At 47.0% G+C, this 144,179-nt stretch overlaps 1 long non-coding RNA gene across 1 annotated transcript; it reads left to right on the forward strand.

Moving 5' to 3' along the window:
- The first annotated feature begins 66,720 nt into the window (after positions 1–66,720).
- On the forward strand, positions 66,721–87,394 carry LOC139272612 (uncharacterized). The gene is made up of 2 exons (XR_011594907.1): positions 66,721–66,803; positions 87,268–87,394. It is a non-coding gene; the product is annotated as an uncharacterized lncRNA (long non-coding RNA).
- The last annotated feature ends 56,785 nt before the right edge of the window (positions 87,395–144,179 follow it).

A 144,179-nucleotide genomic window follows, 5' to 3' on the forward strand; every position in this document is an offset into this window, starting at 1 on the left:
GCAGAACAATCGAAACTTCACAAATATGTCAGCCAGGACTTTTTCTATTTGAACTGTTTGCTTTCTTTAGTCAGCTAACAGTTGAGTAAACATCCAAAGTTTCTTCTAATTAAACCAAAATCAACAAGAAATTGTAATCGGTGTGGAGAGATACCTCGAATGAATAGGAAAAATTACATTTAATCTCCAGTCTGAAGTCTGGCATTCTCCAGTTGTGTGGAAATTCTACTTGCAGGAGTAAGCCACTTGGGTTAGGGAAAGGCAGAAATCAGCCACAGCTCCTATTTCTGACTGGTGATGCTTGCTGGAAATGAGTGGATATGGTCATTGGATGTGGACAGCATTGGTTTCCGCTGCAAATCCCTACAACAACAATATCAGCTTGCATTTACTTTTGATGCTCGCTGTCCAGGCGCACGCACACACACATACACACACACACAGACACAGATACACACACACATATATACACACACAGACAGACACATACACACGGGCGCGAAGGACTGCTGTCTTTCCTGGGTCCTCCTTGCCACCTTCAGAAATGGAGGGTCCAATGGAGAATATAAGAAAGAAAAACTGAAGGAAAGGGCAGCAGTGTTATTGCTTTAGTTGGGCGGAACGGTAGTGCCCAAGGCAACTCACTCTGAGGACTCTACTCAAATGCAATAATCAGGGGCGGTGTTTGCCTTGTAGGGGCCCATAGCATCCGTCCGGTTTGGCGACTGGATCCGCTCGGGGCACCTGACCGTTCAATCGCACGGGTTGCACGACCCTATCGCCGCCCCTGGCCATCATGTTAGCCCCTCAGCAAATAAAATATCCACTGTGATCTGAACATTTTCACTGGGGGGGGTGAGGGAGGGAGGAGGATGTCTCCATGTCAGTAAAACTTCCAAAATGTTAAATGAATCACTTGAACCACTAGACAGGATTACGTAGTTTTGTCACAGATCGCATTGTTCCGGTGTACCTGGACCCATTAAAGCATCTCCCAGACCACTCTGATGAAAGCCGTGTCAATCAACAGTTGACTCTGTTTTATTTATGACCAGTGAAATATTAATGATACAAAAGCAAAGTACTGCAGATGCTGGAAATCTGAAATAAAAATGGAAAATGCTGGAAGCACTCAACAGTCAGGCAGCATCTGTGGAGAGAGAAACAGAGTTAACGTTTCAGGTCGATTACCTTTCGTCAGAACTGGAAAAAGGTCATTGACCTGAAACAGTAAAATGCTAATGATATTTGATTTATTTGGGAATCTATGAGTTGAAGGGACACCATTCTAAATGTTGTTATATTATTTTGCTTGTCAAAAAACATGATATAATTTGTATCAAAAAGCATTATTGTACGCCAAAAATCAAATTGTGACATTCTGATTTTTTTTCTCTCTCGAAGACACAACCCATTTAAACTGGATTGTTTCCAGTGTAATTGTTATTTTTTTAATCATTCTCCACCTCGTACTCCACACACACAAAATAAAAAAAATTGTTGCTTCTTTGTAAAACATGAAATGTCATAATTGCTCCTATTTTAAACTGAATGCAAAGAATTAATCCAAGTACGCAACTGAACTGTCAGGAATTGCATTTTCATAAACAAGTCAGCGCCTGTTTTTTTTTAAAGTTTCACATATGAGAATGAGTGCTGTAAGAAACCCACGTGAAAACGTAATTAATTTTCCAGATGGTTCTAGTGACTGACCACAAGGTTTAGCTCACTGACCCGAAGTTATAAGGAGTATTGTGTTTAGTCGACTGTGGAATTTACTGTAGATGTTTTTGTTAAGCGTTGACATTCAGTTTAATTTTCTCTGGTTATTTTTAATACCGAGCCATCTGGTCGTTTTTAGTTTTGGAAAGTCCCATAAAGCCCAAGGCAAAGGATACTGGGATTGAGTTCCGCCTCTTTAAAAGCTACAAAGCTATTAGTGCATTCCAGCACACCCTTTACAGCCAAACATGTGCTTTCTGAATGGAATAGCTTTGGGCTTCATACCCTGATAAATGACTTGGCTTTGAAAAGATGCTGGGTTTCCATCCAAGTAAAACAGAGCAACAAAAAAAAAAGTGATTAATCGGCAGCGAGATAATATCTCACATCTTGATTCAGTGATGTGAACGAAAGCCGCTGAGCCAGACATGAAGGCATTTTACCCACCCACATGCAGCATGTGAACTTGGTCTATTAACTCTGCAGACTTACTCAGACTACTATGTTGGTGCACGGAAGCTGCAGATTTACCCAGTGTAATTCTCACAAACCAGACTGGGTTTTTTTTTACTGTAATGTTTCCCTTCACTTTCAGTTATGAAACGTTGACTTCTTCACTGGCCTTCCTTCCCTCCCTCCCCACCCCCCTCCCTTGGCTTTCTTCTCCTCACTTGTTTTAATGGGAGTCTGGTTGAGATATTTTCTCAAGAGTACAGGTGCCTTAGGGTATAGCTAAATGAATGTGGAGGAACTGTTTGGCGCACACACACACACACACACACACACATGTCCGGTTCTGTACTTCTCAAAACTGAGTTCCAATCAGCTTAACTCCCCCCAAAGACAATAAGTACATTTTCATATATGTTTTTTAAAACTATGATTTTCCACAAGAAGCTTTATAAGCTAAACTCTTCTCACCAGAAAAGTCCCACAAACATATATATATTTTTGCAGGAGCCCTTTATTTTAACTTTGTTTCTGTCAAATCCAAGATATCATACAATGGAATATTGTGTTCAATTTTGGGCACCACACTTTAGGATGCCAAGGCCTTGGAGAGGGTGCAGAAGAGATTTACCAGAATGGTACCAGGGATGAAGGACTTCAGTTATGTGCAGAGATTGGAGAAGCTGGGGGTGTTCTTCTTAGAGCAGAGAATGTTAAGAGGAGATTTGATAGAGGTGTTCAAAATCATGAATGGTTTTGATCGATTAAATAAGGAGAAACTGTTTCCTGTGGCAGAATGGTCAGTAACCAGTGGACACAAATTTAAAGTGATTGACAAAAGAACCAGAGGCGACATGAGGAAACAGCTTTCTACACAGCCAGTTGTTGTGATCTGGAATGCACTGCCTGAAAGGGTGGTGGAAGCAAATTCAATACAGTAGTAACATCCAAGAGAGTTAGATAAATACTTGAAGGGAAAAAAGTCCACAGGGCTATGGAGAAAGAGCAGGGAAGTAAGATTAATTGGATAACTCTACCAAAGAGCATGGCACAGGCAAGATGGACCGAATGGCCGACTTCTATGCTGTATCATTCTATGATTCTACCATACTCTCTCATCTATTCCAATATTAAGACTGCACAGTCTATACTGCATTAACATGTATGTTATATAGGACTGTCATAGGAGATATATCACCAATGATGTCACTGCAAGATCCTGCAAATCCCCTGGGAGGACAGATGCACCAACATCAGTGTCCTCGTCCAGGCTAACATCCCCAGTATTGAAGCACTGACCACACTCGATCAGCTTCGCTGGGCAGGCCACATAGTTCGCATGCCAGATACGAGACTCCCTAAGCAAATGCTTTATGCGGAGCTCCTTCACGGTAAACGAGCCAAAGGTGAGCTGCGGAAACGTTACAAAGACACCCTCAAAGCCTCCCTGGTGGAGTGCAACATCACCACTGACACCCAGGAGACCCTGGCCGAAGACCGCCCGAGGTGGAGAAAGTGCATCCAGGAGGGCGTTGAACTCTTCGAGTCTCAACGCAAAGAGCGTGAAGAGGTCAGCGCAGGCAGCAGAAGGAGCGCGCGGCAAACCAGCCCCACCCACCCCTTCCCTCGACGGATGTCTGTCCCACCTGTAACAGGGTCTGTGGCTCTCGTATTGGGCTGTTCAGCCACCAAAGAACCCACTTTGGGAGTGGAAGCAAGTCTTCCTCGATTCCGAGCAACTGCCTATAATGATGATGAAATACATCAATCATGATAATCAGTCTAGCTGATTATCAATTCATTGTCATCAATGTAATAAAATATTTTAGGAACATTGGCCCTGATTTTGCAGTTGGTAGTGTAGCTAAGGAGTACGCCGCCAACATCCGAACAAAATCCACTTTCTTCGTGTGAATCCCCTTCATGAAGTTGCTTTCAGACGCTGCAGAGTTCCCAGGAGCACCGTTGTGCATATGTGACCGGTCACTTCCTGACTCTTAGCCAATCAGGAAATAAAGATTGCTAAAACAGGATTGTAAATATATGTCAATAGAAGACAGAAGTCTACTGACATATATTTACAATCTACATAGCGTTTAATAGCCACTCTTAATTGGAAATGTTGATTGAAGGGATTTAAAAAGGTAGGTATGTATATTTTAGTTATGCCAGATATACATTTGATCAAACATCTTTCATAGATGTGTAACTAATAATACTGCATTTGATAGATATACGGTTCTTATCGACTCAGTATTAGATTAGATGCTCCATTATTTGAATTGTGCCCATAAAATAGCAAACCCCAGTACAAAATGTTTCCATAAATCAGTCATTTTTTTAATTGTAATATGTTGAGAAATAATTGGCACACACAGTCTTTGCCCTTAAACTAATATACCCAATCTATAGAGTGCCGATTGCTGGGGTTCATTGTGCTTAATTCTTGGGTTCAAAAACTCATCCAGGAAAGATTTTGACACATAAAAATATGTCTGTCCAGTAAATCTTTAATCAGAGAATGCTGGAAACCTTCAACGGGTCAGTTAGCAGCTGCCAACTAATACCATTTTCTCCCCCCCCCCCCCCCCCCACCTTATGCCGTGTAACAGGCTCCTGCGCCTATTTGCACCATACATAAACATTTTCAGGTTAACTAATGCGCAATAAGTGGGCAATGAGCCCAAGTTGTCACCAGCACATTGATTTGAAGGGGTAGATGAAACATGCAGTGAAGCCGATGTGCAATCAGAACTTGACTAATTGCAAGTTTGGGATTTAGCACATGCATGAGCGTACATCAAAAACAATAACTTGTATTTATATAGCGGCTTTAACGTATTAAAACGTCCCAAGGCGCACCACAGGAGTGTTATATGACAAACATTTGACGCTGAGCCACACAAGAAGAAATTATGGCAGATGACCAAAAGATTGGTCAAAAAGGAAGGTTTTAAAGAAGCACCTTAAAGGAGGAAAGAGCGATAGAGAGGCGAAGAAGTTTAGGGAGGGAGTTCCAGAGCTTAAGGCTTAGACAGCTGAAGGCACAGCCACCGATGGTTGAGCGATTCTAATCAGGGATGCTCAAGAGGGCAGAATTTGAGGACCGCAGATATCTCCGAGGGTTGTGAGGCTAAAGGAGATTACAGAGATTGGGAGGGGCGAGGTCATGGAGGGATTTGTAAACAATGATGATAATTTTGAAATTGAGGCGTTGTTTAACCGGGAGCCAATGTATGTCAGTGAGCACAGGGGTAATGGGTGAACGGGACTTGGGTGCCGAGTTTACGTAGGGTAGAATGTGGGAGGTCTGCCAGGTGTGCATTGGAATAGTCAATTCTAGAGGTAACAAAGGCATGGATAAGGGTTTCAGCTGAGGCTAACATAGAAACAGAGGCTCCAAGTTTCCATATGATTTGCTCCTGATTTTTAGGAGCAACTGGTGTAGAACGGAGTATCTTAGAAATTGGAATTCTCGTCATTTAGTTTGCTCCAGTTCTAGTCAGTTAGAACAGTTTCACTTTGGAACAGAATTTTATTTTCAAAAGGGGGCGTGTCCGGCCACTTACGCCTATTTTCAAAGTTTCGTCAGTGAAAACTTACTCCAAACTAACTTAGAATGGAGTAAGTGAAGATTTTTGTACGCTCGATAAAACCTTGTCTACACTTTCGAAAATCAGGCGTAGGTTACAAATCAGGCGAAGGGAATGGTGGGGGGGGGTGTTTAAAGGGAAGTTTACAAACATTAAACACTTCAGTTTTACAAATAAAGAGCCATCATCAATAATAAATGATAAATACATCAATAAATCAACCAATAAATCAATCAAAAAAAATTAATAAGAAATTTTAAAAAATCAATAAATAAAACATTTTCTACTTACCGACTGCAGCACCGGGAGCCCTCCAACAGCGTGTCTCTGTCAGTGTCTCTATCTCTCTGTCTGTCTGTGTGTCTCTCATTCTCTGTCTGTCAGTGTCTGTGTTTCTGACAGCAAGGGGAGGGGGAGGAGGGGGAGAGAGGGAGAGAGGGAGAGAGGGGGGGAGCAGAGGGAGGGAAGAGGGAGGGAAGGGGGAGGGGAGGGAAGGGGGAGAAGAGGAATGGGGGAGAAGGGGGAGGGTGGAGAAGGGGGAGGGATGGGGGAGAAGGGGGAGGGGGGAGAAGGGAAGGGATGGGGGCGACGGGGATAAAGGGGAGAAGGGGAGAAAGGAGATGGGAGGGGGAGAAAGGAGATGGGGGGGAGAAGGAGATTGGGGGGGAAGGAGATTGGGGGGGAGGAGATTGGGAGGGGGGAAGGAGATGGGAGGGGGGAAGGAGATTGGGGGGGGAAGGAGATTGGGGGGGAAGGAGATTGGGGGGGGAAGGAGATTGCGGGGGGAAGGAGATTGGGGGTGGTGGGGGGGGGAAGGAGAAGGCGGAGGGAGGCTGAACGGGCCGGGCCCGAGACTTCGGGCAGGGCCCGTCCCCAGCACCAGATTTACAGGTAGGTGGCATTGGGTCGGGTCGGGGGGGGGGTGGTGGGAGGGAGGTCGGTTCGGTTCGGGTCGGGGGGAGGGAGGGAGGGAGAGGGAGGTCAGGTCGGGGGGAGGGAGGTCAGGTCGGATCCAGTCCGGGGGCGGGGGGAGCGGGTGTCGGGTCCGGTCCGAGAGGCGGGAAGCGGGAGTCGAGTCGGGTCGGGAGGAAGCAGGAGCTGGCCGTGGGAGGAGCCTTATTCACGCAGTCCCAGTGAGGCCATTGGGCCAGGGCTAGGGGCTGCATGCTTCGGGCCCCTCCCACACAGTTTCGGGCGCCTGGAGCTACTGCACTTGCGTGCCCACTGTAGCGCGCATGTGCAGAGGTCCCGGCACTGTTTTCGGCGCAGGGACCTCGCTCCGCCCCCTACAGCTCCTGCTGCACTGCGCCGAGGGCCAGAGGACCTGCAGGGAGGTGGAGAATCTGGAGGTTTTTTTTAGGCGCACTTTGTGGCGCGAAAAACGGGCGTCCAGGTCGGGACTGTGCCGTTCTAGGCGCGGCTCGAAACTTGGGCCCATAGAAAGTAGGCCAGAGGGCGGAGATGGGCAAATAGGCAGTTTTAGTTATGCCGCGGATATGTGGTCAGAAGCTCATTTCAGGGTATGCCATCATACCAATCGTGAATTCAGGGAATGTTTTCTAAACATGCTGACGTTCTCCCGAACAATAGCAAACAGAGGAAAACACATCCCTTGCAGATCTCTAATTCTAGTAATGATTCATATAATCTTTATGCAAGTCAATTTCTGGAATTATGGACTTTTTGACACAATGGCATAAAATAATGTTTTGAATTCATTCCTTTAGCCCCCCCTTCTTCCCCGCCCACAACCACTGCCCCCCACCCGCCCACCCTCAACCTTCATTACATTAATTTGTTTGTTTTTAAAAATGTTATTTTTCCCCACAGTCTCATCAGGCCTTATTACTGCTTCTCAGACTCTCCTGGTGCCTGACAATCGGACGGCCTCAACACATGGGCCACCTGCCCCCACCAATCAACTTGCCACCCTTCCTTGCCAATGCTTCTCCGCCCCGTTCTCCACCTGCTTCGGTGCCAAGCCACTTGCCATCCTCCCTCCCTGTAACCAATGCTCACTGCTCACTCACTCTTTGGCTGTACTCCCACTTAGGCCTCAGGTTGTATGAAACTGGAAAACCAGCAATTTGGTTGTTTGAAGCACATACAGGCTATAGTACATTTACACTGCTATAAGCTGAAGGGTTAGGCTGATGATGGTTGGGGTGGGGGGGGGGGGTCAGGGAAGAAGTATACAAATTGTGCTGGGGGACTGGAGGATAATAAATGTAACATCCCTTTTCAAGAAGGAAGAGTAGGATCCATTAGATAACTAATTAGGAGACTAGAAACTAGAGTTGTTGGGTTAAAATCCTGGAACTCCTGATCAACAGCAGTGTAGCAGTACCTTCATCACACGGACTGCAGCGGTTCAAGAAGGCCCACCACCACCTTCTCAAGGAAAACTATAGATCGGCAATAAATGCTGCCCTTGTCAGTGATGCCCACATCCCTAGAATGAATATTGAAAAAAATAACTATAGTGTAATATCATTAATGGGCAAACTCTTAGAATCCATAATTCAAAAAAACATTAGTGAGCATTTAGAAATACATGGGTTATTCAACAGCAGCCAACATGGCAAGTCATATGTGACAAATTTAGTAAGAGCTTTTTGAAGAAGTGACCAATTGGATCGATAAAGGAAGTGCAGTAAATGGAGTGTGTGCATTTTCAAAAAGGTGTTCCATACATGTCTCACAGGCAACTTGTCACAAACTATTAAGGCATTGGGGTTAAGAGAGTGTGGGATTTGAGAATGGATAGGGGTCAATTCTGAGTTCGTCTTTATTCTTGGTACTTGTACATGATTTGAACTTGGGCATAGGGCACACAAAAAGAGTTGGAGGCAGAAACGTTGAAGGTGCTGCTGGGCCTTGGCTGCCACTAGTAGTGCCGTCTTATAATGCAGGGTAGCTACACGTCCCCTTGCAGCAAATAGCACAGCTCTGCAACTGGATTCATGCTGACCCAGAGTCGGCGGGGTGCCTGCTGGTGCCCTGGCATGCCTTCTTGCATCTTGTACCACTTCAGCCATGAAATACTACCATTCAAAACCATGGGACTCTGCGACTTGTACTTGGAAGCCTTGTTGCATCCTGATCCCTGTAAATGTTTGTATTGTAATATCCCTTCATATGTGTTCTCGTCTTTAAGCTCTTTTCTTTTTGTTAAATTCCATTTTCAGTTGGATGTCCAGTGGTTTTATTGCAACACAAACTTTCCCCACATGTTTATTGATGCAAAAAAGAATGGCTAAAAATACATTTTGAAAAATATTTTTAAAAACCAGAAAAAAATAAATGTTGAAAAGTCCCCAATACTTACAAAAGGTACTATAAAACTGAAAGCAAAACGAATAACATCTGACCTTTGAAGTGCTCCATTGCACATGGAGCTTCTTCACACCCACTCCAGATGGGTGTACAGACCACACAACATGATGTCATCATAAACATGACGTGCTTAATTTTAAACCATTTTAATCTTTGTAGTAAGCTCTTGAACATTTTGTGTAGCAACACTATTAGCCAGCCAGAACGGTTGACCAGAAAATAGTGTGCGGTACGAATCAAGTGTGAAGCTCACTGTGGAAATGTGGAGCTTACTACCACAGGGAGTGGTTGAAGCGAATATTATAGATGCATTTAAGGGGAGGCTAGACAAGCATTTGAGAGAGAAGGGAATTGAGGGATATGCTGATAAATTTAGATGAGGAAAAACGGGAGGAGGCTCGAGTGGAGCACAAACGCCGGCATGGACTGGTTGGGCCGAATGGCCTGTTTCTGTGCCGTATATCCTACGTAAACCTATGTGAATACCACAAAAGCTTCCCTACTTAATATCTCGGACTCCACTCGCATCTTCTGTGTGGTCAGCACTCATTCCCATCAGCCACAAAAATATGTCCTATTGGTCAGTTCCAATCCCCATCTGGAGTTCTGTGTGAAGTTCTAGTCACTTAATTATAAGGAGCATATTATGAACCTTGAGAGGAAATGGGCGAGCTACTAAGATGAAGGTTGGTGTCAGCAAACTGAGTTCTGAGTAAAGATTAAGGAAACTGGGCTTGTTTTCTTTTGAGCTGGCCTAATTGAGGTTTTCAGGGATATGCGGGTCATTAATAAAGCTGATCCAAGCAAATGTTTGGTGAGTAATTCAGATGCCAGAGAGGGAGAGGTTAAAAATGTTGGACTTAAATACAAAAAACTGCAAATGATGGAAATTTGAAACAAAAATAAAACATGCTAGAAACGCTCAGCAGATCAGTCAGCATTTGTGGAAGGAACAGGCAAGTTGACTTTTGGAATCTTACCCATCATCAGAACTAGAAAAATTAAAAATGAAAAGCATTTAAATGGGATCAGATGGGGAGGGAGAAACCCGTGCACAAGAGAGAAAAATCGGTGAAATGGAAAAGAAAAAGAGGAGATGATAAGTGGCAGAGGTGATATTTCATAAGAGGCATATAAGAGAAATTAAAGATATAAAGGAGACAAAGAACGTGTGAAGTGCTAAAGCAGCTGTGGGTAAGTCAGGTCTGAAATAGAAACAGGACTAGCTGACAGAACGGGGCAGAATCCAGCAATCTGAAGAGAAGAGCAGACCAAGGCGCAAATTCCTCCACCGTCGTGGTGTTCTGACAGAGGCTCTCGATCCCAAGCGCTGACCTAACTCCCCCTTCCAAAGCCGACAAACCCATTCCACAAACTTGACTATTAACATTAGATGAAGGCTACTTAGATCACTCTTGATTTATTTTATATCTTGCATGAGAGAGCGCAGTTGTAATCTAAAGTAAAACATTCAGATAGATGAACATTTGCTGCATTTACATTGCAGCGCTTGCCTCAAGAAGCAGTCCTAAAGTATAAATGAGGTGCTGTTTCTGGAAACAATGCTGCGTCAATGGCAAACATAAATGGCCACCGCCGGTGGCACTAAATGTCATTGGATGCTAGTTTTTTGATACCCTTTACAGTTTTATATGCCTCTAAGATCACTTCTCTGATGCCTCCTTCTCAGGCTGTAAAGCCAAAATGCCCCTGTATTGCACTTCCCATTAACACTTCTGGGGGCACTAACAGGGCGCAAAACTGTTTTCATCCGGGGGACGCTACCGGCTCCCGGGATATTGGAGTTAACAGAAGCACGAAAACAGTAGCACCTCGCCCGCAACAGTAGTGCCCCGAGCCGCTGTGCCTCCGACAATGACATCATCGCCATGCACGACGAGCCCTTTTGGGCCCACGGCAGCACCTTTCCACTCCACGGTAGAAATTGGACGCCATGGGCGATGCCTGCGCTAGTTACGCGAGTCGCGAACCGGGCCAGTCACCCATCACAGGCGAACCTTAAAAGGGAGGTGTGCTGCGCCTCGCGCCGCTATCTTTTATTTTGCCCCCCTCACCGGTCAGGCTGTTGGCCGCTTCTTTCGCGGGGTCCAGGCCGCGATCATGTAGCCTGGCACTCCAGTTCGGTGCCAGCCCAGGTGGCCCAGTGGAGGCCTTCAAAGAGCCTGCAGAGTTCACAGCGTTTCTCCCCTTTAACGGAAGGGGAGTTGAGACACATCAACGCTACGTGTAGTGCTCTGTGATGCGCCCGCATAGCGCTCCCGACCCGTCCCAAAAGGAAGTGGAACGTGCGACAGTGCACTCCACTTCCTGTGAGAGGCGGAATTTTACAGCTGGGGCAGGACTTCCATGCTGGGTGCAGGAAGTCCCACCTCACCTCGGTTACCTCCCGCAAACGTGGCGATAACGAATTTCGACCCCAAATTTCTCAATTCTTTTCTCATAACTCGTACCCTTGACATTGCAGATCAGCCTTGTGGTTCTCCTTTGCATTGCCTCCAGCACTTGAATGTCTCTCTTGTCCCTTGATGACCAGAACTGGACACAGTTTTTAAGGTGAAGTCTGACTAGAGCGCCATTAAGTTTGATCATTATTTCTTCTGACTTATGTTCTTGTTTTGACTGTGTAGCTCAACATCCTATTGGCTTTGCTGATTGCTACATTGGTTGGACATGTTTAGCATCATGTCTACTTTATCTGCTCAGTCTCATTCAGCTTCATCCTTACCTATTCCAACTCCGCCAAATGCTCACAGCTTTGAAGTTAATTAATAGTCTTTCATGTGGAACACATTTTGGAAGCTAAGGTATAGTATGGCATACCATAGTCCATTTGGATTGTTAGATAAAAGATAAAGGTCAAATGGGATATAAGCAGTAATTCCATTTCAGGTTTAAATGACCTTAAGCTGTCTCAGCTTTTTCTAATAGTTTCCAGCTTGATGCCAGTTTAAGAGGGATAAAAATAATCGAAACATTTCAATGTTTTTCAGTCCCGTAAGAACCACATTTATGGTGCATGCTAGATTTGTCGGTGACATCGCTATTCAGGTCTAATTAGAAATGAGAATTTGAGCTTTGGTTTCAACTTTAGAACCCCTAAAATTTTAGATATTTATAAAGTTCCAGCCAATGTCTCCTCAATAATTTCTGCCTCTTCAGACCACAAAGGAACTGTATACATTCTCCATCTCATTCCCACTAAACCAACATGGATCAGAAGCATACCTGTACGCCACCACCATTCCACACACTATAACTACCAGAACACATATCACTTAACCACCACTAAACCATGAGTGATTGGACCCACCACTGACCTGAACACCAAGAATTGGGTACTGTTCTTACTGTAAATGAGGCACGAAATATACGCTCCGCTGATGGAGAAAGGATATTCTTCCCTATGCAAACAAGTAGTTGATGAAAGATTTTAAATTAACAATGTAAAGAATAGAAATTAAAGGCCACTTGCCATTTTTGTCCTGTGGCTCCACCCAAAGGCCGACTATGAATGACAAATGTTTGAGGACATTGATCACACAGAAGAAAATGTGGAGCATGGTTTTCAAAGATTTAGGGCTGGATTCTTCTCGTGAGTTAGAAGGGATTTCACCAGGTGAAGTCCTGTGCACTGGTGTGCATGAGGACCTAAGATTGGAAGAGAGGCAAAATGCCTTTCCTTCAAAGAGAGTGGACAAATGACCACATGCTACAAATTGAGAATCTATATTCTTTGTGTAAAGCTGCTTTAAGAATTATTACTGTGCATAAAGGTTGGCAGAAATATTTTCTAATTGTGACTATATCACACATCCCACTTGTCCCCATACAAATAGAGTTTCCTTATCCTTGTTCTATTGTGGCAGAGCTGCGTCTCAATAACGTAGCCTTACTGCTATCAACTTTCAGCTTTAAAGGATTAAACTGTTAGTGGAGAAGACTTGCATGTGTGCTTGGGGGAGGTGTTTGACAAGCGGAACAGATTTCTTCAGGCCTGACATCTGCTTTCTTGCCAACTCTTGCAGGTCTTGGACATTTGGATTCATCTTTTCTGTAATCTCTTCCCAAGCCTACTGCAGGTCTAGGGTTTGTCACCAGTCCCAGAGAGTTCTATCTTCACTCTTAACTTTTCCACTTAGGGCTTCCAAGCCTGGTCACTGAGCCTGGCATTTCCATTCTTCAACAATATTATCTGCTCATTATCACATTACTGTTTGTGGGAGCTTGCTGTGCGTAAATTGGCTCTCCATTTCCCACATTACAACAGTGACTACACTTCAAAAATTACTTCATTGGCTGTAAAGCGCTTTGAGACGTCTGGTGGTCATGAAAGGTGCTATATAAATGCAAGTCTTTCTTTCTTTTAATATTGCATATTAAATCAATGTCCATGGCTGCTTCAGCTCTTTAAATGTCTCACTGTTGATTCTGCTACCGATTTCGTGTTGAAGTACACATTTTAGCACAGCTCCAAGAAACATTAGAATGGGGGGTTAACAAGCCTACTTAATAATTTTGAAAATCCTTAAGTAATGCCAGTTCAGCTTTCATAATTTCTAGGCTAATGAGTAGTAACAACTGTAAGATAAATAACAACACTCTGCTGGATAGGCCAGACCTGTGGCAGGCCAGATACAAATTGACTACAAATTGGTATCTATAGAAATTATGATATCTGAAAAAGCTGTTATATTGTTCCTTTTTCTACTACATTAAACCGTTTACAGTAGCATTTAGAGGAAGTGCTTACAAAGGAAACAGGTTACTGGAGTGTGGACATTAACAATAATGTAAAATTGCAGCTGTTCTGAAATTCTTTAATCATATGATCATATAATCATTCTTTAGCAATATGAATTCATTAGTCAATTCGTTTTGATGGAATTCCCTTGCCGTAATGATTGGATGTGTATGTGTTCTGAACCTGTGGGTGAGGGTAGTGATATGTGTTACTGTAAATTTAAGAGGTGACATTTTAGCCTACCCACTGGTTGGAAACTGGGCAGGAAGGCAGTTAAATTACCTGGGATTATTTACCTACTGGAAAACCGCCCGGATCTCACTATTTTTCAATTTTAACAGATTTTCTGGACTGGCAGCCAAACCACCCGCCGAAACTGGTGGAGTCCTAATTCACATATGCTAACCATGGTCCGGTGATATCATCAGGCCCCAACAGCAACTTTAATCTAAGCAAAGAAACTGAAAAAGGCTTTCCCATCAAGTGAAGGCCAGTGTGAAGGGGATTTGGAAGCTGAAGAAGCCTTCTGCATGTTAAGGTAAGGTACGTTTTTACACTTCTTTGCGGGGCTGGGAGGAGCAAGGATGTTTTTCTGGATCCCACAAGGAAACATTAGGCAGCCTCCACTCCAGATTTCACCCCCCACAACCCCCACCTAACCGACGGTGAGACCCTCTTCTATGAGTGCCGGCGAGCGGCCAAGGGTCACCCACTTTTCAGGAGACCAGCAGCTGCTTCTTCTTACGCATTTTCTGGCCAGAAAGTGGATCCGTGGCATGTTAATGAGGCCTGGCGGTTAAAATCGCCTTGGTCTCGCACTGCTGCAGGCAACAATCAGAAACCAACAGTTTCCCGCCAGAAACCTGTTGGCAAATAAAATGCCCCTTTTATTTCTTACTAATGTTTCACAGTCCTTGCAGTTTTTATCTTCAATTTTCTTCTTCAATATCTTCCTCTCCTCTACTGGAGACAAAGACTCCCTCACTCGGATACAATTCCATGGTTGTAGAGCACGTCAATACCTTGCCTAAGTGCCATTATTCATGAGTGAGCCTTGACAAGAGGCTATCAGACTCTGAAGGATGCATTAGCAGAGCTCGGTGGTGTTCTCACACACATGCGTGCTTTCAGTACGCGTCACTGTACAGCAATCAGGAGTGAGAAATATGATTAATTCTCCTTTCCTTAATCCAGGGCACTGCAGCCAATTGTAAGCCCCTATTTGTCTAATTTTCTGAAGGAGAATTAAGCATCAAATAGTTAGCTAAGATCAGCTTGCTCAGCACAGACTGGGATTCTTTCCTTGCCATATAAGTAGGAGCTAAGGAAACCTTCTGGTTAAATAAAGTGTCTGCTGCTGGTTTCTGAATCCTAACTGAATCTGAATGCTCATCTTTAACCTTCGTGAAGCGTGCACTCCCACATATATATACTCTAGACTGTACTGCATGATGTTCATCAATAAATAGCACGGAATAGTAACCTCCAGGACCATTCTAAAATAGCAAGTATTCATTTCGTCTACATATTCTACATGCCTTTTCTACATATTAGCTGAGCTGGTAAGAACAAAACTGTCTGCAAGTCATTCATTCAACATCCATTCATCAAATAGAACCTCTGTGAACATGCTTAGATTGCAAAATGGGGAGAAATAATAAGTACTCCACTCAGTCACACACACACATATTCAAATACACACACATTGGGATTTATTTTCTCAAGGAGATTTAATGAGAGTTGAAAACCAAGATTCCTCCAGATTTGATTTTGTTTGAGGGGGGAGGAGTGCCCGGAGGACAGTTTCATCTGTTAATAAAATCTTTGCACTTAATCAAGGTACTGTACCACAAATGGCCCCATTCCAACATGACTCATCAGGGCATTTCTCTTGTTACCTTTATTTATTTTATCCTAGGGTTACACATTTCTCAGACAGTGGGCCAGTACCAGCAGATGTAACATGCTACTCACACATATTGGCTCGGAGGATGGGGAAAAGCATTCCATAATACATCATAACACACATCATTCCTTGCGTTGAGCTCATAAGCTGGGACAGCTGCAGTTGTGGTAACATTTCAAACTGACAACCTTCAGAGTAGGCCAACCATGGGTATTTGCTAAGTTTGACAACTGCATTTATTCATATGCAAGACTTGACAGATGCAAGAAGATACAAGTTTAACATCAATATTTCTGGACACAGTCCCAGTTTTTATAAACTTGCAAATCTGATCCAGTATTTAGATTTAGCTAAACAACTAGTCTTCAGTCACAAAACTGAAAAAGCACAAAACTAAAATGTGCTCTGTCGGTATATGCTATAAGTAGCTGGATAATGCTCTGTTCTAAATTTAACCAGCAGAAAATGATTACCGAGACAGATTTTTGGGGGCTAAATGCATAATGACAAATCATAATTAATTATCATTCAGTAAATCAGAGTCAGAAGTTAAGAGGAATTGCTATTCAGGGCTACTGGCAAATGAGCCAAGTCACAAAACCCTGCTTCTGATTTTTTGGGGGGGGAAGTACACCAATGTCCACATCTTTCTTTAAGTTAGTTTTTAATCCATTTTATTTCTTGTGTCTTTATCAACTCTGAGTGACATAATCATGGCAAACATTATTTTTAATATTTATATGACAACAAAATAATAACTACACAAAGGTATTACATAGTGAAGGACTCTTAAGGTTCTGGTCCTGGCAGTTCAATGGATAAAAGTCGCAATGCAGCTTGGAGCAGCCTGTAATGCCTAACGACTAATCTGTCCACTTCTGGTGCCCTATTCTAACTATTAATAGCTGCCAAGAAGTGCCACATTGTTCTATTCATGTGGCATTGAAAAATCATAGAATGGTTACAGCACGGAAGAAGGCCATTTGGCCCGTCGAGCCCATGCCAGCTCTCTCCGAGAGCACCTCAGCAAGTCCCACTCCCCCGCCCTTTCCCCGTAGCCCTGCAAATTTATTTCTTTCAGGTACTTATCCAACTCCCTTTTGAAAGCAGTGATTGAGTATGCCACCAACACACTTTCAGGCAGTGTGTTCCAGATCCTAACTGTTATGTCTCAAATAAAGCAATGTGACTGAGTGCTGTAGACTTGAGTAAGTGTGACCTTAGTCTCTTTATTCTGACTCCAGAGTGCTGGCACAGCATGGGAGGCCTGCCTTTATGCAGTGCTCCCAAGGGATGCTGGGATCCCTTGGGACTCCAGCAGATGTGCTCTCTGGTGGCGGTAGAATGCTGGTTACAAGGTGTTGCATACATAACATCACTCCCCTGCAAAGTCAATAGTACACTTATTTACAGGGTGAGACGATCTGGGACTTTCCGCTCCCTAGTCAATCGTCTCGGTACAAACACTGGTGCAGGTGAGTTGGTTGGGCCTTCGCTGGGCTGCTGCGCAGCTGGCCTTGCTGGGCTGCTGGGGATGATGAGTTCAGCTTCATGGTCAACCGTGATGTTGATTGCTACTTATGTGTGTATCGGAGGGTCGAAGTTGGTGGTGTCCTCTTTAGGTTGTTCGTGGCTCTCTGTGAATTGCAGTTTGGTTTGGTCCAGATGCTTTCTGCAAGTTAGTCCATTTGCAAGTTTGACCTCAAACACCCTACTCCCTTCTTTGGCTACGACAGTGCCAGCAAGCCATTTGGGACCATGTCCATAGTTGAGTACAAATACAGGGTCATTGACTTCAATATCGCGTGACAAATTTGCGCGATCATGGTACATGCTTTGTTGATGCCGCCTGCGCTCAACATGATCATGGAGATCAGGGTGGACTAGAGAGAGCCTTGTTTTGAGTGCCCTTTTCATGCTCAATTCTGCAGGGGGAACCCCAGTGAGTGAGCGGGGTCTTGTGCAGTAGCTGAGCAGGACTCGTGACAGGCGGGTCTGCAGGGAACCTTCCGACACGCGATTCAAGCTTTGCTTGATGGTTTGGACTGGCATGGCTGTTAGATGCGGGCTTGAACGGAGCAGATGTGACTTGCTTGATCCCATTGCGGGTCATGAATTCCTTGAATTCAGCGCTGGTGAAGCACGGCCCATTGTCGCTGACAAGGACATCAGGCAGGCGGTGCATGGCAAACATGGCTCGTTGGCTTTCGATGGTGGCAGTGGACATGCTTACAGACATTATTATACACTCAATCCACTTTAAATAAGCATCCACAACAACCAAAAACATTTCGCCTAGAAACAGGCCAGCGAAGTCAACGTGGATCCGAGATCACGGTTTGGAGGGCCATGACCACAAACTTAGCAGTGCCTCCCTGGGTGCATTGCTCAGTTGGGAGCAAGTGTTACATTGGCGCACGCAAGACTCCAAATTTGAGTCGATGCCGGGCCACCACTCATGGGATCTGGCTATAGCTTTCATTATTACTATGCCTGGGTGGGTACCGTGTAGATCACGTATGAACCTTTCCCTGCCTTTCTTCGGCAAAACCACGCGATTACCCCACAAAAGACAGTCTGCCTGTATGGACATTTCGTCTTTGTGTCCCTGGAACGGTTTGATTCTCTTCAGCTCCCATGAAGGACACAATTTTTTTACAAGGGACAGTAAAGGCTGGTCCAGGTCCTGATCTGGCGGGCTGTAACGGGTGATTTTTGTTTTCAAATGCATCCATCACCAAGAGCAAGTCTGCAGGTTGTGCCATTTCCACCCCGGTGGTGGGCAATGGTAGCCAACTGAGAGCAGCAGCGCAGTTCTCTGTGCCTGGCCCGTGGTGAATTACATAGTTATATGCAGACAACATGAGCGCCCATCTTTGGATGCGAGCAGAAGCATTGGTATTAATACCTTTGCTCTCTGAGAATAACCATATGAGCGGCTTATTGTCAGTTTCTAACTCAAACTTAAGCCCAAACAGATACAGGTGCATTTTTTTCACCCCGTAAATGCATGCCAGAGCTTCTTTTTCAATCATGCTGTAGGCTCTTTCGGCCTTGGACAAACTCCTGGACGCATAAGCGACCGGTTGCAATGTTCCCGATTCGTTTGCTTGTTGTAACACACTCCGTACGAAGACGCATCGCAAGATAGCACTAAACATTTACATGGGTCATACAGAACAAGCAGTTTGTTGGAATATAACAGATTTCTGGCTTTCTCAAAAGCAGTCTCTTGTGAGTTCCCCCATACCCAGTCATCTCCCTTGTGTAGCAACACATGTAGAGGTTCTAGCAAGGTGATTAACCCGGGTAGGAAATTAACAAAATAATTGAGGAGTCCCAGGAACGACCGCAGCTCCATCACATTCTGTGGTCTCGGTGCATTCTTGATGGCCTCCGTCTTGGTGTCAGTGGGTCTGATGCCGTCTGCCACGATTCTTCTCCCAAAGAACTCGACCTCTAGTGCCAGGAACACACACTTCGAGCGTTTCAACCTGAGTCCCACATGATCTAGCCAACTTAGAACCTCTTCCAGGTTTTGCAAGTGTTCGATGGTGTCCCAACCTGTGATCAATATATCGTCCTGGAAAACCACAGTGCGCGGAACTGGCTTTAGCAGACTCTCCATGTTCCTTTGAAAAATAGCCGCGGCCGATCGAATCCCAAATGGGCATCTATTGTAGATGAACAGACCTTTGTGCGTGATGATGCAGGTGAGGCCTTTCGAAGATTCCGCCAGCTCTTGCGTCATGTAGGCCGAGGTCAGGTCCAACTTGGTGAACGTCTTCCCTCCTGCCAGCGTCGCAAATAGGTTGTCTGCCTTGGGTAGCGGGTACTGGTCCTGCAGCGAAAAACAGTTAATCATTACTTTATAGTCCCCACAAATTCTGACCGTGCCATCGCCCTTGAGAACCGGAACAATCGGACTGGCCCACTTGTTGAACTCAACCAGTGCGATGATGCCCTCTCATTGCAGCCTGACCAGCTCGATCTCCACTTTCTCTCACATCATGTATGGCACCGCACGTGCCTTGTGGTGGATGGGTCGTGTACCAGGAACCAAGTGGATCTGCACCTTCGCCCTAGAGAAATTTCCGATGCCTGGCTCAAACAATGACGGGAACTTGCTCAAAACCTGGGCACATGAGGCGTCGTCGACGGACGAAAGTGCTCGGATGTCGTCCCAGTTCCGGCGGATTTTTCCCAGCCAGCTTCAGCCGAACAGTGTGGGGCCATCTCCTGGTACAATCCATAGTGATAGTTCGTGCACCGCTCCATCATAGGAGACTTTTACTGCTACACTGCCAATAACAGGGATCAGCTCTTCAGTGTAAGTTCTCAGCTCTGTTTAAAAAAGGGGGCAGACAAAAGGCAGGTAACTATAGCCCAGTTAGTTTAACATCTGTAGTGGGGAAAATGCTTGAAGCTATCATTAAGGAAGAAATAGCGGGACATCTAGATAGGAATAGTGCAATCAAGCAGACGCAACATGGATTCATGAAGGGGAAATCATGTTTAACTAATTTACTAGAATTCTTTGAGGATATAACGAGCATGGTGGATAGAGGTGTACCGATGGATGTGGTGTATTTAGATTTCCAAAAGGCATTCGATAAGGTGCCACACAAAAGGTTACTGCAGAAGATAAAGGTACGCGGAGTCAGAGGAAATGTATTAGCATGGATAGAGAATTGGCTGGCTAACAGAAAGCAGAGAGTCGGGATAAATGGGTCCTTTTCGGGTTGGAAATCGGTGGTGAATGGTGTGCCACAGGGATCGGTGCTGGGACCACAACTGTTTACAATATACATAGATGACCTGGAAGAGGGGACAGAGTGTAGTGTAACAAAATTTGCAGATGACACAAAGATTAGTGTGAAAGCGGGTTGTGTAGAGGACACAGAGAGGCTGCAAAGAGATTTAGATAGGTTAAGCGAATGGGCTAAGGTTTGGCAGATGGAATACAATGTCGGAAAATGTGAGGTCATCCACCTTGGAAATAAAAACAGTAAAAGGGAATATTATTTGAATGGGGAGAAATTACAACATGCTGCAGTGCAGAGGGACCTGGGGGTCCTTGTGCATGAATCCCAAAAAGTTAGTTTGCAGGTGCAGCAGGTAATCAGGAAGGCGAATGGAATGTTGGCCTTCATTGCGAGAGGGATGGAGTACAAAAGCAGGGAGGTCCTGCTGCAAATGTAACAGGGTATTGGTGAGGCCGCACCTGGAGTACTGCGTGCAGTTTTGCTCACCTTACTTAAGGAAGGATATACTAGCTTTGGAGGGGGTACAGAGACGATTCACTAGGCTGATTCCGGAGATGAGAGGGTTACCTTATGATGATAGATTGAGTAGACTGGGTCTTTACTCGTTGGAGTTCAGAAGGATGAGGGGTGATCTTATAGAAACATTTAAAATAATGAAAGGGATAGACAGATAGAGGCAGAGAGGTTGTTTCCACTGGTCGGGGAGACTAGAACTAGAGGGCACAGTCTCAAAATATGGGGGAGCCAATTTAAAACCGAGTTGAGAAGGAATTTCTTCTCCCAGAGGGTTGTGAATCTGTGGAATTCTCTGCCCAAGGAAGCAGTTGAGGCTAGCTCATTGAATGTATTCAAATCACAGATAGATAGATTTTTAACCAATAAGGGAATTAAGGGTTACGGGGAGCAGGCGGGTAAGTGGAGCTGAGTCCACGGCCAGATCAGCCATGATCTTGTTGAATGGCGGAGCAGGCTCGAGGGGCTAGATGGCCTAATCCTGTTCCTAATTCTGATGTTCTTATGTTCTTATGGTATGAATAGGGCTCAGCTTGGGCTTTTGTGCCTTGTTGCACCACAGCCTCTCGAAGGCCTTTTTGCTCATGATAGACTGACTCGCACCCGTGTCCAATTCCGTGGATACTGGAATTCCGTTCAGTCTAACTTTTAACATGATCGGTGGACATTTCGTGGTGAAATATAGAAACATAGAAAATACGTGCAGGAGTAGGCCATTCGGCCCTTCGAGCCTGCACCACCATTCAATATGATCATGGCTGATCATGCAGCCTCAGTACCCCGCTCCTGCCTTTTCTCCATACCCCCTGATCCCTTTAGCCGTAAGGGCCACATCTAACTCCCTTTTGACTATGTCAAATGAACTGGACTCAACAACTCTCTGTGGCAGAGAATTCCACAGGTTCACAACTCTCTGGGTGAAAAAGTTTCTCCTCATCTCAGTCGTAAATGGCTTACCCCTTATCTTTAGACTGTGACGCCTGGTTCTGGACTTCTCCATATTCGGGAACATTCTTCCTGCATCTAAACTGTCCAGTCACGACAGAATTTTATACGTTTCTATGAGATCCTCTCTCATTCTTCTAAATTCCAGTGAGTATAAGCCTAGCCGATCCAGTCTTTCCTCATATGTCAGTCCTTCCATCCCGGGAATCAGTCTGGTGAACCTTCGCTGCAATCCCTCAATAGCAAGCATGTCCTTCCTCTGATTAGGAGACCAAAACTGCACACAATACGCTAAGGTGTGGTCTCACCAAGGCCCTGTACAACTGCAGTAAGACCTCCCTGCTCCTATACTCAAATCCCCTCGTTATGAAGGCCAGCATGCCATTTGCCTTCTTTAGTGCCTGCTGTACCTGTATGCCTACCTTCAATGACTGATGTACCATGATACCCAGGTCTCATTGTACCTCCCCTTTTACTAATCTGTCACCATTCAGATAATAATCTGCCTTCCTGCTTGTTATGTATTTAACCACTTGCAGCCTGTATTACACTACCACCAGAGGGCCTACCTGTTGGTGTCCCAAGGGAACCCAGCATCCCTTGGGAGCACGGTATATAAGCAGGCCACTCACGAGGTACCTGCACTCTGGAGTCTCATTAAAGGAGCTAAGTTCACACTTGCTCATTGTACACGGTACTCAGTTTTATCCTTTATTATGAGCTTATCAATTGGCGATGAGGTAACGAACAACCGCGCGAAAATGCAAAGAACAGTTGGTATCCTGGAGAAGTTCTCAGAAGGGGATGATTGGGAGGCCTTCGTGGAAAGACTCAACCAATACTTCGTGCCAACGATCTGGAAGGGGACGAGAATGCTGCCAAATGAAGGGCGATTCTCCTAACTGTCTGCAGGGCAACAACCTATGGCTTCATGAAAAATCTCTTAACTCCGGCAAAACCAACAGCTAAATCCTATGAAGAATTGTGTACACTTGTCTGGGAGCACCTAAATGCTAAGGAAAGCATTTTGATGGCGAGATATCGGTTCTACATGTATCAATGGCCGGAGGGCCAGGAAGTGGCGAGCTATGTCGCCGAACTAAGGCGCCTTGCAGGACATTGTGAATTTGAGGCATTCCTAGAACAAATGCTTATAGATTTTTTTGTACTGGGCATTGGCTTGAGGCAATCCTTCGCAAACTGTTAACCGTTGAAACTCCGAATCTAAGTAAAGCTATAATGATAGCCCAGGTATTTATGTCCACCAGTGATAACACCAAACAGATTTCGCAGAGCAAAGGAGTTTCAGCCAGTACTGTGCACAAAGTAACATCGTTTTCAAGCAGGAATATACATGGCAGAACGTACACACCGGCTGCTGCTGCTCGACCTCAGATGCCTCAGAGTCCGCCATCAATCGTTAATACGAGGCAGTTAACCTTGTTGGCGCTGTGGAGGTGATCATCGGCCCCATCAATGCCGCTTCAAGCACTATGCGTGCAACAGTTACAGACCAATGGGACACCTCCAGCGAATATGCAGACGAGCTGCAAACCCTGCAAACCCTGCAAACCACCACGTTGCAGAGGAAGATCGATCCACTGTGGATCAGACTGAATCGGAGACTCGAACCGAGGAGGCAGAAGTGTACGGGGTACACACATTCACCACGAAATGTCCAACAATAATGTTGAAAGTTGAGCTGAACAGAATTCCAGTATCTATGGAACTGGACACGGGTGCGAGTCAGTCCATAATGAGCAAAAAGGCCTTCGACAGGCTGTGGTGCAGCAAGGACACAGGCCCAAGCTCAGCCCCATTCACACCAAACTAAGGACTTACACCAAGGAACTAATCCCTGTAATTGGCAGTGCAGAAGTCAAAGTCTCCTATGACGGAGCAGTACATGAACTCCCACTGTGGATTGTGCCAGGGGATGGCCCCACATTGTTTGGCAGAAGCTGGCTGGGAAAAAAATCCACTGGAACTGGGATGACATCCGCGCACTCTCGTCCGTCGACGACACCTCATGTGCCCAGGCTCTGAGCAAGTTTCCATCGTTGTTCTAGCCAGGCATTGGAAGCTTCTCGGGGGCGAAAGTGCAGATCCATTTGGTTCCCGGTACGGGACCCATCCACCACAAGGCACGGGTGGTACCGTATATGATCCGTGACAAAGTGGAAATTGAGCTGGACAGGCTGCAGCGAGAAGGCATCATCGTGCCGGTGAAATTCAATGAATGGGCTAGTCCGATTGTCCCGGTACTTAAAGAGGACGCCACGGTGAGAATTTGTGGGGACTATAAAGTAACGATTAACGGTTTTTCACTACAGGAACAGTACCCGCTACCCAAGGCAGACGATCTATTTGCGACCCTGGCTGGAGGGAAGACGTTCACCAAGCTGGACCTGACATTGGCCAACATGATGCAGGAGCTGGAGGAGTCTTCGAAAGGCTTCACCTGCATCAACACGCACAAAGGTCTGTTCATCTATAACAGATACCCGTTCGAGATTCGGTCGGCTGCGGCAATCTTCCAATGGAACATGGAGAGCCTGCTAAAGTCGATTCCTCGTACCTGGTTTTCCAGGACGACACACTGGTTACAGGTCGGGACACCATCGAGCACTTGCAGAACCTGGAAGAGGTTTTTAATCGGAAGAGGTTGGATCACGTGGGCTCAAGTTGAAATGCTCAAAGTGTGTTTTGCTGGCGCAGGAGGTCGAGTTCTTGGGAAGAAGACTCGCAGCAAACAGCATCAGACCCATCGACGCCAAGACGGAGGCCATCAAGAATGCACCGAGACCACAGAATGTGACGGAGCTGCGGTTATTCCTGGGACTCCTTAACTATTTTGGTAATTTCCTACCTGGGATAAGCACCCTGCTAGAACCCCTACATGCGCCACTACGTAAGGGAGACGACCGGGTATGGGGGAATTCACAAGAGGCTGCCTTTAAGAAAGCCAGAAACCTGTTGTGTTCAAACAAACTGCTTGTCCTGTATAACCCTTGTAAAAGATTAATGCTGGCTTGCGACGTGTCGTCATACAGGGTCGGGTGTGTGTTACAACAGGCGAACGAATCAGGGATTTTGCAACCGGTCGCTTATGCATCCAGGCATTTGTCCAAGGCCGAAAGGGTCTACAGCATGATTGAAAAAGAGGCTCTGGCATGCACCAGTATTTATTTGGCCTCAAGTTTGAGCTTGAAACTGACCACAAGCCGTTCTCTGAGAGCAAAGGGATTAACACCAATGCCTCTGTCTGCATCCAAAGATGGGCACTCATGCTGTCAGCATACTACTATGTAATCTGCCACAGACCAGGCACAGAGAACTGCACAGATGCTCTCAGTTGGCCTACATTGCCCACCACCGGGGTGGAAATGGCACAGCCAGCGGACTTGCTCTTGGTAATGGATGCATTCGAGAACAAGAATTCCCCCGTCACGGCCCACCAGACCAGGACCTGGACCAGTCAGGATCCTTTACTGTCCTTGGTAAAAAAAACTGTGTCCTCCATGGGAGCTGGTCCAGTATCCCAGCGGAGATGCAGGAGGCAATTAAGCCGTTCCACAGGCACAAAAACAAAATGTCCCTGCATGCAGACTGTCTATTGTGGGGCAATCGCGTGGTCTTGCCCAAGAAAGGCAGAGATACGTTCATTTGTGAACTGCATAGCACCTACCCAGGCATTTAATGATGAAAGCCATAGCCAGATCTGATGTATGGTGGTCCGGCATCGACTCAGATTTCGAGTCATGCGTGCGCCAGTGCAACACTTGCTCTCAGCTGAGCAATGCACCCAGAGAGGCACCGCTAAATTTATGGTTGTGGCCCTCCAAACCGTGGTCGAGGATCCACGTGGACTATGCGGGCCCATTTCTAGGCAAAATGTTTTTGGTTGTCATGGACGCTTACTCAAAATGGATTAAATGTGTGATAATGTCTGCAAGTACGTCCACGGCCACTATTGAAAGCTTACGAGCCATGTTTGCCACGCTCGGCCTGCCTGATGTCCTGGTCAGCGACAATGGGCCGTGTTTCACCAGTGCTGAATTCAAGGAATTCATGACCCGCAATGGGATCAAGCAGGTCACATCTGCCCCGTTCAAGCCCGCATCCAACGGCCAGGCAGAACGGGCAGTTCAGACCATCAAGCAAAGCTTGAAACATGTGTCGGAAGGCTCCCTGCTGACCCGGCTGTCCCGAGTGCTGCTCAGTTACCTCACCAGACCCCACTCACTCACCAGAGTTCCCCCAGCCAAGCTGCTCATGAAATGGGCGCTCAAAACTAGGCTCTCTCTTGTCTACCCTGATTTCTATTATCACGTGGAGGGCAGGCGGCATCAACAAATTGTGTACCATGACCGCGTAAATTTGTCACGCGATATTGAGATCAATGATCCTGTTTGTACTCAATTATGGACATGGTCCCAAATGGCTCGCTGGCACGGTCACAGCCAAAGAGGGGAATAGGGTGTTTCAGGTCAAATTGGCCAATGGACAAACGTACAGAAAACATTTGGACTAAACCAAATTGCGGTTCACCAACAGCTATGAACAAACCGAAGAAGACACCACCAACTTTGACCCTCCAACACACACACAAGTGGCAACTGACATCATGGTTGACCACGAAGCTGAACTTACCATCCCCAGCAGCCCAGCAAAGCCAGCTGCCAGCAGCCCAGTGAAGAACTAATCAACTCACCCACACCTGCATTTGTACCGAGACGATCGACAAGGGAGCAAAAAGCCCCAAATCATCTCACCTTGTAAATAAATGTACTATTGACTTCACGGGGGAGTGATGTTATGTATTTAACCCCTTGCAACCTGTATTACACTACCACCAGAGGGCCTACCTGTTGGAGCCCCAAGGGATACCAGCATCCCTTGGGAGCACGGTATATAAGCAGGCCACCAACGAGGTACCTGCACTCTGGAGTCACATTAAAGGAGCTAAGGTCACACTTGCTCATCGTACACAGTACTCAGTTTCATCCTTTATTATGAGCTTATCACTGTTTTTGCCACCAAAGTGGATAACCTCACATTTATCCATATTATACTGCATCTGCCATGCATTTGCCCATTCACTTAACCTGTCCAAGCCCCCTGCAGCCTCTTAGCATCCTCCTCGCAGTTTGCACTGTCACCCAGCTTCGTGTCATCTGCAAACTTGGAGATATTACATTCAATTCCTTCGTCTAAATCATTAATGTATATTGTAAATAGCTGAGGTCCCAGCACTGAACCCTGTGGCACCCCACTAGTCACTGCCTGCCATTCTGAAAAGGACCTGTTTATTCCCACTCTTTGCTTCCTGTCTGCCAACCAGTTCTCTATCCACGTCAATACATTACCCCCAATACCACGTGCCTTAATTTTGCACACTAATCTCTTGTGTGGAACCTTTTGCAGTCAGTTTTTATGTTCCCTGCAAGCTTACTCTCATACTCTATTTTCCCCCACCTAATTAAAACCCTTAGTCCTCCTCTATGCTGAATTCTAAATTTCTCCCAGTCCTCAGGTTTGCTGCTTTTTCTGGCCAATTTATATGCCTCTTCCTTGGATTTAACACTTTCCCTAATTTCCCTTGTTAGCCACGGTTGAGCCACCTTCCCTTTTTTATTCTTACGCCAGATAGGGATGTACAATTGTTGTAGTTCATCCATGTGATCTTTAAATGCCTGCCATTGCCTATCTACTGTCAATCTTTTAAGTATCATTTGCCAGTCTATCCTAGCCAATTTACGTCTCATACCGTCAAAGTTTCCTTTCATTAAGTTCAGGACCCTAGTCTCTGAATTAACTGTGCCACTCTCCATCTTAATGAAGAATTCTACCATATTATAGTCACTCTTCCCCAAGGGGCCCGCATGACCAGATTGCTAATTAATCTTCTCTCATTACACAAGATCCAGTCTAGGATGGCCTGTTCTCTCGTTAGTTCCTCGACATATTGGTCTAGAAAACCATCTCTTATACACTTCAGGAAATCCTCCTCCACAGTATTGCTACCAGTTTGGATAGCCCAATCAATATGTAGATAAAAGTCACCCATGATATCTGCTGTACCTTTATTGCATGCATCCCTAATTTCCTGTTTGATGCCATCCCCAACCTCCCGACTACTATTTGGTAGTCCCGCTAACGTTTTCTGCCCTTTGGTGTTTTGCAGCTCTACCCATATAGATTTCACATCACCCACGCTAATGTCCTTCCTTACTATTGCGTTAATCTCCTCTTTAACACTCTTGGTGAAGGTGTGTGCCCCGTACACTTCTGCCTCCTCAGTTTGAGTCTTTAGTTCAGATTGTTCCGCCATGGACCGGTCTTCCTCTGCAACGTGGTGGTTTGCAGGGTTTGCGGCTCGTCTGCACATTCGCTGGAGGTGTCCCATTGTTCCACAGCCTTTGCACGTATAGTGTTTGAAGCGGCATTGATGGGCTCGATGATCACTCCCGCAACGCCAACAAGGTGTTAACTGCCTCACATTCACACTTGATGGCGGACTCTGAGTCATCTGAGGTCGTGCAGCTGCAGGCGTGTATGTTCTGCCATATGCATTCCTGCCTGAAAACGACATTACTTTGTATACTGTACTTGCTGATACATTTTTATGCTGCGAAATTTGTTTGGTGTTATCACTGGTGGACATAAATGCCTGGGCTATCGTTATGGCTTTGCTCAGGTTCGGTGTTTCAACAGTCAATAGTTTGCGAAGGATAACCTCATGGCCAATGCCAAGCAGAAAAAAGTCTCTTAACATCTGCTCCAGGAATCCACCGAATTCACAAGGTCCAGCAAGGTGCCTTAGTTCGGCGACGTAGCTCGCCACTTCCTGGCCTTCAGACCGTTGACAAGTATAAAGTCGATACCTTGCCATCAGAATGCTTTCCTTCGGATTTAGGTGCTCCCAGACCAGCGTACACAGTTCTTCATACGATTTAGTTGTTGGTTTCACCGGAGCAAGAAGATTCTTCATGAGGCCATAGGTTGTTGCCCCGCAAATGGTGAGGAGGATCGCCCTTCATTTGGCAGCGTTCTCTTTCCCTTCCAGCTCATTGGCCGTGAAGTATTGGTCGAGTCGCTCCACGAAGGCTTCCCAATCGTCACATTCTGAGAATTTCTCCAGGATACCAACGGTTCTCTGCATTTTCACGTGATGGTTCGTTATCTATTACTCGTCGCCAGTTGTTATGTCTCAAATAATACAATGTGACTGAGTACTGTAGACTTGAGTAAGCGTGGCCTTAGTCTCTTTATTCTGACTCCAGAATGCTGGCACAGCATGGGAGGCCTGCTTATATGCAGTGCTCCCAAGGGATGCTGGGATCCTTTGGGACTCCAACAGATGCACCCTCTGGTGGCGGTAGAATGCTGGTTACATGGTGTTGCATACATAACACTAACCACTCACTGTGTCAAAAAGTTTTTTCTTATGTCGCCTTTGGTTTTTTTTGCCAATCACATTAAATCTGTGCCCTCTGGTTCTTGACCCTTCCGCCAATGGGAACAGTTTTTCTCGATCTACTCTGTCCAGACCCCTCATGATTTTGAACACCTCCATCAAATCTCTTCTGAACCTTCTCTGCTCTAAGGAGAACAACCCCAGCTTCTCCAGTCTATCCACATAACTGAAGTACCTCATCCCTGGGATCATTCTCATGAATCATTTCTGCACCTTCTCTAAGGACTTCACGTCCTTCCTAAAGTGCAGTGCCCAGAATTGGACACAATACTCCAGTTGAAGCCGAACCAATGTTTTATACAGGTTCATCATAATTTCTAAGCTTTTGTACTCAATGGGGCCGGATTTTCAGCTTTCGGGGTTTTCCGGCGAAAACGGTAGTGCTAAGTGAAACTTACCGTTTGCGCTGTGCTACCGTTTTTAGCCGGAACTTTTGGCCTTTACATCCATTGGACAGGGGGCGTTGCACGAGGATTCGCGGCGCAAAAATGCGAGTTTTGCCAAAGTTAGTCCAGGGCCAGGAGCGCTTGGGAGGTGGAGAAAAAAAATTCCAAAAAACATTTCAAAAACATTTACAAGATACTTATCTATCAAATTGCTGCAAAAAAGTTTCGAACTAAAAACTTTAACTTACCTTTTTTGCAGGTTTTCAAACTTACGCTGCTGGCAGGGCTGTACCAACAGGTTTGACCGGTCGGTAATCTGGGCGCGGCGTACGGGTCGGGAGAGATCCGAAAGTCCAACGCAAATGCAATCTGCATTGTTGTACATCGGCACACCTCTCCCATCGTTGCATCGCTGCCGCAAACAGGTACCCGAGGATCCCGCTCGGGCTTTGCGACCGGGTTTTCGTCACGGAGATTCAAATCTGGTCCTATATAACCTCTATTCATGAAGCCCAGGGTCTCGTAAGTTTTTTTAACCACTTTCTCAACCTGCGCTGCCACCGTCAATGATTTGTGCACATATACTCCTAAGTTTCTCTGTTCATGAACACCCCTTTAGGATCGTACCCTTTAGTTTATATTTCCTCTCCTCATTCTTTTTACTAAAATGCATCACTTCACATTTTTCTACATTACATTTCACCGCCCATTCCACCAGCCTGTCTATGTCTTCCTGAAGTCTATCACTATCTTCCTCATTGTTCGCTATACTTCCGTTTTGTGTCATCTGCAAATTTTGAAATTGTGCCCAGAACATCCACATCCAAGTCATTACTATATATCAAGAAAAGCAGCGGCTCTAGTACCGAGCCCTAGGGAACACCACTGTATACCTTCCTCCAGTCCAAAAAACAACTGTTCACCACTACTCTCTGTTCCCTATCACTTAGCCAATTTCGTATCCATGCTGCCACTGTCTCTTTTATTCCATGGGCTTCAACTTTGCTGGCAAGCCTATTATGTATCACTTTGTCGAATGCCTTTTGGAAATCCATGTACACCACGTCGATCACATTGCCCTCACCAAGATTTTCTGTTACCTCTTCAAAAAACTCAATCAAGTTGGTTAAACATGATTTGTCCTTAACAAATCCATGCTGGCTTTCCTTAATTAATCCACACTTGTCCCAGTGACTGTTAATTTTGTCCCAAATTATTGTTTCTAAAAGCTTCCCCACTACCGGTGTTAAACTGACTAGCCTACGGTTGCTGGGTTTATCTTTACACACTTTTTAAAATAATGGTGTAACATTTGCAATTCTCCAGTCTTCTGGCACCAGCCCCATTTCTAAGGAGGATTGGAAGATTATGACAAGTACCTTCACGATTTCTTCCTTCATTTCCCCCAGCGTCCTAGGATGCATCCCATCCGGACCTAGTGACTTATCTACTTTAAATACAGCAAGTCTTTCTAACACTTCGGGCTAGACTTTCCATTATTTTTGCATGCATAACACCCACTTAACGTCCATTTTAACGCTGAAATGAGATATAACGCCCATATATCGGCCATTTAGCCACAAAATGGAAATTAACGTGCATTTCTTGGTCACTTATCGCCTTGCGTTATTTTCGATATGTACTTAACAGTGATAAAAAATAATACCGTCTGCCCAGTATTTTTGGCGGAAAGATCAGAATGGGCGAAACCAACGCCCATAATATCGCCCAGCGTTACTTTCGGCATTTAATTAATGCTGAGATTTAATAATACCGCCCGCCCACTTTTTTTTGTCGTAAAGATCACATTTGCCAAAACTAACGCCCAAAATATTACCGAGCGTTACTTTCGGCACCTCGCACACATATCGGCAAAAATATCAGTCGCCAAAAAAAACTGTAAAGTCCCAACCCTGTAGTACAGACTTACACAAGGCACATGCTGAAGTCAAGGTCACTCAGGACCTGCACCTTTAGTTCACAGCTCTCGAATGCCTGAGACCTGCCTTTATATACTTGTGTGGAACAGGTATGCAGTGTCTCCTGCAAGTGCACCCCTGGTGGTAAGGTATGCTTGTGGTTACAGGTCAGATCTAGTTACAGTCATGTATAGCATGGTAAGATACAGTTATATACAGTAGTGTGAGATACATGACATCACCCTCCCCCAAGGTCTTATTGTCTTTATAGATTCAGTCTCTCAGGTGGTCTACGCTCTCGCGTGGAGCGTCTTAGTTGTGGTTCAGTTGTTTGCCTTGGTGCCTGTTTTTCTTTCGGTGTGATTGCTGGTGTCTCTCCTGGGCTGTCTGTTTCGTTCAGTATGATTGTTGGTATCTCAACTGGGCTGTCTGTTGAGATTGCCCTTTCCTCAGGTTGTTCCACCTGTCTGTCCACCAGGTGTGGTGTGAGTTCCACATTGTAGTCTGCCTCTGGTTCTGTTGTTGGTGAATCTACTTTTTACTTGGTCTACATGCCTCCGGCAGGTTTGGCCATTGACCATTTGTCTGTAGCCTGTTTCCTTCCTTGCCAGTTACTGTCCCTGCAAGTCATTTGGGACCACTGCCATTGTTTAGCACAAACACTTTGTCCCCTATCTCATTCCATCTTCCCCTCGAATTTCGGTCATGGTACTCAGTTAGCTTCTGGCGCTTTGCCTCAACAATTTCATGCATGTCTGGGAGGATTAACAAGAACCTAGTCTTTAAGGTCCATTTCATCAACAGTTGCATGGGGGGAACCCCAGTCAACGAACGCGGACGAGATCTGTATGCCAGCAGCAGTCGCGACAGGCAGCTCTGCAGCGTGGGACCTTGGATTTTAAGCATGCCTTGTTTAATGATTTGCACTGCTCGCTCCGCCTGGCCATGGAGGCCGGCTTGAACGGTGCCGTCGTAACGTGATTTATGCCGTGGTCAACTATAAAATCTTGAAATTCTGCGCTGGTGAAGCACGGACCATTATCACTGACCAATATGTCAGGGATTCCGTGCGTTGCAAACATGGTTCTAAGGCTCTCCACAGTGGTGGAGGTGGTGCTCGAGTTTAAAATGGTGCATTCGATCCACTTTGAAAATGCATCGACGACTACGAGGAACATTTTGCCCATGAATGGGCCCGCATAGTCTACGTGCACCCGCGACCACGGTTTGGTGGGCCAGGGCCAGGGGCTCAGGGGGGCCTCCCTGGGGGCATTGCTGAGTTGGGCACAAATGGTGCACCGCCGGACGCAGAGCTCCAAGTCCGTGTCAATGCCAGGCCACCAGATGTGGGATCTGGCTCTGGCCTTCTTAAGAACGATCCCCGGGTGCTCGCAGTGGAGCTCCCAGACTAACGCCTCTCTGCCTCGCAAAGGCATAACTACTCGTCTGCCCCACATCAGACAGTCTGCCAGTAGTGATAGTTTATGCATGCGTCTATGGAAAGGTTTGATCTGCCCAGTCACCAGTTAAGACACATCGTTTGACTAAGGATAACGTGGGGTCACTGGTTGTCCAGGCTCTGATTTGGCGAGCCGTCATGGGGCAGCCGAGTAGCTATGCCTTTGCGAGGCAGAGAGGCGTTCGTCCGGGAGCTCCATGGGCCCCTGGCCCTGGCCCACCAAACCGTGGTCGCGGGTGCATGTAGAATCTGTGGACTCAAAGGCATTGATTGCCATGACCATCTCACAGTCCTGTTCGTCGGACTCTTCCGTGATCGCCAGGGGTAGTCTGCTAAGCGCGTCGGCACAGTTGTCTGTGCCTGGTCTGTGCCTTATTGTGTAGTCGTAAGATGCCAACATGAGTGCCCACCGTTGAATGCACGCTGAGGCGTTGGCGTTTATTGCCTTGCTCTCAGATAGCAGGAACGTGAGGGGTTTGTGGTTGGTTTCTAACGTGAACTTGGCCCCGAAAAAGTATTGGTGCATCTTTTTAATACCGTACACGCACGCAAGTACCTCCTTCTCCATCATACCGTACCCGCGCTCCGCCTGTGAAAGTGACCTGGAGGCATAAGCAATGGGTTGCAATTTACCCTCACCATTGACATGCTGTAAAACGCACCTGACCCCGTACGCTGACGCATCACATGTAAGAACTAGCTTTTTACCTGGGTCAAAAAAAAAAACTCTGTTGGAACATCAGCGGCAATCCTCCTGCCCAAAAATTCAACCTCGGGCACGAGAAACAGACACTTGGATTTCTTAACTCTTAGGCCTACCCGGTCCAATCGTTTTAGTACTTCCTCCAAATTGCGTAGATGGGAGTCGGTGTCCCTGCCCGTGATGAGTATGTCGTCTTGAAACACAATCGTCCCCGGGATGAACTTGAGCAGACTCTCCATGTTGCGCTGGAATATAGCAGCTGCCGACCTGATGCCGAATGGGCATCAATTGTACATGAAAAGGCCTCGATTTGTGTTGATGGTGGTGAGTAGCTTAGACTCTTCGGTCAGTTCTTGCATCATATACGCAGATGTGAGATCTAGTTTCAAGAAAAGTTTTCCTCCAGCCAATGTGGGAAATAGGTCCTCCGCTCTGGGCAGCGGGTATTGGTCCTGTAGGGAGACTCTGTTTATGGTAGATTTGTAATCCCCACAGATTCGTACGGATCCATCAGGCTTCATGACGGGGATGATGGGGCATGCCCAGTCGCTAAATTCCACGGGGGAGATAATGCCTTCCCGCAGAAGCCGGTCCAGTTCGTGTTCAATCTTTTCCCTCATCACATAAGTCACAGCTCTAGCCTTGTGATGGACCGGTCTAGAATCCTGTGTGATGTAGATTTTAACTTTAGCCCCTTTGAAAGTGCCCACACCTGGCTGAAAGAGATGTTCAAATCGACTTAGAACTGTTGAGCAGGAGGTCCGTTCCTCTGACGACATGGCGTGAACATCATCCCATTTCCAATTTAGTTTTGCCAGCCAGCTTCTCCCCAACAGTGCTGGGAGATCTCCGGGGACAATCCACAGGGGAAGTCGATTCACCGTCCCTTTGTGTGTGACTGAGAGCATGGCGCTGCCAAGGACTGGGACGATTTCTTTGGTATAGGTCCTTAGTTTGGTGTCAACCCTTGTGAGTTTTGGTCTGTTGCTTCTGTGCGGCCACAGCTGTTCAAATTGTTGGACGCTCATGAGAGATTGACTCGCTCCCGTGTCCAGTTCCATGTTGACGGGTGTCCCGTTGAGCAGGGCCCTCATCATTATTGGAGGCGTCTTGTTGTAAGAACAGTGGACATTGATCGTGTTGACCCGCTGTACCTCGGTGTCCCGGGCACTGTCCCCACCGTCTTATGGTCCGCTTTCCGACCCTTCCGATTCGTATACCAGCCGAGCTGCTGTTTTTCTGCACATGCGGGCCAGATGCCCTGTATAGTTGCAGTTTCTGCAAACGGCATGCTGAAATCTACACCCCCTTGACGAGTGCCTTCCCCCACATCTCCAGCACAGACCGCTTCCATTGTTTCCGAAGGTTGAGCTGCGTCTAGCTGATCTCTCTTGAGCTTCTCTCAGTTTGTAGTTGATTGCTCGCATTGTGGGTTGATGAGGTATGAACGGCTGTTCATGTGGCCCTTAATGGCTTCTGGCGCCACTGCCTGCTGTTGAAGGCCTGCTCTCCTGCCTTTGTCTGTGTGTGGGGGTAGCGGCGTGTTTCACGCTGTGAACCCCTTGTTCCGATATTTCGTTGGTTGTCGTACCCGCAGTATAGATCAACCTTGTTTCTTCTTCTCCTGCCAAGAATGTCTGTACGACCAGTGCTGCTGCCTCTAGGGTCAAGTTCTTGGTCTCGATGAGCTTTCAGAATATGCCTGCGTGGCCTATTCCTTCATTAAAAAAGTCTCTCGGTACTTCTCTCCTTAGTTCATCGGAGAACTCACATAAACTAGCCAGCCTCCGAAGTTCCGCCACAAAGTCGGGTATGCTCTGGCCCACACAGCGTCTGTAGTTGTAGAACCTGTGTCTAGCCATATATAGGCTGCTCACTGGCTTCAAGTGGTCTCTGATCAGTGTGCTCAACACTTCAAACGATTTGCTTGCTGGTTTCTCGGGTGCCAACAGATCCTTCATTAAAGCGTATGTTTTCGAGCCACAGCTGATCAAGAGATGGGCTCTTCTCTTGTCTGCCTTATCGTCGCCCAACCAGTCTTTGGTTACAAAGCTTTGCTGGAGCCTTTCTATAAAGTCCTCCCAATTATCTCCAGCATTGTATTTCTCAACTGAGCCGTTGGTAGCCATTCTGTGGGTTCTGTGATCCCATCCTTGTCGCCACTGTAAAGTCCTGACCCTGCAGTACAGACTTACACGAGGGATATGCTGACGTCAAGGTCACTCAGGGCCTGCACCTTTATTTCACAGCTCTCGAATGCCACACTTGCCTGAGACCTGCCTTTATATACCTGTGTGGGACAGGTATGCAGTGTCTCCTGCAAGTGCACTCCTGGTGGTAAGGTATGCTTGTGGTTACAGGTCATATCTAGTTACAGTCATGTATAGCATGGTAAGATACAGTTATGTACAGTAGTGTGAGATACATGACAAAAACCACTGTGAAAAAGTTGCTCTCACCTGAACTAATCACAGCGGTATGGACGCCATTTTCTACATTGCAGGTTGCTTCATTTAAAAGGCTGCTTCAGCTTCTGGGGAGTTTTGATGTACTCTTTTAAGGTGATGTGAACATCTGAACAAACATCTGATCATACTGTGGACGATTGGCATTTAGTTTAGGTGTCTTAGTGGGGAAATTTATTGTTTGTGAACAATAGGTATAACACTGATAGTTATTGGAATGGGGCCTGTCATTTCTCAGCCTGTCTTGATGACCACGCAGATGGTGCAGACTAGAGATGGCAGAAGGTATATTCAACAGCATTATGTGCCCAATCTAAGACGTGCCAGACTGATGAGGAGGACCAGACCTTACACCCCCCTGCACTTACAGGGGGAAGCGGTCTTATCTCAACTTGTCCGATAATACTTGCCTTAGGAGACTGCGCTTCCACAAAGAGGTTATCAGTGAGATATGCCAGCTCATCAGGGGAGATCTGCAGCCTGCCAGCACCATCGGGACTGCACTTTCCGTTGAGGTCAAGGTCATCGCGGCAGTTTTATTCTACGCGACTGGTTCCTTTCAAGCCTCAGCTGGCGACATTTACGATATATCTCAGCATGCCACACATTGCTGCATTCGACAGGTCACTGAAGCCCTTTACACATGCAGGATGGACTTTATCAGCTTCCCTATGACCACGGAGGTTCAGACTGAGAGGGCTCTAGGATTCTACCGAATTGCTAACTTCCCCAAGGTGCATGGAGCAATAGACTGTACGCACGTTGCGATGCAGGCACCTTTTCAGGATGCAGAGGCTTTTCGGAACCGAAAGGGATTCCACTCCCTGAATGTGCAACTCGTTGTCGATCATCAGCAAATAATTATGGCAGTGAATATCAAATTTCCTGGCAGCATCCATGATGCTTACATCCTGCGTGGGAGCACTGCATTTGACATGTTTATCAGTCAGCCACAAGGTCAATGCTGGATGCTTGGTGACAAAGGATATGGCCTCACCACCTGCCTGCTGACCCCCCTGCATAACACCCAGAAGCCGAGAAGCGATACAACGAGAGTCACAGAGCCACAAGCAATATCATTGAGAAAACCATTGGAGTGCTTAAGCAGCGCTTTAGATGCCTGGACCACTCAGGAGGACCACTACAATACTACCCTGAGCAAGTAGCTCAATTTGTGGTGGTGTGCTCCATACTGCACACTTGGTTATCAGGAGGGGATAAGAATTACCAGAAGGGATTGACGGTCCACCTCAGGAGAGAGAGGAAGAGGAGGACGAGGAGGTGGATGCTGACCTCGGGCCAGACAATAGGCTGAAGCTGAAACCACCTCCGCCCCCCTCCCCCGTCCCCCTCTAGACTGCAAGAAAAGGCCTGTGATGGCTACATAGCTGCAAGACTCTTACGTCAGCAGTTCATAAATGAGCGCTTTACTTGAAAGAACGTTGTTGGTATTTACAAAGCTGACACACTGCTATGTGTGCAGCTCATACATCAATGGTGTGCATTACCTTGGTGACAGTTAAAGTTTAAGTTGATTCAAGATAAGTTTAATTATACCCTTTCATGTTAAGGAATCACCAGTGTGTAACGGTACAGCTATCTGAGACAACGTTCAACAAGGTTATGTTAAATAAAAAACATTTAACCTGAACATTTGTGTGAAATCATAATTTTCATTGTAAAACACACCCCATCCCTCCCACCCTCTCCACCCCACAACAAATTTATCACGTTTACATCAATCAAATGGTCAACATTTCCAGGAGCACAGAACACAAATGCAAACCAACAAGGTAGCCCCCTCCTCCCTTCCCCCAAACCTCCCAACAAAATTGCTACAACAACATGGAAATATTACCAAGCCATTACCTGTGGCCTTGCACCTCACTTTCCTTCTGGCACCCCTTCTTCTCCCCACCTCTACCCCTTCCCCTTCCCCTCCTGACTCCACGCCGTCTGGCCGAGGAGCTCCTCAGGCGCTGCTTCATTGGGGGGGATGACAGTAGAACCGGTGGTTGGATGGATACGAGAGAGGACGATCCTGAGGTGGGAACGCGCTCCGAGCCAGAAGCAAGATCTTCCCCTGGTTGTCATGTGTCGTTAGCAATGGGGGTGCGGCACCTTGGGGTGCAGTGCCGCACCCCGGGACCACTGGGAAGCCTCTGCCACCAATGTTCCGTGGCACATACTCCGTCATGGTGGCGGACATGCTGGGCAGCTGGTGGGATATGCACCCCATTGTCTGTCGGATATGCTGACCTATGTCAACATTCCTCCAGGACAAGTCTACCATGTCCCCGTTCAGATCTGCCACTCGTGGAGCAGACCTGCCACAACTAACCAACCTCCGCTGAGTCAGCATCGTCCTAGAGACACCTCGGGTGGCCTTTGGCGAGGTGCTTGGACATGGTACCGCCACGGTGGAGGTGGGAATGGCCGCAGGAGCACTAGATGGCCTTGGGGTGGAATGTGTTATGGAGCCTGGTGATGCAAGCTCCTCAAAGTCCGCACTGTCATCCGTGGAGAACAGACCCAGCAGATCCACGGGCGAGAATCGGAGCTCCTCAGCACCAGATGTCCGATCGTCCGGCGAGTCCGGCCCTGCACCCCCAGCCTCTGGCCTCGATGGTGTTGCTTGGGGCAATGCGCTGCTGGCTGAGCTGCAAAACAAAAATGATGTTATTAGAGAAGAAGGGGATGCTAGGGTCACAAGGTGATTCCAGCGCTACACACAGTATATGCACGACAAAAGCACCACCGCTATCAAAATCATCACAGACATCACATTTCATGACCATCACCAAATTCTGCATTACAATGATTCTCATGAGGCCATCATTATTTAGAGAACACTTTTATCAATCATCTATCATATATTATTGGTCGGATATGAGTGGGTGTGATATCTATTGACTTTACATCACGCAATGGTGTATACTTTACTCACGTTGCATCACATCAGGTTCTGCTGCTGCATGCGTGGCCGACGAGGGGTGGCTCCCCACTAGTGCCAGCACCCGCTCCTTGATGTCGGTGAGGTCGATGATGACTGGTGGCCCACCACCCATTCGCCTCTGCTCTGACTCTTTGAAACCTTCTTCTGTAAAAGGTAACAACAGCATGGCATGGCATGAGATCATTGCGTGATATCATTGCTAGGTACTGTCACAGAGACTGAAACAGTTAATTCAGAGACCATGGTCCAGAACTTAAAGAAGGGTAACTTTGAAGGTATGAGGCGTGAATTGGCTAGGATAGATTGGCGAATGATACTTAAGGAGTTGACTGTGGATGGGCAATGGCAGACATTTAGAGACCGCATGGATGAACTACAACAATTGTACATCCCTGTCTGGCATAAAAATAAAAAAAAGAAGGTGGCTCAACCGTGGCTATCAAGGGAAATCAGGGATAGTATTAAAACCAAGGAAGTGGCATACAAATTGGTCAGAAATAGCAGCAAACCCGGGGACTGGGAGAAATTTAGAACTCAGCAGATGAGGACAAAGGGTTTGATTAGGGCAGGGAAAATAAAGTACGAGAGGAAGCTTGCAGGGAACATTAAGACAGACTGCAAAAGCTTCTATAGATATGTAAAGAGAAAAAGTTCAGTAAAGACAAACGTAGGTCCCTTGCAATCAGAATCAGGGGAAGTCATAACTGGGAACAAAGAAATGGCAGACCAATTGAACAAGTACTTTGGTTCGGTATTCACTAAGGAGGACACAAACAACCTTCCGGATATAAAAGGGTCAGAGGGTCTAGTAAGGAAGAGGAACTGAGGGAAATCCTTATTAGTCGGGAAATTGTGTTGAAGAAATTGATGGGATTGAAGGCTGATAAATCCCCAGGGCCTGATGGACTGCATCCCAGAGTACTTAAGGAGCTGGCCTTGGAAATAGCGGATGCATTGACAGTCATTTTCCAACATTCCATAGACTCTGGATCAGTTCCTATGGAGTGGAGGGTAGCCAATGTAACCCCACTTTTTAAAAAAGGAGGGAGAGAGAAAACAGGGAATTATAGACCGGTCAGCCTGACATCGGTAGTGGGTAAAATGATGGAATCAATTATTAAGATGTCACAGCAGCGCATTTGGAAAGAGGTGACATGATAGGTCCAAGTCAGCATGGATTTGTGAAAGGGAAATTATGCTTGACAAATCTTCTGGAATTTTTTGAGGATGTTTCCAGTAGCGTGGACAAGGGAGAACCAGTTGATGTGGTGTATTTGGACTTTCAAAAGGCTTTTGACAAGGTCCCGCACAAGAGATTGGTGTGCAAAGTTAAAGCACATGGGATTGGGAGTAGTCTGCTGACGTGGATTAAGAACTGGTTGTCAGACAGGAAGCAAAGAGTAGGAGTAAATGGCTACTTTTCAGAATGGCAGGCAGTGACTAGTGGGATACCGCAAGGTTCTGTGCTGGGGCTCCAGCTGTTTACATTGTACATTAATGATTTAGACAAGGGGATTAAATGTAGTATCTCCAAATTTGCGGATGACACTAAGTTGGGTGGCAGTGTTAGCTGCGAGGAGGATGCTATGAGGCTGCAGAGTGACTTGGATAGGTTAGGTGAGTGGGCAAATGCATGGCAGATGAAATATAATGTGGATAAATGTGAGGTTATCCACTTTGGTGGTAAAAACAGAGAGACAGACTATTATCTGAATGGTGACAGATTAGGAAAAGGGAAGGTGCAACGAGACCTGGGTGTCATGGTACATCAGTCATTGAAGGTTGGCATGCAGGTACAGCAGGCGGTTAAGAAAGCAAATGGCATGTTGGTCTTCATAGCGAGGAGATTTGAGTAGAGGGGCAGGGAGGTGTTACTACAGTTGTACAGGGCCTTGGTGAGGCCACACCTGGAGTATTTTGTACAGTTTTGCTCTCCTAACTTGAGGAAGGACATTCTTGCTATTGAGGGAGTGCAGCGAAGATTCACCAGACTGGTTCCCGGGATGGTGGGACTGACATATCAAGAAAGATTGGATCAACTGAGCTTGTATTCATTGGAGTTCAGAAGAATGAGAGGGGATCTCATAGAAACGTTTAAAATTTTGATGGGTTTAGACAGGTTAGATGCAGGAAGAATGTTCTCAATGTTGGGGAAGTCCAGAACCAGGGGTCACAGTCTAAGGATAAGGGGTAAGCCATTTAGGACCGAGATGAGGAGAAACTTCTTCACCCAGAGAGTGGTGAACCTGTGGAATTCTCTACCACAGAAAGTTGTTGAGGCCAATTCACTAAATATATTCAAAAAGGAGTTAGATGTAGTCCTTACTACTCGGGGGATCAAGGGGTATGGCGAGAAAGCAGTAATGGGGTACTGAAGATGCATGTTCAGCCATGAACTCATTGAATGGTGGTGCAGGCTTGAAGGGCCGAATGGCCAACTCCTGCACCTATTTTCGATGTTTCTATGTTTCTATGTAACACATAACTGACAGATGTAATCATGATTATTATGAAACGTATCATTCTTTATCTAAAGAAGTACACCGTGAACACAGGCTTTGAATAAAACATTCCCGGTATAAGTGCAAGACATCACATCTGATTTTAATCACTCATTACACTTACAAATCAAATTATATAAATATATAAGTACATGTAAATAAATGTAATACTTACTCTGGCGTGTCTGACAAGGTCGTTCCAATGCTTGCAGCACTGGTTGCCCTCACGCATCTCGTTGGTCGGCGACGAGACCATCTCGGCTATGTTGACCCATAAGGCCTTTGGGGTGGGCTTCCGACGCCCACCCTGTGTCAATTGACCCCAGCGTGACTCGACCTCCTGCAGGAGGGAGGCATTTGCATTGTCCGAGAATCTCTTCGCTCTTTTTCGTCCTCCCAATTGTTCCTCTCCCAGCTCAAAGCTCTCGCCAGCGTCAGTCTCCACAGTGTGCTGGGTCGCCCCCTCCATTCCTTCCAATGTAACAACCAAATTTACGCAAATATCTCAGTGGGAACAACTTAATTTTTCTTCAGAATTATTTCTGTTGGTCGAAAATCTCCCTCCTACCTCCCAAAACAGCCAAACAAGCACACATCACACCCACATACGCTTTCAGTTCCTTGCTCCTCCCTCTCTCTCTGTCTCCTCTTATGCGCATATAATGATGATCCCTGACCTCCGGAAACGTGGGAAACGAGCGTTGCCATGCCTTTGCTATGAACGGCGACACGTTACGGCAGAGGCTGCCATCTCACAGCTATTCTTTGCTCCTCTTATTTTCTATATTCAGTCTGATTCTCAGATGTATTCTCGATCTGACATTTGTCATATGCGCTCTTTTTCTGTTTCATCTTACTCTCTAACTCTTTTGTCATCCAGGGAGCTCTGACTTTGGTTGCTCTATCTTTCCCCCTCGTGGGAATGTACCTCGACTGTACCCAAACTATTTCTTCTTTAAAGGCAGCCCATTGTTCCACTACTGTTTTACCTGCCAATCTTTGATTCCAGTTTACCCGGGCCAGATCCATTCTCATCCCACTGAAATTTGCCTTCCTCCAATTATGTATTTTCACTCTAGATTTCTCCCTGTCCTTTTCCATAGCTAATCTAAACCTTATGATACTATGATCACTGTTCCCTAAAGTTCACCTACTGACACTTGCTCTACTTGACCCACCACCTACCTCATTCCCCAGAACCAGATCCAGCAATGCCTCCTTCCTCATTGGGCCGGAATCATACTGATCAAGAAAGTTCTCCTGAACACACTTCAGAAATTCTTCCCCCTCTCTGCCCTTTCCACTATTATGCTAGTCTGTATTAGGATAATTGAAGTCCCTCATTATCACTACTCTATAGTTCTTGCACCTCTCTGTAATTTCTCTGCAAATTTGCTCCTCCATAATTTTCCCACTAGTTAATGGCTTATAAAGTACACCTAGTACTGTAATGGCACCTCTATTATTTCTTAACTCTAACCAAATTGATTCTGTCCTTGACCCATCCAGGATATCCTCTCTCTCCAGCACTGTAACATTCTCCTTAGCCAATACTGCCACACCAGCTCCCATCTTTCCTTCCCTACCTTTCCTGAACACATTATAACCAGGAATATTTAATGCCCAATCCTGCTCTTTTTTCAGCCAGGTCTCTTTTGTTGCAATGACATCATATTCCCAGGGGTCTGTTCAAGATCAGATTGTCTTCAAGATGACATGCCTGCTGGTGGAAAATCAGATCGGAGTCAACCCTTTGTAGCAGACTTGGTAGTCTAATACTTAATCCAGGCGGCTCTTTGTTCTCCAGGGCACTGTTGAGGATTTACTAGCCTGAAAGATAAATGGGACCTGGATAGGTAGACCTTTGACTGGCAGGCTTAGATTCTTCCTACGTGACTTCAGGTAGCCCTGCAAATCAACGTTCTAATGAGTGGGGCTGTTGGTAAACAGTCAGAAGCCTGCCAGAGCTCTGTAATGGCAAACTGTACAGTTTTGATTGTTAAACTCCAGAAGAACTGCTGCAGAAACTTGGTAGTCCTTAAGCCTTACCTGGCACCAATTTGCATCTAAGCTCTCTGGATGTAGATAAATTGACTGTGTCCCTACGGTATCCACTCCATACCAGCCAAAAAGATACTCTATCTGTATGGATTTCTCAGTAGTTTGATTTGGAGACTGTTAAACATGGTGATGGCTTTCCGTGCTCATCAGACAAGTAACTAAACAAAAAGAAAAGGCGGTGGGAAGTGCACTTCCACTTGTAGTTCCACACACAGTGGGTTCCCAATCTCAGCCAAGCAAACAGGAGCAGGGAGAACTGCGAGGCGAATTAACTCTTTCCAGTTTTGTGCACCACGTATTAAGCAGTTACAAAGTGGGATTGGCAGAGAATGGAATGCATCCTGCTCCTTTGGCTTGGAACTGCCCCATGGAATGGGGATGGGGATGGTGATTTATAAAATTGTTGGGAATTTTTCACAAGCTTTATAAAAGGGAGATATTTGGCTCACAGATTGAACTGTCAAAATGTGGTAAAATACTCCACTCATTATACTCTAACCATGTTCACAGTCATCAGCATCATCATCATAGGCAATCCCTCGGAATCGAGGAAGACTTGCTTCCACTCTTAGAATGAATCCTTAGGTGGCTGAACAGTCCAATACGAGAGCCACAGTCCCTGCCACAAGTGGGACAGATGGAGGGTAAGGGAGGATGGGATAGGTTTGCCACGTGTTCCTTCTGTTGCCTGCGCTTGTTTTCTGCATGCACTCGGTGATGAGACTCGAGGTGCTCAGCGCCCTCCAAGATGCACTTCCTCCACTTAGGGCGGTCTTTGGCCAGGGACTCCCAGGTGTCAGTGGAGATGTTGCACTTTATCGGGGAGGCTTTGAGGGTGCCCTTGTAACGGTTCCTCTGTCCACCTTTGACTCGTTTGCCATGAAGGAGTTCCGAGTGGAGCACTTGCTTTGGGAGTCGCGTGTCTGGCATGCGGACAATGTGGCCTGCCCAGCGGAGCTGATCATGTGTGGTCAGTGCTTCAATGCTGGGGATGTTAGCCTGGTCAAGGATGCAAATGTTGGTGCGTCTGTCCTCCCAGATTTGTAGGATCTTGCAGAGGCATCGTTGATGGTATTTCTCCAGCGACTTGAGGTGTTAACTGTATATGGTCCATGCCTCTGAGCCATACAGGAGGGTGGGTATTATTACAGCCCTGTAGACCAAGAGATTGGTGGTAGATTTGAGGGCCTGGTCTTCGAACACTCTTTTCCTCAGGCAGCCAAAGGCTGCATTGGTGCGCTGGAGGCGGTGTTGAATCTCCTCGTCAATGTCTGCTTTTGTTGATAAGTGGCTCCCGAGATATGGAAAGTGGTCTATGTTGTCCAGGGCCGCGCCGTGGATCTTGATGACTGGAGGTCGGTGCTGTGTGGCGACTACAGGCTGGTGGAGGACCTTTGTCTTACGGATGTTTAGCGTAAGGCCCATGCTTTCGTATGTCTCTGTAAATACGTTGACAATATCCTGGAGTTCAGCCTCTGAATGTGCTCAGACGCAGGCGTCGTCCGTGTACTGTAGCTCAATGACAGAGGTTGAGGTGGTCTTGGACCTGGCCTGGAGACGGCGAAGGTTAAACAGCTTCCCACTGGTTCTGTAGTTTAGTTCCACTCCAGCGGGGAGCTTGTTGACTGTGAGGTGGAGCATGGCAGCAAGGAAGATTGAGAAGAGGGTTGGAGCGATGACGCAGCCCTGTTTGACCTCAGTCCAGACGTGGATTGGGTCTGAAATGGACCCGTTGGTAAGGATCACGGCCTGCATGTCGTCGTGGAACAGGTGAAGGATGTTGACGAACTTTTGGGGGCATTGGCAATAGTTGTGCTGATGGTTTCTGTTTGTGAGTCCATGACCACTCCATTCTCTTCCCCACCCCCACATATAGATTATGCTGGTGGCTAGTTATATTCATATATATTTGTGGTACAGTTGTGAGGCAAGTACATTTGACTGGTGAGGTACATTCTTGATACATACTTGGACTCAGTGCTGGTGTCAGCACAAGTGCTTGAGGACAAACTAGTTCCAGAACTGCTGGGTGGTGTCCAGCTAGTCTGATGGCGACGTGGTGCCCAGTGCTGGCAGTGGGAACCTGGTTGGCTCAAGTTGTCTGCTCTAGGGGCCCTTGCCATTGCTCCTAGCGTCGGGCAGGTTCACAGATGCCTGTGACCTCCCTGTCCTTTCCTTGAGCCCCGGGTTGCTGCTGCTCCCTGAGGGGCAGTCGACTGGCCATGCTCAGGGAACAGCTGACTCGCTTGTCTGGGCGTTCTTTGGGTTGGGATCCTGGCTGGTCCCGGTCCCATTTGGGAGGACCGTTGTGGGTAACCCTTCGTTCCCGGGTGTAGCCTTAGGGGTCTGGGTCTGGGGCTGCACCTTAGGTTCCATCAGATGCCTGAGAAGTGGAGCCGAGCAGAGTCAGGGTATCAATACAGGGGCCATTGCCCTCCTTGCTCTGCAGCTTGTCTATTTTAGCTGCTTGTGGCCACATTCCATGGTGCATCACTCCGGTCCCAGGGATGCAGGCTACAACATCGGGTAGCCCGCTGGACCTGTGTGCTCTCGATGGGTGTTTGCCCGCTACATGATCAGAATACAGTTGAAATCCTACATCGCACAACGTTTCATTACTCATTCTGGATAAACTGTATCTCCGATCGCAATCGCACGACTTTTTTTTGCTTATTACGTGTATAAAACTCTGATCATCAATTACAAGCTTTATATTTGACTCACAGATTCTATTACATTGATTGAGAATGTGGAACTGACCCTTTAGGTGAGGTGGGTTTCTGACCTCGTTTAAGAGAGCCTTGATATCTTTACCCCAAACCTCTTCTCCGTTTGGTGCCACGTGTTGCTCCATCAGCGCTGCACCTCGTGGTCTGGCCGCCACCATCTTTTTCTTCATTGCTTCACCTCGTGGTTTGGGCACCATCTTTCTTCCATCCACGATGTCGACTGCTGTGATCCTCTTCTCCCCGGGTTCTGCCACCGAAGATGGGAAGTTGCCTCTGGATCCGATTTTCTTCCTCCGGAGTCCTGCCACTCGAGCCTGAGAGGTGCATTCGGGTCGTCTCAGCTGGATCATCTCCACACAGTCGTGCTGAGCAGTCTGTGCCTCAGGTGCTGTGCTGGTCTGCTCTCTGGTGCCGATCCAACCTCTGTTGGGGGCTTGCTTTGCTTCCGAGCACGGGGGATGTCAATTTCTGGATGGGTGAAATCTTCCCAGCTCCAATGGATCTTTTTCATTCACCTTCTTCTGAGTAACATTGGTCCATCACCTGCAACAATCCACAGTGGTAACTTGTGCACTGCGCTATCATGGAGTACCTTTACATCTGCACTACCAACGACTGGGATGTTCATTGGTGTTGGTGTGCAGCTTTGCCTGAACCGGGACCAACTTGGGTCATTCAGCTTGATTGTCCCATAGCCTCTCAAAGGCTTCTTGATTCATTACTGACTGGTTCGCCCATGCGTCCACTTCCATGAAGACTGGAACGCCGTTTATCTTGACTTCCAACCTCAACGGGAAACATTCTGTGGTGCAGGTAAACATGCTATATACCTCATCGTGGGGCTGAGCTGCCTCTCTGACTATCGCTTCATAATCCGTGTTGGATTCATGGCCATCTGCAGACTCTTCATCAACACAGTGAGTCATATTTATTTTACACATTCGCTGGAGGTGGCCCTTTGTGCTGCAGCCTTTACACACACAGTCCTTAAAACTGCACTAGTGAGCCCTGTGATTCCCTCCGCAACGCCAGCATGGTGCTACTCGATTAGCCCCCCCTTGGTGAACTCTGAGTTAAGGGACTCGGGGGCCTGTTCTCTCTCCCCTGAGAAGATTCACGTTCTACAGTCCAGCCTCTAAAAGGCGCCACTCTGTGCACAGTATTTGCCGGGTTTGAGTCCTGAGGATGAGTCATCCGCCTAGAGCCGCAGGTCGAGGTCATGAATGACTGACTCATGGAGATGGCCTTCTGCAGTGTGACTGTGGTATATGCAGACAGTAGCTTATGAAGAAGGCCCTTGTGGCCGATTCCAATGACAAAGATATCCCGCAGCGCTTCGGTGAGGTGGTCACCGAAATCACACAGTGCCGCCAGCCTCCTGAGGTCTGCAGCATATTTCGCAATTTCCTGGCCTTCGGGTCGTCGGTGGGTATAAAATCGGTGTCTGGCTGTGAGGATGATCTCTTTGGGCTTAAGTTGTTCTTGGATCAGTGTTACAAGCTCCTTGTACGTCTTGGTCATTGTCTTCGCTGGTGTCAGCAAGTCCCTGACGAGGTCATAGACGGTGGGCCCACAACTGGTTAGCAGGATAGCTCTGCGCTTATCAGCCAGTGTGGCCGGATTGTCACCTGCCAGGTCACTTGCTGTGAAGAAATGGTTGAGCCTCTCCACAAAGGTGTCCCAATCATCACCGTCGGCGAACTGCTGCAATATGCCAAGGTTAGCCATTTTCGCGTGAAAGTCCGTAATCTCGTCGCCAATTGTTATGTCTTTATATGCTCTGATAATGACTCCATGAGGCAATGTATTGTACTTGAACTGTAGTGACCTTAGTCCACTTAATGTAACTTCAGAGTGAAGTTCACAGATGGTGGCCCGCCTTTTATACTAGGCCTGGCCTACCTGTACAGGTAACCTATAAGTTTCCCATAGTAGTGCCCTCTGGAGGCACATCATGTAATAGTACAGGAAGTAACATATCTAGATACATGACAGAGGGGATCTTCGAAGTGCTCCTTCCAGCGGGCCCTGATTTCCTCCGTGTCCTTTATGACTGTTTCCCCGTTTTTGGCCAGCAGTAGGGTGGGGCCTTGGGAGTTTGGACCGTAGGTGGCCTTGACTGCGATGAAGAATTCTCGCACATCATGGCTGTCGGCCAGTTGTTGTATCTCCTGTGCTTTCTCCATCCACCACCTGTTCTTTAGGTCCTAGGTTTTTTGTTGGACCTCAGCCTTGAGCTGCCTGTAATGTTGTTTTGCTGCTCCCGAATTTGGTTGTTGCTTAAGGCTCAGAAATGCTCTGCGCTTACGATCTATTAGTTCTTGGCTCTCCTGATCATTCTGCATCCCAGAGTACTAAAGGAAGTGGCCCAGAAATAATAGATGCATTGGTGGTCATTTTCCAACATTCCATGGACTCTGGATCAGTTCCTATGGATTGGAGGGTAGCTAATGTAACGGCACTTTTTAAAAAAGGAGGGAGAGAGAAAACAGGGAATTATAGACCGGTTAGCCTGACATCGGTGGTGGGGAAAATGCTGGAGTCAATTATTAAAGATGTAATAGCAGCACATTTGGAAAGCAGTGACAGGATCGATCCAAGTCAGCATGGATTTATGAAAGAGAAATCATGCTTGACAAATCTTCTAGAGTTTTTTGAGGATGTAACTAGTAGAGTGGATAAGGGAGAACCAGTAGATGTGGTGCATTTGGACTTTCAAAAGGCTTTTGACAAGGTCCCACACAAGAGATTCATGTACAAAATTAAGGCACATGGCATTGGGGGTAATGTATTGATGTGGATAGAGAAATGGTTGTCAATCAGGAAGCAAAGAGTGGGAATAAATGGGTCCTTTTCAGAATGGCAGGCAGTGACTAGTGGGGTACTGCAGGGTTCAGTGCTGGGACCCCAGCTATTTACAATATACATTAATGATTTAGACGAAGGAATTGAATGTAATATCTCCAAGTTTGCAGATGACACTAAACTGGGTGGCAGTGAGAGCTGCAAGGAGGAAGCTAAGAGGCTGCAAGGGGACTTGGACAGGTTAGGTGAGTGGGCAAATGCATGGCAGATGCAGTATAATGTGGATAAATGTGAGGTTATCCACTTTGGTGGCAAAAACAGGAAGGCAGATTATTATCTGAATGGTGACAGATTAGTAAAAGGGGAGGTGCAATGAGACCTGGGTGTCATGGTACATCAGTCATTGAAGGTAGGCATGCAGGTACAGCAGGCAGTAAAGAAAGCAAATAGCATGCTGGCCTTCATAGTGAGAGGATTTGAGTATAGGAGCAAGGAGGTCTTGCTGCAGTTGCACAGGGCCTTGGTGAGACCATACCTTGAGTATTGTGTGCAGTTTTGGTCTCCTAATCTGAGGAAGGATGTGCTTGCTATTGAGGGAGTACAGCGAAGGTTCACCAGACTGATTCCTGGGATGGCAGGACTGACATATGAGGAAAGACTGGATCGGCTAGGCTTATACTCACTGGAATTTAGAAGAATGAGAGGGGATCTCACAGAAACATATAAAATTCTGACTGGACTGCAAAGGTTAGATGCAGGAAGAATGTTCCCGATGTTGGAGAAGTCCAGAACCAGGAGACACTGTCTAAGGATAAGGGGTAAGCCATATAGGACCGAGATGAGGAGAAACATTCTCACGCAGACAGTTGTGAACCTGTGGAATTCTCTGCCACAGAAAGTTGTTGAGTCCAGTTCGTTGGACATGTTCAAAAGGGAGTTAAATGTGGCTAAAGGGATCAGGGGCTATGGAGAGAAGGCTGGGGTGGGGTACTGAGGTTAAATGATCATATTGAATGGCGGTGCAGGCTCGAAGGGCCGAATGGCCTGCTCCTGCACCTATTTTCTATTTTTCTATGTTTCTATGTTTCTCATCAAACTATGTTTTGATCAAAAAATGTTTTCTGGTTGAGTGAAAAAGTGTCTCTTCGCAGGCACTGGTTATGGAGGCCTGGATGGCAGACCAAGCGCTGTGCGCATACTGCATCTCAGGGTCATCAAGACACGCCAGGTTAGCTGTGAGGCGCTGGCTGTATAGGGCTCTCTTAGCTGGGTCTTTAAGTGCCACTTTTTTGTGGCACTGCTTCTGCTGTCCCCTCTGCTTTGGGGCTATGATGATGTTGATGATGGATCGGATTAGGCGGTGGTCCATCCAGCAGTCGTCAGCTCTTGTCATGGCGCGGGTGATGCACACATCCTTGCGATCCCTGGCTCAGGCGATGACATAGTCGAGCATGTGCCAGTGTTTGGAGCGAGGGTGTTGTCACGATGCCTTGTATTTGTCCCTCTGGCAGAACAAGGTGTTGGTGATGAGAAATTCATGTTCTAGACCTTTTGTCAGGAGTTGTCTTTCCCTACCCGCTCTCTGCCAATCATGCCTCCCCAGAGGGCTGTGTCTTTGCCGACCCTAGCGTTGAAGTCACTTAGGAGGATCAATTTGTCACCAACGGGGACGTGGGACAGGGATTTTTCAAGGTTGGAGTAAAAACCCTTTTTGGTCTGATCCGTTGCATCGAGTGTTGGGGCTTACGCACTGATGGCTGTGGCGCATTGGTTCCGGGATAGGGTGAGTCGAAGAGTCATGAAGTGTTCGTTAACCCCACAGGGGGAGTCTTTGAGGCAGTCGACCAGCTCATTTTTGATGCCGAAGTCGACTCCGTGAAGGCGGCATTCTTCCTCTGGTTTCCCTTTCCAGAAAAAGGTGTAATCTCCACCTTGTTCCTTGAGCTGGCCTTCCCCTGCCCTTGGTGAGGCCTCATCTGGAATATTGTGTTCAGTTTTGGTCTCCTAATCTGAGGAAGGATGTTCTTGCTATTGAGGGAGTGCAGCGAAGATTCATAAGACTGATTCCAGGGATGGCTGGACTGTCATATGAGGAGAGACTGGATCAACTGGGCCTTTATTCACTGGAGTTTAGAAGGATGAGAGGGGATCTCATAGAAACGTATAAGATTCTAACGGGACTGGACAGGTTAGATGCGAGAAAAATGTCCCCGATGTTGGGGAAGTCCAGAACCAGGGGACATCGTCTTAGGTTAAGGGGTAGGCCATTTAGGACTGAGATGAGGAGGAACTTCTTCACTCAGAGAGTTGTTAACCTGTGGAATTCCCTACCGCAGAGAGTCGTTGATGCCAGTTCATTGGATATATTCAAGAGGGAGTTAGATATAGCCCTTACGGCTAAAGGGATCAAGGGGTATGGAGAGAAAGCAGGAAAGGGGTACTGAGGTGAATGATCAGCCATGAACTCATTGAATGGTGGTGCAGGCTCGAAGGGCCGAATGGCCTACTCCTGCACCTATTTTCTAAGTTTCTATGCCTGCTGGGTCTCGCTTAGGGCGGCGATGTCGATGTTAAAGCCTCTAAGTTCCCGGGCAACTATGGCAGTGCGGGGTTCCGGCCTGTCGCTGTTGGAGTTGTCCATGAGGGTCCTGATGTTCCAGGTCCCGAACTTCAAGTTAATGGAGTGGAAGATGCCTGTGCGTGAGTTCTTTTAACGTGGGGTGGCCCTTGCACACCGGCCAGCACATGGGCTCAGCTGAGCAAGGTCTTGGTCCAGTGGCAAGGAGGTCCAAGACGACTGGAGACCAGGCACTGCTGTATGAGCCTTATTGCCTACGGCGAGATGTTGGCCACAAGCTTGGTGCCACATAGCGCCCTTGGCGGTAGGTGGCCCGAGGCTTGGTTGGGGGCAGGCATTAGGAAGGTCAGTTGTCCGCTGGAGTTCCGAGTGGGAGGTCAGCAAGGAGTGGGAGGGTGGAAGAGTCATAGCCGTGATGCTCACCAGTTGAAGGGGCCACGTCACCAGTGGGGAAGGAGAGGTCCAGCCATCGAAAAGGAGAGGCCCTATCGCTGCTGGAGGGATGAAAGCCTGCCGCTGGAGGGATGTAGGCCCGTTCGCCGCTGGAGGGATGAAAGCCTGCCGCTGGAGGGATGTAGGCCCGCCACTGGAGGAGGGGGTGATGTTCCGGTCACCTGGTCAGAGGCTCACCTGCTTGCCGGGCGTCGTCGTGAGTAACTCAGTTTCAAATGACTGAAAATAATGCTAATAAAACACACCAAACTATTTTCTAGCTAGAATGGGATACAGTATTCAATTCCTTAGTAAAAAATTTGAAAAAAAAGTAATTCTTGAAAGTTCCTCCAATTTGTTTAAAAGTGTCTCCAGAAGTTTTAAAAGTTTCTCTCGAAGTTTTAAAAGTTTCTCCAGAGATTTTAAAAGTTTCTCCAAGTTGTTTAAAAGTTTAAAATGAAAGTTAATCGTAAGTTACTTCCTTTGGTATTGTTCCAAGGCTGCTGCAACCCCTCTGCAGCTGTATAAAACCCTGGTTAGACCACATCTGGGGTACTGTGGGGAAGTAGAGGCACAGTCGTCTCTGACGGAGGGGGAAAGGCCAGCCGCCATCGTGGAAGAGGAGGCCCAAATGCTGTCGTGGAGGAGAGGCACAGCTGTTGCTGCTGGAGGGGATCTGGTTGCCGCTGGTGAGAGGTCTGGACGCCGCCGGGGGCCCGAATGCCTGATCGCCACTGGAGAGGCCTGAATGCCACTGGGGGCCCGAATGGCTGGGGGCCCGAACGCCTGGTCGCCGCTGGAGAGGCCTGAATGCTGCTGGAGGCCTGAACGTCTGGTCACTGCTGGAGAGGCCTGAATGCCGCTGGGGGCTCAAACGCCTGGTCACTGCTGGAGAGGCCTGAATGCCGCTGGGGGCCCGAACGCCTGGTCGTGGCTGGGGGCCCGAACGCCTGGTCGCCGCTGGGGGCCCGAACACCTGGCCGGATGTTCACAGTCATACACACCATGGTGACACACATGTGGTGGAGAGTTAGGTAATAAAGATAATGTATCAAATGAATTATTTGGTCCTTTCATAAAATTTAATATTTAATTTATTTCTGTGTATTAACTGAGAATTGGGTTATCTTTCACCCTACCCTCCCTGAATCCTGTATTCTCTGGTTTGGTATAATACCAAAAGACCAGAGATACATCTGTATTACTCAGTTATGTCTCAGTTTCAGTCCCAGCCCAGAAAATAATTTCCTGCTGTACATATATTCAACTTGCACCTCCTGCACCCTCTCCTATTGTATCTGAGTGAGACTGCCAGATCTGAGTTTAAGCCAATTGATGAATTATATTCATGTCCCCTGGCATAGTCTGAACTCCTTTAACTTAGGATCTTTGACAACTAAACCAGAGCTCTGCAATTTCTGTTCGTCACTCTCCCTGACTTCCATTATCATCTGCTGCCTCCCATTTAGGGCGAGTCTGGAATCATTGTGTTACGATAGACTCAGCAAATATCATTCAGTTATATAAAGAATGATATCACAACAGAGAAATAAGCCAATTTCAGTTAAGTTGGGTTAACTTATCCTATATGTAAAAATGAACTTTGACAATTTTGTTTCATGTCAACACAAAAAGCCAATGGAATATGAGTGGATTAATATAGAGCCAGTTCTGCATGCCTGCAGACTTATGCCATGATGCATAGTAGCATAGAACTGGCTCTGTACGTTGAGCAGGTTAGAACAGAAGATTCTGACAACAGATTGCAAGACTCATAAAAATGTTCAAAGTCCTTTTGGTCACCCCCTTTATGTTTTGGGAGGGTTGTTGACAGTGAGAGAACCATGTATCTGCCAACAGTAGTAGTCTATAGAGGTAGAAGTGCCTTGGGTTAGGCTGGAACTCGGGTCCCTGCAGTGAATGGGCAATAACACATTGCACCACGTGGGCTCACAATGTCATTTGTTTGTTGTTAAAGGAACCATCAAAATCGGCAACTGATTTCAGTAACATAAATGTCACTTTGCCAACATTTTGTTTTTAAATGCCTTGAATTTTCTGCTACGGCTGAGATACCACAAGCGGAATGTTGCGTAAGCTCAATTTGTGATGTGCTGTCAAATTCAGTCAAGAAACAAAGGGCCCATTATGGTCCCGATATTTACGGGGAGGGAGTGGGGTGACCTTTAGCGGCTGGGAAACCTGGAAACATAAGGAAGGCGGAGGTGCTGCCGAATTTAACGGCAGGATCATATTTGAATATTTTTTTCTCTGTTTCCGGCCTGTCTGTTGGCCAGATTAAGAGGCAGGCTGGCTGGCAGGTGGGAAGGCCATGTTATAAGGCTGCAGCCAGGATCTGGAGAGGAGGGAGGGAGAGATCGTGGTGGGAGGCTGGGAGGGGAAGAGATCGCAGTGAGGGTGGAGTTGGCCAGGGTTCGGGGCTGAAGTGCTGCTCACGGGCAGGTAAATTCGAGGGGCTGGGACGACGCACACTTCCTCCTTCTGCCCAGAAGCAGCGCTGGAAAAGCACTTACCTGCGGGATCCAGTAGTTCTTGTCTCCCTCCAGCTGCCGGGTTTCCTGAGCCCTGGGACACCCAACCCGCAGCTGTTAAATCCACATGGCTACACAAATCTGAGGCACACCCGCCTGTCGAGGGATTATTACTCGTTGGCCCTCTCAACCTGCCTCAGTTAAACTGGAAGTAGGTGCGTTCATGGCAGGTTGGGGTCAGGTTACCCCTTTTTAAGAATTTAACCCTCCTCTCCACCATCACTCCCCCTCTCCCATCTTTCTTCGGGAGGTTTTCAATCTCCCCACAATGGCCGGTGTAATGCATTTGCTACATGGGTCCCTTGCTTAAGAATTCATAGCAACACATTGCTATTAAGAACTAGTTGATTTATTAACAGACGTTTAACAATCAAACTACACATTACCAGTTCATTCAACAGGCTCACAACGGCATGCCCCATTGTGGATAACCTAAACCCAACTGACTGGGATTTTATTGAGTCTTGTGAACATCATGTGACTGGCTCAGCCACTTGCAATGCAACAGCTCTACAACTATTTTAAAATAACTTTAAATCAAGTGCCTCCTTTTTCTAAGGGCACTAGCACCCTCAAATTAACAAATTAACTGGGAACTTTGCCAAATTAAATTAAGATTCTGTTCCCAGGCATGATGATGCACTCCAGTCCCTCCAGTGCCCACCTCTCACGGAAGGCCGCGAGCGTACCGGTAGAGACTGCGTGCTCCATCTCCAAGGACACCCTGGTGCGAACGTCGCCGCGGAGGAAATAGGCAGTCGGGCTAAACGACTCCCTCGACTGCACGCTGCCTGGACCGGTTAATGGCAACAGCTCTACAACTATTTTATTTGAACCTGTAAATCAAATGCCCTCTTATTATAGGGGCACCAAAATCAATATGAACAAATTAAACTTTAGACACTAACAGATCAAATTAAAATTTGGTTGCCAAAAGTGATGATGCACTCCAGTCCCTCCGGTGCCCACCTCTCACGGAAGGCCGCGAGCGTACCAGTGGATACCGCGTGTTCCATCTCCAGGGACACCCTGGCTAGAATGTAACTGCGGAAAAGAGGCAGTTAATCTGGCTGAACGACCTCCTTGACCGCCTGCTGCCTGGAGGTTAATGGCAACAGCTCTACAACTATTTTGAAAAGTAACTTTAAATCAACTTTAAATCAAGTGCCCCTTTTTCTTTGAGGGCACAAAAAACCACAATTTAACAATTAGAAATTAAAGAGAACCTTTGTCAAATCAAATCAAATTCAGTCAAATTAAAATTCTGTTCCCGGTTGAAATGATGCACGCCAGTCCCTCCGGTGCCCACCTCTAGCAGAACTGGTGGACACCGCGTGCTCCATCTCCAGGGACACCCTGGCTCGGATGTAACCGCGGAAGAGAGGCAGGCAGTCGATCAGTCCCCTTGATCGCCCGCTGCCTGGACCGGTTGATGGCCACCTTGGAGCAGTCCTATGAGGAGGCCTTCTGATCTGCCAGCTCCCCTCGGCACAGGGTCCCCAAAGATCAGGAGCGTTGGCAACAGGTCTACTCACAGGTGCATGCATTACAGCCGGAATCTTACCAGCCCTGCGAGTGCGGGTTTGGTGGTGAGCCCGCTGTCAAAATGGCCGTGATTGACAGCGGGTCGGGATCCTGCTCTGAACCCGCCTCTTTGTAAGTTTCCAAAGTGCCGGGTCTGGCTGCGGTTCACAGAGCCGACACCAGGCGGCAGGCCAACCAATTAAGAACATTAAGAGGTAGTTTAGTGGTATTTAAAAAGAATTTTACCAGGTAGTTACCATTTTTCCAAGTTTTTCAGCAGCTACCCATCACTCGGGTTTCATGCCAGTTATGTGTGTCAGGTTCTCAATGACTCTCCTTTGCTTTGACTAGTTAACAGCTCCAGACATGGTATAAAAGCTACCATTTCAGAGCTGTTCACTTTCCAATCTCACAGGCTGAAGCCTTCAGGATTTGAAAAACACCTTTGAGCTGTATGTAGTTTGGAAATGTCTGCAGTGAATTCTCTATCCACTTCCTTGGAGCAACCTCTCTCACCATTGACAGATCGCTTCTGTCATCTCAACTTCAGCTGCGATCTATTCCAGCAGCATCGGTGCCTTGAGAAAATGTCACCTTGGTCCTCAGAATCTCACTACGATCAGCTCCAACACCAAAATTGCGCGTGAGTTAGCAGAGGCACGAACACGGTAGTGCCGCGCCCCGCTAGTAGTGCCCCTGGGCCGCCATGCCTCCGGCAATGACGTCATCACCGTGTGCGGTGACCCCTTTGTGCCCCGCAGCGACCCCGCCACCGCCACAGCGGAAATTGCCGAGCACCCCGTGAGGCTGCCACTGGTGATGCCTGTGCAAATCAGGCCGACCTCCATTCCCGGGGTGGAAGTTAAAGCGGAGATGCGCTGCACCACGCGCCGCCATTTTATTTCTTCAGCTGACTCATCACTCAGCCCGTACTCCATCGATATCTCGGGGCGCTACGCGGAGATCCGATCCTGCCCGCGTAGCGCCCCGGGCACGACCCCAAAAGGATTTGGAGCGTGTGACATTGTGCTCCACTTCCTGTGAGGGGTGGCAATCCATAAGAACATAATAAGAACATAGGCATTAGGAACAGGAATAGGCCATCTAGCCCCTCGAGCCTGCTCCGCCATTCAACAAGATCATGGCTGATTTGGCCGTGGACTCAGCTCCACTTACCCGCCTGCTCCCCATAACCCTTAATTCCCTTATTGGTTAAAAATCTATCTATCTGTGACTTGAATACATTCAATGAGCTAGCCTCAACTGCTTCCCAGAGCAGAGAATTCCACAGATTCACAACCCTCTGGGAGAAGAAATTCCTTCCCAACTTGGTTTTAAATTGGCTCCCCCATATTTTGAGGCTGTGCCCCCTAGTTCTAGCCTCCCCAACCAGTGGAAACAGTCTCTCTGCCTCTATCTTGTCTATCCCTTTCATTATTTTAAATGTTTCTATAAGATCACCCCTCATCCTTCTGAACTCCAACGAGTAAAGACCCAGTCTACTCAATCTATCATCATAAGGTAACCCCCTCATCTCCGGAATCAGCCTCGTGAATTGTCTCTGTACCCCCTCCAAACCCAGTATATCCTTCCTTAAGTAAGGTGACCAAAACTGCACGCAGTACTCCAGGTGCAGCCATATCAATACCCTATACAGTTGCAGCAGGACCTCCCTGCTTTTGTACTCCATCCCTCTTGCAATGAAGGCCAACATTCCATTTGCCTTCCTGATTACCTGCTGCACCTGCAAACTAACTTTTTGGGATTCATGCACAAGGACCCCCAGGTCCCTCTGCACCTCAGCATGTTGTAATTTCTCCCCATTCAAATAATATTCCCTTTTACTGGTTTTTTTCCCCCAAGGTGGATGACCTCACACTTTCCGACATTGTATTCCATCTGCCAAACCTTAGCCCATTCGCTTAACCTATCCAAATCTCTCTGCAGCCTCTCTGTGTCCTCTACACAACCCGCTTTCCCACTAATCTTTGTGTCACCTGCAAATTTTGTTACACTACACTCTGTCCCCTCTTCCAGGTCATCTATGTATATTGTAAACAGTTGTGGTCGCAGCACCGATCCCTGTGGCACACCACTAACCACTGATTTCCAACCCGAAAAGGACCCATTAATCCCGACTCTCTGCTTTCTGTTCGCCAGCCAATTCTCTATCCATGCTAATACATTTCCTCTGACTCCGCGTACCTTTATCTTCTGCAGTAACCTGTTGTGTGGCACCTTATCGAATGCCTTTTGGAAATCTAAATACACCAGATCCATCGGTACACCTCTATCCACCATGCTCGTTATATCCTCAAAGAATTCCAGTAAATTAGTTAAACATGATTTCCCCTTCATGAATCCATGTTGCATCTGCTTGATTGCACTATTCCTATCTAGATGTCCCGCTATTTCTTCCTTAATGATAGCTTCAAGCATTTTCCCCACTACAGATGTTAAACTAACCGGCCTATAGTTACCAGCCTTTTGTCTGCCCCCTTTTTTAAACAGAGGCATTACATTAGCTGCTTTCCAATCCGCTGGTACCTCCCCAGAGTCCAGAGAATTTTGGTAGATTATAACGAATGCATTTGCTGTAACTTCCGCCATCTCTTTTAATACCCTGGGATGCATTTCATCAGGACCAGGGGACTTGTCTACCTTGAGTCCCATTAGCCTGTCCATCACTACCCCCCTAGTGATAGTGATTATCTCAAGGTCCTCCCTTCCCACATTCCCGTGACCAGCAATTTGTGGCATGGTTTTTGTGTCTTCCACTGTGAAGACTGAAGCAAAATAATTGTTTAAGGTCTCAGTCATTTCCACATTTCCCATTATTAAATCTCCCTTCTCATCTTCTTAGGGACCAGCATTTACTTTAGTCACTCTTTTCCGTTTCATATATCGGTAAAAGCTTTTACTATCTGTTTTTATGTTTTGCGCAAGTTTACTTTCGTAGTCTATCTTTCCTTTCTTTATTGCTTTCTTAGTCATTCTTTACTGTCGTTTAAAATTTTCCCAATCTTCTAGTTTCCCACTAACCTTGGCCATCTTATACGCATTGGTTTTTAATTTGATACTCTCTTTTATTTCCTTCGTTATCCACGGCTGGTTATCCCTTCTATTACCGCCCTTCTTTTTCACTGGAATATATTTTTGTGGAGCACTATGAAAGAGCTCCTTAAAAGTCCTCCACTGTTCCTCAATTGTGCCACCGTTTAGTCTGTGTTTCCAGTCTACTTTAGCCAACTCTGCCCTCATCCCACTGTAGTCCCCTTTGTTTAAGCATAGTACGCCCGTTTGAGACACTCCTTCCTCACCCTTGATCTGTGTTACAAATTCAACCATACTGTGATCACTCATTCTGAGAGGATCTTTTACTAGGAGATCGTTTATTATTCCTGTCTCATTATACAGGAACCAGATCCAAGATAGCTTGCTCCCTTGTAGGTTCTGTAACATACTGTTCTAAGAAACAATCCCGTATGCATTCTATGAATTCCTCCTCAAGGCTACCCCGTGCGATTTGATTTGACCAATCGATATGTAGGTTAAAATCCCCCATGATTACTGCCGTTCCTTTTTCACATGCCTCCATTATTCCCTTGATTATTGCCCACCCCACCATGAAGTTATTATTTGGGGGCCTATAAACTACGCCCACTAGTGACTTTTTCCCCTTCCTATCTCTAATCTGCACCCACAATGATTCAACATTTTGTTCATTAGAGCCAATATCGTCTCTCACAACTGCCCTGATATTCTTTATTAACAGAGCTACCCCACCTCCTTTCCCTTCTTGTCTATCTTTCCGAATTGTCAGATACCCCTGTATGTTTAATTCCCAGTCTTGGCCACCCTGCAACCACGTTTCTGTAATGGCCACCAAATCATACCCATTTGTAATGATTTGTGCCGTCAACTCATTTACTTTATTTCGAATGCTGCGTGCGTGTAGATAGAGTGTTTTAATGCTGGTTTTTAAACCATGATTTTTAGTTTTGACCGCTCCTGCAGCCCCTTTATATTCATACATATTGTCCCTTCCTATCACCTTGTGGTTTACACTTACCCCAGTGCTACTCTGCTCCGTTGTCTCCTGCCTTTTGCATTCTTTCTTGGGGTCCTCTTCATCTGAGCTCTCACCCACTCTAACTAGCTCAGAGATCCGAATCTCGCTGCCGAGGCAGGGACTTCTGCGCCGGGCACAGGAAGTTCCACCCAACTCGGTTACTGCCCCCAAACAGGGCATAACCCAATTTTGCCCACCATTCAAATGAAATGAGAGAATTACTTTACATTCTAATTAAACTAGTTGCCTGCATTCTATTTAAATTTATCTTCAGAATTGGAGTTTGAAGTGCACTTCCTACCTACTTTCTCCCTCCCTTATTATTTGCTGGGATAAAACTCTAGCTGAATCTTTTTTCAGCCTTCTACATGTTTTTGTATATTTTGACAAGTTAACATAGTTCAAGTGCTACAGATTTCATACAACAGCAAGCGATTCCCAGGTGGGCAGAGAAAACGTTTCAAGGACACCCTCAAAGCTTCCTTGATATAGTGTAACTTCCCCATCGACATCTGGGAATCCCTGGCCCAAGACAGCCCAAAGTGAAGGAAGAGCATTCGGGAGGGCGCTGAGCACCTCGAGTCTCGTCGCTGAGAGCATGCAGAAAACAAGCGCAGGCAGCAGAAGGAACGTGCAGCAAACCAGACTCCCCACCCACCCTTTCCTTCAACCACTGTCTGCCCTACCTGTGACAGAGACTGTAATTCCCGCATGGGGTTGTACAGCCACCTGAGAACTCACTTTGAGAGTGGAAGCAAGTCTTCCTCGATTTCGAGGGACTGCCTATGATGATGATGATGATGACAACAGTTTGCATTCCTGACAGGATTTTTTCATTGCCCCGCTGCTACCATTTTCACTAAGTGTGCCACATTGTCCCCAATGTTACATGGTTCCTCATGTGCTATGTTGAACCTTAAAGAAGCTGAGAGGTATTCTTTACTCTTTTTTTATTCATTCAAGGGTTGTGGGCGTCACTGGCAAGGCCAGCATTTATTGCCCATCCCTAATTTCCCTTGAGAAGGTGGTGTTCCCTTGTACCTGCTACCCTTGTCCTTCTAGGTGTTAGAAGGTTTGGGAGGTGCTGCCGAAGAAGCCTTGGAGAGTTGCGGCAGTGCATCTTGTAGATGGTACACACTGCAGCCATGGTGGGCCAGTGGTGGAGAGAGTGAATGTTTAAGAAGATGGCTGGAGTGTCAGTCAAGCGAGCTGCATTGTCCTGGTGGTGTCGAACTTCTTGAGTGTTGTTGGAGCTGCACTTATCCAGGCAAGTGGAGAGTATTCCATCACACTCCTGACTTGTGCCTTGTAGATGGTGGAAAGGTATTGGGGAGTCAGGAGGTGAGACACTCGCTGCAGAATACCCAGCCTCTGACCTGCTCTTCTTGCCACAGTATTTATGTGGCTGGTCCAGTTCAGTTTCTGGTCACTGATGATTCCCAGGATGTTGATGGTGGGGGATTTGATAATGGTAATGCTATTGAATGTCAAAGGGAGATGGCTAGACTCTCTCTTGTTGGAAATAGTCATTGCCTGGCACTTGTGTGGCGCGAATGTTATGCCCCACTTATCAGCCCAAGCCTGAATATCGTCCAGGTCTTGTTGCATGCGGGCACGGACTGCTTCATTATCTGAGGCAATCCTTCTGCCCAAAAATTCAACCTTGGTTGTGAGAAACAGGCACTTGGATTTCTTGACTCATAGGCCTACCCGATCCAACCGCTTTAGTACTTCCTCCAAATTACGGAGATGGGAGTCGGTGTCCCTGCCCGTGATAAGTATGTCGTCTTGAAATACAACCGTCCCCGGGATGGACTTGAGCAGACTCTCCATGTTGCGCTGGAATATGGCAGCTGCCGACCTGATGCCGAATGGTCATCGATTGTACATGAAAAGGCCTCGATGTGTGTTGATGGTGATGAGTAGCTTGGATTCCTCGGTCAATTTTTGCGTCATATACACAGATGTGAGGTCTAATTTTGAGAAAAGATTACCTCCAGCCAATGTGGCAAATAAATCCTCCGCTCTGGGCAGTGGGTACTGGTCCTGTAGGGAGACTCTGTTTATGGTAGATTTGTAGTCCCCACAGATTCGTACGGATCCATCAGGCTTCATGACTAGGACGATGGGACTTGCCCAGTTGCTAAATTCCACAGGTGATATAATGCCTTCCCACAGAAGCCTGTCTAGTTCGTGTTCAATCTTTTCTCTCATTACATAGGGTACAGCTCTGGCCTTGTGATGGACCGGTCTAGCATCCTGTGTGATGTAGATTTTGACTTTGGCCCCTTTGAAAGTGCCCACACCTGGCTGAAAGAGATGTTCAAATCGCTTCATAACTGTTGAGCAGGAGGTCCGTTCCTCTAATGACATGGCATCGACATCATCCCATTTCCAGTTTAGTTTTGCCAGCCAGCTTCTCCCCAGCAGTGCTGGGGGGTCTCCGGGGACAATCCACAGGGGAAGTCGGTTCACTGTCCCTTTGTGTGTGACAGAGAGCATGGCGCTGCCGAGGACTGGTATGATTTCTTTGGTATAGGTCCTTAGTTTGGTGTCGACCCTTGTGAGTTTTTTTTCTGTCTCTTTTATGTGGCCACAGTTGTTCAAATTGTTGAGCGCCCATGAGAGATTGACTCGCTCCTGTATACAGCTCCATGTTGACAGATATCCCGTTGAGTAGGACCCTCATCATTATAGGAGGCATCCTGTCGTAGGAGCAGTGGCCATTGATCGTGTTGACCCGCTGTACATTAGTGTCCCGGGTACTGTCCCCACCGTCTTCTGATCCGCTTTCCGACCCATCCGCTTCGTATACCAGCCGAGCTGCCATTTTTTTGCACATGCGGGCCAAATGCCCTGTATATTCACAGTTCCTGCAAACAGCCTGCTGAAATCGACATTCCCTTGACGAGTGCCCACCCCCACATCTCCAGCACAGACTGCTTGCAAAGAATGAGCTGCATCTGGCTGATCTCTCTAGAGCTTCTCTCAGTTTGTAGTTGATTGCTCGCATTGTGGGTTGATGAGGTGTGAACGGTCATTCCTGTGGCCCTTGATGGCTTCTGTTGCCACTGCTTGCTGTCGAAAGCCTGTTCTGCCGGTTTTGTCTGTGTGTGGGAGTAGCAGCTTTTCTAATGCTGTGAACTCCTTGTTCCATTATTTCGTTAGTTGTCGTACCTGCATTGTAAATCAACCTCGTTTCTTCTTCCCCTACCAAGAATGTCTGTGCAACCAGTGCTGCTGCCTCTAAGGTCAGGTTCTTGGTCTCTATGAGCTTTCGGAATATGCCTGCGTGGCCTATTCCTTCAATGAAAAAATATCTCAGCATTTTTCTCCTCAGTTCATCGGAGAACTCACATAAACTAGCCAACCTCCAAAGTTCCGCCACGAAGTCGGGTATGCTCTGGCCCACACAGCGTCTGTAGTTGTAGAAACTGTGTCTGGCCATGTGTAGGCTGCTTGCTGGCTTCAGGTGGTCTCTTACCAGTGTGCTCAATTCTTCAAACGACTTGCTTGCTGGTTTCTCAGGTGCCAACAGATCCTTCATTAAAGCGTATGTTTTCGAGCCACAGCTGGTCAAGAGATGGGCTCTTCTCTTGTCTGCCGTATCGTCGCCTAACCAGTCTTGGGTTACAAAGCTTTGCTGGAGCCTTTCTATAAAGTCCTCCCTATTGTCTCCTGCATTGTACTTTTCATCTGATCCGTTGTTTGCCATTCTGTGGATTCTGTAATCCCGTAACCCGTCGCCACTGTAAAGTCCTGTCCCCTCAGTACAGATTCACACGAGGCATGTAGTGAAGTCAAGGTCACTCTGGACCTGCACCTTTTATTTCCCAGCTCTGGAATGCTGCACTTACCTGAGGCCTGTGCTTATATACCTGTCTCTTGCAAGTGGAAAGGTATGCTGGTGGTTACAGGTCATATCTTATTACAGTCATGTATAGCATGTTGGGATACAGTTAGATATAATAATGTAAGATACATGACACTTATCTCCAATTATTAAAGCGTTCCCCCCTCCCGATGCCGGTGTCGATCCCCACCCCATCCCAGGCCGAAGGGTCTCCCGGTCTGCTTCCCCCACCTGCCCCTAGCCCCGAGTGGCTTGCCGGTCCGCTCCCCCGCCCCTAGCCCTGGCCGAGTGGCCTTCCGGTCCGCTCCCTAGTCCAGGCCGAGTGACCTCCCGGTCCACTCCCCCGCCCCTATCCAGGCCGAATGGCCTCCTCCCTCCCGGTCCCCGCACCTAACTACACCCAAAAGGCTTCCCCCCGCCCCTCTCTCTTACCTCACCTGCTGCTGCTGTCCGGGCATCTGCTGCACTTACCTGCGCCAATTTCCTTAACTCACCAGAAGGTTTTTCTGCAGAAGCCACATACGCTGGCCTAAGAAGAACTGGAGGAACTCTTAGCTGGCCAAACTTGCCGAACTGGCCAGAATTGGCGCGGGTGGCAGTCTACGCTCCCTTTGGCTGAAAAAAAAACTTACCTAAAAAAATCATAATTAACTGAGTTACGCTGGTGCAAATTGATCAGGGAAACTGTGATTTTTTAACAGGCAAGAAAAAGCAGCCTGCTCCAAAAAGAACGGTGCAAATCACTGGAGAAAATTGAGGTCCATAATCTCTCCTTATTTTGCCCCAATAATGTAATTGAACTATAACATCAAAGCCGTATCCCCATGCATCAATCTGACTTTTATTTCCCACACAAGCTATTCTTATAGTTTCAGAGAGTAAATGATCAATTGAATACCGTTAGTTTTGTTGTAGGCCTCTTTTCACTATTGTGGTTCATATTGTTCAAACTCAATGTATGTAGCTCTCTTATAGCTGTTAGAGAAATTAGGTTTTTGTATAATTCATTTGGGTTGTATTGGAACCAGATGTGAAATAATAGTGAGTTAAATTCCTCCCACCCATTTTTCCTATGTTAATTTGTAATGTCTCGCCTTCCTTTCTTTGGGTCTTTCCCATTCCATTATCTAGCCAAGAGAGCTGAGACAATGGCTTCTGTTGATGCTGTCCTAAAACTAACTTCTAGAAGATGTACAAGGATTTCCTCAGGTTACTTACCTTTAAATCAGCCATAATATTAAATGGCAGAGCATGTTCGAGGGGCCAAAAGCCTACTCCTGCTCCTCTTTCCCAAAGAGGAAGTGTCTGGACTATTCCCAGCAGCTTCCCACAGACATGGCCCACATTGGATAGCAACCATATGATGGTATTCCTCATTCATGATCAAACATGTTGTACCACCAAATCACCACTCATTTTTAATTTTTGAGTTGTAAGAGTTGTCCATCTTGTACTTGATATTTTGTTATTGGCATCCATGGTGATGCCCCTCCCCCCTCCCCCTCCTTTCTTGAAAACATTGCCCTTGCTGGGCCATTATTCATGTGTGAGCTTTGGCAGAGAGTGTTGGCAGGCTGACGGGGGGAATCATAGCCATGCCACGTGTTCACACACAGTTAGGGGCCAAAATTCAGGGTCTCAGAAAAACCCATTACTGTCCGTTTGCAGCGGCCATGCATCGGAATCCCATGGCCGCGGCTTTATGGTCAACTGGCCGACCCGACCCAAATTCAGGTCGGGGATTTTTCGGCCTGGACCCGATATTGCCCGATGCTGATGACCGCTGCAAGCGCATCATCAGAAGGCGCACCGCCGCTTTCCCTCACCTTAAAAATGCACCGATCGAAATTTGGGTCAAAAAATCAATCCCCCGCCGCACGATGCCCCCGGCAGTTTTCTGTGTCGGTGCACCTTATCCCCAGTGAGTGCGGCCCGGCACTCAACGGGAGGGCCCACTGCCGCGGCCGCCAATCGTCCGGCAAGATGGTCCCCATGGGCCCAATCAGCTGGCAAGATAGTGCCCACAGGTTTGGCCGGGCCACCAAAAGGCAGCCTGGCACTCCCTCTTGGGTGCCAGACCGCTGGTCTGGCCGAAATCCTCCCTGGTGGCCGAAGATGAAAACTGATAGATTCTCTTCTCTTTAATGCGCTGTGACATCACCGCTATTCCACTGCTGATTGACAGCAGCAGAGTCCCGGTCCCACGCCAAATTCAGCCCCTCAGCCTGCCTTCCTGTCTATGTCCCGCCCCACTATAAACAATTTCCTTTTGGGACTTTGAAAAAATGTCAAAGTCCTGAAAATCGATCATCCGACCAGATCATGGATCCCTGCGGTAAGAACACAAAAAAAATAATTGGTGCACCAGCTTTCTTGCGCTACTAAATTTTGACCCCGTTCTTTCAGCAGTATTTCTTGGATTGTGAACAACAGTAAGAACCATGGGTGATTTTCCACTCACTAATCTAGCATCATGCAAACCAATTATATTATCCATTACTGCAAACTAAACTGAGATCAGGTAACTCAACACAGAGCAGGGATTGAACCTGAAAGCTTTCCAGTCTGTCTGACTTAGCTAATCAGTGGAAAAGCTCAGTGAGCAATTAGTAGAGCAATACAATTGAACTCTTTTAAGGTCCAAACTGTATTAAACAAACAGGAAAATGCTTCCATTCCATCAGTCTGAGATGAAGTTGGTCCTCAGGTTGCAAACTGAAAAGACCACACAGTTCCCTATTTTCAGTCATTTTAAACCATTGGGATTTTGCAAAAGGTTAGTGCATCACTGCTGCTGTGTATGAGCAAAATGATGTACCATGCATATGGAGTGCCATTTCCCTCAATGAAAGAGGCCGTCAAAATCTGAATTGTCTAATTTGCTTGATGGCATTTTGGTAGATGTAGCCAATCAAGCAATACTAGTTCTCGATCACCTTGGCATGCATACTTCCAAACATACAGAGTTACATAAAGCATGACATGATTAAAGTGAGTCTGAAGAAACATTTAACATAAATGTTAGTCAGACATTCACAAATGCCACTGGGGGCCTACTGTCAAAGCTTTACTTGGCAAGAGGATCCTCCACCTGCCCTATGTCTGCTAGCGCGTAGTAACTTCACCTCTGTCTGCAGATCCATATATGTGGATGTTTGCAGGAGATTACGGGACACCTCTTGGGCATCCATCTGCAGGTCCACCTCTTCTCCCAAACGAATCAGCTTTGTGGCTTTCCCATTGGGACACCCATTGGTAATAGTAATGCTGCTGGGGACAAATTCATAATAACAAAGAACAACTTGTATAAAGGTTCATGAAACTTCAGTGCCATCAGAAAAAAAAAAACAATGGCCTAAAAATACTTGCCTCACCACATGTGCCCTTTAAGTAAACTCCCACTTCATCGATCTGCCCCAGCAACCCAAGAAGGCAGGTTACTTGGGTGTGGGTTGGACACTGCTCTCCACATGCCAGCAAATCATATGTAGGATGTCCGTGCCCCTTTTTGAATACACAAATAAAGCTCCCACCAGCTTCAGATGGTAACTTTCACCACCCACCCCAGACCCAACCTGGGTGAAAAGCCTACCAGGGTGCACAATGGCCGAAAATCAGCCAGAACTGATTCCTGTCCAATTTTGAAATCCATTTCCATATGTATTTCCTGCTGGAACAAACACCAAAATAGGTCTCTTGGTGTCAGGGTTCCCAATATGAACATTGGCCACTTAGCTGAGGTGCTGGAGGATGACCCAGACGTACTGGAACCAAAGCCTCAGCAAAGAGTCTTGACTTTCTGGAACTCTCCCATCCCCCACAAACCCTTCCCCATGTTCTAGCTTTAAAAGCCCCCTGAGGACCAAGCTGACCAAGTTTTCCTTCACCTCTCCTAACTCTCTGCTTGCTGCTCAGCTTCTGATTTCTTCTCTCTGACATTTTATACACTGAAGCCAATATATAAAGTTGTTACTGTGAAATTGAGGAAGGGTCCACTGTTCGGAGGTGACGGGGGGAAGATTCCTGGTCAAAGACGTGGACACAGAGGAGATGATTGAAGAAGAGCTCACATCATGTTGAGCTCAAAATTCATTGATGTGAGAGGTCATAAGGGGATGAAGCCGAGGCCTTTACTGAGAACTAATCGTTCTTGTTGTTGTTGCATTGAAATAGAGTAAGGTCAAAATGAGTCTCGACTATTATGCCCCCTTTGTTAAACAGTCCACTGACACACAGGGCTGAATTTTAATCTGTAGGAGCAAGTAGGTTTGGGTGCGGGTGGGGGGTTAAAATGAGCCAAATTGACAGCATGTCGGGAAGCCGGCTCCAATCCGCGACTTCCACATTTGACTCGAACGTGTTAGGCTGCATGCGAGAGAGAGCGAGAGAGGCAGGTTGTCAATGTTCAGCCATGAACTCATTGAATGGTGGTGTAGGCTCGAAGGCCGAATGGCCTACTCCTGCACCTATTTTCTATGTTTCTATGTTTCTAATTACCAAATGTTAATCGCTCAATTAGAACGATATTTCAACCCACCTTTGAGTTTAACATCGGGTCCATGGGTTTGCCAGGCTTGCCAGTAAAAGCAAGGCGAGTGTACAGTGGTAATTGAGGCGGCTGAATCAATCTCAGGTAAATATACCAATAAATACTCGGCACTCACAGCTGCTTTCTTACCTGCTGGGGGAAAGGGGTTTTTTACAGTTCTTTTTCTGAGAGGTTACTTTGTACAATTTAGCGGTTACTTTCTACATTTCGGAGGTTTGCTCTATCACATCAGGATGGTGCCTTAGATTGGATCTCAGATGCGGACCAAGGTGACCAGCAATAGCACCAGCAGCCTGCTGCTCACAGACCTCTAGCTGCACAGCAGAGAGGTGACCAGCAGAGAGGTGCAGCTCACAGGAGGCACTACAGGCAGAGGCTGTGTTTCCTTGACACGTCTGAATACCAGTGTCTCAGGAGGCTCAGGATGTCGCGTCAGGTGGTGGCAGACATCTGCAGCCTCCTAGAAGAAGACCTGCTCCCTGCTGGACCGGGTGACCACGGGTTACCAGTGGCTGTCAACATCAACACCGCCCTCAACTTTTTTGCCTCTGGATCCTTCCAGGGCTCTGCCGCAGACATATGCAGAATCTCCAAGTCGGCTGTCCACAAATACATTAGGCGGGTCACTGGTGGCTTGTTTGCCAGGGCCAGCAATTATGTGCACTTTTCCTGCAATTATGTCAGTCAATATGAGTGGGCGGTCGGCTTTGCGGCTCTGGCTGGCTTCCCACAGGTGCAGGCGCCATTGACTGGATACATGTGGCAATCCAAGCACTCCTAGAACAACCAGGAGTATTTGTCAATCGTGATTGATCCACTCCAACAATGTGCAGCTGGTGTGCAACCACAAAATAATGTTTATTCAGGTGTGCACAAGATTACTGGACAGCATCCAGATGTCAGCCTGCGGAATTCCAAGCTCCCTGATCTCTTCAGACCTAGGCGCCGACTCAAAGGGGTGGCTGCTCGACAATGTGGGATACCCAATGCAAACTTGACTCATGACACTCATCAGAAAGCCCAACAGCACTACAATGAATGCCATATCACCACCAGATGTGTGATCGGATAAGCTATCGGCATGCTGACGCTATGCTTCAGGTGCCTAGACAGATCTGGAGGCGTCCTTCAGTACTCACTAGCCAGGGTCTCCAGAATGGTTATGGTTTGCTGTGCTCATGATTCATGTGCAGGGAATCTTGTGTATACCTGCATAAACATCTTTTGGATTTCTGTCCAGTAATCACTCTCAGGTATCCTGTATTCTTTTAGCCACATATCATATCCATGAGCATAAAGGGGCAGTGTTTAATTCCATTGTGAATGTTTGGATTATTATTACTGTAGTATCTACTATACCATAAACATCCCTTGCTATGGAATTTCCAGATACACTGACTTCCCAGAAGCTCCTGTTCCAATAATTCACCTTCAAAGAATGAATGTCAAGTCCAAACCTTCAAATGAAATGTTAATTGATTGCTTTTTAAAATGTTTTTTCCCATTTCCAGTGCTCTTATAATACACAATGAGATACAAATTCACATGTTTCAGACATGTACTTATAATAGACAATTAGTATTAGTATTAGGCAGTCTGTAAAACAGTAATGACTCACTCCAATCTCAATGATGTAAACTGGGTCAACCCACACAGTTCTACTACACAGATGTCTCTAACTAACTACCAATAATTAAGTCCCAACTTGCTGCTTGCAGAAGAACAAGATCATACTTCGTAGACTGGCATTACACACTACAGAGACTGGCAATGAATACTATTTCAAAAAATGGCAATAAATACTATTCCATAAATTGGCAACACCTACTATTTCATTGAGTGGCAATACACATGACTCTATAGACTGCAATACATGTTATTCATTGACACACAACGCACCACAGACGGGCAATATACAGTATTCCATAGATTGATAATATGCGCTATTTGACAGACTGGCAATATGTAGAGGAACAGAGGGACCTTGGAGTGCATGTACACAGATCCCTGAAGGTAGCAGGTTAAGAGGCATACAGGACTTACCTTTATTAGCCGAGGCATAGAATATAAGAGCAGGGAGGTTATGCTTGAACTGTATGAAACACTAGTTAGGCCACAGCTAGCTTCACTGGCTGTAAAGCATTTTGAGATGTCTGGTGATTGTGAAAGGTGCTATATAAATGCAAGTCTTTTTTTCTTTAGAAGAAAGCCTTGCAGTTCTGGTCACCACAATGCAGGAAAGATGTGATTGCACTAGGGAGGGTACAGAAGAGTTTTACAAGGATATTGTCAGGACTGGAGAATTTTAGCTACGAGGAAAGATTGGATAGGCTGGGGGAGAGACTTAATTGAGATGTATAAAATTATGAGGGGCCGAGTTCAAGTGGATAGGAAATCCCGATTTCCCTTAGCAGAGCAGTCAATAACCAGGGGGCATAGATTTAAAGTAATTGGTAGAAGGATTAGAAGGGAGCTGGGGAGAATGTTTTTCATCCAGAGGGTGGTGGGGGTCTGGAACCCACTGCTTGAAAGGGTGGTAGAGGCGAAATCCTCATCATATTTCAAAAGTACCAGATATGAACTTGAAGTGCTGTAACCTACAGGGCTATGGACCAAGAACTGGAAAGTTAGATAAGGCTGGATAACTCTTTTTTGGCCAGCATAGATACAATGGGCCAAATGGCCTTCTTCTGTGCTGTAAAAGTCTATGATTCTATACGGTGACAACATACATTACTCCTCAGATACTGCATAGTCTAGCATAACACATCATCATATCATAGGCAGTCCCTCGGAATCGAGGAAAACTTGCTTCCACTCTTAGCATGAGTTCTTAGGTGGCTGTACAGTTCAATACAAGAACCACAGTCTCTGTCACAGGTGGGACAGATAGCCGTTGAGGGAAAGGGTGGGCAGGGAGCCTGGTTTGTCGCACGCTCCTTCCATTGCCTGCGCTTGATTTCTGCATGCTCTCGGCGATGATACACGAGGAGCTCAGCGCCCTCCCGAATGCATTTCCTCCACTTAGGGCGGACTATGGCCAGGGACTACCAGGTGTCAGTGGGGATGTCGCACTTTATCAGGGAGGCTTTGAGGGTGTCCTTGTAACGTTTCCTCTGCCCGCCTTTGGCTCGTCTGCCATGGACGAGTTCCGAGTAGAGCGCTTGCTTTGGGAGTCTCGTGTCTGGCATGCGAACTACGTGGCCTGCCCAGCGGAGCTGATCAAGTGTGGTCAGTGCTTCAATGCTGGGGATGTGAGCCTGGACGAGGACGCTAACGTTTGTGCGTCTGTCCTCCCAGGGGATTTGCAGGATCTTGCGGAGACATCGTTGGTGGTATTTCTCCAGCGACTTGAGGTGTCTACTGTACATGGTCCACGTCTCTGAGCCATACAGGAGGGCGGGTATTACTACGGCCCTGTAGACCATGAGCTTGGTAACAGTTTTGAGGGCCTGGTCTTCAAACACTCTTTTCCTCAGGGGGTCGAAGGCTGCACTAGCGCACTGGAGACAGTGTTGGGTCTCGTCGTCGATGCCTGCTCTTGTTAATAGGAGGCTCCCGAGATAGGGGAAGTGGTCCACGTTGTCCAGGGCCATGCCATGGATCTTGATGTCTGGGGGGCAGTGCTGTGCGGCGAGGACAGGCTGGTGGAGGACCTTTGTCTTACTAATGTTTAGCGTAAGGCCCATGCTTTCATATGCCTCGGTAAATACGTCGACTACGTCCTGCAGTTCAGCCTCTGTGTGCGCACAGACGCAGGCATTGTCTGCATACTGTAGCTCGATGACAGATATGACACACGACACAATTCACTGGCAGTACATGCTACTCTATAGAATGGCAATACACATTTCTATCGACCGGCGATATATTCTACTCCAAAGATTCGTAATACACATTATTACATGAATTACAATAAGCCTCATTTTGCACGCTAGTAGAATGTAATCTTTTTTTTCTGTGCATTGGATTTAAAAAAAAAATCTTTATATTGTTAAATTGGTAGGCAATCTGTCTCATTCTTTGTATTTGTGAAATCTCAGTTTTGGTAAATTCTTAAACTGGCAGCTAAATCTACACCAAACTGTTGACTAGGAATGTGTCTTCATGTCCACAAATCCAACACCGGCCACATTTACCACCCCATCAACCTGCTCCCAATCATCAGCAAAGTGATGGAAGGAGTCGTCAATAAATAGATTGCTTTGATCCTTCCTGTTTTTACAACGCCATGTGCTTCCTTTGATTACTTGCACATTGTGCAACAGCTCATATAATAGGCGGAAATATATACCAAGTGCAACTTTTAAATAGACTAAAAGATGAACATTACTCACTACTCAAATGATTCTTTACAGTTAGTATCCATTTAGATCGAAACCCAATGCTGATTTCGATCAGGCCATGGCCAAGGACAAAATGATAATTTGGGCAACAATTATATAGAATAAAGTTACTTGTTGAAAAAAAGAGTGCAATGATGGTGAACCTTTTTCTAAAGCACTCTCTCATAACTCTGGAGGTATACAGCAGTGAGGGATACTGTGTGAGATTGGGATGTTGCAGTTGAAATCAACCAAAAGGATTAGATTAGGCTAAAAGACATTTTTCTGTGCCGAAAATGTCCTTTGTTCTAATGACCCTGACTAAAATTCACAGAAGTCTAATAATTGCTGTGATCAATGTTGTGCAGCCGCATAATACGCTCATACCAAGTCCTCCTCTGTAGTGTTTTAACAGAGGCATTAACCTATTTATTTTGAAAAGGCTAATGCCTCAAAGAGAGTAGGAGAGAGGAATTTTATATGAATGTGTTAAGCATTTGTGCATTAACATCATCAACAGTAACTTCTAGATTACGGAAAGTTAATTCTGAATATACTGTATGTAAATCATATAAGAAAGAATAATATACACGGCAAGATTTTCATTCATCAATGTGCTGAGTTTGCTACTTGGTTCAATGTAAAAAAACGTGTCTGCTTTTGTTACCCAAATGCATAATGTCTGTGATGAGCCCAATATTCTACTCACTCCACGAAATCAGTCCAGGAAAGTTAAATGATTCATATTGCTTAATAAAACTGTAAAATCATAGAATGGTTACATCACAAAAGGAGGCCATTCGGCCTGTCGTGCTCATGCCAGCTCTCTGCAGTAGCACTTCAGCTAGTCCCACTCGCCTGCCCTTTCCCCGCAGCCCTGCAAATGTTTGACCTTATCTAATTGCCTTTTGAAAGCAGTGATTGAGTCTGCCTCCACCACCCTTTCAGGCAATGCATTCCAGATCCTAATCACTCGCTGCATAAGGAAGTTTTTCTTCTGCATCACCCGCCGCAACTTCAGGGGGTGAAACCAAATTTTAGCTCCAGGGCTGCATACGGTGATGACATTGCCATTGCCAGGGCACTACAGGTTGGAGCAGGACGTTACCGGTTAACGCCACCGGGAGTCCGAATTTCTCCTCCTATGCCTCTATTTATGAAGCCCAGGGTCCCATATGCTTTTTTAACCGCTTTCCCAACCTGTCCTGCCACCTTCAACAATTTGTGCATACATACCCCCAGGTCTCTATGTTCATGCACCCCCTTTAGTTTATATTGTCTCTTCTCGTTCTTCTACCAAAACGTAACGCTTCGCACTTTTCTGCGCTAAATTTCATCTGCCACATGTCTGCCCATTTCACTAGCCTGTCTATGTCTTCTTGACGTCTATCACTCTCCTCACTGTTCACTATACTTCCAAGTTTTGTGCCATCTACAAATTTTTAAATTGTGTCCTGTACATCCAAGTCATTAATCTATATCAAGAAAAGCAGTGGTTGTAGTACCAACCCCTGGAAAACACCACTCTATACTTTCCTTCAGTCCGAAAAGCAACCATTCACCACTACTCTCTGTTTCCTGTCACTGAGCCAATTTCATATCCATGCTGCCACTGTCCCTTTTATTCCATGGGCTTCAACTTTGCTGGCAAGCCTATTACGTGGCACTTTGTCAAATGCCACATCAACCTCATTACCATCATCAACTGTCCCTGTTACCTCATCAAAAAACTCAATCAAATTAATTAAACACAATTTGCCTTTAACAAACCCATGCTGGATTTCCTTAATTAATCCACACTTGTCCAAGTGACTGTTAATTTTGTCCCCAAATTATTGTTTCTAAATGCTTCCCCACTTCCGAGGTTATTGTGTATGCAATAACTGTTAGACTGAGTACTGTTTAACTCCAAGAGGTATAACTTTGGCTCTGCTTTATTAAGGCCCAAAGTGACTCATATACAAAATGGCTGGCCTTTTATACTTGGGCTATACACACGTGCATGCAGCCCAATGGCCTCCAACAGTGACGCCATTTAGTGGCTAGTGATCCCAAAAGTACATACATGATAGAGGTTAAACTATCTGGCCTGTAATTGCTGGGTTTATCCTTATCCTTTTTTGAACAGATTGTAACATTTGCAATTATTCAATGCTCTGTCTGTCACCATTGGTAAAAAATGGTAAAAAGACAAAATTAAAACTCTTTATCTGAATGCACGCAGCATACGTAACAAGATAGATGAGTTGATGGCACAAATGGAAATAAATGGTTTTGATCTGATAGCCCAGACAGAGATCTGGTTGCAAGGCAGCCAAGGCTGGGAACTGAATATTCAAGGGTATTTGCCATTTCAGAAAGATAGGCAAAAAGGAAAAAGAGGTGGGGTAGCTCTGTTAATAAAGGATGAGATCAGTGCAGTAATGAGAAATGATATTGGCTCAGAAGATTAAGATGTAGAATCAGTTTAGGTGGAGATAAGAAATAATAAGGGAAATAAGTCACACCTGGGAGTAGTCTATAGGCCCCCTAACAGTAGCTACACTGTAGGACAGAGTATAACTCAAGAAATAATGCAGGCTTGTAAGAAAGGTACAGCAATAATCATGGACGATTTTAATCTTCATATTGATTGGACAAATTAAACTGGCAAAGGTAACCTTGAGGAAGAGTTCATAGAGTATATTTGGGATGGTTTCTTAAAACAATACGTTGTGGAACCAACCAGGGAGCAGACTATTTTAGATCTGGTAATGTGTAATGAGACTGGATTAATTAATGTTCTCATAGTAAAGGATCCTCTTCGGAAGAGTGATCATAGCATGGTAGAATTTCAAATTCAGTTTGAGGGTCAGAAAGCTAGGTCTCAAACTAGTGTCCTGAATTTAAATAAGGACAATTACAAAGATATGAAGGCAGAGTTGGCTAAAGTGGACTGGGAAAATAGATTAAAGGGTAAGATGGTAAATAAGCAGTGGCAAATATTTAAGGAGATATTTCATAACTTTCAGAAAAGATATATTCCAGTGAGAACGAAAGACTCTAAGGGCTAGACTTTCCACTTTTTTTGCATTGATACCGCCCACTTAACGTCCATTTTAACGCTGAGATAAGGTATAATGCCCAGATATCGCCCATTTAGCAACAAAATGGAAACTAACGCCCATGTATCGCTCACTTATCGCCCAGCGTTACTTTCAGCATGTAGCTAACACCAAGAATTAATAATACCGCCCGCCCACTTTTTTTTGCCACAAAGATTAGAAAGGGCGAAACTAACGCACACAATATCGCTGAGTGTTACTTTCGGCATCTCAGCCACATATCACCGAAAATATCGGTCGCCGAAAAAAATGCTGAGAAAAAGTTGCTCTCACCTGAACTAAACCCAGCGGTATGGACGCCATGTTGTAAATCGGAAGTCGGTTCATATAAAAGGCTGCTTCAACTTCTGGGGAGCTTTGATGTACTATGGAGTTCTTTTAAAGTGATTTGAACATCTGAATAAACATCTTATCATACTGTGGATGATTTGAATTTAATTTAGGTGTTTTAGGCGGTAAATTTATTGTTTGTGAACAATAGGTATAATATTGATAGTGATTGTAATGGGGCCTGTAATCTCTCAGCCTGTCTTGATGACTACGCACATGCTGCAGATTAGTGATGGCAAAGGTATATTCAAGAGCATTATGTGCCCAGTCAAAGAGGTGGCAGACTGAGGAGGAGGATGAGAACTTACACCCCACCCACTTACAGGGAGAAGCGGTCTTATCTGAGACAATGAGCAACAAGGTTATGTGAAATAAAAAACATTTAATGAGAACATTTGTATAAAATCATAATTATAAACTGTAAAAAAACACCCCACCCCACACCACAACAAATTGATAACATTTATATCATTCATAAAGTTTTCACATTTCAAACAAAACTTCATAATCATAGAACACAAATGCAAAAAAACAAGGTAACCCCCTCCCCCCTTCCCCCAAACCTCCCAACAAAATAGCAACCACAACATAAAAATACTGTGACCAATACAACTCCTGCGGCCATGCACCCCACTTTCCTTTCCCTCCCCACTTCTACCCCTTCCCTTTCCCCTCCCGACTCCAAGCCGCTTTGCCGAGGAGCTCCTCAGGCACTGTTTCATTGGGGGCGGGGGGGGATTTGACGGCAGATCTGCTGGTTGGCCGGACACAGGAGAGGATGGTCCCGAGGAGGGAACATCCTGCAAGCCAGAAGCAAGACCTTCCTCCTGGCTCGCATGTGTCATTGGGAATGGGGGTGCAGCACCTTGGGGTGCAGTGCTGTGCTCCAGGACTACTGGGAGCCTTCTGCCACCAGTGTTCCTGGTTATCACCTCCAGGGCCTCCGCCATCGGCGGCACGTACTCGGTCATGGTGGTGGATATGCTGGCCAGCTGTTGGGATATGCCCCCCCATTGACTGGAGGATCTGCTGACCTATGTCAACATTCCTCCTGGACCAATGTACCATGTCCCCGCTCAGATCTGCTGCTCATGGAGCAGTCCTGCTGCGTCAAACCAGCATCCGCAGGGTCGGCACCATCATGGAGATACTGCGGCAAGGTGCTTGAGCCCACTCCCTCCACGATGGCGGAGGGCATGGCCGCAGGTGCATTAGATAGCATCGGTGTTGAATAGATTATGGAGCTTGTCGATGCAGGCTCCTCGAAGTTGGCACTGTCATCAGTGGAGAAGGCACCCTGCAGCTCCACGGGCGAGATTCGGGGCTCCTCAGCACCTGATTGATGATCCTCCGGTGAGTCCAGAGCCGAACCCACAGCTTATTGGCTCGATGGTGTCACATGGGGCTGCACTGCTGGCTGAGCTACAAAACATAAATTAAGGTTTTAGAGGAGAAGGGGGTGCTAGGGTCACAAGGTGATTCCAACGCTACACACAGCTTATGAACGACAAAAGCACCACCGCTATCAAAATCATCACATTTCATGACCGTGACCAAATTCTGCATTACAATGATTTTCATGAGGCCATCATTATTTAGATAACATTTTTATCAATCATCTATCATATATTATTGTTCGGCTATGAGTGGGTATGGCATCTAATGACTTAACATCATGCAATGGTGTATACTTTACTCATGTGGCATCACATCAAGTTCTGCAGCTGCATGCGTGGCCGACCGGGGGTGGCACCCCAATAGTGCCAGCACCCGCTCCTCGATGTCGGTGAGCTCAATGATGACTGGTGACCCGCCACCCATTCACCACTGCTCGGCCCTATTCCTCGAAAGCTTCTTCTGTAAAAGGTAACACCAGCACGACAAGGTATAAGATCATTGCGTGAGATCATTGCTAGGTACTGTCACAGAAACTGATACAACACATAACCAACACATGTAATCATGATTATTATGAAAATGATCATTCTTTACCTAAAGTCGTACACCATCAACGCAGGCTTTGAGTAAAACATTCCCGGTATAAGTGCAAGACATCACATCTGATTTTAATCACTCATTAAACTTACAATTCCAATTATATAAATATATAAGTAAATGTAAATAAATGTAATACTTACTCTGGCGGATTTGACAAGATCGTTCCAGCACTTGCAGCACTGGTGCCCTCACGCAGCTCGTTCATTGCCGATGAGACCACCTCGGCTATGTCGGCCCAAAATCTTCTGGTAACCCTTTGGGGTGGGCTTCCCACACCCACCTTAGGTCAATTGACCCCAACGTGACTCCACCTCCTGCAGGAGGGAGGCATTTGCCTCGTCAGTGAATCTCCAAGCTCGTTTTCATCCTCCCACTAGTTCCTCTCCCACCTCACTGCTTTCGCCAGCGTCCTCAGCCTCCACAGCGTGCTGTGTTGCCTCCTTCATCCCTTCCATTTTAATTACATTTTTTCCCAAAAAAACTCAGTGCAAACAACATTATTTGTGCACTCAATTATTTTTGCGGCTGGTAAATCTCCTTCCTACCTCCCACAACAGCCATACAACCTCACAACACACGCACACATGCTTGCAGTTCCTCTCTGCTCCCTATCTCTCTCTTTCCTCTTCTGCGCATGTATTGATGACCCCTGACCTCCTGAAATGCAGGCAACGACTGTTGCCATAGTGTTGCTATGGGCGCTGACATTTTGTGGCAGAAGGGCAAAAATTTTGCCGCGAACGCCCATTTCACATCACTCGCAGTAACACCCATTTGTAAAGTGGAAAGTTGGGGTTTTGAAAAGGGGCGATAATCCAGCGATCTCAAAACCCATAATAAATGCCAATGCTGGAAATAACGCTCATTTTTTGGCAATCTGCACAATAATAGAAAGTCTAGCCCTAAGAGAAGGATAAACCATCCGTGGCTAACTAAGGAAGTAAAAGAATGGAACCAACTTGAAAACCAAGGCATGTAATGTTGCAAAGAATAGTGGAAGCCAGAGGATTGGGATTTTTTTTAGAAACCAGCAAAGGACAACTAAAAAATAATAGAGAGAGAAGATAGTTTATGAGAGTAAACTAGCAAGAAATATAAAAACAGACAGTAAGTGCTTCTACAAGTATATAAAAAGAGAGTAGCTAAAGTTGGTCCCTTAGAGGATGAGACTGGGGAATTAATAATGGGAAACAGGGAAATGGCAGAGACTTTGAACAAATATTTTGTATCAGTCTTCACGGCAGAAGACACTAAAAGCATCCCAATAATTAATAATCCAGAGGCTATTGGGAGGGGGGAACGTAAAACAATCACCATCACTAGAGAAAAAGTACTAGGCAAAGTAATGGGACTAGGGCTTTAAAACAGGTGGCTGCAGAGATAGGGGATGCATTGGTTGTAATCTACCAAAATTCCCTGGATTCTGGAGTGGTCCCAGCGGACTGGAAAATCACAAATGTAACGCCCCTATTTAAGAAAGGAGGGAGACAGAAAGCAGGAAACTATAGACCAGTTGTCCGAACATCTGTCATCGGGAAAATGCTGGAGTCCATTATTAAGGAAGTAGTAGCAGGACATTTAGAAAATCATAATACTGTCAAGCAGAGTCAGCATGGTTTTATGAAAGGGGAAAGATGTTTGACAAATTTGCTGAAGTTCTTTGAGGATGTAGCACGCAGGGTATATAAGGGGGAATCAGTAAATGTTGTGTATTTGGATTTCCAGAAGGCATTCAGAGAGGTGCCACATAAAAGGTTACTGCACAAGATTAGAGCTCACGGGGTTGGGGGTAATATATTAGCATGGATAGAGGATTGGCTAACTAACAGAAAACAGAGAGTCGGGATAAATGGGTCATTTTCAGATTGGCAAACTGTAACTAGTGGGGTGCCATAGGGATCAGTGCTGGGGCCTCAACTATTTACAATCTATATTAATGACTTAGATGAAAGGACCGGAAGCGATCACAAAGTTTCTGTTTAAAGAACGGACTCAGTCGAATATTTCGTGGATTTTATGGGGTCACCCTGCGCAGATATGTGAAAAAGCTGGTTTTGTTAAAACTCCAGAGACCGCATGGCAGTTAGCTGTGACAAAAGAACTGTCAGCCATCCAGAACGGGTTTGCCCACCAGTCACAGCTAAAGGAAGGGGGCCACGAATCTTGACAAAAGCAGCTGTCGGCCAGGAAGTGGGCGGGGGGTGGGGGGGCATTGACAAAGCCACTCTAATATGCAAAAGCACTTCTCACCTCCATCTGAGAAGGAAAAACAGGACAATGAACCCACGAGCCTGGCTAGCCAAAGAGGAGCCGGATGTTTCGCAACACAAAGACTCAGAGAGATGCCCAGATTAAGGGCCATCAGCCCAATCCATATGGGTTGGATGGCCCATCACTGACTAAGTACCCATGCTTAGAAACAAAGGGATTTTAAAGATTGGCGGGAAAGATAGGGGTAGCAAAACTCCCATAAAGACAGGGTCTTTTCCACTTTATTTTTAGCTTGAAGCGTGGAGCTTGGAGTGAAGCTTGGAGCTTGCAGCTTGCAGCTTGTATCTAGAGAGAGCCCTCTCTCCCTCTCGCTCTCGCTACACCAAGACCGATGTACCAGAGGAAGGGGCCGCAGTACCGCAGAAGAAGCCACCGAGACTGAAGATCAGGCAGTGATTTCCCACAGCTGAGCTGAGAAAGGAAACTGGCTGCGTGTGGTGGTGAGCATGGTCGAGAGTGTCCCAAGCCAGTAACTAGATATCCCAGGCAAGCTGGGTAAGGGCTCAGGGTTTTCTCAGAAGCGAAGCTTTTCAGGGCTATGCTGGGGAGGGTAATTCATTGTTAGGTGTCGAGTTAGAATCCTCCAGGGAATTACTGCATGTTACTAGGTCTCATTTCTGTACTGTATGTACCGTATATACTCGCGTATCATGCGACTTTTGAAGACCTAAATTGTAACCTAAATTTGGGGGGTCGCATGATACGCGAGATACAAAATTTGCGGGTGTGAAGTGCTGGCCAAGATTAGGCTGTTAGTCTGTTAAGCAGACCGTATCCACGCTGAATCTCGGCAGGTATCTCCTGGGCTGGATTGCAGCCTCTATTGTCGCTTGTACTGTATCTTTGCTGTGGTCTAGAGATCACCACCCACAACTCCCTCTGAAGTTTGCTGCATTATTAGAGGCTCCATCTATCTCAGCCCATGTTCTTTTATCCGCAAACACAGTAGAGGCTGTGGCTGAACGACGCTAGACAAGCCAGCTGGAACGATTGCTGTATCGGTGTTCGATTCGCGAACAGCTTTCACAGCAGAATCCACTCGATGTTTCATGTTAAGGTCTGTATTCGATCTCAAAAAAGTGACTCGCATGATACATGAGATTATATGGTAAAATCATGTTTTGGGGACGAAAATTTAGGGGTCGCATGATACGCGAGATCGCAGGATACGCGAGTATATACGGTATGTTGTTTGTAACCTGGATTTTATTCTCCACAGAGACAGTGATTTCGTTTAGTAGTGCATGTTTTAGCCAGTGTAGTTAGACCAAATAAATATAAGTACGATTTTTCACTGAAGCATTCCTGTCCGTGACTCATTTCATTTACCCTCTGAATAATAATTCCCTTGTCTAGAACTTTTGTAAGGCAGGGGCGATTCGAACCGTCCATCTAGCAATTAGGCTAGTATCAAAACCGCTTACAGTCCGAGTGTAATGTAGCCAAATTTGCCGATGATACAAAGATAGGTGGGAAAGCAAGTTGTGAGGAGGAAGCAAATAATCTGCAAAGGGATACAGATAGGCTAAGTGAGTGGGAAAAAAGTTGGCAGATGGAGTATAATGTGGGAAAATGTGAGGTTATCCACTTTGGTAGGAAAAATTAAAATGCAATTGACTATTTAAATGGAGAGTGGTTACAAAATGCTGTGGAAAAAGGGACCTGGGGGTCCTTGTACATAAAACACAAAAAGTTAGCATGCAGGTACAACAAGTAATTAGGAAGGCAAATGGAATGTTAGCGTTTATTGCAAAGGGGATGGTGTATAAAAGTAGTGGAAGTCCTGCTACAACTGTACAGGTCTAGGTGAGATCACACCGAGAGTACTGCGTACAGTTTTGGTCTCCTTATTTAAAGGAGAATATACTTGCATTGGAGGCAGTTCAGAGAAGGTTCACGAGATTGATTCCTGAGATGAACATAAGGACAAAAGAACATAAGAAATAGGAGCAGGAGTAGGCCATACGGCCCCTCGAGCCTGCTCCGCCATTTAATACTGATCCGATCATGGACTCAGGTCCACTTCCCTGCCCGCTCCCCATAATCCCTTATTCCCTTATCGTTTAAGAAACTGTCTATTTCTGTCTTAAATTTATTCAGTGTCCCAGCTTCCACAGCTCTCTGAGGCAGCGAATTCCACAGATTTACAACCCTCTTAGAGAAGAAATTTCTCCTCATCTCAGTTTTAAATGGGCGGCCACTTATTCTAAGATTATGCCCCCTAGTTCTAATTTCCCCTATCAGTGGAAACATCCTCTCTGCATCCACCTTGTCAAGCCCCCTCATAATCTTATACGTTTCGATAAGATCACTTTGCATTCTTCTGAATTCCAATCAGTAGAGACCCAACCTACTCAACCTTTCCTCATAAGTCAACCCCACCTCATCTCCGGAATCAACCAAGTGAACCTTCTCTGAACTGCCTCCAAAGCAAGTATATCCTTTCGTAAATATGGAAACCAAAACTGCACGCAGTATTCCAGGTGTGGCCTCACCAATACCCTGTATAACTGTAGCAAGACTTCCCTGCTTTTATACTCCATCCCCTTTGCAATAAAGGCCAAGATTCCATTGGCCATCCTGATCACTCGCTGTACCTGCATACTATCCTTTTGTGTTTCATGCACAAGTACCCCCAGGTCCCGCTGAACTGCAGCACTTTGCAATCTTTCTCCATTTAAATAATAACTTGCTCTTTGATTGTTTTTCTGTCAAAGAGCATGACTTCACACTTTCCAGGGATTGTCTTATGAAAAAAGGTTGAGCAAGTTGGTCCTATATTCATTGGAGTTTAGAAGAATGAAAGATGATCTCATTGAAACATATAAGATTCTGAGGGTGCTTGACAGGGTAGATGCAGAGAGGGTGTTTTCCCTCGTGGGGGAATCTAGAACTTAGAATAAGGGGTTGCCCATTTAAAACGGAAATGAGGAGGAATTTCTTCTCTCAGAGGGTAGTGAATCTTTGGAATTCTCTACCCCAGAGAGCTATGGAGTCTGGGTCACTGAATATATTTAATGTGGAGATAGACAGATTTTTGAATGATAAGGGAATCAAGGGAGCAGGCAGCGAAGTGGAGTTAAGGCCAAGATCAGATCAGCCATGATCTTATTGAATGGCAGAGCAGGTTCAAGGGGCCAAATGGCCTACACCTGCTCCTATTTCTTATATTCTTATGTATAAGGAGAATTGGAAGATTATGGCCGGTACCTTTGCAATTTCCACTTTAACTTCCGTTAGCATCCTAGCATGCATCCCATTCAGTCCTGGTGACTTGTCTACTTTAAGTACAGCCAATCTTTCTAGTAGCTCCTTTTTATGAATTTAATCCCATGCAGTATCTCCACTACCTCCTCTTTCACTATGACATTGGCAGCATCTTCTTCCTTGGTACCAAGTACTCATTTAGTACCTCAGCCATACCCTCTGCCTCCATACATAGGTCTCCATTTTGGTCCCTAATCGGCCCCACCCCTCCTCTTACTACTTGTTTACTATTTATATGCTTATAGAAAACTTCCTTTTTATGTTAGCTACCAATCTATTATCATACTCTCTCTCTCTTTGCCCCTCTTCTCTTAATTTCTTTTCCACTTCCCCTTTGAAGTTTCTATATTCAGCCTGATTTCGAGGGGCTTTAAAGAGGAGATGGTTTGGGTGCAGTCAAACTACATTCTCACGAGGGGGATAGGTAGGACAGCTAAGTTCAAAACTCCTTGGATGACAAAAGGGATAGAGAGTAAGATGAAGCAGAAAAAAGATATTAAGGAGGGCAGAATCCTCAACAAACAGAAATAGCTTCTCTCCATCTACTCTATCTGTCCTTCTTAATATTCCCTGCGAGGAATTTCTACTGCTGTCCCTGTTTCCACCATCATGTGAAATACCCGTCACGTTGTATTTCAACGTGTTGTCTTTGTCTTCTTCCTGGACAGTGCGGGGTGCAGGGGGGGGGGGGGGTGCAGGGGGGGCGGGGGGTCTCTTGAACCTGTGGGAGAGTATAGAGATGAGTTAGATATGTCATATCAAGAACATGTACAGGTGCCATTATGCCATGATGAACATTCACTGACTGCTGATATCAGTCCCCATGATTGGCTGCTGTATGCAATGTGACTGTATGAAATGTAATTCTGTTGCCAGCCCTCTGTCTCTGTGCAATCATGTTTAAAACTCTTTGAGGGAAAAATTGGGTTCCTTTGCGCCACTCCCATTAGCGCCTCCAGGGGACGATAACGGGCCGTTAATAGTTTTGCGACCAGGCGCGACGAGATCACGACCCCCACTAAATTCGGCGGGTGTTTTGCGGTGGCAGTACGACATTGTGCCCCGGTCTTCTCCGGCCAGAGATCGTGAGGTCATCAACATGCGCCCTGGACTCGAACTTGCGTTCCGCGCCCTGCAGCATCGCCGGGCGAAAACATTGACAGCTGCAGGGGGCGTTCATCGGGCGACCGGCTGCTTCGCGGGCGATGCTTAAAGGCGAGGTGGCCGAGGTAAGTAAAAAATAAAATGCAATTCTCTCTTTGCAATTTTTTACTTTTTTACCTGCCCGCGCTCGATCAGTCTGGCACTCTGCTGCAGTGCATCGGGCTGATCGGACCAGATTGCGGCTGCTATCGAATCTTCTTTTGCAGAGCCCGCAGCGATGGCCCTTTACTTTTAGGGAGGGAAGGTGCCTTCCAACACGGCAGTGTTGCACGGCCCATTGTGTAGCGCTGCACACCTTCTGCCCCGCCTGCTACCTCTTGCACTCCAGGAAGGAGCTGGAACACTCGCTTTAGTGCTCCACTTCCTTCCTGGAGAACAGATGCCGAATTTTTTTAAAGTTTGAAATCATTCGAGCCTGGCGTCGTTTCTCAAACTTTTTTATCCTAGATGAACCTTCAAATGTAATGTGGCCATGGTTCCTTTAAATATCCTGGCTGAAGATGCATCATTGATACATCTGTCACACTGTAACGCAGGTGTCCTAAGGCGAGCTCAGGGAGGACAGAAACCTCCTGTGGAGCAGACCTGCACCATTTAATAGGGCCGGGTAATGCGCAGGGCTGTCTTAATAGACGCCATTAACGGAAAGTCGACCTTGGGAGCAGGATGGAATGAAGAATGGGGCCACAACCCGTCACAAGCGACTGCCCAGGCACAGGAAATTCCAGCCCTTGACACTATTTTGACGAAGAGCTGGGGAGTTCACCCCGGTGTCTGGGCCAATATTTATCTCTCAACAATCATCACTAAAATAGATTATCTGGTTATTATCTCATTGCTGTTTGTGGGGCCTTGCTGTGCACAAATTGGCTTCCTACATTACAACAGTGATTACACTTCAAAAGTACTTATTTGGCTATAAAGTTCTTTGGGATGTCCTGAGGTCTTGAAAGGCACTATATATGTGCAAGTCTTTCCTGTACAATGTGTTTACTACTTTTCTTTATTTTCCCTCATCAATCTTTCCTCTCTTCTCCCGAACGCCTTGACTCCTTGCTGAACTATGATTTTACATGCTGTTGGCTGCCTTCCATTACCTCGACCAGTGACCATCATTCATGTGTGAGCCTTGACGGTGAATATTGGCATGCGACTTGCTCACAGGGGACATTTAAGCCAAGTCCTGTCCTGTCCTCATCTGACCTCCATACACATGTATACTTCCAGCAGGGGTTGCTGGATAGCTCGTAAAAGAAAGAACAAGGGTATGGAGGCCAATTGTAGAGCCCCTACAGCCACCTCAGTTGAGAGCCAACAAACTCAGCAGAGAAAATGGACCAAACCTCACTGCTTGCTATTTGGTCTGCGACATCAAATTGCCAACAGCTGGTCACTGAAGTATAAGAAGAAACACGATTTTGAGGTGGAGTAAAACCCATTATAAGAATGCCATAATAATTGATGAGAATGAAACATATTCAAACCCCTCTAGAGTGCACTGTTTTTTAATTTTCTTAAATCAGCTGGACCGGGCTTCCTCCCCATCGATTGAATTCACAGATATATATTGAGCCTATTGTGTGTGAATTCCGTCACAGACTGTCTTAATAGATTTCAGGGCACAGGTGGGTAGGTTCCATACAACTTCAAAGTGGTTAGACTGACCACATTGTGCAGTGCTAATCTGCTGAAAAGATCTATCTCAAATGGCAGATTGTTTATGGTACAATCACAATAATAGTAATTGTACATCAGCAATGTCATTTAAGGCCTCAATTTTTTGTTTTACAGGCTGGTAATATGTGGCATGTTGTTAATAAGGTGATCCGGTGCTACATTAATGGCAACTGAAGAACGTCAATGACATCGCTGAAGGAAGAAAGCCAATGAAAGGAAATAAATTGCAGATGGAACTACATTTCACTTGTGATGTTCAACATTATTTTTAACATCATCTGCCATTTTGTTGTAAAAAAACAGTTGTTTAAACTTAAGAAAAATTGATACCCTGGTATAAACAAACACGTTTCTCTGTACCTGAGCAACTGTACCTCTTTGATTAATGGCACATTGTAAAATAGAATTGCCATTTCCCCTGAGCTCTTCTCTCCTGTCAGTGGCAAGTTACACTGTAGTATAGTTCCACAAGTATTGAAAGCCTCCAAAGGGGCTATATCATGAGGTGACCCCGAGCTTCTGGTCGCCTGTCACTTTAATTCTCCACTCCACTTCCACTCTGACCTCTCCATCCTCGGCCCCCTACACTGTTCCAATAAAGCTGAACGCAAGCTCAAGGAACAGCATCTCATCTTTCGATTAGGCACTTTATAGCCTTCCGGGCTCAACATCGAGTTCAACAATTTCAGATCATGACCTCTGCCCACATTTTGTTCCCTTTCCTCGCTTTTTTTACAAAAACTCCCCTCCCTTTTTTTATTTTTATTTTGTTTCTGTTTCCCATGACAGCTGATAATCATTGTGCCATTCACACCCTATCTAGACCCACCTTTTGTTTCCTAACTTGTGCTATTACCATCTCAATTTGGCCCATCATCCCCTTTGTCTCTCAAATCTCTTCTGTCTTCAGCCCTATCACAGACCTTCCCTTTTGTTCTTTCCACCCCCGCACCCCCCCCCCCACCCCACCCCTCCACCCGTTCCCCCTTTTAGGGCCCCAGCACTTCCTTAAACATTTGTTACATTTCAAACTATTGCCAGTTCTGATGAAGGGTCACCAACCTGAAACGTTAACTCTGTTTCTTTCTCCACAGATGCTGCCTGACCCACTGAGATTTCTAGTATTTTCTGTTTTTATATCATGAGGGGGCTATTGTACTGTATGGGAGCAACACTGCTCTGTCCAATCCTGCTCAGGAATTTGCTGATGCTTTTCTCAATGGGTTCCTTCCACAGGTGTTAGGCTCTGAATTTATCTATTTAAGGTGCCTGCGTCACCTAAAAAAAGGCCCCTATGAATATAGCAGTGAGACCAACGCCTGTGCAGATTATGTGCCGGCCATCCCGCTAAATTGGTCAAATTTGCATCCATTGTATGCCCAAAGAACGGGAAAAATGCATACGGATTACTGCCCCAAAGAGTTCCAAGGTCCTGGGAAATATAATCAGAAATATACATCTTCCAAATGTTGTTCAAAGAACATTAGAACAAATACATCAAATATTTCATAACTATATATTCCATAGCAATTTTTTCACAAAAAGACAGAGATATAACTTTTGGTAACCTAGAAAACACATAATACTTTTTTTTTTAGAAACAAAGTAATCAAGAATCGGACAATTGTGCAATTGGTTGAAAAAAAACTGAACAAGATCTATCATGCATTAGAAAATACATTAACCTTGTGTTTTCTACTTGTTGGATTGCAAAAGTAGAAGATTAAGCCTCAGAAATCTTTAAGGCTTCAAATATTATTTTAGTCAAATAATAAACCTTTACATGTCTGGACTAAGCTCGATTTCAAAGTACCATCTTGGCATTTTGTCAGACAGCAGTACATTGCCAACATTATAAACGCTTGTAAAAAAATATATTGTTTAGCAAATATACTTGTAGGAAGCTTGTTAAAAAAGATGGTATCATTCTTCAGCTCTAATTAATGAGGGGATGACGGTCCTGGGTATTGAACATGTTTCCACCCATCATCTGATGACAGTCTGAAGAGATCAGTGTTCAAGTTTGATTTCAGGCCAGAAAACTTGGTTGTAAAACCAGTGTTCAATCCCATAAACGAGGCCAGTAAACAAACCTTTGTGGACTGTCAGGATACAAGGGTCAATAATCAGTACTGGGCTGCCAGGGACAAAGGCCAATTTCCGCTATCTCCGGTTATTACCAGGGACACAAACTTATTTCACCAATGTCCTCTTAGTACATAGGCCCATACCCCCCCCCCCCCCGCCCCCCATTAGTACCAGGGACGCAGGCTAAGTATCTCCATCTGCTACTTCAACCAGGGATGAAGGCTTATTCCCCCAACTTCTACTAGTACTGGGGACACAAAATTGTTGCCTCCAACTCCTATTAGGCTGTGAGGAACACAGTCTCATTTCTACCACCTGTTAAACTGCTAAAAAAAACAGACTTGTTCCCCATCACTTAGTCTAACAGGAGCCACACATTCAATACTTTGGGGGAGAAATTCACTATCGCCCCGCTTGGGGCGCTAATTTTTAAAACTTTGAAAAGGTAGCTCCAGGCGCTAACGATTTCAAACTTTAAAAGAATTTGCTGTTTGCGCTCCAAGAAGAAAGTGGAGCGCTAAATCAAGTGCTCCATTTCCTTCTTGGAGCACAACTGGTTGCAAGCGGGGTGGAGACATCAACAGTGCTGCCGCATTCAAAGGCTCCTTCCCTCCCTTAATGGGAAGGGCCATCGGTGCAGGCTCTGCAATATAAAAAGTACCTACCTGGACCACTATGGCAGCCACGACCCTGCGCGATCAGCCCAGCACTCAAGCAGCATGCCAGACTGACCGATCATGGGCAGGAACCCGCAGAAAAAACTGGAACAAGAAAAGTACATTTTTTTTAAACTTACCTCGACCACCTCGCCTTTAATCATTGCCCCTGAAGTGGCCGGCCGCCCGATGCGCGCCTCCTGCAGCTGTCGGTGTTTTCAACCGGCGCTGATGCAGGGGGCAAGTGTCAATTTTGTGTCCGGGGCACTACCGGCGCAATACGCACAACGATGACCTCACAATCTCCGGGCGAAGGAGATCGGGGTGCACTCTGTAGCGCCACCACAAAACTCCCGTCGAATATGGCAGGAACCGATGTCAGCATCTTGCCCGGTCGCAAAGCCATTTGTGCTCCGTTAACGCCCCTAACAGGAGGCGCAAAGGCACCCAATTTCACCCTCTCTGCAACTCTTTGAACTACACAACTCTTTTAATGGTAAATGCAAAGAGCAGTTTTGTGATAGATATCTGAAGTTGTCTATTAAGATAATAACACCATTAAGAGGTTCAGATCTAGATTCTCCCTCCTTCCCCTTCGCATGCTCACATTTGCTGAAGGTGAGTCTGAGAATGATGGAGTTCTGTTCATTAATATAATGGAAAAACATTTTCTCTGAGCAAACTGTGAACTTGGGTTTCAGGGACCAGAGGCAATTGTGCCAAAAACACATTCTGGATTGTTAAAAATATCAATGTGAAGTCTGATGAACCCTATGGAAATGAACAGACTTATGTAAATGATACCCTGTAATATTCATTTCCAGCATCTTGGGAGAGCTCTACCCATTTAGATAGATCACTGGGCAGAAACTGGCAGCAATACAGCAAGAAGTACACATGTATATTTTTGCCTCCGGACCGAAATGTTTGATGCATTAAAATCCTTGACCAAGTTCCCACTGCCCTCCCTCCCACTTCCCTATCACAAAAATACTCCATAGCTGGAGGCAAAGAACACTGAATGGAGCTACTGTTTAAATCGACTGTGCTTCCTAGGCCTAATCTTGTGCAGTTGAATGCTATTCATTTGATATGCCTTAGTGCAGATTAAATCATCCCTTTTAGCAAATCATTTCCATCATGCAAAACCTACTTAATTATACCAGGAATCTACCTGTAAAATAACCATATCCTAATTAACGGCCTTCACTATCTGATAAATGTAGAAATCATTCTGTAACAGTTAGTAGGATACAAATCGATGTACTGAGAAAACAAGCCCTCTGCCAATAGACTCCCCATATATATTTCTACACTCGCTGCGCTGAACTTTAACTTTCAATATCTTCTTCATGTAACATCTGCAAGAAACGACAATCTGCATGGGCAAATCCTGGATATATGAAACCAAACTGAAAGTACTCCCTAACCCCAAACATTGTCTTAATCTGTCGGAACTGGCAAATAAAAAGAAAAACTGCAAATGAGCTTTTAGTATGTATTTTAATCTAGAAATTGTACTGCAGGACTCCAAATGATTTAAAGGGTTGAAGCAAATATCACTGCTGAATGTCAGTGGTGGAGTGTCACATGTTTATAAATATACAACCTGCTGGTATCACAAAGAAAAATTGCTGAGTAACTTGCAGCTCACGTCACTGGAGTGAAAATTGCTCTGGACTTTAAGTTCTCTTCTGTTCCAAAACCACAATGATCTCCATATAATTAAAACGTGCCTCTGTGTTTTTACAATACCTTTCATTACTACCTGATAAGTGTTAGGAAACAAAGGTTTCCACGCAGTGGATTACAGATTAATTTTTGCTGTAGTAAAATGATAAATCATATATTTTGCAGAGTTTTAAAAGTCATTGTAGAATCAACAGATACTATTTCCTCTTGATGTTGGTGATGTCTTCAATGTAAACACAATCTAAATGAAAAAATGAAGTACAAATCATGCAAATTCTCGTTGATAATTTCTGCTAAAATATTAAAGAAAGATTATATGCTCTGCTATTGCATCCACCTTGAGTGTAACAATTACCCTCCCCTCCCCCCACCCCTTTCTGAACCCCTTCTACTACCTGGAGGATGCAAACATTAAGATTATGAGCATGCATTTTTTTCCCTTCTATCCAATTCCTCCTTTCAATTTCTCCGTTCCACTTGTGAGGGTGCTGAGAGCTTAAACAGCGAGGTTGGGGTTGTCCTCCCAGCAGTGGTGTTGCAGTAGGATGGGACTTTTGCCCACCTCTCAGAATTCTGATCCAGTTTCCCGGGTCAAGGTACATCACACATGCACCACAGACTTACACCAAGAGGGAGCCCACCTGTGCCAGCTGTGAAATCCTGGTGGTGCTGCAATGGGACCACTGCTGCAGCACCAGAACAGGCACCTGATCCAAAAATTGACATCATAGTTAGCCTCAGCAGAGGCCTACTCAAGAAGGCTACAATGCACTCGCCCTCCATTGGGGGACTGAAGAGCCCCACTGCTTCCTGGGACTTACCACCACCTTCTCCATAGCGTCCTTGGGAAGCAGTGATGATACGGGTTGATGGGAGGGCAAAACTGGGCAGGCATCCTCAATAAATAAACTCTGGCAAGCATTACAGCCAAGCCAAATTCTGTCCTCATCCGTCATGGATATTTTCCAGGAGGAGCCACTGGATAGCAAATTTAATGTGGAGCTATGCTCTTTGTTTCCTCTCTCTAGCACAGGGTTCTGTGGCCTGTCATAACATCCATGCAGTAATGGTCTTATTTGAACTTGTTGTAGCGTTCTTTGCAATCTAGGATTGAGTGAACAAGAATAAATTAAGTTTTAAAATCACAGTAGCCCTGATTTCATGATCCCAACATAAATGGGGTCATGTTGGCCCAATGTATGAATGCACCTGCGCCCTTGGCATGTAGCCAGCCTGTGCTGAATTTTGTGACATAAGAACTGACCAGGTATCCCAACATTCCAGGATTTTCCTGGGTGTTTCATTTTCATTGAACACTTTTTTCATTAGTTATAAAAATATTGGAAATGGAAAAATAAAGTTATTTGATTGAGTGGGGGCAGGAGGTCATGTGATGAATCCTCCAGGAATATGACCATTTTTTTGACTAGGCTACAGGCAAGGAAAAGCTTGCCCAGAGAGCTTGGCCGTCAGTGTGTTTGGTTGAGGATTGCAAAATCTGACAAGGAAGCAGCTCTTAAAGGGCAGATGATGGCAAAAAAGTTGATTAATTATACACAATGTACACCAGAGAAATACAATACCCTTTGATGAAGAGTGGACGGTCTGCCTACAGAAGATGTCATAAAAGAAAATGTCATAATTAAAGCTGAAGACCATTCCTGCCCCCAACCCCAACCCAGTAAAGACTCCAGCTGAATGGAGGGAGGTCAACAACCAAGTCAATGTAGTCACCCAACTCCAGCATACCTGGCTGCAACATTGCGGTATCACGAAAAGCGTGAAGTTCACTGGACTCTATTTTTCTCAATTTACGTGCAGCCCCATCAACCATGGCACAAACCTATGCTGGAAACTCCTGCACCCTCTAGGAGCTGCCGTTTGAAGAACTACGCTCAACTGTTGCCCTTTTACTGACAGCAGAGCTGTCAGCTGAAGTTCAGCAAATGATGCTCCGGAGTGCTTTTCTGCTGTTAGGTGTCAGCAGCCATAGATGCAGAAGATAACCCAGTTCCCTTAAGAACTATGCACCCAGTGTTAAATCTCCTTAAATAATGCAGGACTGCTGTATAATGAAGGCACCATGGCTGCTTCCTGGATAATGCCCACTCAGGTGCACTATGATGTTTCTGTAGTTAGATACCATTTGAGCATAAGTTGAGTGCAAACAATTTCTCTTCATGATGACCATAGAAGAAGAGCCCTGATGCTCACATGGGTACTACCTCCAACTCTTTGCACTCAATAGGAGCATACCAACCATTGACAGCAGTAATTCTGTGCATATGATGCCCCTTCCACAGGAAAACTGTAGGTGTTTCCTCTTGCAAACGTAATGGGTATCACTTCCCTGGTACATGTGTACAGTGCAGACTGCCTGATATGGGGGAACAGCACAGAAAGAGGCCATTTGGCCCATTGTGCCTCTACCCACTCTATGAAAGTCCCACTCGCCCACTCTTTCCCCATAGTCCTGCAAATGTTTCTGTTTTCAAGTATATACAGAATTCTTTTTTGAAGGTTACTATTGAATCTACTCCCACCAGCCTTTCAGACAGTGCATATTCCTGCAATGATAAGGTAACCTGAAAGTTTCATGATGTGGGAACCATCACTTCTACAGGAAGAGCCATCACTGATCCAGATGTGAAGAGATCATTGTGCAGCAAAGGATATAACTCTGTGGTACCCTGTTTTATGAAGTGGAGATAGTGAAACTTCCTCTTGTATGTCCAGGTCTAACTCCCAGGATAGCTTGTGTGTGACAAAAGCAGCTTACAGGTCATTTGTACTTGTACATGTTTGCTCCGTATTTACGTATTTACTCCATCGACGTATTTACTGAGGCGTATGAAAGCATGGGCCTTACGCTAAACATCCATAAGACAAAGGCTCTCCACCAGCTTGTCCTCACCACACAGCACTGCCCCCCAGTCATCAAGATCCACGGCGCAGTCCTGGATACTGTGGACGACTTCCCATATCTCGAGAGTCTCCTATCAACAAGAGCAGGCATCGACGACGAGACCCAACATCGCTTCCAGTGCGCCAGTGCAGCCTTCGGCCGCCTGAGAAAAAAAGTGTTTGAAGACCAGGCCCTCAAAACTGCCACCAAGCTCATGGTCTACAGGGCTGTAAGAATACCAGTCCTCCTGTATGGCTCAGAGACATGGACCATGTACAGCAGACACCTTAAGTCGCTGGAGAAATATCACCAACAATGTCTCCGCAAGATCCTATAAATCCCCTGGGAGGATAGGTGCACCAACATCAGCGTCCTCATTCAGGCTAACATCCCCAGCATTGAAGCACTGACCACACTCGATCAGCTCCGCTGGGCAGGCCACATAGTTTGCATGCCAGATATGAGACTCCCAAAGCAAGTGCTGTACTTGGAGCTCCTTCATGGCAAATGAGCCAAAGATGGGCAGCGGACACCCTCAAAGCCTCCCCGATAAAGTGCGACATCCCCACTGACACCTGGGAGTCCCTGGCCCAAGACCGCCCTAAGTGGAGGAAGTGCATCCGAGAGGGAGCTGAGCACCTCGAGTCTCAATGCCGAGAGCATGCAGAAAACAAGCGCGGACAGCAGAAAGAGCGTGCGGCAAACCAGTCCCACCTATCCCTTCCCTCAACGACTATCTGTCCCACCTGTGACAGAGTCTGTGGCTCTCATATTGGACTGTTCAGCCACCAAAGAACTCACTTCAGGAGTGCAAGCGATTCCGAGAGACTGCCTATGATGATGATGATGATGTTTGCTCCTCATAAACTCCTCTTCCTTATTTCAGTTATGGATGCTCGTGTAAGTGCCGGGATCACATCTTGTGAAATATCAGACCTCTTACTTTCTCCACTTACGAGACCTCCTCGAGTAAATGAGCTCACGAAAAGGTGTACCTAGTTTCAATGGGCAAGGCCTGCACTGTGGGCAGAGCCTTGCTCACAGTCTAAAATTTAGGTGGCTCAAAATTTAAACAGGGATTAGCATATTTTCTTTTCGAACATTCGCCAGTTCTGACAAAGGGTCATCAATCTGAAACGTTAACTCTGTTTTTCTCTCCATCGATGTTGCCTGACCCGCTGAGATATTCAGCATTTTCTGTTTTTATTTCACATTCCAGTACCTGCAGTATTTTGCTTTTTTATTACCATATTTTCTGTTTGGAGTATGTGAGGTTTTGGAGACATTCTGTCATTATTATTTCTTCTCTCTGTACTGCTTGAATTCGTTTAAAGGTTTAATTAATGTGAAACTACATTAAGCAATGTAAAACATAGAAACATAGAAAATAGGTGCAGGAGTAGGCCATTCGGCCCTTCTAGCCTGCACCACCATTCAATGAGTTCATGGCTGAACATGCAACTTCAGTACCCCATTCCTGCTTTCTCACCATACCCCTTGATTCCCCTAGTAGTAAGGACTTCATCTAACTCCTTTTTGAATATATTTAGTGAATTGGCCTCAACAAAGGGTGAGGGGATGCAATAGAACACACTGTAAAAGGTTTGATTATCTCTTTCAATTGCATTCAATAGGATCTACTGGTGTTAAATTGTTCTCAATGATTAACAATTGGCAGCATTTCAGCAGAATGATGGTCACAGATTTTCCATTCTGGCAGCAACACCGCCAGAAATGTAGTATGAATATAAGTGTTATGTTCAGAATAAATTCACAGGACTATATCGCAAGCTCAAACTGTTGTGACCTTGGTCTCTTTATTCAGACTCCAGAGTGAGGAAGCAGCATGGCGAATCACCTTCTATACCTGCTTGCCCAGGGTTCACAGGTGACCCTAGGTCTCCCACAGGTGTGCCACCTAGTGGCAAGTCTTACATTTGGGTAAGGTCTACATACATACATAACATCACTTCCCCCCAAAGTCTTATTGTGCAAGTTATTTGCAAGTTGAGGTGATCTGGTACCCCGCACCCCCAGGTCGATCGCCTGGGTTGAAGTCCTGACATGGTGGGTTCATCCTCGTGGTTGACGGTGGAGTTGATCGTGTTAGTGGGTCGCTGGGGGCCAGGTCCTTTCACAGTGGTTCCTGGTTATCTGTAGTTCGCAGTTTGGTCTTGTCCAAATGCTTTACTCGTTAGCCCGGTACATGGTTTCACAATCAAACACTCCGTTTTCATCTCATACATTCCATTCCCCCCCTTGGCTAATGCGGTGCTAGCGGCCCAACTGGGGCCCTGAACATGGTCTACATCACTTATTCTGATGTCGCGTGGAGGGGCCGTGCACTTACGGTGCATTCTCTGCTGATGGTATACGGAAGGCTCGGTTCTGAGTGATCCTGTCTGGTGACTGCATAGCACCCAGGATAGCCGGGTCTGTAGGGAGCCTACCTTGACTTGCGTGGTACTAGGTTTAGTGATTTGGGCGCTGACCCTGAGGTCTGGCAAGTCCAGGATGGCTGTAATGGCCTTGAGACTTTCGGTAGTGGTGGGAGGCCTAGTGGTCCCCATGGACCTTGGGCCGTGGTATGGAGGCCCCGGACCACCGAGTGTGTGTAGCTGCCCTGCCTTGCTTTGCAATGTTGGGATGGGTCTATCGTCTCTGCGACAGATAGGTTGCCACATCCCATCCAGCAGTTCACCTTTGGCAGGCAGTAACATGGGATCCTGGCTGGTCCAGGCCCTAAGCTGGGGGGCTGTTGCGGTTGATCCCTCGCTTTCTAGCACTTCCACAACCGCGAGTGGGTCTGCAGGCTGCACCGTTTCCACACCGGCGAGGTGGGCAGCAGTGGCCAACTGAGGGCATTAGAGCTGCTCTCATTGCCTGGCCTGTGGCGGATCATGTTACAGTGCACAGACAAGTGTTAGACATTCTCAAAACAACACATCGATAATGGTGCCTCTGCTCTCCCAAGCTTGTGGGATGAGCAGCTTGTCTGACTCGAGCACATATTGGGACACGCTTTGGTACGTCTCTTTAGTCCCGTGAACATAGGCTGGTGCTTTGTTTAACTTATTTGATACATATTCAATCATTTGGGGTTCGCCCGCTACTTTGGCTTGCTGTTCAATACACCCGACCCGTATGATAATACATCACTTGTTACAAGTACTTTGTCAGATACATATACGACCGGTTGGTGTTCGCCCGCTACTTTGGCTTGTTGTAAGGTACCCCCAACCCCATATAATGGTACATCAGTGGCCGCGAAAGACCGCTCGCAAGGGTTACATAGTGCACACAATTTATTTGAGCGTAGTGGGTTCCTGGCCTTCACCGCGGCCGCCTCTTTACCTTTGCCCCAAACCCAGTCGTCTTCCTTGTTGGGCGACACATTCCTCTGTTCCGTTGCGGCGACCTTCCGTGGTTTGGACGCTCTCTCGTCCTGTGGCCTGGACGCTCTCTCGTCCTGTGGTCTGGACGCTCTCTCGTCCCGTGGTCTGGATGCTCTCTTGTCCTGTGGCCTGGACGCACTCTCGTCCCATGGTCTGGACGCCCTCTCATCCGTGTCCGTGATGCTGACTGTCGTGATCTTCCTCTCCAGGTATTTTGCCTCTGAACATAAGAACATAAGAACATAAGAATTAGAAACAGGAGTAGGCCATCTAGCCCCTTGAGCCTGCTCTGCCATTCAACAAGATCATGGCTGATCTGGCCGTGGACTCAGCTCCACTTACCCGCCAGCTCCCCAAACCCTTAATTCCCTTATTGGTTAAAAATCTATCTATCTGTGATTTGAATACATTCAATGAGCTAGCCTCAACTGCTTCCTTGGGCAGAGAATTCCACAGATTCACAACCCTCTGGGAGAAGAAATTCCTTCTCAACTCGGTTTTAAATTGGCTCCCCCGTATTTTGAGGCTGTGCCCCCTAGTTCTAGTCTCCCCGACCAGTGGAAACAACCTCTCTGCCTCTATCTTGTCTATCCCTTTCATTATTTTAAATGTTTCTATAAGATCACCCCTCATCCTTCTGAACTCCAACTAGTAAAGACGTTGGCGTCAGGGAGATGCATTCGGATCGTTTCGGCGGAGTTCCGCTCCGCATGGTTGACCTGGAACCTCTTCCATCGTCGCGAAGGGGTCGTCAGCTTCGGTTGGTGGGTACCGTGCCTGTGCCGCTGCTCGGTTGAGCTTTACCTCCTCGTGTTGTGATCAGCGGCCTGTGCCTCGGGGATCTGCAAATGGTTCTGCACTTTGCTGCCTGGTTCAGCTGGAAGTGGGGGTTTGCTCGGCCTTTGAGAAAGGGAGGCCTCGTTCGCCGGAGAAGGTACGCAGAGGTCTTTCCAGTTCCATCGAATCTTCCCCATCCACCTCCTGCCAAGCAGCGTTGACCCATCACCTGAAACAATCCACAGTGGTAAATCATGCACTGCTCCCTCATAGAATACTCTTATGCCCGCACTACCAATAACTGGTATCAGTTCCTTGGTGTAGGTGCACAGCTTTGCCTGAATCAGGATCAGCTTGTGCTTCGTCGCTCCACAGCCTCTCAAAAGCCTTCTGGCTCATAACTGATTGACTCGCCCCCGTGTCTAGTTCCATGGAGACTGGAGTGCCATTAAGTTCAACTTTTAACATTATCAGAGGGCTTTTGGTGGTGAAGGTGTGTATCCCATATACTTCCTCTTCATCCTCAGGTTCAGTTGCCTCTCCTGCTTGTTCATCGTGATCCTCGCTGGATCGGTCATCCTCTCCTGACTCTGCCACGTGGTGAGTCAGAGATCGTTTGCACATTCGCTTGTGGTGCCCCATTGTTCCACAGCCCTTGCACACATAGGGCTTGAATCGACATTGATGAGCTCTATGGCTGTCCCCACAGCGCCAACATGGTGCTAATGAATACGTATTCACGCCCCACGGTGGACTCTGAGTCACTCTAGGCCTAGGTCTGGCCTCTGCAATCAGGTGGGCCCTGCCCTGTGCGGTTCTGCCTGCTGCAAACAGTATTTTGTGCACGGTGCTTGCCAGTGAGCTTCGATTCTGTGAAGATATCTGTTTCGTGTTATCGCTCGTGGTTATGAAGGCTTGGGCTATCGTGATGGCCTTGCTCAGATCTAGGGATTCGGCAGACAGCAGTTTGCGAAGGATGACCTCGTGGCCAATTCCAAGCACGAAAAAGTCCCACAACATTTCCCCCAAGGATCCTGCAAAGTCGCACTGCCCCGCAAGGTGTCTTAGGTTGGCAACAAAACTCGCCACGTTCTGGCCCTCGGAGCAGCGGTGCGTGTAAAAGCGGTACCTGGCCATCAGGATGTTCTCCTTTGGCTTGAGGTGTTCCTGAGCCAGCATACACAAAGCTCTGTGTAGGATTTGTCCGTTGTTTTGACTGGTGCCAGCAAATTTTTAAGGAGGCCATATACCGATGACACATATATGGCGGGGAGAATCTCCCTGCGCTTGGTCACCCTCTCAGCCTTGTCCAATTCGTTGGCCACAAAGTACTGGTCAAGGCACTCCAGGCAGGCTTCCCAATCATCACCCTCAACAAATCTCTCAAGAATACCAATGGCAGCCATTACTGCGTGAAAGTTCTTGATCCGTTACTCGTCGCCAATTTGTTATGTTCAGAATAAATTCACAGGACTATATCGCAAGCTCAAACTGTTGTGACCTTGGTCTCTTTATTCAGACTCCAGAGTGAGGAAGCAGCATGGTGAATCACCTTTTATACCTGCTTGCCCCAGGGTGCACAGGTGACCCTTAGGTCTCCCACAGGTGTGGCCCCCTAGTGGCAATTCTTACATTTGGGTAAGGTCTACATACATACATAACAATAAGAACATAAGGAATAGGTGCAGGAGTAGCTCATTTGGCCCCTCAAGCCTGATCCGCCATTCAATAAGATCATGGCTGATCTGATCTTGGGCTCAGCTCCACTTCCCTGCCTATTCCCCATAAACCTTCACTCACTTATCGTTCAAAAATCTGTCTATCTCCACCTTAAATATATTCAATGTCCCAGCCTCCACAGCTCTCTGGGACAGAGAATTCCACAGATTTATGACCCTCTCAGAGAAGAAATTCCTCCTCATCTCAGTTCTAAATGGATGATCCCTTATTCTTAAACTATGCCCCCTAGCTCTAGATTCCCCTGTGAGTGCAAACATCCTCTCTGCATCCACCTTGTCGAGCCCCCTCATAATCTTATATGTTTCGATAAGATCACCTCTCATTCTTCTGAATGAGTAGAGGCCCAACCTACTCAACCTTTCTTCATAATTCAACCCCCTCATCTCAGGAATCAACCTAGTGAACCTTCTCTGAACTGCCTCCAATGCAGGTATACCCCTCCTTAAATAAGGAGACCAAAACTGTTCGCAGTATTCCAGGTGTGGCCTCACCAATACCCTGTACAGTTGTAGCAGGACTTCTCTGCTTTTATACTCCACCCCCCTTGAAATAAAGGTCAACATTCTATTTGCCTTCCTGATTACTTGCTGTACCTGCATACTAACTTTCTGTGTTTCAGGCTCAAGGATCCCCAGGTCCCTCTATACTGCAGCATTTTGTAATCCCTCTCCATTTAAATAATAATTTGCTTTTTTATTTTTCCTGCCAAAATGGATAACCTCACACTTTCCCATATTATACTCCATCTGCCAAATGTTTGCCCACTCACTTAACCTGTCTATATCCCTTTGCAGACTCTTTGTGTCCTCCTCACAATTTGCTCTCCCACCCATCTTTGTATCATCAGCAAACTTGGTTACATTACACTCGGTGCCTTCATCTAAATCATTAATATAGATTGTAAATAGTTGAGGCCCCAGCACCGATCCGTGTTGCACCCCACTGTTTGCCAAATGGAATATGACCCATTTATCCCAACATTCTGTTTTCAGTTAGGTAGCTAATCCTCTATCCATGCTAATATATTACCCCCAACCCTGTGAGCTCTTATCTTGTGCAGTAACCTTTTATGTGCCACCTTATCGAATGCCTTCTGGAAATCCAAATACACCATATCCACTGGTTCCCCCTTATCCACCCTGCTCGTTATATCCTCAAAGAACTCCAGCAAATTTGTCAAATATGATTTCCCTTTCATAAAACCATGTTGACACTGCTTGATTGTATTCTCATTTTCTAAATGTCCTGCTACTGCTTCCTTAATAATGGACTCCAGCATTTTCCCAATGACAGATGTTCGGCTAACTGGTCTATAATTGCCAGCTTTCTGCCTCCCTTCATTCTTAAATAGGGGCATTACATTTGCGTTTTTTCAATCAGCTGGGACCTCTCCCGAATCCAGGAAACTTTGGTAGATTGCAACCAATGCATCCACTATCTCTGCAGCCACTTCTTTTAAGACCCAATGATGCAGGCATCAGGTTCAGGGGACTTGTCCAACTTTAGTCCCATTATTTTACCGAGTACTTTTTCTTTAGGGATAGTGATTGTTTTAAGTTGCCCCTCCCTATAACCCCTGAATTATCTATTATTGGTGTGTTTTTAGTGTCTTCTACCGTGAAGACCGATACAAAATATTTGTTTAAAATCTCTGCCATTTCTCTGTTCCACATTATTAATTCCCCAGTCTCATCCTCTGAGGGACCAACATTTACTTTAGCTACTCGCTTCTTTTTCATATACATGTAGAAGCTCTTATGATCTGTTTTTATATTTCTTGCAAGTTTACTCTCAAAATCCACCTTCTCTCTCTTTATTATTTCTTTAGTTGTCCTTTGCTGGGTTTTTTTAAATTCCCAATCCTCTGGCCTTCCACTAGTCTTGGCAATATTGTATGCCATTATTTTCAATTTGATATCATCCTTTGATCAGCCACAGATGGTTCTCCCTTCTCTTAAAGTCTTTTCTTCTCACTGGAATATATTTTTGTTGAGAGTTATGAAATACCTTCTTAAATATCTGCCACTGCTCATCAACTGTCTTACACTTTATTCTATTTTCCCAGTCCACTTTAGCCAATTCTGCCCTCATACCTTTGTAATTGCCTTTATTTAAGATCAGGACACTGGTTTGAGACCCAACTTTCTCACCCTCCCACTGAATTTGAAATTCAATCACACTGTGATCACTCTTTCGTAGAGGATCCTTTATGATGAGATTTACATCTGCCCGAGGGACCTCTTACTGATTCTAGAAAACTCTCTGAGGTCAACCTCAATTAAAAAAGGGTCTTGATAAGTGTTTGAAGTGTCCCCCAGATTGGGGGGGCACTTGATTTAACTGTTTAATTTTGTTTTCCAAAAGAGTTGTTGACTTCTTCTGGAACAACACGAAGCACTGGGTCTCTGCTGTGGTTCTGAGTCTCCTGCTTATGGAGGGTGGTCAGTCGTTGGTGTGCGTCAGCACCCAGCATGCAACTTCCCGTCTTCAGATCCTGCAGAGATACCTGTACACCTAGGTGGCATGCGCTAGCGACGTATTTCTTCCGCCAGCAGTACAGCCTCAATTATGACACGCAGCTCCTGTTTGTGAGCCTGGGAGGGGGTTGTCAGGACCGCCATGCGGGGGTTGCCTGTCTTTTACCAGGAACTCATCAGGAACAGAGTCGCTACCAAGCACAGCTCTCCCCCGTCTGGAGTGGCAGCTGTCCTGCAGGAGCCGCTGCTCAGGAATCCGTACCTCCACGACCGCGGTTTTAGATTGTAGGTGGACGAGAGGGCTGTGGCTGGCGAGGTGACCAGGGTCAGGGACCTGCTCGATGGCGGAGGAGCGGGCTGGATTGCGCCAGACGTGCTGGCACAGCGCCTAAACTGGGCTGACATCCGGCGCGCAGCCAATGCTATCGAGTCGCTAAAAACAGCACTGGGCCCTGACTCCATTAGGTGTGCCGAGGAGGCCCAAGCACGTGGGGAGATCCCATCCGAACTGAACCCCATGCGCACGGAATTACTCATCGGCGCCAAGCCCTGAAACCTCCCTCGGGAGCCGGCGCCTCACAATTTGAGCCTCCTCCGGGAAATCCCCTCCATGCCTTTCAGTTCTGCACAGAGCGGATTCCTGTATGGGCTGCTCTTGCATACTCTGTGCATTGCCATCCTCGTCTGCCGTCCGGACACACCATGGCGCACCATCTTGCTGTCCAGAGGAGGCGGGGGTCCCCAATGGAGTTATCTCTACGCGGGAGTCCTCCCCTTATTTATTGGAGTGTGTTGCATGGAGCAGTCCCGTGCAATAGATTTTTAAGTCGGTTCATGGGCTCCCAGGCCGCTTGTAATTTCTGCGGCCTAGAGGAGTCCACGTTCCACGTTTTTATTGAATGTGCGAGGCTGCAGCCACTCTTCCAATATTTGAAGGGGCTACTCCTCAAATTCTGGTTGCACTTCAGTCCCACACTCCTGATCTTGGGCCCCCTGTGCGGAAGGGAATGGGCAGGTCAGAAGACCTCCTCGTAGGACTGCTCCTGGGCATGGCCAAGCGGGCCATCAGTCGGTCCAGGCAGCAGGCGGTCGAGGGGGTCGTTCAGCCCAACTGCCTGCCTCTCTTCCGTGCTTACATCCGAGCCAGGGTGTCCCTGGAGATGGAGCCGCAGTGTTCCCCGGTACGCCAGCAACCTTCCGCGAGAGCTGGGCGCCGGAGGGACTGGAGTGCATCATCACCCCCGGCAAACAAATTTTAAATTGATTTTAATGTCTAAAGTTTAATTTGTTTAAGTTTTCGGTTTTAATGACCCCCCCCCCTTTTAGCCAGGGGGCACTTGTATAATTTGTGCTTCTAGTGCCCTCAAAAAAAAACAAGGGGGCACTTGAAAAGTTTTTGGAGTGTGACCCCCTTTAATCAGGGGGCACTTGATTACTGATACAACTCAAAATAGTTGTAGAGCTGTTGACTTCTTCTGGAACAACAGGAAGCACTGGGTCTCTGCTACGGTTCTGAGTCTTCCGCTCAGGGAGGGCGGTCAGGCGTTGGTGTGCGTCAGCACCCAGCATGCGATTTTCTGTCTTCAGACCCTGCAGAGATACCTGTACATCGAGCCCCCTCCTAGATGTTGTGCGCTGGTGACATATTTCTTCCGCCAGCAGTACAGCCTCAATTATGACACGCAGCTCCTGTTTGTGAGCTTGGGGTGTCAGGACTGCTATGCGGAGGCTGCCTGTCTTTTACCAGGAACTCATCAGGGTCTGGAACAGAGTCGCCACCAAGCGCAGCTCTCCCCCATCTGGAGTGGCGGCTGTTCTTCGGGAGCCGCTGCTCAGGAATCCGTACCTCCACGACCGCGGTTTTAGGTTGTAGGCGGACGAGAGGGCTGTGGCTGGCGAAGTGACCAGGGTCAGGGACCTGCTCGATGGCGGAGGAGCGGGCTGGATTGCGTCAGACGTGCTGGCACAGCACCTAACCTGGGCCGATGTCCGGCACGCAGCCAATGCTATCGAGTTGCTAAAAACAGCTCTGGGCCCTGACTCCATTAGGTGTATTGAGGAGGCTCAAGCACGTGGGGCGATCCCATTCGAACTGAACCCCGTCCGGATTCCTCATCGGCACCAAGCCCCAAAACCTCCCTCAGGAGCCGGCACCTCACAACTTGAGCCTCCTCGGGGTAATCTCCTCCATGCCTTTCAGTTCTGCTTGGAGGGGTTTCCTGTACGGGCTGCTCTTGCACACACTCCACCTTGCCATCCTTGTCTGCCGTCCGGCCATGGCATGGCACACCATCTTGCCGTCTGGAGGAGGCGGGGGTCCCCAATGGAGTGCACTCTATGTGGGAGTCCTCCCTCCATTTACTGGGGCCTTGGCCTGGAGGGTATTGCATGGAGCAGTCCTGTGCAATAAGTTTTTAAGTCGGTTCACGGGCTCCCAGGCCGCCTGCAATATCTGCGGTCTGGAAGAGTCCGTGCTCCATGTTTTTATTGAATGTACGAGGTTACAGCACCTGTTTCATTATTTGAAGGGGCTGCTCCTCAAATTCTGGTTGCACTTCAGTCCCACAATCCTGATCTTTGGGTACCCTCTGCAGAGGGGAACGGGCAGGTCAAAGGCCTCCTTGTAGCACTGCTCCTGGGCATGGCCAAGGGAGCCATCAGCCCATCCGGGCAGCGAGCGATCGAGGGGGTTGCTCAGCCCGACTGCCTGCCTCTCGTCCCCGAATATATTCAAGCCAGGGTGTCCCTGGAGATGGAACACGCGGTGTCCACTGGTACGCTCGCGGCCTTCTGCGAAAGGTGAGCTCCGGAAGGACTGGAATGCATCATCACACCCGGCATCCAAATTTTAATTTGATTTAAGTTGATGGCCAAACATTAATTTGTTTATTTGTCGGTTTTAGTGCCCCTTTAATAAGGGGGCATTTGAGTGACAGATCAACTAAAATGGTTGTAGAGCTGTTGAGTCTGGAAGAGTCCATGTTCCATGTTTATATGGATGGTGTGAGGTCGCAGTCCCTGTTCCAATATTTAAAGGGGTTGCTCCTCAATTTCTGGTTGCCCTTCAGTCCCACGTTTATGATCTTTGGGCATCCTGTGCGGAGGGGAGCGGGCAGGACGGAAGGCGTCCTCGTAGGACTACTCCTGGGCATGGCCAAGGTGGCCATTAACCGGTCCAGGCAGCCGGTGGTCGAGGGGGCCGTTCAGCCCAATTGACTGCCTCTCTTCCGCGGTTACATTTGAGCCATGGTGTCGCTGGAGATGGAGCACGCGGTGTCCACTGGTACGCTCACGACCTTCCACGAGAGGTGGGCGCCGGAGGGACTGGAGTGCATCATTTCAACAGGGAACAGAATTTTAATTTGATTTGATTTGACAAAGGTTCCCTTAATATTTAATTGTTAATTTATGGTTTTTGGTACCCTCAAAAACAAAGGGGGCACTTGATTGAAAGTTACCTTAAAATAGTTGTAGAGTTATTGAGTTGGGAGTGGCTTAACCAGACTCAATAAAACCCCAACCAGTTGAGTTCAGGGGGTCCACGATGAGGCAGGTGGTTGTGAGCCTGATGGATGAACTGGTAATGTGTAGTGTGATTGTTAAACCTTTACTAATAAACTAACTATTCCTTGATAGCAATGTGTTGCTACGAATTCTTAAGCATAGAACCCATGAAGCAAATACATTACAAAATGTTTAAGGAAATTATAAATCAATGCAATGGAATAAAACTATGATGCAATCAGCTGATTTATATTGTGCAACTTGGCTTTACGGAATCTCTGAATGGTACATGACTGAAGGCAGCACAGGGTTAGTCAATTGTTATCCCAACTGAATCTGCCATTAGTTCAGATTACTGAAGTCTGACTTCGGAAAAAAGAGAGCAAAGATTAGCACATAATAAAGATAAACCCCTTCTTTATTTATATCAGATAAGACCGCAAATGATTACACATTAAAACAAGATTGACTAGATGGCTGGAGAAACTGAGATTGTTTTGTCTACAACAATTGCAAAATGAAAAATAATTTCAATAAAATATGGAGAAAAGGTAAAACCAGATTGGGATGAGTTTTAAAAATGCTGCCTCCATAATTTTATAAACAGACTATTACGTAATAATCACTTGCCATCCAGCGAAAGCATAATCCCATTCTGTGTACTGACTGGTTTCTAATTGCTTTAATTGAACGGGGTGTTTTCATGCTGCGTTGAATGTTGCACATTGTTCACTGTATCAGAAAAGCAAGAGCTGTTGGGACAGGTGGAGTGTAGGCCTTTGACCTCTGTATGCTTAAACTGTAGTTATGCGGATTTTTTTGCGCCCGCAATTTGATTGACCTGATGGTCAGCAACACAGATGGAAAGTACCAAAGGGCTGAAGGTTATTCAAACAAGCGAAATGTCTTTTAATTTGGTATAGTATTTCAATGGCAACGATTGACTTTATTTTACATGTTTTGAATTCAACGTCGCTCTTGACAGGCCATAAAAGGTTGCCACTGGCACTAACTCTTTATTCTGCTGATTTTTCTTACTTTCTTACACTAGCAATAACCACCATGCATAAATGTTCAACTGTCCACCCAGCAGACGTTGAGCATCAGAGCAGCCATTTTTAAAAAATTCTACCATGCTGGTGTTCTCGAGAGGCCCGATGTTTGCTGAGGTTGTTATCCTTCCTGAACTTAAGAGTTATAGTCCTGCCCTTTGCTACAGGTGGCTGATAAGAAAGTGGCCTTTACCAAGCAAAATAACATAGAGATACGTCAGCCTCTAGCAGGACTTTTCACTGCCCCCAGTGGAAAATCAAGTGCTGGGATGGTTGTCAAACCAACCTGCCACCGTTTCTCCAGACGTGCAAGTTCAACAGATACTCTTTTATACTGCTACTAGAGGAGGAGACATTGAGAAGACTGCTGATGCTCACAACCACAGGCTGCAAATTGCTGAAAGATCTGGTGCTGAGTCACTGCAGATCAGCAGCAAGAGCAAAATCCAAAGCCTTTACAAAGTGTCTACCAAACAATAATTGTGTCTCTTTACACCACAATTTTTTGATTAAAAATAATAAAAAGATTAAAAGGCGGTGCGCTGTACGATGACATTGTTGCTATCAGCCATGTCCAAAGTCTATATTGATTTGCGACAGCTTCAACACCTCCTGCTTTGCAATTGGAAGAGCCGATAACCTGAAATAACCCCTGTGATATTGCCAAATGTCAACAAAGTAGATCAAAGTCTTTGTTAGACTAGCTTGCGAAAGGATTACGAATATTTTAAAGGGGCACTGTTTTCAGGAAAATAAATGTCTGGCAAAGCTTTGTTCACAGCACAGGGCACAGTCGCATGAATCATTGTGCACAATGTCATTTTGATGAAGATGACAAGTGAGCTTTCCTACTTGTTCTTTCTCCACAAAGAAAAGCTGCTTTGTTCGACAAGACCTGTGTGTTGGTGCTGCTGGGACTCAAACTGCAGGTCTCATAAACTCAAAGGAAACTGCAGGGTTGGTGACTGGGAAGATCCAGTAAAAAATTGGTCTGCCCTGACATTGGCCTTTGTGGATTTTGTCAGTTTACTTTGGGTTGCTACTGGCTGTGTGAGACCAGTGCATTGGCAGCCGGTGGCACAGGTGTGCAATTTAAAGGCAGCTAGAGTGAGGTTTGCCAGACACATTTTTTAAAGCAAGCTGGTGCTCCCTTAAAATACTACGGCAAGTAAATGATTATGTACTAAAACCTGGACATTGCCCTCAAAAACACTGGCATCCTTCCCACTGAAACTGCAACATAAACTTTCACAGGAGGCATGTGACTGTCTCTTTGGCACAATGTCAACTTGTGGTGGAGGTACCCTGTCTTAAAGCGGTAGTTTTTAGTGGTAATGTTTATCAACAATCTTCTTGAGACTACATGAGCGTTTTGACCATTTCGTTTTTGAAAGAGCAAACAAAGAAATAATGGATAAGGAATTAGCCCTTAATTCAGACTCCATTTAACCGCCTTCACTCCATGGGCTAGAACCTCCACTTTTGTGCTTATCGTCCAAAAATAGGCGTTATTTGCGGTGTGGCGGTAAAAAAGGGTTTTCAGATCGCCGGCTTCTCGCCCATTCTCAAAACACCGAGTTTACATTTTTGAAAATGGGCGTTACCGCAAGTGATATCAAATGGGCGGTAGCATTCATTTTTTTTTACCTTCTGCGTAAAGTGTGGCCGTCCTTAGCAACGGCATGGCAACTCTCGATTCCCGCGATTCAGGAGGTCAAGGGTCATCATGACATGCACAGAAGAGGAGACAGAGAGAGAGAGAGCTCAGAGGCACTGAAAACATGTGTGGCTGTGGTGTGTGCTTGTCTGGCTGTTGTGGGAGGCACGACAGAGTTTTTGTCCAACATGGACAAAATATAACATGGAAGGAATGGAGGAGGCCCTGGAGCTGGTAGCCAGGAACACTGGTGGCAGAGGGCTCCCAGTGATCCCGGAGCGTGGCACTGCACCCCAAGGTGACGCACCCCCATGCCAACTACACATGAGAGCCAGCAGCAACATCTTGCTTCTGGCTCGGAGCATGTTCCTACCTCAGGATCGTCCTCTCCCGTATCCGTCCAAGCAGTGCCCCCCCTCCGAATAAAAAACATTTAAACCAAATATTAATCTGAAATCATCAGTATTTCTGCACAAACCAACCCTTTCCCCACACCCCCCCCCACCCCGCCCCCCGTTTCTCCTCTCCACCTCTACCCCTTCCCCTTCCCCTCCTGACTCCAAGCAGCCTGACTTCCTCGGCCAGGCGGCTTGGAGTCAGGAGGGGAAGGGGAAGGAGTAAAGGTGGGGTGGAGAAACGGGGGGGGGCGGGGGGGGAAAGGGTTGGTTTGTGCAGAAATATTGATGATTTCAGATTAATATTCGGTTTAAATGATTTTTTATTAAACAAAACCTTGTAGCGCATTGGCTCAGATAGCTACACCATTACACGCTGGTGATTCCTTTACATCCAAGGGTACAATCACAATTCACTTCAATCAATTAAACTTTAACTATCACCAAGGTGATGCCCACCATTGATGCATGACCTGCACACCCAGCAGTGTGTCAGCCTTGTAAATAACATCAACATTCTTTCAGGTAAAGCGATCATTGATGAGCTCCTGATGTAAGGCTCTTGCAGCTATCATTCCATCATAGGGCCTTTCATGCGGTCTACAGGGGGGTGCAGGGGCCTGATTGTCTGGGCTGATGTCAGTGTCCGCCTCCTCATCCTCCTCTCCCTCTCTCTGGTGAGGTGGACTGTCAGACTCATCAAACAATTCTTGTCTCCACCTGATAGCCAAGTTGTGCAGCATGGAGCACACCATCACGAATTGAGCTATCTGCTCAGTGTGGTATTGGAGCTCACCTCCTGAGTTGTCCAGGCATCTAAAGCGCTGCTTCAGCACTCCAATGGTTTTCTCCACGATATTGCGAGTTGCTCTGTGGCTCTCATTGTATCGCCTCTCGGCCTCGGTGTGGGTGTCACGCAGGGGGGTCATCAGCCAGGTGGAGAGGCTATAACCTTTGTCACCAAGCATCCAGCATTGACCTTGTGGCTCATTGTTAAACAAGTCAGATGCAGTGCTCTCACACAGGATGTGAGCATCATGGATGCTGCCCGGAAATTGAGCATTCACTGCCAGTATAATTTGCTGGTGGTTGACAACCAGTTGGACATTCGGGGAGTGGAATCCTTTGCGATTCCTGTAAACCTCATCATCCTGAAAAGATGCCCGCATCGCGATGTGTGTACAGTCTATTGCTCCCTGCACCTTGGGGAAGTTTGCAATTCTGGAGAATCCTAGAGCCCTCTCACTCTGTGCCTCCCTGGTCATAGGGAAGCTGATCAAGTCCCTCCTACGTGTGTACAGGGCTTCAGTGACCTGTCTAATGCAGCGATGTGTGGCATGCTGAGAAAGTCCGCAAATGTCTCCAGCTGTGGCCTGAAAAGAACCTGAGGCGTAGAACGACAGTGCCACAATGACTTTGACCTCGACGGACAGTGCAGTACTGATGGTGCTGGCAGGCTACAGATCTGCCCTTATCAGCTGGCATACCTCAGTGATAACCTCTTTGTGGAAGCACAGTCTCTGAAGGCAGGTGGCGTCAGGCAAGTCGAGGTAAGACTGCTTCTCCTTGTACTTGTGGGGGGTGTAACATCTGGTCCTCCTCATCTGTCTTTCACGTCTTACATTGGGCACATAATGCAGTGGAGGGTTCCTTCGGCGATGTCGAGTCTGCTGCATGTGTTTGGCCACCAAGAGAGTGTGAGAAAGGACAGGCCCCATTGCAGTAGCTCTCTGTTTTCCACCAATTCGTCACAAACAAGGAATGTCCCAACGAAGACACCTATTCAATTCCAATCGGTCACAGTACGGTCATATAAAATTCTGATGGGATTGGACAGGTTAGATGCAGGAAGAATGTTCCCGATGTTTGGGAAGTCCAGAACCAGGGGTCACAGTCTAAAGATAAAGAGTAAGCCATTTAGGACCGAGATGAGGAGAAACTTCTTCATTCAGAGAATTGTGAACCTGTTCGTTAGATATATTCAAAAGGGAGTTAGATGTGGCCCTTATGGCCAAAGGGATCAAGGAGTATGGAGAGAAAGCAGGAATGGGGTACTGAAGTTGCATGATCAGCCATGATCATATTGAATGGTAGTGCAAACTCAAAGGGCCGAATGACCTGCTCCTGCACCTACTTTCTATGTTTCTATGTAAGATGTTTTTACAGATATTCACATCAACTCCAACGGCCTGCAGAGTACATCCGAGGTTGAAGCACAGCAGCCTTTTAAAGGACGTTCCGGTTAGTTCCACTTTTTCTGGACGTTTTTTTAGGCGAGTGATATTGTGGGCGATATGTGTGCGAGGTGATTAAATTGACGCTGGGCGATCTCATGGCCGCTAGTTTCAGTAAATATGCTCTTTACGACAAAAAAAAGTGGGCAGGCATTAATATTGAATCTCGGCGTTAAATCCGTACAGAAATTAACGCTGGGCAATATTATGGGCGTTGAAATCGCCCATTCTGCTGATTCCACCCCAAAAAAAGGGGGCAGGCAGTAATATTTTTTATCGATGTTAAGCACATGGGGAAAGTAACGCTCGGCGATAAGTTTCCGTAAAATGCCCGCCAGTGGAGGTTCTAGCCCCATATCCCTTAATGCCCCAACCCAACAAAAGTCTATGGGCTAGAAATTCAGTTGCTTTGTGCCACCAGTTTGCACTTGAGAGATGTGCTAAAGGGCAGCGAAGTGCTTATCGCCCAAACACTGCGCTGTTAGTGCCTGCCGCGAACTTCATTGGTGATTTAGCTGCGCACTCTAGCGCCACCCACTTGGTGACATCCTGAGTGTGCAACACTGCATTAGCCCCGCAATCCCGAACTTCACTCCTTTTGCCTGGTGCCGTCAATGACAGGGAGAGCAGGCGTTCCGTGGAAGTTCCGGGGCGATATTATAAAGCAGGAGCAGGTGAGTGTTCAGTATAAATTCTTTTAACATTGCTGTGATTCTGTGAAGTCTGACATACTGCTGATGAGAATTCCAATGCTCCCTTCAACTTTCTCTCACTTTTTGTGTGGTCCAGCTGACCTCCCCTTTAGGGGCTAGGATGCTGGATTCCTCATGCCAGACCTTCATACTCCCTGCAGCGTTACTGCCACATAGCACCCTAAGAGTAGCATGGAACGCTTCCCTTAGCGCTCCACTCCCCTCTTGGGGAGCTAATAGTGAATATCCCGGTTGGAGGCAATAAACATCGGCCGGCGCTAAAATTAGCCCCCTCAGCCCCCAAATCATGACTTGTATATTGTGTATAAAGCCAAGCTGCAAACCACCTTACCCATATACATGAGTAGAATGGACTACACCGGGCATTTAAAATGCGGAGTACAAGCACAGTGTGACTGGCACAAAGCTATGAAAAAGACTGCCTTCTGATTTTTAGACCTTTTATTGTGCGTTAAATTTTCAATGTTTCTTCACCGCCTCAAACCAGGCTATAACGAATTTTTAGCCCTATCAATCTCAGTCTTCAAAATGTCAATTGAACAAGTATTCACAGCCTTTTGGGAGAGAGAGTTCCAGATTTCCATTACCCTTTGTGTGGAAGAATTGTAAAAAGATGCCCTCCTGTTCTGGATTCCTCACCAGAGGAAATTGTCTCACAACTCTGTGACCATTCATGACAGTACATAGGGAATACTTGCCTCTGTGCTGCAGGTACCTTCTTGAGAGTCCTGTTTGTGCTCTAGTATCCTGTTATCTGAATTTTCTTCCCTTCTCTCTGAAAGGAATAAGAACATAAGAATATAAGAAATAGGAACAGGAGTAGGCCATACGGCCCCTCGAGCCTGCTCTGCCATTCAATAAGATCATGGCTGATCTGATCATGGACTCAGCTCCACTTCCCTGCCCGCTCCCCATAACCCCTTATTCCCTTGTCGTTTAAGAAACTGTCTATTTCTGTCTTAAATTTATTCAATGTCGCAGCTTCCACAGCTCTCTGAGGCAGCGAATTCCACAGATTTACAACCCTCACAGAGAAGAAATTTCTCCTCATCTCTGTTTTAAATGGGCGGCCCCTTATTCTAAGATCATGCCCTCTAGTTCTAGTCTCCCCCATCAATGGAAACATCTTCTCTGCATCCACCTTGTCAAGCCCCCTCATAATCTTATATGTTTCGATAAGATCACCTCTCATTCTTCTGAATTCCAATGAGTAGAGGCCTAACCTACTCAACATTTCCTCATAAGTCAACCCCCTCATCTCCGGAATCAACCTAGTGAACTTTCTCTGAACTGCCTCCAAAGCAACTTTATCCTTTCGTAAATATGGAAACCAAAACTGCACGCAGTATTCCACGTGTGACCTCACCAATACCCTGTATAACTGTAGTAAGACTTCCCTACTTTTTTACTCCATACCCTTTGCAATAAAGGCCAAGATACCATTGGCCTTCCTGATCACTGCAGCATTTTGCAATCTTTCTCCATTTAAATAATAACTTGCTCTTTGATTTTTTCTGCCAAAGTGCATGACTTCACACTTTCTGACATTATACTCCATCTGCCAAACTTTTGCCCACTCACTAAGCCTGTCTATGTCCTTTTGCAGATTTTATGTGTCCTCTTCACACATTGCTTTTCCTTCTACCTTTGTAACATCAGCAAACTTGGCTACGTTACACTCAGTCCCTTCTTCCAAGTCGTTAATGTAGATTGTAAATAATTGGGGTCCCAGCACTGATCCCTGCGGCACCCCACTAATTACTGGTTACCAACCAGAGAATGAACCATTTATCCCGACTCTCTGTTTTCTGTTAGTTAGCCAATCCTCTATCCATGCTAATGTATTACTCCCAATCCCAAGAACTTTTATCTTGTGCAGTAACCTTTTATGTGTGTCAGCCACTCTCCTGTATCTTGTTAAAGTAGCCATTTTAGTAATTAATGTTGATAATATCAGTGGACAAACGCTTAACCCCTTTGTATGACATTATTCTTCCTGCCAATTTGACAAAGTGTTAATCCATTTAAATCAGGTCGGTTATCCCAGAACCAATATAACACTTCAAGGAATGTCACACAAAAGCATTAAGCATTCGTCTGCTAATATTTCTATTAGAATTAGGACTCTTCCCCAATGCCATTAACTTTTGTGCACAACAAAAACTTGAGTGCTGTCCATCTCCATTACTTGTCTGGCCTGTACATAAGGGGCTGAAATTGTCTCTTTCTATAAGGCCTCTGGCCGCCTGAAAGCGGCGGCCATGGGTCGGTGTGGATTGGCCGCCGAGTCTCAGTGGACTGGCCGACATTTACGGCATTGTCCTGAAGGGTTTTTCCAGCAATGTAGGTATCCATCCCGCTCCCCCCACTTCTGAACTGCTCCTGCAGATGCGTTGTTAACGACGTTATCAGATCGCGCACCGCCTCGGACCCGGTCCGGAAGCTAAATTCAGCTCAACTCATCTTCCGGCCGCATGTCGGTGCCGACAGATGTTTGGCTCGGTGCACACTGTGTACTGGAGACCGCCAGCGGCATTTAAAAGCATGTTGCGTCGAGCACCATTCTTGGTGGGGAGATTTTTTCGGTATTTTCAACCATTGCGAGTAGTCTTGTTGACAGTGGGATTGAGTGATAGTGGCCCAGGTTCTTCATACTCTACAACAGAGAGCCGTGATTGAGGAGGTTGGGCATAGAAACATAGAAACATAGAAAATAGGTGCAGGAGAAGGCCATTCGGCCCTTCTAGCCTGCACCACCATTCAATGAGTTCATGGCTGAACATGCAACTTCAGTACCCCATTCCTGCTTTCTCGCCATACCCCTTGATCCCCCTAGTAGTAAGGACTTCATCTAACTCCTTTTTGAATATATTTAGTGAATTGGCCTCAACAACTTTCTATGGTAGAGAATTCCACAGGTTCACCACTCTCTGGGTGAAGAAATTCCTCCTCATCTCGGTCCTAAATGTCTTACCCCTTATCCTTAGACTGTGTCCCCTGGTTCTGGACTTCCCCAACATTGGGAACATTCTTCCTGCACCTAACCTGTCTAACCCCGTCAGAATTTTAAACGTTTCTATGAGGTCCCCTCTCATTCTTCTGAACTCCAGTGAATACAAGCCCAGTTGATCCAGTCTTTCTTGATAGGTCAGTCCCGCCATCCCGGGAATCAGTCTGGTGAACCTTCGCTGCACTCCCTCAATAGCAAGAATGTCCTTCCTCAGGTTAGGAGACCAAAACTGTACACAATACTCCAGGTGTGGCCTCACCAAGGCCCTGTACAACTGTAGCAACACCTCCCTGCCCCTGTACTCAAATCCCCTCGCTATGAAGGCCAACATGCCATTTGCTTTCTTAACCGCCTGCTGTACCTGCATGCCAACCTTCAATGACTGATGTACCATGACACCCAGGTCTCTTTGCACCTCCCCTTTTCCTAATCTGTCACCATTCAGATAATAGTCTGTCTCTCTGTTTTTACCACCAAAGTGGATAACCTCACATTTATCCACATTATACTTCATCTGCCATGCATTTGCCCACTCACCTAACCTATTCAAGTCGCTCTGCAGCCTCATAGCATCCTCCTCGCAGCTCACACTGCCACCCAACTTAGTACATCCGCAAATTTGGAGATACTACATTTAATCCCCTCGTCTAAATCATTAATGTACAGTGTAAACAGCTGGGGCCCCAGCACAGAACCTTGCGGTACCCCATTAGTCACTGCCTGCCATTCTGAAAAGCCCCCATTTACTCCTACTCTTTGCTTCCTGTCTGCCAACCAGTTCTCAATCCACGTCAGCACACTACCCCCAATCCCATGTGCTTTATCTTTGCACATTAATCTTCTGTGTGGGACCTTGTCGAAAGTCTTCTGAAAGTCCAAATATGCATGCGGAGAAGAACTAAATGGGCTCAGGGCTGGCAACGGAACACCTCCTGCACATTGTGCGCGGCAGGGAGGCATGCAGGAGAATGCAGCGCCGGCTCCAGCGGCTCCAGAGGCAGCGGGCAAGGGACACAGTGCACATGGCTCAGGAAGATGCAGAAGGCCATGGAAACAGCGACAGAGATGAACCCAGGGAGGTGCACCAGGAAGGACCGCAGGAAGGGCCTGCCGTCAGGTGGATGGTCAGGTACGCAGACTGTCATGTATGTACATGCTGTTAGTAGCCACCAGATGGTGTCTATTGTGTTCCTATCACAGATGAGGCTGCACACAGGGAGGTTAAAGTAACAATGACCTCAGTCTTTAATAACGACACTCCAGAGAGAGGAACAGGCCTTCGGGGCTGGCTTGTATACAGTGCTCCCAAGGGATGCTGGGATCCCTCGGGACTTCAGGGGATGCGCTCCCTGGTGGCGGAATATGGGAGTGCATGCTTTACAGATGCACAACATCACTCCCCCCCCGCCCCCAAAGTCAAAGTGAAAACTATTTACAAGGTGAGGTGGTCGGGAGCCTTTCTTTCCCTGGTAGACTGCCTAAGTACAAATGTCTGTTCTGGTGTGTTGGCGGTGCCCTCGCTGGGCTGGCGTGTTGTTGGCCCTGCAGGGCTGCTGGGTGAGCCTGGCCTTGCTGGGCTGTTGGGTGTGATGGGTTCAATTTCCTGGTCCGGGGTGATGTCGTTGATCCTTTGGGTGTGTGTTGTGGGTTCGAAAAAGGTGGTGTCTGCTGTGGGTTGTTCAGGGCAGTCTGTGAACCGCAGCCTCATTTGGTCCAGGTGATTTCTGCAAATTTGTCCATTGTCTATAGTTTGACTACAAACACCCTACTCCCTTCTTTAGCTATCACCGTGCCCGCGATCCACTTGGGACCATGTCCATAGTTTAGCACATACACAGGGTCATTCAGATCAATATCCCATGACACAGTGGCGCGACCATCATTTACATTTTGTTGCTGCCACCTGCTCTCTACCTGATCATGCAGGTTGGGGTGAACCAGCGAGAGTCTGGTTTTAAGTGTCCTTTTCATGAGTAGCTCAGCTGGGGGCACCCCTGTGAGCGAGTGGGGTCTCGTGCAGTAGCTGAGCAGTACTTGGGACAGGCGGGTTTGCAGTGAGCCTTCTGTGACTCGTTTAAGGCTCTGTTTGATGGTTTGTACTGCCCGCTCTGCCTGCCCATTGGAGGCTGGTTTAAATGGGGCCGAGGTGACATGTTTGATCCCATTGCAGGTCATGAATTCTTTAAATTCGGCACTGGTGAAACATGGCCCATTGTCACTGACCAGTATGTCAGGCAGGCCGTGGGTGGCAAACATGGCCCTCAGGCTTTCAATGGTGGCGGTGGCTGTGCTTCCCGACATTATTTCACATTCAATCCATTTTGAAAAAGCATCCACCACCACGAGGAACATTTTACCGAGAAATGGGCCCGCAAAGTTGACATGGATCCTCGACCATGGTCTGGAGGGCCAGGACCACAAACTTAGTGGTGCCTCTCTTGGCGCGTTGCTCAACTGAGCACACACACTGCATTGCCGTACACAGTACTCTAAGTCAGAGTCAATACCGGGCCACCACACGTGGGATCTGGCTATCGCTTTCATCATTACTATACCTGGGTGTGTGCTGTGGAGATCCGAGATGAACGTCTCCCTGCCCTTTTTAGGTAGCACTACGCGGTTACCCCACAACAGGCAGTCTGCCTGAATGGACAGCTCGTCCTTTCGCCGCTGGAATGGCTTGATTAGCTCTTGCATTTCAACGGGGATGCTGGCCCAGCTCCCATGCAGTATACGGTTTTTTACTAGGGACAGCAGAGGATCTTGGCTAGTCCAAGTCCTAATCTGGCAGGCCGTGACAGGTGAATTATCACTTTCAAATGCTTCCATGACCATCAACAAGTCCGCAGGCTGCGCCACCATCAACAAGTTTGCAGGATGCACCAGTTCCACCCCCGTGGTGGGCAATGGTAGCCGACTGAGAGCATCGGCACAGTTCTCGGTGCCTGACCTGTGGCGGATGTATAGTTATACGCTGATAGCGCGAGTGCCCACCTTTGTATGCGGGCTGAGGCATTAGTATTTATCCCCTTGTTTTCAGCGAACAGGGATATGAGGGGCATGTGATTGGTTTCCAGCTCAAGTTTGAGGCCAAACAGGTACTGATGCATTTTCTTTACCCCGAACACACACACTAATGCCTCTTTCTCAATCATGCTGTAGGCCCTCTCGGCCTTAGACAAGCTCCTGGAGAATTAGGCGACAGGTTGCAACTTCCCCAAAACATTAGCTTGTTGTAATACACACCCAACTCCGTACGACGATGCATCACATGCTAAAGACACGGGTTATACAATACAAGCAGCTTGTTGGAGCATAAAATGTTTCTAGCTTTCTCAAAAGCAATTACTTGTTTTTTTTCCCCATACCCAGTTCTCACCTTTACGCAATAACACATGTAGGGGCTATAAGAGGGTGCTTAACCCTGCTAGGAAGTTACCAAAATAGTTGAGGAGTCCCAGGAACGACTGCAGCTCCGTGACATTCTGTGGCCTGAGCGCGTTCCTGATAACCTCTGTCTTGGCGGCTGTGGGCCAAATGCCGTCCGCCGCGAGCTTTCTCCCCAAAAACTCCATTTCTGTTGCCACGAAGACTCATTTCAACCTCTTCAGCCGCAGCCCTATGTGATCCAGTCGCTGGAGGACCTCCTCAAGGTTTTGTAGGTGCTCGGCGGTGTCCTGACCCGTGACCAATATGTCATCCTGAAAGACCACCGTGCGACTTGAGTAGGCTCTCCATGTTTCTCTGGAAGATCATTGCAGCCGACCGAATTCCAAACGGGCATCTGTTGTAGATGAACAGTCCCTTGTGCGTGTTGATGCAGGTGAGGCCCTTCGAAGACTACGCCAGCTCCTGCGTCATGTAGGCCGAAGTCAGGTCGAGCTTGGTGACCGTCTTGCCTCCTGCCAGCGTCGCAAATAGATCATCTGCCTTAGGTATCGGATATTGGTCCTGTAGCGAGAAACAATTAATAGTTACTTTATAATCGCCGCAAATCCTGACCATGCCATCACTTTTGAGTACTGGAACAATTGGGCTGGCCCACTCGCTGAATTCCACTGGGGAGATTATGCCCTCGCGTTGCAGCCTGTCCACCTCGATTTCCACTCTCTCCCTCATCATGTGAGGTACCGCTCACGCCTTGTGGTGAATGGGTCATGCCTCTGGGACCAAGTGGATCCGCATCTTCGCCCCGGAAATGTTTCCAATGCCTGGCTCAAAAAGGGAAGGAAATTTGTTAAGAACCTGGGTACATGAGACCTCATCGACATGTGATAGCGCTCGGATGTCATCCCAGTTCCAGCGGATTTTGCCCAGCCAGCTCCTTCCAAGCAGTGTGGGGCCATCGCCCGGGACAATCCAGAGTGGCAGTTCATGCACCGTGCCCTCGTAGGTGACCTTGATCATGGCGCTGCCCAGGACAGTGATGAGCTCTTTGGTGTACGTTCTCAGTTTCGTGTGGATGAGGCTCAGGGCTGGTCTAAGTGCCTTGTTGCACCACAGTCTCTCAAACATCTTTTTACTCATGATGGATTGGCTAGCGCCAGTGTCCAGTTCCATGGCTACGGGTAAGCCATTCAATTTTACATTTAGCATTATAGGTGGACATTTCATTGAAAATGTGTGCACCCCGTGTACTTCAGCATCTGCCTCCTCTCTCTGCGGCTCGAAATTGCTTTGATCCACCATGGACCGATCTTCCTCTGCCATGTGATGGTTAGCAGGTTTTGCAGAGCTTGCAGCTCATCTGCAAGCTCGTTGGAGGTGCCCATTGTTCCACGGCTCTTGCAAACATACCCTTTCAAGCAGCATGAATAGGCTGAATAGAAGCCTCTACAATGCCAACAAGGTGTGAATTGTCTTGCATTCATCGCTTGTTGCGGACTCTGAGTCATCTGGGTCACCTGAGGCATGCTGGCAGTTGCAGACTCGTGGTTTCTGCCCTGTACATTTCTGCTCGCAAACACAGTTCCAGTTAATTAATGAACATTGCTCGCACTTATGTGCTGAGAGATTTGTTTGGTGTTATCACTGGTGGACATAAACGCCTGTGCTATCGCAATGGCCTTACTGAGGGTCAGTCTCTCTACAGTCAAAAGTTTTCGTAGGATGGTCTCGTGGCCAATGCCCAGTACAAAAAACTCTCTGAGTATCTGCTCCAGGTAGCCATCGAACTCACATTGTCCTGCAAGTCGTTTTAGCTTGGCGACGTAGCTCGCCACTTCCTGACCTTCAGATCGCTGGCACATGTAGAACCGATACCTCGCCATCAGCACGCTCTCCCTCAGGTTAAGATGCTCCCGAACCAATGTACACAGCTCCTCATACGACTTATCTGTGGGTTTCACCGGAGCCAGAAGGTTGTTCATGAAGCTGTAGGTCGGTGCCCCGCAGACTGTGAGGAGGACCGCTCTCCTTTTTGCAGCGCTTCCTTTTCCATCCAGCTTGTTGGCTACAAAGTACTGGTCTAGCCGTTCGACATAGGCTTCCCAGTCCTCACCCTCCGAGAACTTCTCCAGGATGCCCACAGTTTGCTGCATCTTTGCTTTGGATTCATATACTCGTCGCCAGTTATTGTGTTCCTAACACAGATGAGCCTGCACACAGGGAGGTTAAAGTAACAGTGACCTCAGTCTTTATTAAGACACTCCAGAGTGAGGAACAGGCCTTAGGGGCTGGCTTATATACAGTGCTCCCAAGGGATGCTGGGATCCCTTGGAACTTCAGGGGATGCACTCTCTGGTGGCGGAACATGGGAGTGCATGCTTTACAGATACAGAACAGTGTCATTGCTGGAGGCCACTGAGCAGCACGCACATGGTGCTGCTCTGGTATAAAAGGCCAGTCATTTGGTGAGTCAGACACTTTGGGCCAGAATAAAGCAGAAGCAAGGTTGTACCTTGCTTATTTAAACAGTACTCAGTTTGAACCTTTATTGCGTACATAACATTTGGTGACGAGAATACAAGAACCTTTGTTTGCAAAATGAGCACGATTGGATTTTTAGAACGATTCATGGAAAGAGAAGATTGGGCAGACTTTGTGATTCGTTTGAACCAGTACTTCGTGGCCAACAAAATGAATGGGATTGATGATGCAGATCGGCGCCGGGCCGTGTTCCTCACTGTGTGCGGTTCAAAGATCTATGGTCTGATAAAAATTCTACTCAGGGCTTGTGATCCAACAGAGAAAACATACGAAGAGTTGTGTACATTGGTACGGAAGCACCTCAAGCCAGACGACGGCATCATCATCTCGAGATACAGGTTTTATATACACGTTCGATCGGAGGGCCAGAGCGCGGCGGAATTCGTTGCCAACCTGAGATGTCTAGCGGGACCGTGAAAGTTCAGGATGGTGTTGGTACACATGCTGCGGGACTTCTTTGTTATCGGTATCAACCACGAGGTGATCCTGCACAATCTTCTGGCGGTGGAGGAGTTGGATTTAAAAAGGGCAATCCAGATCGCTCAATCATGTAAGACGACAGACAGGAGTTTAAAGCAAATATCGGTGAAGAACCGAACCTCGGCAAGTACTGTAAATGCAATTGATTCGCCGTTCGGCAGAGTGACACATGGCAGGGCCTACCTGGCTGCGTTCGCGAAATCTGTGGCTGCTCAGCAGTGTCAATTTAAGCAATATATTTGCAAAGGCTGTCTGAGAGTGGGGCATCTCCAGCGCAAGTGTCCACAGATGAGCAAGCGAGCTGCAACACACCATGTGGAGGATGAGAATCAGACTAGCGCAGATCCAGGTACGCAATCCGAGATGCTAGAGAAGGAAGTGTATGGGCTGTACTCTTTCAAAACCAAGAGTAAACCAATTTTGATTAACTTGAAGTTTAACGGGATACCCGTATCGATGGAACTGGACACAGAGGCGAGTCAATCGATCATAAACAAGAGGGCATTTAATTAGCTGTGGGATACTAAAACTGTGAGGCCCAGGCTGAGCCCTGTTAACGCCAAGCTGTGCACGTACACCAAAGAACCGATAAAGGTGATTGGCAGTGCACAAATTAACGTGTCGTATAATGGTGCAGTTCACGAGCTACTGCTGTGGATTGTTTCAGGCAATGGCTTAACACTGCTCGGCAGGGGCTGGTTGGAGAAAATCAGAGTGACTGGAATGAAATAAAGGCGCTGTCATCGGAGGAAGATACATGTGCCCAAGTCTTGAGCAAGTTCCCCTCGCTGTTCGAACCGGGTATTGGCAACTTCACGGGAGCCAAGGTGCAGATCCACGTGGACTCAGATGCAAGAACGGTCCATCATAAAACTCGGGCAGTGCCGAATACGATGAGGGAGAAGGTCGAAATTGAACTGGACAGACTCCAACATGAAGGGATCATATCACCGGTCGAATTTAATGAATGGCCCAGCCCCATTGTTCCTGTGCTGAAAAGTGTTGGCACAGTCAGAATCTGTGGAGGCTACAAGGCTATGATCAACAGGGTTTCGGAACAAGATCAGTACCCATTACCGAAGGCTGATGACTTGTTTGCGACGCTAGCCAGAGGGAAGTCATTCACAAAACTGGACTTGACGTCGGCCTATATAACGCAGGAGTTGGTCGGGATGTCGAAGAGACTTATGTGTATTAACACACACAAAGGACTGTTTATTTCCCAAAAAGTGCCCATTTGAATTTGCTCGGCTGCAGCAATATTCCAGAGGAATATGGGAAGTCTACTGAAATCCGTTCCCAAAACCGTCATGTTCCAAAATGACATCCTGATCACCGGTCGTGACTCCAAGGAACATCTGAACAACCTGGAAGAGGTTATACTGCGTTTGGACAGAGTGGGACTCAGACTTAAATGTTCGAAGTGCGTCTTCATGGCACCGGAGGTCGAATTCCTCGGGAGGAAAATTGCCGCTGCTGGCATCAGACCTACTGACGTGAAAGCCAAAGCCATCATGAACGCACCCAAGCTGCAGAACGTGATGGAGCTGCGTTCGTTCCTGGGTCTACTCAACTACTTTGGTAACTTCCGACCTAAATTGAGCACCTTACTTGAACCACTGCACATGCTATTGAGAAAAGGCAACAACTGTGTGTGGGGTGCATTGCAAGACAGTGCTTTCGAGCAAGCCACCAATCTGCTTTGCTTGAACAAGCTGCTGGTACATTATGACCCATGTAAACGTTTAATTTTGGCCTGTGACGCATCGTCATATGGAATTGGTTGCATGTTACAATAAGCCAATGAGTCGGGGAAACTTCAACCTGTCGCATATGCATCTAAATGTTTTGCTGAAGCAGAAAGAGCCTACAGTATGGTAGAAAAAGAAGCTTTAGCGTGTGTGTATGGTGTTAAAAAGATGCATCAATACCTGTTCGGTCTGAGGTTCGAATTAGAGACCGATCACAAGCCCATTTTGTTGTTTTCCGAGAGCAAAAGTATCAATACCAATGCTTTATCTTGCATCTAAAGGTGGGCGCTGACATTATCTGCCTATGATTATGTCATTCGCCACAGACCTGGCACAGAAAATTGTGCCGATGCTTTGAGCTGGTTGCCGACACCGGAGGTGGAAATGCCACAACCGGCAGATTTAATTTTAATCATGGATGCTTTTGAGAGTGAAGGTACCCTGTCACGGCTCAACAAGTTAAGACCTGGACCAGCCAGGACCCGATATTATTGGTGGTAAAGGGTTGCATCCTCAAAGGGGATTGGTCTGCCATACCTAAGCAAATGTGTGAGGAGGTCAAACCATTCATTTGTCACAAGGACGAACTGTCTATTCAAGCAGATTGCATTTTGTGGGGCAATCGTGTTGTAATGCCTAAGAAAGGGAGAGAGAAGTTCGTGCATGAGTTACACAGCACACATTCCTGGTATAGTGATGATGAAGGCCATCGCCAGGTCCCATGTATGGTGGCCAGGAATTGACTCTGAGCTGGAAGCATGCGTGCATCAGTGTAACACTTGCATGCAGCTCAGCAAAGCACCAGCGGAATCATCGCTGAGTCTGTGGTCATGGCCATCCAAACCTTGGTCCAGGATCCATGTAGATTTTGCAGGTCCCTTCCTGGGCAAGATGTTTTGAGTGGTGGTGGATGCTTATTCGAAGTGGATAGAATGCATAATCATATCATCTAGTACGTCCACGGCAACCATAGTGAATCTCAATGTCATGTTGGCGACACATGGTCTGCCTGACATAGTGATGAGTGACAATGGGTCATGCTTCACCAGTCAGGAGTTTCAGGAGTTTGTAAAACTTAACAGCATCAAACATGTAAGATCAGCACCATTCAAGCCTGCATCCAATGGGCAAGCAGAACGTGCAGTCCAAATTATCAAGCAAAGCATGAGGAGAAGGTAACCCAAGGGTCACTGCAGACCCGCTTGTCTTGCATACTGCTGAGTTACAGGACAAGACACCACACACTCACAGGGGTCGTGCCTGCTGAACACATGATGAAAAGAGGTCTTAAGACCAAGTTATCTTTTGTACATCCGGATTTAAGTAATCATGTTGAATACAGAAGACAGAGTCAACAAGGGTATCACGATCACAGAACTGTGTCAGGCGAGATTTCTGTTAATGATCCTGTATATGTGTTGAATTATGGTCAGGATCCCAAATGGATCGCTGGTACATTCATGGCCAAGGAAGGCAACAGAGTATTTTTTAATTAAGCTCAAGAATGGGCAAACTTGCAGGAAACACATGGATCAAACAAAGCTGAGGCACACAGACGAGCCAGAGTAGTTGAATGAAGAAACCGTCAACAACCAACCAACCTACCAGCAGCCTTCAGTGGACTCAAGGGTCATCAGTGAACCCGGAATTTCAATCACCGACTTGTTCAATAAAAATAGACTTGCAATTCCTGACATGGCTACTGCTACCCCCAACAAGTCAGCTATCCAGCCACCAGCCACAACAGACTCCGCACACTCACCCAAGGCCGGAATCGAACTGAGACGATCAACCCAGGAGCGTAAAGCTCCAGACCATCTCAACCTGTGAAAGACTGTGATAAGATCTCAGAGGAGGGTATTGTCATGTATGTACATGCTGTTTGTAGCCACCAGATGGTATCATTGCTGGAGGCCACTGAGCAGCACGCACATGGTGCTGCTCTGGTATAAAAGGCCAGCCATTTTGTGAGTCAGGCACTTTGGGCCAGAATAAAGCAGAAGCAAGGTTGTACCTTGCTTAGTTAAACAGTACTCAGTTACTCAGTTTGAACCTTTATTGCATACATAACACAGACCCCCCACACCACTTTGTGGATGAGATGGAGAGGAGGCAGCATATACAGGAGGCAGATGCTTGCCAGCACCAGGCTGCAGAGGGTGAGGACCAACAACAGCAGGAAGGAGAAGGCAATGAGGCAGCTGTCAGAGGAAGACACCTATATAGTTGTGGTGGCAGAAGGCCCTATCATCAAAGGGTCTACAGTCTCCTAGATGGGCCTGATGGATGACCAGTGTCTCCGGAGACTGTGATTCCGCAGGGACATCGTGATACAACTGTGCAATCTCTTGCAGCCAGATCTGCAGCCTCAAACAAGGCTGAGGACAGCTCTGACCATCACATCAAAGGTCACCACCATCCTCAATTTCTATGTGACTGGATCTTTTCTAGCTGCAGCAACAGACATCTCGCAAATCTCCCAGTTTGCCGCACAAAGGTCCATCCGTCAGGTGTCAGATGCTCTGTATAAGAAGAGGAGGGACTACATATCCTTCCCTATGAGCATGGAGAAGCACTTGGAGCGGAAGACCGGTTCGTGAGGATTGCGGACTTCCCCAGGGTTCAGGGCACCATAGACTGTATCCACGTCGCATTGAGGGCACCACAGAACAATCCCGAGATCTTCCATAACTGCAAGGGATTCCACTCCCTCAATAAAGGGTTATGGAAGCGAGCAGGGAAGTGGAGCTGAGTCCATGGTCAGATCAGCCATGATCTTATTAAATGGTGGAGCAAGCTCGAGGGGCCAAATGGCCTACTCCTGCTCCTATTTCTTATGTTCTTAATGTCCAGCTGCTGTGTGATCACAGCCATGAAATCATGGCAGTTGATGCCCGGTATCGTGGCAACAGCCACGATGCTTTCATCCTGCGACAGACCGGTATGCCAGGCTTCTTTGCTGGGCTAAACCAAGATTGCAGTTGGAGACAAGAGCTGCCCACTCTGCACTTGGCTGCTGACTCCCCTTCGCTGCCTCCCCCCCACCACCTCCCCCACCCCCCCCGCACCAAGGACTGCTGCGCAGCATCATCATCATCATCGGCAGTCCTTCGAAATCGAGGAAGACTTGCTTCCACTCTAAAAGTGAGTTCTCAGGTGACTGAACAGTCCAATACGGGAATTACACTCTCTGTCACAGGTGGGACAGACAGTCGTTGAAGGAAAGGGTGGGTGGGACTGGTTTGCCGCACACTCCTTCCGCTGCTTGCGCTTACTTTCTGCATGTTCTCTGCGATGAGACTCGAGGTGCTCAATGCCCTCCCGGATGCTCTTCCTCCACTTAGGGCGGTCTTTGGCCAGGGATTCCCAGGTGCCATTGGGGATGTTGCATTTTATCAAGGAGGCTTTGCGGATGTCCTTGAAACGCTTCATCTGCCCACCTGGGGATCGCTTGCCGTGTAGGAGTTCTGAGTAGTACGCTTGCTTTGAGGGTCTAGTATCAGGCATGCAAACAATGTGGCCCACCCAACGGAGCTGGTTGAGTGTGGTCAGTGCTTCGACGCCACGATGACATGCAAGCTGTGATCCTGACCAACAGATCCATCACAGACCCAAACCACGTCCGGACCGGGGTCAAGCAGGGCTGCGTCATCGCGCCAACCCTCTTCTCGATCTTCCTCGCTGCAATGCTCCACCTCACACTCAACAAGCTCCCCGCTGGACTGGAACTAAACTACAGAACCCAGTGGAACCTGTTCAACCTTCGTCAACTCCAGGCCAGATCCAAGACCGTCCCAACCTCTGCCGTCGAGCTACAGTACGTGGACGACGCTTGCGTCTGCGCACATTCAGAGACTGAACTCCAAGTCATTGTCAACATCTTCACCGAGGTGTACAAAAGCATGGGCCTTACACTAAACATCCGTAAGACACCACCTGACCCCACCACACAGCACTGCCTCCCAGTCATCAAGATCCACGGCGTGGCCCTGGACAACGTAGACCACTTTCCATACCTCGGGAACCTATTATCAGCAAGGGTCAAACATCGATGCTAAGGTTCAACACCGTCTCCAGTGCGCCACTGGAGCCTTTGGCCACCTGAGGAAGAGAGTGTTCAAAGATCAGGCCCTCAAATCTGGCACCAAAGCTGCGCAGCAATCGTACAATGACTCTCATTCATCACCAGGTGCATCATTGAGCAGACCATCGGAAACCTTAAACAGAGGTTCCGATGCCTGGATCGCTCTGGAGGAGTGCTACAGCACTCGCCTGAGCCGGTCTTCCTATTCGTGCTCATCTGCTGCATGCTTCACAACCTGCCAATCATGAAGCACAATCATTGGAGGACAAGACAGCAGTACCACCTGAGGAGGAGGACCAGGAGGAGGAGGCACAGGAGCACGACACTCAGGAGGAGGAGGAGGAGGAGGAGGAGGAGGAGGAGGAGGAGGAGGAGGAGGAGGAGGAGGAGGAGGAGGAGGAGGGGGCACAGGAGAAGGAGCAGACACGGGTCGGTGGCCATGCAGGAGGCGGTGTTGCCATCCGCACCCTGCAAGGGAAGTCCTAAACCGTCTCATTGCTGCTCGTTTCTGCTGAGTTCATGCGCACTTCATCTGTGCATCTTCATGGGCAAACCAATGAGCCCTTTCACACAGCATTCCCCACAGGGAAATGAGAGACCTGCACAGATATTCAAACCCAAAATAAAGATTTATTAGACCACAAATATTGGATCCACAAAACATACACATTATCAATTCTCATCCTTATATCCCCTCTTACCACACCTATTCTGGAACTATGCTGCAGTGGCTCCACTGTGGCTGCATCATGGCTCTGGGAAGGCTGCTGTGTTTCAGGTGTAGAAGCTAGGACAACCTCAACCAGCTCTGGCCCTGGAAGGGCCGACTGCAAACTGGGCCACATCCTCCTCGGCACATTCAGTCGGAATTGGCTGGGGCAAAGCCATGATTGGCGGCAATGGTGGAGTGGTAGGTCTGGCTAAGGACTGCTTTGATCCTGCGAGAGCACAACAGGATCCTAGTCCGAGGAGCCTGCATCATTACCCCGGGGCAGCACCTCACCATCACCATCAATCTGCTGGAGCAAAGGTGGCGTGACACCGGCAGGTCCTCCGTGGACCGCAGTGGACCCAGCCGCGATGGCTGCAGTCAGATCTCGTGTAGCATCCAGCTGAGACTGCCTGAGAGCAGACACAGTCTCGATGCCACCAGAGATGACAGCAGTAAGACCCTCCGTGGCCTGTTACTGAGAGTACATAAGAGCATTCTGAACTTCCAGGGCAGCGGCCATCCTATTCAAAGCAGCACTCAGACGTTCGTTCCCTTGTGCCTGTGCTGTAATCGCAGCTGCCACATCGCCCACGATCCGCACGGTCACTCTGGGAGTCCACCACCATCTGCATACTGGCAATGATGGGCTCAATGGTGTGCGCAGAACTGTCCACAATGCGGGAGGCAGACTCCTCCACATTCTTGACCACTTGTGACAGGCTCTCAGGCACCCTTGCCATTGCCCCCAACATCTGCGAATGCATAGCCTCCACCCTTGTTTCATAAGCCCCAACATCGATGGGCTCATCTGAGTCCTCTTGAGCAGAATGCACGTGCGACCTTGCCCCACCGGAGAGATGGCACTCAAGGTTGCCTTTGCCCTTGACCATGTTGCAGCCCGCTAGGCTCTGGTGCATCAACCAGTGCAGACCCCTCTGCTAAATCTCACTGACCTGACTGAGTACTTCCAGTATCTGAGCCGGCGCGTGGGAGTGTAGGAAGCAGTGACACGGTGCTGCCAGCAGTGTCCCCCTCTTTCTCACCCTCATCGGACATGCCTCCACTGTCTGTACTCGGCTCAATGGTCTCGTCCTGACTCTGGCTCACACTCGGGGTCTCATCTGCAATCATAAATGTCACAAGGGGTGAGATAGGATATTGCACCATGCAGCAAGTAACTTGCACACAATCATAAGCAATTGACTGGTACGCGCTTGGACTTTCAGGGAGAGATGGCATTAAAGGAAGGCCTTCACTTACCGATGCTGCCCCCAGCCGGATTCACACAACCGGCAGCCACAGGGAAGGCAACATGGCCCACTCGCCGCTGCACCTTTCTTCCATGTCACTGAGCTGCTGGATATCAGCCTTGCCCCCACCAGTCATCTGTTGCTCCAACCGGTTGTGGGAGGCCTTGGCCTGCAAAGCAAAGAAGAGTTGCTGAGTAGCAGTGTGATGAGGCCTCGGCAATTAGTGCAAGTGTGGGTCCGTTGGGAACATGAAAGGGAACTTCCATTGTGAGTACGCACACATAGATATACAGGCCTCAGCAATCAAATGGTGCTTCACTGACTATACAGTGATGGTGGGAAATAAGAGAAGGTGAAGGAGGGGCTCGCAGATGGAAGGTGAGGAGTTGGGGGAACATGTACTCACTTTCATCAGTCATGATGTTGTTCAGCCTTTTGCGGCATTGGTTGGCAGTGCAGTCATGAATGGAGGTCCCTGACACCTCCTCAGCGATCTCTCTCCAGGCATTGACAAAGACGGTGTGAATGGGTCTTTCTGTGTCGGGGTAAAGAACGCGCCTCCTTCCCTCCACAGCTTGGACCAGGGTCTCAAGTTCAACATCCGAGAAGTGGCTGGCCCTCCTTAAACCTCTTGCATTAGCCATTGCTTCACAAGCAACAGAGACAAACTCAGTGCTCAGGGCCTAGCTGCAAAACCTGCCCTTTAAAAAGGCCAGGGAGCAGCTGCCTTGTTTCAGTAAATGGACATCAGCTGAATTTCGCGGCCTAATCACCCACACCGCTGCAAACAGCTCATTCCCACCACCAAAATTGCTGAATTTCCCTCTAACGGCCGCTGCATCCATTGTGGGGTAATGCACGCCAATGAGTGATATGTGTGCCTCGTTTTGGGCGGTGGGCAATTTCGGCCCCATGGTCTCTTCATTTGTGCCTGCCACTACAGTCTTGGCAATAACAGCTAATGTGTTGAAATGCCTTTTAAGGATCGACAAATGCTTTCATAATTGTTGTCACCCTATTGTGACATTCCCTTTAATTGTCCCCATTCCTTTAAACGTCACCAGATGCAAATTTTCACTCTCACCACCAGGGTACTCCTTAGGCTGGTCTGAGCCTGCACCTGGTGCTGAAAATAATTATGCAATAAAATAATAATGAACTTGCACCAAGAATTGAGTGCTATTAGCAGTTGCTCTTTCAGACAGATAAAAATTACCTTTCTTATATGAGAACTTGGTTGGTGTTATATATGTGGACTTGTATTTACTCTGTACAGCTACCAGAGGGCTCATCCCCTGGAGTCCCAAGGGATCCCATAATCCTTTGGGAGCACAGGTATTTAAGGAGGCTTCACAGGTTGGAGAGGCACTCTGGGGACCTGCAATACGGTCACACTTTACTTTGATCTCACAGTGTTCAGTCTGACTCTTTCTCCATACACAACAACTGGCAACGAGATACAGATAACAAACCCAAAGATGCAGAGAACAGTGGGCATCCTGGAGAAATTTTCGGTGGGAGATAATTGGGAAACTTTTGTGGAGCGACTCGACCAATACTTCATGGCCAACGAGTTAGATGGGGAAGAGAGCGCTGCCAAACAAAGGGCGATCCTCCTCACTCTCTGTGGGGCATCAACGTATGGCCTCATGAAGAATCTGCTCACTCCAGCAAAACCCACGGAGAAATCGTACGGCGATTTGTGCACACTGGTCCGAGAGCATTGAACCCGAAGGAAAGCGTTCTGATGGCGAGGTATCAGTTCTACAGCTCCAAAAGGTCTGAAGGCCAGGAAGTGGCGAGTTATGTCACGAGCTAAGACACCTTGCAGGACATTGCAAATTTGAAGGACATTTGGAGCACATGCTCAGAGACTTTTTCGTACTTGGCATTGACCACGAAACCATGCTTCGCAAACTTTTGACAGTAGAGACCCCAACCTTGAGTAAGGCCATAGCGATAGCCCAGGCGTTCATTGCCACCAGTGACAATACAAAGCAAATCTCTCAGCACACAAGTGCTGCTACAAGTACTGTGAACAAAGTGATGTTGTTTTCGAATCGTAACGTACAGGGCAGGTTACACATACCAGCAGCTGCACGTCCGCAGATGACTCAGAGTCCACCATCAAAGGTGATGAATGCAAACCCATTAACACCTTGCTGGTGCTGCGGGGGTGATCATCGTTTCCATTCATGCCGATTCAAAGAGTATGTTTGCAAGGGCTGTGGAACAATGGGATACCTCCAACGAGTGCGCAGGCGAGCAGCAAAGCCTGTTAAACTTGCAAACCACCATGTTGCAGAGGAGGACAGAACCACGGAGGATCACGATGAACCAGAGCCTCAGATAGAGGAGGCAGAGGTACATGGGGTGTACACATTCACCACGAATTGTCCCCCGATAATGCTGAATGTTGAACTAAATGGACTCCCGGTGTCAATGGAGCTGGACAGGGGCACGAGCCAGTTCATAGTAAAAGCTTTTACCGATATATAAAATGGAAAAGAGTGACTAAAGTAAATGTTGGTCCTTTAGAAGATGAGAAGGGAGATTTAATAATGGGAAATGTGGAAATGGCTGAGACCTTAAACAATTATTTTGCTTCGGTCTTCACAGTGGAAGACACAAAAACCATGCCAAAAATTGCTGGTCACGGGAATGTGGGAAGGGAGGACCTTGAGATAATCACTATCACTAGGGGGGTAGTGATGGACAGGCTAATGGGACTCAAGGTAGACAAGTCCCCTGGTCCTGAGGAAATGCATCCCAGGGTATTAAAAGAGATGGCGGAAGTTATAGCAGAAGCATTCGTTATAATCTACCAAAATTCTCTGGAATCTGGGGAGGTACCAGCGGATTGGAAAGCAGCTAATATAACGCCTCTGTTTAAAAAAGGGGGCAGACAAAAGGCAGGTAACTATAGGCCGGTTAGTTTAACATCTGTAGTGGGGAAAATGCTTGAAGCTATCATTAAGGAAGAAATAGCAGGACATCTAGATAGGAATAGTGCAATCAAGCAGACGCAACATGGATTCATGAAGGGGAAATCATGTTTAACTAATTTACTGGAATTCTTTGAGGATATAATGAGCATGGTGGATAGAGTTGTACCGATGGATGTGGTGTATTTAGATTTCCAAAAGACATTCGATAAAGTGCCACACAAAAGGTTACTGCAGAAGATAAAGGTACGCGGAGTCAGAGGAAATGTATTAGCATGGATAGAGAATTGGCTGGCTAACAGAAAGCAGAGAGTCGGGATAAATGGGTCCTTTTCGGGTTGGAAATCGGTGGTTAGTGGTGTGCCACAGAGATCGGTGCTGGGACCACAACTGTTTACAATATACATAGATGACATGGAAGAGGGGACAGAGTGTAGTGTAACAAAATTTGCAGATGACACAAAGATTAGTGGGAAAGCGGGTTGTGTAGAGGACACAGAGAGGCTGCAAAGAGATTTAGATAGGTTAAGCGAATGGGCTAAGGTTTGGCAGATGGAATACAATGTCAGAAAATGTGAGGCCATCCACCTTGGAAAAAAAAACAGTAAAAGGGAATACTATGTGAATGGGAAGAAATTACAACATGCTGCGGTGCAGAGGGACCTGGGGGTCCTTGTGCATGAATCCCAAAACGTTAGTTTGCAGGTGCAGCAGGTAATCAGGAAGGCGAATGGAATGTTGGCCTTCATTGCGAGAGGGATGGAGTACAAAAGCAGGGAGGTCCTGCTGCAACTGTATAGGGTATTGGTGAGGCCGCACCTGGAGTACTGCGTGCAGTTTTGGTCACCTTACTTAAGGAAGGATATACTAGCTTTGGAGGGGGAACAGAGACGATTCATTAAGCTGATTCCGGAGATGAGGGGGTTACCTTATGATGATAGATTGAGTAGACTGGGTCTTTACTCGTTGGAGTTCAGAAGGATGAGGGGTGATCTTATAGAAACATTTAAAATAATGAAAGGGATAGACAAGATAGAGGCAGAGAGGTTGTTTCCACTGGTCGGGGAGACTGGAACTAGGGGGCACAGCCTCAAAATATGGGGGAGCCAATTTAAAACCGAGTTGAGAAGGAATTTCTTCTCCCAGAGGGTTGTGAATCTGTGGAATTCTCTGCCCAAGGAAGCAGTTGAGGCTAGTTCATTGAATGTATTCAAATCACAGATAGATAGATTTTTAACCAATAAGGGAATTAAGGGTTACGGGGAGCGGGCGGGTAAGTGGAGCTGAGTCCACGGCCAGATCAGCCATGATCTTGTTGAATGGCGGAGCAGGCTCAAGGGGCTAGATGGCCTACTCCTGTTCCTAATTCTTATGTTCTTATGTTCATCGTGGGCAAAAAGACTTTCGAAAGGTTGTGGTGCAACAAGTTCTCAAGGCCAGTCTGAACTCCAATTTGCACGAAACTAAGAACTTACACTAAAGAACTGATTCCTGTAATCGGCAGTGCTACCGTAAAGGTCTCCTACAATGGAACAGTTCACAAGCTACCACTTTGGGTGGTACCAGGCGATGGACCCATGCTGCTCGGCAGGAGCTGGCTGGGAAAGATATGTTGGAACTGGGACGACGTCCAAGCGCTATCGCCTTCGTGTGCCCAGGTCTTAAACAAATTTCCTTCACTGTTCGAACCAGGCATCGGGAAATTCCAAGGAGCAAAAGTGCAGATCCACCTAATTCCGGGGGCGCGACCCATTCACCACAAGGTGAGAGCAGTACCATACATGATGAGAGAAAGGGTAAAGATCGAGCTAGACCGGCTGCAAAGAGAGGGCATCATTTCACCGATCGAGTTCAGCGAGTGGGCCAGTCGTATTGTCCCAGTCCTCAAGGGAGACAGCACTGTCAGAATCTGTGGCGATTACAAAGTTACTATCAATCGTTTTTCCCTGCAGGACCAATACCCACTACCAAAGGCCGACGACCTCTTTGCAACGCTGGCGGGAGGAAAGACGTTCACGAAGCAGGATCTGACTTCAGCCTACAGGACACAGGAACTGGAGGAATCATCAAAGGCGCTCACCTGCATCAACACGCACAAAGATCTTTTTGTTTATAACAGATGCCCGTTTGGAATCCGATATTCCAGAGAAACATCGAAAGTTTACTGAAGTCAGTCCCGCACACTGTGGTCTTCCAGGACGACATCTTGGTCACAGGTCGGAACACAGTCGAGCATCTGCAGAACCTGGAGGAGGTTCTTAGTCGACTCAACCGCGTGGGGTTCAGGTTAAAACGCTCGAAGTGCGTTTTCCTGGCGCCTGAAGTGGAGTTCTTGGGAAGGAGGATTGCAACGGACGGCATCAGGCCCACCAACGTGAAGATGGAAGCAATTGAGAACGCACCGAGGCCACAGAATGTCACAGAGCTGCAGTCGATTCTGGGACTCTTGAACTACTTTGTTAACTTCTTATTGGGTCTCAGCACACTGTTAGAACCATTACATGTCTTACTACAAAAAGGGGGCGAATGGGTTTGGGGCAAAAGCCAAGAAAATGCCTTTGTAAAAGCGAGAAAATTGTTATGCTCAAACAAATTGCGTGTGTTGTATGATCCATGTAAGCGTTTGGTACTAGCATGTGATGCGTCGTCATATGGCGTCGGGTGTGCATTGCAACAAGCTAATGATTTCGGGAAACTGCAACCGGTTGCTTATGCATCCAGGAGTCTGTCTAAGGCTGAGAGAGCCGACAGCATGATTGAAAAAGAAGCGTTATCGTGTATCTATGGGGTAAAGAAAATGCATCAATACCTGTTTGGGCTAAAATTCGAATTGGAAGCTGACCATAAGCCACTTATATCCCTGTTTTCAGAGAGTAAAGGGATAAATACCAACGCATCGGCCCTCATCCAGAGATGGGCATTCATGTTGTCCGCATACAACTACACCATCCACCCCAGGCCAGGCACAGAAAATTGCGCCGATGCTCTCAGTAGGCTGCCATTGCCCACCACGGGGGTGGAAATGGTGCAGCCCGCAGATCTAGCCATGGTTATGGAAGCATTTGAGAGTGAGCAATCACCCATCACTGCCCGGCAGATCAAAACCTGGACCAGCCAGGACCCCTTATTATCTCTAGTCAAAAGCTTTGTGCTTCACGGGAGCTGGTTCAGGGTCCCAGTGGAAATGCAGGAAGAGATAAAACCATTCCAGCGGCGCAAAGATCAAATGTCTATAGAGGCAGACTGCCTTCTGTGGGGCAATCGAGTAGTGGTCCCGAAGAAGGGCAGAGACACCTTCATCAATGACCTCCACAGTACCCACCCAGGCATCGTAATGATGAAAGCGAAAGCCAGATCCCACGTGTGGTGGCCCTGTATCGAGGCAGACTTAGAGTCCTGCGTTTACAGATGTAATACATGCTCGCAGTTAAGCAATGTACCCAGGGAGGCGCCGCTAAGTTTATGGTCTTGGCCCTCCAAACCGTGGTCTAGGGTACACATCGTCTATACAGGCCCGTTCTTGGGTAAAATGTTCCTTGTGGTTGTAGACGCGTACTCCAAGTGGATTGAATGTGAGATAATGTCGGCTAGCACGTCCGCTGCCACTACTGAAAGCCTGCGGGCCATGTTTGCCACACACGGCCTAACCGATGTCCTGGTGAGCGACAATGGACCATGTTTTACCAGTGCTGAGTTTAAAGAATTCATGACCCATAACGGGATCAAACATGTCACATCTGCCCTGTTTAAACCAGCATCTAATGGTCAGGCAGAGAGAGCAATGCAAACCATCAAGCAAGGCTTTGAAGAGGGTAACTGAAGGCTCACTAAAGACTCGCCTATCCCGAGTCCTGCTTAGCTACCGCACGAGACTCCACTCACTCACTGGGATCCCACCTGCTGAACTGCTCATGAAAAGAGCACTTAAGACAAGGTTCTCGTTAGTTCACCCTGATCTACATGAACAGGTAGAGAGCAGGCGGCTTCAACAAAGTGCATACCATGATAGCGCAAATGTGTCACGCGAAATTGAAATCAATTATCCTGTATTTGTATTAAATTATGGACAAGGTCCCAAGTGGTTTCCCGGCACTGTCGTGGCCAAAGAGGGGAGCAGGGTGTTTCGGGTCAAACTTTCAAATGGACTCATTCACCAGAAACACTTGGACAAAATCAAACTCAGATTCACGGACTATCCTGAGCAACCCACCTTGGACCTTACCTTTTTTGATCCCCCAACATACACACCAGTGGCAACCGGCACCACAGTTGACCACGAAGCAGAACCCATCACCCACAGCAGCCCAGCAGGACCCAACACACCAGGCAGCCCAGCAAGGCCAGCTGCACAGCAGCCCAGCGAGGGCCCAACAAATGATTCAACAATACCAGCTTTCACACCGAGATGATCAACCAGGGCAAGAAAGGCCCCAGATCGACTCATATTGTAAATAGTTACACTATTGACTTTGGTGGGGGGGGGGGTGGAGTGTTGTTGTACATGTGGACTTGTATTTACTCTGTACAGCCACTAGAGGGCTCATCCCCTGGAGTCCCAAGGGATCCAATAATCCCTTGGGAGCACAGGTATTTAAGGAGACTTCACTGGCTGGAGAGGCACTCTGGAGACCTGCAATAAATGACTAAGGTCACACTTTACTTTGAGCTCACAGTGTTCAGTCTGACTCTTTCTCCATACACAACAGTTGGCACCAAACTAGTAGTCGTAGTCTTATGCAGTCCCTCGTATCGAGGATGACCCACTTCCACACTAAAAAGGGATGAGTTCACAGTTGTTTCAATGAGGGACCTGATATTCCAGGTCCCGAACGACATAGTGAAGGGTGGAAGATGCCTGTGCGTGGATTTTTTTAACGTGTGGTGACCATTGCACACCTGTCACCACACGGGCTCGACAGAGCTAGGTCTTGGTCCAGTGGCAAGGATTAACGAAGACAACTGGAGACCAGCTTTGCTGCACGGACCTAGTGCGCACACATACTTCTACTGTCCATAAATTACAGTGTGGGTTGGCCCGTGCTGCCCCTGGGCTTTTCCAGGCCCCGATCACATCGCTCCTGGGTCCCGATCTCTCTGCCACGATCTCTCGCCGCTCCTCCACCCCAACATCGCCATTCCTCTGTTGCTTGCCGCCTCTCCTGCTGTACCTGGGCCTTGCCGATGGTCCTGTCCATGCTCCAATCGGCGACCTGGATTCTGGTGACATCAATCCAGTTGCCCTCCTCGAAGCTGTTGCCCTCCTGGGACAGTTTGTGCAGCTCCATGCAGGGGCTAGCTCCAGCTCCTTTTATCCCCGGTGATAGAAACATAAAAACATAGATACATAGAAAATAGGTGCAGGAGTAGGCCATTCGGCCCTTCGAGCCTGCACCACCATTCAATGAGTTCATGGCTGAACATGCAACCTCAGTACCCCATTCCTGCTTTCTCGCCATACTCCTTGATCCCCCTATTAGTAAGGACTTCATCGAACTCCTTTTTCAATATATTTAGTGAATTGATGGTGTTCCCTCGCAGGTCGGGAGCCGTGCTGGATTATAGGAAGCATGACTGCTCTGCGCACCTGCAAAGGTCGGCCTGAAGATCACCCAAAATAGGTCCTTGGGCATATTTACTGTGAAACTGGTGAGCTGCAAGTGGCAATCGGGCATCGCAATTCTCAGCAGTCGCAAAATTGGCCAGCTCGGACATCGGCAGTGGCCCTCGGCTAGGTTCTGGGAGGGCGGTGTGAAATGAACAGTACGGGAATAAGCATGAGCCAGCAATGGACCACAGTATTGCTGCTGATCCAAGAAGAGCTCTCCTGCTCCATCTGGCTCCATATTAAGGTAAGTGAAAAATAGTTTACTTACTTCTCTTTGCAGCCTCCAGCAGCCCTCTTAAGGACCGCTGATTAAAGAAAGACTTGCATTTATATAGCGCCTTTCATGACCACCGGACATCGCAAAGTGCTTTACAGCCAATTAAGTACTTTTAGAGTGTAGTCACTGTTGTAATGTAGAAAGTGCGGCAGCCAATTTGCGCACAGCAAGCTCCCACAAATCATCATCATCATAGGCGGTCCCTCGTATCGAGGATGACTTGTTTCCACGCCAAAAAGGGATGAGTTCACAGATGTTTCAATGAAGGACCTAATATTCCAGGTCCAGAACTACATGTTGAAGGGTGGAAGATGCCTGTGCATGGATTTTTTTAATGTGTGGTGGCCGTTGCACACCAGCCACCACACGAGCTTGACAGAGCTAGGTCTTGGTCCAGTAGCAAGGATTAACCAAGACGACTGGAAACCAGCTCTGCTGCACGGACCTCGTGCGCACACATATTGCAGTGTGGGTTGGCCTGTGCTGCCCCTGGGCCCTCGCCTCTTCTGGGTCCCGAACTCACGCCTCCCCTGGGCTCCGATCATGTCGCTCCATGATCACTTGCCGCTTCCGCGCCCCAACCTCGCCACTCCTGCTGTACCTGCCCACACTCCAATCAGCGACCTGGACCTTGGTGGCATCCAATCCAGTCGGCGGTGGAAGCTGATTCCATCAATAATGATTGCTGTCATGTATGTACATGCTGTTTGTCGCCACCAGATGGTGCCATTGCTGGAGGCCACTGAGCAGCATGCACATGGTGCTGCTCTGGTATAAAAGGCCAGCCATTTTGTGAGTCAGACACTTTGGGCCAGAATAAAGCAGAAGCAAGGTTGTACCTTACACAGTAAGTTAAACAGTACACAGTTTGAACCTTTATTGCATACATAACATTTGGCGACGAGAATACAAGAACCTTTGTTTGCAAAATGAGCACGATTGGATTTTTAGAACGATTCATGGAGGGAGAAGATTAAGCAGACTTTGTGAGCCGTTTGAACCAGTACTTGGTGGGCAACAAAATGGAGGAGGTCGACGATGCAGATCGGCGCCGGGCCGTGTTCCTCACTGTTTGCGGTTCAAAGATCTACGGTCTGATAAAGAATCTACTCATGCCTACTGATCCAACAGAGAAAACGTACGAGGAGTTGTGTACGGGAGCACCTTAAGCCAGACGATGGCTTCATCATCTCGAGATACAGGTTTTATACACACGTTCGATCGGAGGGCCAGAGCACGGCGGAATTCGTTGCCGACCTGAGACGTCTAGCGGGACCGTGCAAGTTTGGGACGGTGTTGGCAGACATGCTGCGAGACTTCTTTGTTATCGGTATCAACCACGAGGTGATCCTGCACAAACTTCTGGCGGTGGAGGAGTTGGATTTAAAAAGGGCCATCCAGATCGCTCAATCATGTATGACGACAGACAGGAGGCTAAAGCAAATATCGGTGAAGAACCGAACCTCAGCAACTACTGTAAATGCGATTGATTTGGCGTTCGGCAGAGCGGCACATGGCATCTCCAGCGCAAGTGTCCGCAGATGAGCAAGCGAGCTGCGACACACCACGTGGAGGATGAGAGCCAGACTAGCGCAGATCCGGATACACAATCCGAGATGCCAGAGGAGGGAGTGTATGGACTGTATTCCTTCATGACCAAGGGTAAAAGAATTTTGATTAATGTGAAGTTTAACGGGATACCGGTATCGATGGAACTGGACACAGGGACGAGTCAATCGATCATGAATGAGAGGGCATTTAATAAGCTGTGGGATACTTAGACTGTGAGGCCCAGGCTGAGCCCTGTTAATGCCAAGCTGCGCACGTACATCAAAGAACTGATAAAGGTGATTGGCAGTGCAAAAATTAATGTGTCGTATAACGGTGCAGTTCACGAGTTACTGCTGTGGATTGTTCCAAGCAATGGCCTAACGCTGCTCGGCAGGAGCTGGCTGGAGAAAATCAGATGCGACTGGAACGACATAAAGGTGTTGTCATCGAAGGAAGATACATGTGCCCAAGTATTGAGCAAGTTCCCCTCGCTGTTCGAACTAGGTATCGGCAACTTCACTGGAGCCAAGTTGCAGATCCACGTGGACTCAGATGCAAGACGCGTCAATCATAAAGCTCGGGTAGTGCTGTATATGATGAGGGAGAAGGTCGAAATTGAACTGGACAGACTCCAGCGTGAAGGGATCATATCACCGGTCGAATTTACTGAATGGGCCAGCCCCATTGTTCCTGTGCTGAAAAGTGATGACACAGTCAGAATCTGTGGAGACTACAAGGCTACGATCAACAGGGTTCCGAAACAAGATCAGTACCCGTAACCGAAGGCTGATGACCTGTTTGCAATGCTAACCGGAGGGATGTCGTTCACAAAACAGGATTTGACGTCGGCCTATATGAAGCAGGAGTTGGTCGAGACGTCGAAGAGACTTACGTGCATTAATACACACAGGTGCCCATTTGGAATTCGCTCGGCTGCAGCAATATTCCAGAGGAATATGGGAAGTCTACTGAAGTCCGTCCCCAGAACTGTCGTGCTCCAAGATGACATCCTGATCACCGGTCATGACTCCAAAGAACATCTGAACAACCTGGAAAAGGTTCTACTGCGTTTAGACAGAGTGGGACTCAGATTTAAACGCCCGAAGTGCATCTCGGAAGGAAAATCACCGCTGATGGCATCAGACTATTGACGTGAAAACCAAAGCCATCAAGAATGCAGCCAAGCCGCAGAACATGACGGAGCTGCATTCGTTCCTGGGTCTACTCAACTACTTTGGTAACTTCCTACCTAATTGAGCACATTATTTGAACCATTGCACATCCGGTTAGAAAAGGCAACAGCTGGGTGTGAAGCGCATTGCAAGACAGAGCTTTCGAGAAAGCCACCAAGCTGCTTTGCTCGAACAAGCTGCTGGTATATTATGACCCATGTAAACGTTTGATTTTGGCCTGTGACGCATCGTCATATGGAATTGGTTGCGTGTTACATCAAGCCAGTGAGTCGGGGAAACTTCAACCTGTTGCGTTTGCATCCAAAAGTTTGTCTAAAGCAGAAAGAGCTTACAGTATGGTAGAAAAAGAAGATTGAGCATGTGTGTACGGTGTTAAAAAGATGCATCAATACCTGTTCGGTCTGAGGTTTGAATTAGAGACCAATCACAAGCCGCTCATTTCGTTGTTTTCCCGAGACCAAAGGTATCAATACCAATGCTTCATCCCGCATCCAAAGGTGGGTGCTGACATTATCTGCCTATGATTATGTCATTCGCCACAGACCTGGCAGAGAGAATTGTGCCGATGCTTTGAGCCGGTAGCCGTTGCCCACACCTGAGGTGGAAACGCCACAACCGGCAGATTTAATGTTAACCATGGATGCTTTTGAGAGTGAACGTACCCCTGTCATAGCTCAACAATTTAAGAACTGGACCAGCCAGGACACGATATTATCGGTGGTAAAGGGTTGCATCCTCAAAGGGGATTGGTCTGCCATACTTAAGCAAATGTGCGAGGAGGCCAAACTGTACATTCGTCACAAGGACGAACTGTCTATTCAAGCAGATTGCAAAGTGTGGGGCAATCGAGTTGTAATGCCTAAGAAAGGGAGAGAGAAGTTTTTGCGTGAGTTACACAGCATACATCCTGGCATAGTGATGATGAAGGCCATCGCCAGGTCCCATGTATGGTGGTCAGGAATTGATTCTGAGCTGGAAGCATGTGTGCATCAGTGCAGCACCTGCATGCATCTCAGCAAAGCACCAGCGGAATCGCCGTTGAGTCTGTGGTCATGGCCATCCAAACCTTGGTCCAGAATCCATGTAGATTTTGCAGGTCCCTTCCTGGGCAAGATGTTTTTAGTGGTGGTGGATAGAATGCATAATCATGTCATCCAGCACGTCCATGGCAACCATAGAAAATCTCAATGTCATGTTCGCGACACATGGTCTGCCTGACATAGTGGTGACGACAATGGGTTGTGCGTCACCAGTCAGGAGTTTCAGGAGTTTGTAAAACTTAACTGCATCAAACATGTAAGGTCAGCACTGTTCAAGCCTGCATCCAATGGGCAAGCAGAACGTGCAGTCCAAATTATCAAGCAAAGCATGAGGAGAGTAACCCAAGGGTCACTGCAGACCCGCTTGTCTTGCATATTGCTGAGTTACAGGACAAGACTCCATACACTCACAGGGGTCTCACCTGCTGAACTCATGATGAAAAGAGGTCATAAGACCAAGTTATCTCTTGTACACCTGGATTTAAGTAATCATGTTGAATACAGAAGACAGAGTCAACAAGGGTACCACGATCGTGCAACTGTGTCATGCGAGATTTCTGTTAATGATCCTGTATATGTGTTGAATTATGGTCAGGGTCCCAAATGGATCGCTGGTAAGATCATGGCCAAGGAGGGCAGCAGAGTATTTGTTATTAAGTTCAAGAATGGGCAAACTTGCAGGAAACACATGGATCAAACAAAGCTGAGACACACAGACGAGCCAGAGCAGTCGGACGAAGAAACCGTCGACGACCAACCAACCTACCAGCAGCCTTCAGTGGACTCAAGGGTCATCAGTGAACCCGGAATTTCCATCACGGACTTGTTCAATAAAAATGGACTTGCAATTCCTGACATGACCACTGCCACCCCCAACAAGTCAGCCATCCAGCCACCAGCCACAACAGACTCCGCACACTCACCCAAGTCCGGAATCGAACTGAGATGGTCAACCCAGAAGCATAAAGCACCAGACCATCTCAACCTGTAAAAGACTGTGATAAGATCTCAGAGGAGGGTATTGTCATGTATGTACATGCTGTTTGTAGCCACCAGATGGTGTCATTGTTGGAGGCCACTGAGCAGCACGCACATGGTGCTGCTCTGGTATAAAAGGCCAGCCATTTTGTGAGTCAGCTACTTTGGGCTAGAATAAAGCAGAAGCAAGGTTGTACCTTGCTTAGTTAAACAGTACTCAGTTTGAACCTTTATTGCAAACATAACAATTGGTAATGAATAGCTGAGCCACAGAGCAGGGTTTAGGGCTGCTCCAGAGTCACCCAGCACTGCACCAATAAAGCTTGATTTTCTTACAGCTGACTCAAAAATAGCATGAGATTTCCAGGCCTCTCTTTTCATTGGAGGTGTTCCACAGCACGTTAAATGAATAAATTGAAACTTCCATAACTGTACAGTAGTTTTTATTCTGCATGAAGTTTTACACATTTCTAAATTAAAGAAAACTTGAAAGTATAACTTTGTGCTGGCAGAGTATCACTGCATTTGCTGCTTGGCAGCCTTAGAGGTTTCATTTGTGGCTGTGAATAAAAATTGGTGAATAGCAACATGATAATGACCAGAAAATCTGTTTTTGTTATGTTGATTGAGGGATAAATATTGTCCAGGATACCGGGGATAACTCCCCTGCTCTTCTTCAAAGTGCCATGGGATCTTTTACATCCACCTGAGAGAGCAGACGGGGCCTCGGTTTAATGTTTCATCCGAAAGACGGATTAGGCCACTATAACTCCGGAAAAATGAGTTGAAGATTGCGCTTTGCAAACCCCGCATTTCATGTGGGGTCCCAGGACACCTTTCTGCACACTTCGGGGGTGAACCTGGCACAGGACATAGCTCCCCAGAATTGGTAGGTTTTGGGCTAATTTTATACTCGATAAATAGGTGCAACCGTACC

Source organism: Pristiophorus japonicus, chromosome 9, assembly GCF_044704955.1.
Source record: "Pristiophorus japonicus isolate sPriJap1 chromosome 9, sPriJap1.hap1, whole genome shotgun sequence".
Classification (NCBI taxonomy): Eukaryota; Metazoa; Chordata; class Chondrichthyes; family Pristiophoridae; genus Pristiophorus; species Pristiophorus japonicus.